This window comes from Gorilla gorilla, chromosome 15 (assembly GCF_029281585.2).
Source record: "Gorilla gorilla gorilla isolate KB3781 chromosome 15, NHGRI_mGorGor1-v2.1_pri, whole genome shotgun sequence".
In the NCBI taxonomy this organism is placed as follows: Eukaryota; Metazoa; Chordata; class Mammalia; order Primates; family Hominidae; genus Gorilla; species Gorilla gorilla.
In genome coordinates, this window is record NC_073239.2 from 72,313,465 (window position 1) to 72,419,673 (window position 106,209).

The 106,209-nt window shown below is 42.1% G+C and overlaps 2 protein-coding genes across 2 annotated transcripts; both read right to left on the reverse strand.

The window, feature by feature from the left end:
• Positions 1-2,925: 2,925 nt before the first annotated feature.
• Positions 2,926-45,391, reverse strand: ATG14 (autophagy related 14). Its single transcript, XM_019010010.4, has 10 exons — positions 45,149-45,391; positions 30,755-30,817; positions 29,322-29,364; positions 24,333-24,414; positions 19,277-19,514; positions 15,371-15,600; positions 14,005-14,122; positions 11,420-11,510; positions 11,255-11,340; positions 2,926-3,349 (listed from the first exon to the last, which is right to left on the reverse strand). The coding sequence occupies exons 1-10, from the start codon at positions 45,367-45,369 to the stop codon at positions 3,043-3,045; spliced, it is 1,479 nt and encodes a 492-aa protein (XP_018865555.1). The 5' UTR covers positions 45,370-45,391; the 3' UTR covers positions 2,926-3,042.
• A 2,374-nt stretch (positions 45,392-47,765) lies between these two features.
• TBPL2 (TATA-box binding protein like 2) lies at positions 47,766-74,284 on the reverse strand. Its single transcript, XM_004055209.4, has 7 exons — positions 74,064-74,284; positions 70,214-70,671; positions 69,489-69,576; positions 67,270-67,361; positions 62,453-62,620; positions 57,779-57,873; positions 47,766-48,011 (listed from the first exon to the last, which is right to left on the reverse strand). The coding sequence occupies exons 1-7, from the start codon at positions 74,211-74,213 to the stop codon at positions 47,935-47,937; spliced, it is 1,128 nt and encodes a 375-aa protein (XP_004055257.2). The 5' UTR covers positions 74,214-74,284; the 3' UTR covers positions 47,766-47,934.
• Positions 74,285-106,209: the final 31,925 nt, after the last annotated feature.

Consider the following 106,209-nt stretch of genomic DNA (forward strand, 5'->3'; position numbering starts at 1 on the left):
CAATGGTGATATATTGTTTTTCCCCCTTACAGATGTGCAAAACTTTTCTTAGTTATACTCCATAACCAAAAAATGTCTTTAACAGACCATTTTAAGCAGCCTGTTTGGTGCCTGTGGGTTTTTATTAGTATTACTTTGTTTCAATAAATCATTTTAAAATGGAAAACATGACCAAGTTCTATGGCTTTTTGTTTAAACAAAATACCAGCTTCAATTTTTTAAAAAGCTGTTTACATATGGTTCTGGCACCTACATGAAAGATTTTAATGAGCAGCAAAAAGAGTAGAAAAAACAGTGGTTGAAATGTATACTTAATTAAGAGTATTTACAGGGTGGATCCAGTGCAAAATAATGAAACCCAAAATATTTCAGCAGTGTAAGCCAGTATGTTGGTGTTCAAAACCACAAAAGGGTTGGATCACTTAACCCTACGTAAAGTGCCTCTAGTTGATATTAACAACAACAAACAAAATATAGCCTATCCATAAAGTTCCCACATCTTTGTAAATTTTGTGGAAGTACTCTGGATGAGTTTGTGATCTCTGGATTCTATTCCTTAGCTTCATCTCACATTCATGGTTTCCTAAGAGGCTTAAGAAAACCATGACTGTTGTGCATCTCTCAGCTGAAGTCAATCTCCACCACCAAGCTCCAAATCCCACTCTTACAACTCGTGAGACTAAGCTCTTACTTCTGAGGGTTTTAAGTAGCTAGACAACTCTTACAAGATCGTTAAGTTTATTTGTTAGATCTGTTCAAGTCTACCATCTTCACTCTACGAACTCCAAAACTGGATGGGAAAATGGAAGCCCAGCAATCAATCATGAAGCTGAGCACTTAAAAACAGAGATCCCAGCAGTGTAGAAGAACCCATAAGGGGCCGGGCGCGGTGGCTCACACCTGTAATCCTAGCACTTTAGGAGGCCAAGGCAAGCGGATCACCTGAAGTCAGGAGTTCAAGACCAGCCTGGCCAACATGGTGAAAACCCCGTCTTTACTAAAATACAAAAATTAGCTGGGCATGATGGCAGGTGCCTATAATCCCAGCTACTCGGGAGGTTGAGATGGGAGAATCGCTTGAACCCAGGAGATGGTGGTTGCAGTGAGCCAAGATGGTGCCACTGCACTCCAGCCTGGGCAGCTGAGTGAGACTCCGTCTCCAAAAAAAAAAGAACCACCCACAACGAGAAAAGCCTACTTCCTCCTTTCATGGAAAATTCATAGAGCCAAGGAATTTGTGACTACCGGATAGAAATAAACTCCCTTCTGCAACTCTACCCAAAACTATACCAAACACCAAATATACCATTAGCAAAAGATATAGCACCTCGGACTTGGAGGCAAAGTATCAACTACAATTATTATGATGAGAAAAGAAGCTGGGGCATGGCAAACCTCTGAATGATTTATCAGAGGTGCTATCATGCCAATCACATAAGATATGGTGATAATGCCTGTTAGGACTCTTTCATAGGATTTCTTTTGGTAGTTGTTACATAGGGTTTTTTTGCAGTTATTAAAAATAAAAAACTACTTACATATTTGTACATAATGCCTCTCTCATTATAGTTTTCTTGTAAGATTGTCACTAAAAGAATGACAAGACACATGAGCTGAAAATGATCTCCTGGTGAGGGAAATTCTTTTTTTTTTTTTTTTTTGAGACGGAGTTTCGCTCTTGTTGCCCAGGCTGGAGTGCAATGGCACAATCTCAGCTCACCACAACCTCCGCCTCCCGGTTCAAGCGATTCTCCTGCCGCAGCCTCCCAAGTAGCTGGGATTACAGGCGTGCACCACCACACCCAGTAATTTTTTGTATTTTTAGTAGAAACAGGGTTTCACCATGTTAGCCAGGCTGCTCTCAAACTCCTGACCTCAAGTGATCCGCCTGCCTCGGCCTCCCAAAGTGCTGGGATTACAGGCGTGAGCCACCGCGCCCGGCTGGGAAATTCTTTATATTGTGCTTTCCCCAGAACAGAGCAGAGTAGCATCAGCCGTAAGGATCTGCGCTGCATTTCTGAGCAAAGCTGTGTCCTCAGAGCAACAAAGAGTTCGGGGAAACAAGTAGGATGGTTTCCCCTGAAAACACCTGCCACCTACTCAATCCCATAGAAAGAAAGTGGACACCACAAGAATGACCAGAGGCCACTTAACTAAGTGGCTTTTCCCCTGTGCCCAGGCAGGCATTGAGCTTACATAAGGGAATGACCTTCATGACTTATTTTCACCCAGAAAAGATAAGTTCAATTTCAAAATGCTCATAGTGTGGATGGCAGGAATTCAATCAACTAGGTAAGAATAAGCTTAATTCCCCTCAGAATACAAGAAAATAGTTAAAAACTCTCTAGACATTATTGCAGCCAGGATTTCTTCCATTTATGGATGTGGGTCCTAAAGAAAAAGACTTTCATTTTCTTTGGTGTGTGGGGGAAAGAAAAACAGGAATGTCTGACAAACTACGACAGAGCAGCATGAATAAAATACGTGTAACTCACCCCTCCCAAACAAAATCAAAGGACCAAATTAGAAATTTCAAATTGCCTGCTGGTTCTCATACAAAAAACAATGGCAGAAAAACTCTTATTAAAGAGCTTTTATCTTTCATGTCCTAATAATCAAGAATCACCTCTTGTGATTCAACCAACCTCTAAAACTTAAAGTGTCAGGAACAGTCTCAGCACCGCAAGGACCAGCACACTGACCCATATCTGTGGGCCCGGTGGCCCGGGCCCAGAGGGAACCCAAATCAACTGCTTCCTTGGCAGAACTGGCCACACGCACAGGTCCTCCTTCCACCAACACGGGTCTGGGTAGAAAGACCTTCGACCCCTGTTCTATTAATTATCATAAGCATGTTGGTCACCATCACAGGCCACTTGACAAATAGAAATGTTTGTCTCCCTGCTTAAAAAAACAAAACAAAACAACACTTTAACCTCTTTGTTCCAGACACTATCTTAACTTAAACAGAAAATGTTTACTAGAGTGTAGTGGGAGAAGAACTTTCTTGATGCAGATTTGGCATGTTTTGGTCCATGCTCGTTAACGGTGTCCAGTGTAAGCTTTAAACCAGGAGGTCACTGAGGCTGCTGCAGAGGAGATCATCCCACCTGCACTGCTGCTCGCGATGGGTGGGGACGCCTGGGTGCTCTGACTCTGGGAGACTTCCACAGACTGGGAAGGGATATCACAAAACCGGGGACTAGGCAAGTTCTCCCAGTCTGTGCCCAGGTCGGTTTCTTCATCGCTGACGCGCTCATCTCCGCTCTCATCTGATTCTCCAGCAACTCCGGGATCCACAAATTCCATGGACTCCTCAAGGTCTGCTCGTACTTCAAAGGGCCCTGACCTGTGTGCAGACAATGAGGGTCTCTTTAGGATAACAACCATTCTCAACACCAGAAAATATGCCATTTTCTTGAAGGCCCTCACCTGAGGGGATGAGGGACGCCACACACCCCATTCATTCCCCAAGTCTGTGCAGCACGCCGTGTTGACATATGATTGCGTTTTCCTTTACCCAAATAATCTCCACCCAAGTTATAAATAAAATCATGATACCACACTTTCCCACAAGTCTGCCTACTTCATTGGTGATGACCGTGCATAGGAAAAAAACCTATTCACTGAGATGGCCCATGCTGGTCCTAAGTCTGACTTCCTGTTGTAAAGAACTGCAGTGTCTACGAAGTAAATACACGGCACTCCAATGAGACAATTCTAACAAAAAGCCACTTGATGTATACTCTGGATATTATTTAGTGTAATAAGTAATAAATAGTATACAAAGAAAACTCAGTGGGTTCCTGTACATATTTAAAAATATCACCACAATTTTCTAGGACACATTTCTAGCACAGAATGAGGCACAACTGTTTAGAATATATTCAGAGGCAATGTTGTATATTTCTGCACTGTATTTCAAGAGAAAACAATTTTTATTTCCCAAAGGTCCCTAATAACACCCTCACTGCCAAGTCCAATAACCCTTTCTTAGGCCTCATCCTCTTTGCTGGCACCTCAGCACAGGGAACCGAGTCAGCAAACCTCAGAAGCCTTTCTGCATTTCTTTTTTTTTTTTTTATTTAGACAGAGTCTCGTTCTGTTGCCCAGGCTGGAGTGCAGTGGCGCCATCTTGGCTCCTGCAACCTCCACCGCCCAGGTGCAAGCGATTCTCCTGCCTCAACCTCCTGAGTAGCTGGGATTACAGGCACCTGCCACCACGCTCGGCTAATTTTTGTATTTTTAGTAGAGACGGGGTTTCACCATGTTGGCCAGGCTGGTCTTGAACTCCTGACCTCAAGTGATCCACCCACCTCTGCCTCTCAAAATGCTGAGATTATAGTTGTGAGCCACCATGCCCGGCCGCCTTTCTGCTTCTTTTTCCCCTCCCTTTCAAATGCCCCTCAGCTCCTGCTCCAGGGCAGCCAGGCTGCATGTCCTCCCTGTAGGCAGCCACCCCTACCCACTGCCTTCCAGGGAACTGCCCTGCAACCAGCTACAGGGTGGGACCAAGGTGCTGCTCTCTCCCCGCTGCTGCCCCCAAGATAAGCACACGATGCCTTGGTTCATTTAAGGGTTTCACTGATAACGACTTTGGGGAAAATAAGAGAGGTCGAAATAAATAGCAGGCAGAAATGAGAGCCTAGAATTGTATAGCTTGCCATTTCAGCCTGTGGTCCCAAATTCTTCACAGCCTTCACAATGATGAATGGCTAGCACTGGCTTCCAACGCACCTCACCAGGTCTGCACCTTTGACTGACTTTTTACAGAAGCAAGCAGCCCTCATTCCTCCCAGACACCTGTGCTTCCCAGCTGGATTAAGCAATAATAATAGCTAACATTTATGCTCCAGGGACTGTTTTTAGGGCTTTATTAAATTGGAAGATATGCCATGGGGTTTCCCACTTGATCTCCAGTGAGCAATTTACATTTTCAAAGAGCCCCTCAGGCCGGGCACGGTGGCTCACACCTGTAATCCCAGCACTTTGGGAGGCTGAGGCGGGCAGATCACGAGGTCAGGAGATCGAGACCATTGGCTAACACAGTGAAACCCTGTCTCTACTAAAAATACAAAAAATTAGCTGGGCGTGATGGCGGGCACCTGTAGTCCCGGCTACTCAGGAGGCTGAGGCAGGAGAACGGTGTGAACCCCAGAGGCAGAGCTTGCAGTGAGCCGAGATGGCGCCAGTGCACTCTAGCCTGGGCGACAGAGCGAGACTCTGTCTCAAAAAACAAACAAAAAAACAAAGAGCCCCTCAGACTAGGGGTGCTCCCAAGTTTACTAGGCCCCACCCTGCCCAGAAGTCAGTATTTTGCAAGGGTGAAAGGAGTAGGACTTCCTACTGCCCCTTGAATTTCTCTGCCAGCAAACTAATGGCCACTGCACAGTTTTTAGCTCTGAGCACCCTCTTCTCAAGTTTCTCCTTGCACTTCATTTCTTTTCTCCCCTTTTTCTTTACCTTGGCAAACAGTTCTACTCTAGAGCCAGCCATCTTTTCCGATTCCTCTCCTAGCGCCACTCCCAAATATCCTCTGGTTACTAAACCCTCAGGCTCATCTCAGATATCTGAACCAGTCTCAAAACTTTAGCTGGCTGGGACTCCTCCCCTCCCACCTCCCGCTCTGTGTCTGGGGTCACCAGGGCTACCTGTTATCATTAAATAAGCCCCCTTTCCATTCTCAATTTGTCACCCTGGCCCAGGTCCTCACCATATCACCACCACTTCCCACCTGCCTCCTCTTGCTGGAGAGCTGCCTCTCTCCTCCTGGCATGCACCCACTAAAAATGTTCACAATTTAAATTCCTTCCCTGGGCTCCCTCCTTTACTAAACCCAAGATGCTCTGATTCTGTTCTGTTCAGCTGTGCAGTCTAGGGGACCTAAGAACTGACTGCCAGGCTAAGTCTCTCATCTTCCCCAGGATCCCCCAAAGGTCCCAGTCAGCTTTTTACCTCAGCTCACTCCTCCCTTCCTTCTTTCCCTTTCTCCCTCCCTCCCTTCTTTCCATCCTTTCTTCCTCACTCCCTCCCTTCCTCCTTCCCTCCCTCCCTTCCTTTCTTCCCCAGTCAGCTTTTTCCACAGCTTGCTCCTTCCTTCGCTCCTCCCTGCTCCCTTCCTTTCTTCCTTTTTACCACAGCTCCTTCCTTCTTTCCTCCCTCCCTCCAAGGCTCAGCCTGTTTTCTTCTTTGATGCTGCCTTCTCTAATCCTGGGGTCTTAGTTTTCCCAGGAGACAGGCAGAATGGACAGAGAGGAGGAAATGACATTTCCTCCAGGCAGAGTTCCCGGTGGACTCCGGTTCTCTGCGTGGAGAAACCCACCTGGCATGGAGCAGGTGCTCAGCTAAGTACAATGAAAAGCGACTGAATGGAAGACTCCTCAAGGGGCCAGTATGGAACAATTTTGGTTCCAATGATCAACCTACATTTCTGAGAAGCCACAGAGCAGGAGGAGGGTCCTGGCAGAGGCCCCTGCGATGTTTCTCCACCCAGTGCCTCTCCCACTTCTAGATTAGAGATACATCACCTGCCTGCCAGACCCCAAGCTAGAGACACAGCACACACAACCAACTAGCAAAATAATTCATCCTATTTTGCTTAATGTCTTTGGGGAATAAAGATTATAAAATCATTTCCTAATTTTTAGTTTAGCTGAATAATGGATATCTTTTTATTCAAGACCCTGAACCAGGAATACTCATTTTCTCATGGTGCTGCAGGGAGGTATTCTACCAATTAAGGCAACAAAAGGATCTTTCTAGCTTTGTAAAAGTCACTTTTATAATATATCCTATTTCAAATATGTGGGAGTGTGTGCATTGATGGATACAGAAACTGCACAAAGGATAAGCAATGGGCAAAATATTAATAGGTGAATCTGGGTAAGGGTGTATGTGACTGTACTATTTTTATTACTTATTTTTTTATTTTGAGATGCAGTCTCACTCCGTTTCCCAGGCCAGAGTGTAGCAGCACGATTTCAGCTCACTGCAAACTCCGCCTCCTGGGTTCAAGCGATTCTCCTGCCTCAGCCTCCCAAGTAGCTGGGGTTACAGGCACCCGCCACCATGCCCAGATAACTTCAGTACTTTTAGTAGAGATGCAGTTCCCATGTTGGCCAGGCTGGTCTCAAACTCCTGAACTCAAGTGATCCGCCCACCTCAGCCTCCCAAAGTGCTGGGATTACAGGCGTGAGCCACCATTCCTGGTCCTATTTTTATTTTTTTGTAATTTTTCTGTAAGTTTAAATTTGTTTCAAAAAAAAAAAAGTTTATCTTTTCAGAATAGAATCCTCAGTTGTGCCGGTCTGAACAGAAACAGGAAATCCCACCCAGGTTCCATTAACAATCTTCTCTACACTTTGATTCTGATGAAGCAGGTGTGAAAAGGGGACTTTTGAAGTTCTACTTCCTGTCCTCTGGCCATAAACTTAGATGTGACTCACAGCCTAATTGTGTGTGCAATTCTCAATGGAAAACCTGACTCAAGAGTAAGCCTACAGAAAACTGCAGACCCGCTACAAAAATTCACCTCCAGTATGAGTGCCTTTTTCCCTCAACTACCAGCAACGCTGGATTCATCGAGCCTTCCTATTTTTGTCAAACTGATGGTTGCAAATGGAAACTTGTTTTGAATTGCATTTTAAGTTTTTTATTATTTTAATGTTTTTTTTTTAAAGAGACGGGGGTCTCACTGTGTTGCCCAGACTGAAGTACAGTGGCTATTCACAAAAGTGATCACAGTTCACTGCAGCCTCCAGCTCCTGAGCTCAAGTGATCTGACTACTTACATTTCTTGTGTGAGCCGCATGTTTTAATCTTTTGTCTATTTTTCTAATAGGTTGTTGGTCTTTCCTGTACTGATTTGAAAGATTTCAGTTGTCTAGATTTTAATCTGTTGTCTGTTACAGAGGTTGTGGAACCTATCTATGACATGTCTTTTAACTTTGTTTATGGCAGCTTTCACTAGACACACTCAGAGTTTTGACACAGGAAGATTTCTAACTCTCCTTTCCTTTATGGTTTTTGGGTTTTGTGGCTTACTTGGGAATTCCCTCACCACCCTATCGTTATAAAACACTGTCCTTTTGCTTATTTTATAGCTGTATTTTTTTAAATAAGGTTTTTTATATCATCTGGATTTTATTTTTGTATATAGAATGTGGTATGAACTCAACGTTCCCCCCATATGAATACCCAACTGGCCCAACACTACTGAACCATTATGTGATTCAACACCTCCTCTATCATAAGATTATATTTCCACATATACAAGAGTCTGTTTCGGGACTATTCTCTTCCTCTAATCACTCCACCTATTTGCATGCTAACAGCACTCTGTTTTAATTACCTTTATGCTATGTTTTAAATGAACCAACCCCATCCCTCATTATTGTTTTCAAAACTTCCTTGCAGACTATACTTCTAGTTGAACTTTAGAATCAGCTTGTCAAAGCTCCATGAAATACGATCAGTCTTCCTTTTGAGAAGTAGCCCTTTTGCAACACTGAGCCTTCTCATCCTGGAAAATCATAAGGGTTTTCCCTGCCTGTGGCTTTCTTTCAGCTCCACTCCTCATACGGTGTGTAGAGCCATTCAAATAATACATGTGGAATAAAAATAAGCTTCATAATTTTTATAATCATTTTACATATATTTTATTAAGATCACTGCTATAGAATTTATAGTTTTTGCTGCTACAGTAAAAGGAATACTTTTTCCATTAAATTTCCAAACTGGTTGTTGTTGGCACACAAGACAGCAACTGTTTTTTGTATGTTTATCTTTTTCTTTGTGAAGAGACAGGGCTTCATTCTGTCATCCAGGTTGGAGTGCAGTGGCACAAACTCCTGCAGCCTGGGGCTCCTCCACTCAGGCGACCCTCCCACCTCAGCCTCCACAGCAGCTGGGACTACAGGCATGCATTACCACGCCGGGCTAAATTTTTTTTTTTCTTTTTGTAGACATGGAGTCTCACTATGTTGCCCAGGCTGGTCTTGAACTCCTGGGCTCAAGTGATCCTCCCACTTCAGCCTCCCAAGTAGCTGGGATTATAGGCGTGAGCCACCATGCCTGGTTTGAACTATCATTTCAAACAGTTTCTTAGTTCTCTTGGATATCCAGTTCAATAATTTTACCATCTACAATACTCCCAACTTAGTTTCTTTCTTTCCAATATAAATACACTTCACTTCTTTTTAAAAATGCTTTGCCTTGGCAAGGCCTTCAGAGCTGTTAACACAGCACTGATAGTAGGCATCCTTGATTGTTCCTATGTAATCTATTACATAAATTACATCAGTATCTATGTAAGTAACGTGCCATTAAGTATAACTTTCCTTGTAGGTTTATGATAGATATCCACTAGTAATAATCTACTTTTAACTTGCTAGTAATTTTCCCCCCTAATTATTAATGGGAACTGCATTTTATTTAATTCTCTTCGGCATCTATCAGGTCGATCTTATGTTTTTTCTTCTTTAATCTGTTAATGTGATGAAATAATAAATACTGGTTAACTGCATGAGTGTCTACTACTGTGGAGTCAGCCAGGTGTGCACTGAGACCCTGGCTCCACCACTTGTACTGGCTCTGTGACCATGGCCATGAGTTACTTGACCATACTAAGCTTCAGTTTCTCCTGTCTATAAAGTAGGAATAATATCCAAGGCAAGTAAAGTGGTTGGCCTTGTGTCAATAAATAGTGGCCCAATAAATATTAGCTCTTATTAGTAAGGATAAATTTCCTAATTTGAGCCCTTTACAGGTAAGGTACAGAGAGGATGGTGAGTAAACTCACAGAAACCAACCATCAAAACTGGGATGGATTTCTAATGTTCACGTTTCCATGGCTCATGAACCAATGAATGGGATCAGGGGTGAGAGGCATGAACTCCCTGTAAAATGGCACAACATTGTAAGTATATGTGCGGTTTCCTGGCGAGTTCACAGCTTTTTATAAAGGAGCCTATGTCCTGGAAATGTTAACCATCTGAGGTTGGGAGGGGGAGGAAGCATAAGACAATGGTTAAAAGCAGATTATCACTAAAAGTTAACTGCTGCATGGGGGAAGCCAGGCACACGCGTTAGTGGACGAGGCCTCCCCTAATGCCTTCGGTTTCAGTAGATGGATGATGCGGAAGGGAAACCCAAAAGAACTTTCCCGCCATTTGTCTTTTCTTGAGTTCTCTTTCAAAAGTGTAAATATATAACCATATCACATCTCTGCAGAAATGTATGGACAGACTGCTAAGAGCAAGGAAAAAAGGGCAAACGCCCAGCACAGGCGTGCCTGGATGGAACAAAAGCTAAGTCTCATACAGTACGTGCTTTCATGGGCTGAGAGAATAAAAAGATCTCACACACCAGCCCTGGTTGGTATTTTTTGTTTAACTGTTTTTAAGCTCATTGATTTCAAACCAGTTCATCCCCTACACCTCTAATACCTTTTATCTCCAACAAATGGTGATCAGATTGACTCAGTGATAAGAAAATTGTGTGGCCAGGCACGGTGGCTCAAGCCTGTAATCCCAGCATTTTGGGAGGCTGAAGCGGGTGGATCACCAGAGGTCAGGAGTTTGAGACCAGCCTGGCCAACATGATGAAACCCTGTCTCTACTAAAAATACAAAAATTAGCCAGGCATGGTGGTGCGCACTTGTAATCCCAGCTACTTGGCAGGCTGAGGCAGAAGAATCGCTTGAACCCAGGAGGTGGAGGTTGCAGTGAGCTGAGATTGCACCACTGCACTCTAGCCTGGGTGACAAGGGTGAAATCCAATCTCAAAAAAAAAAGGAAATTCTGAATTGTTACGATGGACAAGGAGTGAGGAGGAGCAAAAGAAAATGCGCAGGAAACAGGGCAGACACTAGGTAGGGCTAGAAAGTTCACAGCTTTTTATAAAGGGGTCTATGTCCAGGAAGGGCTGGAGAAGAAATAGACGCAGATCCAAAGACATAGCCTTTGGACTTCAGGGAGAGCACAAAAAGGCACTACTCCAGGAACATGTGGGTTCTTCAACTGCGCTTCAGGTATTAAAAATGATTGACATTAATTTTTTCTAAGACATGATTACAAAAAAAAACCCATAAAAGTTCAAATATAATTACCTTTGTTTCTTTCTGTATGGGACTCCACTATTTTTGTCCGGTTTCAGGAGTTTGGGATTAGGGAACACGACTCTACTATGCCAACATACAACTCCTCTAACAGGATTCACAAAAACACTTAGAGAAAAGCAACAAATATCTTCTTACCTGCCTAGGTGTTCAGAGCTTGGACTGACCAGGTACATTAGATTCCTGAGGGTATGCAGTGGTTGTAATTGATCTAAATTTACATGCTAAAAAAAATTAAAGAATTGGTTAATATTTTCAATTATTTAACAAAGTAAAAATTAGTTCACAACCTATTTTTCATACCTGAGAAAAACAAAGGTAAAGAATATTTGCATTCAGTTTCTTCACTGCTCGAGTAAATTTCTGCTTGCTTAGATTTTCGCCACAAAATTCACTGTAAAACAAACATACAATTTATAAAGTTGCATTTTTTGAGGAAATTCTATGTTAAAATTTCCATTTACAGTACAATTAGGTATAACACCTACTCTGTGCCCTTTTACTCCTTAGTAAATTGCACTTAAAGACTTTCTAAGAATACACCATTCCCCTCAGAGAACAATTATACTGCATCTATACAAATTACAAATGCACATACCCTTTGACCAAGCAATTCCACTTCAGGACATTTATTCTACACAAATATCTGCACACTAATGAAATGAAAAATGTACAAGATTATTTCTTGAAGCATCAACAGCAGACTGGTAAGAACTTGACACCTTTACAGAAAGGCAAACTATACAACTGTCATCTGCTTTATGCAGAATGGCAGTCAAAGGCTTACAACTGCCCTATGAGGCCCACAAGATTTGCACCCCATCTTCCTGTCTGCCCTCGTTATTCTATCCAGGACTTTGCAACTGCCATTCTTTTTACCCACAGCCTCTTTCCTTAGGGGTCCACACAGCTTGCTTGCTGCCTCCCTCCCTTCCTCCCTCCCTCCCTCAGTTCCCCTATGATCACACACCTGCCCACTCAAACACAGCAAGCCCCTCTCTCACCACATTCCCTTTCTCTTACCTTTTTTGTTTGTTTTTTAGGCAGGGTCTCACTCTGTCACCCAGGCTGGGGTGCACTGGCATGATCATAGCTCACTACAGCCTGCAGCCTCAATCTCCTGGGCTCAAGCGATCCTCCCACCTCACCCTCCCAAGTAGCTGGGACTATAGGTGTGTGTCACCACATCCAGCTAATTTTTTTTTATTTTTAGTAGTGACAAGGTCTCTCTATGTTTCCCAGGCTGGTCTCAAACTCCTGAGCTCAAGTGATCCTCCTGCCTCAGCTTCCCAAAGTGCTGGGATTACAGGCAGGCATGAGCCACCATACCTGGCCCTCTCATCCTGTTTTAACGTTCTCCACAGCACTTACTGCCATGTGACGTGCTGTTGATTTGTTTACTATTTATGCTGGGCCCTCCATGAAAATGTGAGCTCCAAGAGGGCAGGGATTATTTTTTTGTCACCAATGTACCCTCCAGTGTTGGCACACAGTAGGTACTTCATAAATATGTGTTACATAACTAAAAATTTTAAAAGCAAAGTGTAAACAGTGTTTATTTAAAGGGGGAAGATGATGGCCGGGTGCAGCGGCTCATGCCTGTAATCCCAGCACTGTGGGAGGCAGAGGAGGGCAGATCGCTTGAGCCCAGGAGTTCAAGACCAGCCTGGGCAACATAGGGAGACCCTGTCTCATACAAAAAAATACAAAAAAAAATTAGCCAGGTGTGGTAGCATGAACCTGTAGTCCCAGCAACTCGGGAGGCTGAGGTGGGAGGATCTCTTGGGCCTGGGGAGGGATGGAGGTTGCAATGAGCTAAAATCGTGCCACTGCACTCCAGCCTGGACGACAGAGTGAGACCCTGTCTCAAGAAAAAAGAAGAAAGCAAACTTTCAATTTTTTAAAAAAATTAAAAAGAATAAGAATTTTTTTAAGTGGGAGAAGATGGTAATAATATGTTTATATATGCTGGAAATGCAATGATAGTTGGAGGGTAGTAGGAAGATTGTAGTGCAAACTGGGTAGGCTGTATATCTTTAAATTTTCTGAATTTTATTTATTTTTGAGACAAAGTCTCATTCCGTCACTCAGGCTGGAGTGCAGTGGTGTGATCTCAGCATCACTGCAACCTCCAGCTCCCGGGTTCAAGCGATTCTTCTGCCTCAGCCTCCAAATAGCTGGGATACAGGCGCAGGCCACCACGCCCAGCTAGTTTTTGTATAAATGTTTTGAATTTTAAACCATGTGAGTTTTTTATTAAAAAACAACAACAACAAACAAAAAGAATTCAGGGCAGGGCACAGTGGCTCACCTGTAATCCCAGCACTTTGGGAGACCGAGGCAGGTGAATCACTTGAGGTCAGGAGTTCAAGAGCAGCCTGGCCAACATGGCAAAACCCCCCTCACTCCTAGAAATACAAAAATTAGCCAGGCGTGGTCGTGGGTGCCTGTAATCCCAGCTACACAGGAGGCTGAGGAGGGAGGATTGCCTGAAACTGTGAGGTGGAGGTTGCAGTGAGCAGAGATTGCGCCACTGCACTCTGGCCTGGGCGACAGAGCGAGACTCTGTCTCAAAACAACAACAACAACAAATCAAAGAATTCAACGGCTGCAATTTAACATATGAGGATCTGCAGCAAACCCTCTGAACATCCTGATACTCCCCTTTATATTCTCTGTGGTCTTCTGGAAGACTTCATGTACAACTGTAAGATAATGAAACGAATCTGCACATAAGGCTTTTGAAATTAATCTCGATATTTCAATCCGACCTTCTCTGTCTTGGTAATACTTACATTCTTATTTTTGGTTTATTGGAATAAATAACGACAAAATAGAAACTTGAAAGAGCCATGATAAAGATGACATTACCACCTTCAATTACTTGCCTGTTGCAGAGCTTTTTGGGAAGATTTACATCAAGTATATGAGACAGAATGTTGACCAGCTGAGTTGCATAGCACAGCGCAGCACTGATGGTGTAGGCAGGGTTACTCTGCTCCATGTCTGCAGTAAGAAAACAACCACCATGTACAAAACCTTAATTCCAACAAAACTACTAATGATCCATGAGTTTATCATTTATGATTTTATCATGATAGCACTGTTACGTTTTAGTGCTTACTTAATAGACGCTCCATGACCAGACATAAATGGTGCATTATTTGTGTATATATATATATTTTTTTTTTTTGCTGAGAGCAATGTAACAGAGCAAATGGGCCTAAATAGACCCAACATAAATGAAATTAAAGTCTGACCTGTGTGAACCTGATAATGTAATATCAAAACAATAAATGCCCAACTTGAATGTCACCTCCCCAGAGAGGGCTCTCCTGACAACCCTACGGAAGAGTCATCCCTTCCTCTGTACCCCATCCTGCCCCAGGATGCTCCCCTAGTTCCTTCCACGGCACCCACTCAATGTACAGCATCTCGATCATTTACTTGCTTCCTACCTTTCTCCCCTGAGAAGGGCAAAGGGCCACCTCTGTCTTGGTCACCTCTGTATCTCCAGCACCCAGCAATGTGCATGACACAAAGCATGAGCTCACTAAATATTTACTGAGTGACGAAATGAACAATCTTTCTCCACCAAAGAGAAACTGCAGGGGTTTTAAAGGGTTTTCCCATTGGGGCCTTTCAATCTCCATTTAGGACTACTAAAACACATTACAAAGTTATACACTATAAATATGGGTCTAAATGGGTTAAATATACTTCTTTAAATAATGTCCTCTTATATAAACAAGACAATATTAACCCCCAAAAGGTGAGACATGTAAAAAATGTTTTCAGTCCATCAAGTGATGAATGAACAAAATGTGGCTTATCCATATGATGGAATATTACTCAACCATAAAAACGAATGAAACACTAATATATACTATCATGTGGATGAATCTTGAAAACATTATGCTAAGTGAAAGAAGTCTGACACAAAAAGCTATATATTCTGTGATTCCATTTATATAAGTTGCCCAGAACAGGCAAATCTACAGACACAGAAAGCAATGTGTGGTTGCCAGGAGCTGAGGGGAAGGGAGAGTGGGGGAATGTGACACTTTCATGCCATGGGGTTTCTGTCTGGGGTGATCAAAATGTTTTGAAATGACATGGAGGTGATGGGAGCACAGTGCTGTGAATGTACTAAATGCCCCTGAATTGTTCACTTGAAAGCTGTTCATTTTGTTATGTCAATTTTACCTATAACTCTCTCTATATATAGATTTCAAAGGATATGCTGCTTCTCACCAGGCCCCTGGGTTGTTTTCTTCTCCTCCACCCAGCTGTAGTAGGCAGAGTAGTCCCCATTGTTAGGGAGGCTAATCCAAGGCCCTGTAATGCTAATGCTGGTGTCTCCGTTGTGATCGTCACAGACCCATCGTCCTGAGAGGTAAGTTGTCCTCCGGGCTTCAGCAAGCTTGCTCACAGTGCTGGAGGTCATGGCACTGTCACTCTCTGAAGACACATCTGCGGGGTCTCTACAAGTAGGAAGACACACACGGATTTCAAGAGAGAGGGTTTTTAAGGGCATGCAATATACCTGCAAGACATGCTAGAACATCGAAAAGCTGCCTATGAGCACAGGAATTTTACATTAAATTTTTATTTTTTATTTTAGAGATGGGTGTCACTCTGTTACCCAACATGGAGCGCAGTGACAGATGTAATCATAGCTCACTGAAGCCTTGACTCCTAGACTCCAGAGATATTCCTGCCTCAGCCTCCTAAGTAGCTGGGACTACTGGTACCTACCTACCACCACACCTGGTTAACTTAAAAAATTTTTTTTTGTAGAGATGGGGTCTCACTTTGTTGCCCAGGCTGGTCTTGAACTCCTGGCCTCAAGCAATCCTCTGAAAGTACTGAGATTATCATCATGAGCTACCGTGACCAGCCAAAGTGCAAATATTTCAGTTGTGAGCCACCATGCCTGGCCAGGAATTTAACTGAAATATACGTAGATAAGAGCTTGCTATCAGAGAGGAAGATCAAACCAGCTGTGGCACAGAAGCCCACACAATGTGAGGAAGACGGAACCATGAGGTAGGGCTGAACATATAAGGTTCTCAAACTACTTGATCTCAACACCTCTCTACATGTTTAAAACACTTTGGAATTCCAAAGAACTTTTGTTTATATGGGTTAGATTACTGATACTGAATTAGAAATACTGAGAAAAATATAAATAATTCATTCAAAAATACCAATAAACCTATTATACATTTTTATGAAAAAAACTTTCAAAACAAAAAATTAGTGAAGAGTGACACTGTTTTACATTTTTTAAACTCTCTTTAATACTCAAGTCTTTCCGTTGTTCTTTCAAGTAAAAATGGCATCATCCCACAAAAAGAGCAGCTAGTTCAGTGTGCAGCTCAGTCTCTCAAGTGCTTTTCCTTGAGCCAGCAATGGTACTTCAGTGTGCAGCACAAGGGCCTTAGGCATGCTTCCCATGCCATCACATGCCACAGCCAGCCCTGTATTCACAGGTTCCATGTCTTGAACTAACCAAGGACTGAAAATATTTGGAGAAAAAAAAAAAAAGAAAATAAACAACAGGGCTAGGTGCAGTGATTCATGCCTGTAATCCCAGCACTTTGGGAGGCTGAGGCAGGCAGATCACTTGAGGTAAGGAATTCGAGATCAGCCTGGCCAACATGGTGAAACGCCATCGCTACTAAAAATACAAAAATAAGCTGGGCGTGGTGGTGGGTGCCTGTAATCCCAGCTACTCGGGAGGCTAAGGCAGGAGAATTGCTTGAACCTGGGAGGCAGAAGTTGCAGTGAGCCGAAATCATGCCACTACACTCCAGCCTGGGTGACAGAGCGAGACTCCATCTCAAAAAAACACAAGAAAACAAAACAACAACAACAACAACAACAAAAAACCAAGAACAACAAAAAATAACAAGACCGTCATCATGACTCATGCCTGTAATTCCAGCACTTTGGAAGGTCAAGGCAGGTGGACTGCTTGAGCCCACGAATGGTGCTATGATCATACCATTGCACTCCAGCCTGGGCAACAGAATGAGACTCCCTCTCAAATCAAAAAACAAACAAACAAAAACCCACCATGAGAAGTCACAGCAGGTACAAATGCAGTGAGGGGGAAGAACATAGCGTGCTTGGGGAACAGAGATGCTCAGTGTGGCTGGTGTGTGGGATGCACAAGGGAAGTGCCAGGAGACAGTACTGGGAAAGCAGGTAGGAAGCAGGCAGTCTGGGAAGGGCCTTCTGTGCTGCACCAAGTTTAGATTCTGTCCTCTTGGCCAGTGGTTCTTCATATCTTTCCTTCTGCCACAACATACGTGTAAGATAGCTGCTACCGCCTGCCACAGATAAGACTGTGGCCAGTTCTGAGCTGTACTGTTACGTCTCCCTTCTCCCACAAGAAGTTGAGAGAAATGCAAACAAGAAACCTTATTAGAAGGGTAACTTTAAAACCACCAGCTTCTTTTAAAAAAATTAATGGCATATAATAACATACACTAAATAAAAGATTAAAACAGCACAGAAATAGTTTTTCTTCATGTTTTCTCTTCGTGTGTGTATTTTCTTTTTGAAAAAAAGTCAGCCTTACAGAAAAGTTGCAAGAATTTTAAAGTTTCCCTGTATACACTTCACTCAACTTCCCCAAAGTATCAATTCAGGAAAATATTATACAATAATCACAACCAGATAATCAGCACTGCTACAACACTATTAACTAATTTACAGACCTTATTCACCTCTCTCCAACTGTCCTGCTAATATCTCTTTTGGGGTTCAGGACTCAAGATCACACACTGCACTCAGCTGTCAGTCTCCTAAAAACTTTCTATTTTGCTCTATTTTGAATCTGCCTTTTTATTTTTCTATTTGCCAACTCTTACTAATGACAAAATACTTAGAGTCAAGAGAGCAGCTTCTCAAGCTGGAAGTAGCAATCAGTCTTTTTGGTTTTTAGGAAGCCAACTCTGGCAACAGACTAAAGGACAGACTGAAGAGAATAGTTATGAAACTAGCAATAGTCCAGTGAGCGTCAGTTTCCAGGAAAAGGTGCTGGAGAGTGAGAGCAGCCAGAAGGGACAGGAAAATCCTCAATTAGAGCAGCCTGGTGGCTTGTGGGAATAATGGAAGCCTTCGGTAGTAGTTTCCAAATCTGCTGATCAGCGCAGCATCAGGGAAGTTTAAAGATACAGATATATTACAAGATGGACTGGGAGGTTGGAGGGGTGCCCTCTGGAAGCTCTATTTCTCAGATGAACAGCCAGATGGGGGAACCACTGTCCTGTCCGTCCCACCAGGGGTTATCCATGCACTACCGCCTAAGACTGAAGTCACGGTATTCAGTGCTCGATAACAGCTATCACAATAAGCAGCAGTCACCAGGAAAAGGCTAAGCCAACATGTAGTGCCCACCATCTAAGAGACCGCAAGCTCTAGATGTTTTCTTATGTATTTGTCATGATTTCTCTGTGAAAAAGGCATTTTTAAATCCCCATTTATCAGACAAGGAAATCAAGATTTTGAGGTCCAAGAACATGCCTCACAACACACAACTAATAAATGGCCCAATACCGCCCATCAGATGGTTCTCTGGTTTTTTTTTGTTTGTTTCTTTGAGACAGAGTCTCGCTCTGTCACCCAGGCTGGAGTGCAGTGACACAATCTTGGCTCACTGCGACCTCGGCCTCCTGGGTTCAAGCAATTCTCCTGCCTCAGCCACCTGAGTAGCTGGGACTACAGGCACGCGCCACCACGCCTGGCTAATTTTTGTATTTTTAGTAGAGACAGGGTTTTGCCATGTTGGCCAGGTTGGTCTCAAACTCCTGACCTCAGGTGATTCGCCTGCCTCGGCCTCCCAAAGTGCTGGGATTACAGGCATGAGCCACCACTCCCAGCCATCAGATGGTTCTTAATCAGGAGTGTGAGTCAGCACCTCATCTAGAAGCTCTAGGACAGTACACAAGCCTGGGCCCCACCCCTCACCTCGCTGCCTCCCCAGCTTTCTGCGGTGCGTACTGTTTGTTGAAACAGATAAGACTTATGTTCCATCACCAGGAAAACCAATGACCCTAGAATAAGACCCAATAAATAAGGTAATGACATACTTTAAAAAGTATTTGGAACTTGATCTATTCCTGGAGTCAAAAGACTTGCTTAATGTACCTCACACCCGTCTTTACTTCCTCGATTGGAAAAATGACAGAGGTGAGCTCTAATATATGGGATCGTCGAAGATTTGCCAGACGCTCATAATGACTTCTTAAGTCAATGGTCTTTTTTTCTACCAGGTCACCAAGTTTGCGATTATGCCTCTGAATCTTCTCCTTTTTCTCTTGGTGCCGTTGGGCTCGACTGTAAAGCTTCTGATTCTTTTCCTTGGTTTTGAGAAGGCCTTCAGAATCTAAAATAAATAAATCACACCCAACAATTATCTCTGCAAACAGTTCCTGTGTACTGCAGAGCTCCACCCCACAAACATACGTGTTTTCCCTTGCAATCTAAACTGAAAGCAAAACCTGAATAATATAATGTTCACTAAGTGGAAAATTTGAGAGTTTAGTTCAAGTAGATATTACACATAAAGCAAAGAGAACCATGATTAAAATGACTCTGGATCTCTATTTGTAATCATCACTAGTAAAAGGAGTCACTCAACAACTATCGAGTTTAAGTTTAGCACAGGAAGGACCTGATTTTCCTACAGTGTGCACCAAAGAATAGTCACATTGGGCAGAAAAGAGATCTAATTCAAGTTTGAAAAACTTACTGGCTATCTGATTTCCCTAGAAACTTCTTAGGTGTGCCTTGGGCTATAATCAGAGAACCCAGGGATAATCTCACAGCAGGTGGTCATCCAGTAGAGGAGAAGGGCAACAGAAACAGCCCAAGAGCTCTGAAAAGTCACAGCGGAGTGTGGCAGCAACCAGCAGGGTGGGTGGGAACACATCTGGTGAGGTATCTAGACACACATGCCCAGCATTTTAAGTGCTGCAAGGGAAACAAAAGCCTGGCCACACAACCACGAGGAGACATACACTCGTCCTGTCAGATTTAGGTCCTTTTTGTGGAGTCCCTTTGAGTTCTGGATCCTAAACCTGCTAGGGCTATTGGGCTGTAGCTAAACTTCACTTGAATGACAAAAACAAGCTGTAAACTCTCAGACAGATATCTAGGAGTTGCTTAGGCAACTTAAACCCAAGTTCAAAATCAAGTTCATTATTTTTCCAGGAAAATCTTCTCCAGTTTCCCTACTTCAAGATTATTTTTGACGTGTCCACTGCCTAATCAACCCCTTGATGGTCAATTCCATTCCCAGTCCAAGCCTGTCTATCTAGGCCTTTCTTTTCATTCCTACTATCACAATCCTAGTTAACGCTCACCAACACTCTGCCTATCTCCAACACGGCTCGACTCCACGCCTTCATGCCCTCTTTCACTTGCTCAATCTTTACAAATTATAGTCAATGCTCAGTGGTTCTCCACTGCCCATCAAATACAGAGCAAACCCCTCAGCCTCAAGGCCTCCTCCAAATTGGTACATATCCCCACAGTTCCCCTCTGCACACCCTTCGCTCTAGCTGTACTCAATTGCAAAATATTTCAAATCCTTTCTGCAAGATGGAACCACTTGAACGTATGGATGGATGAATGCTGAATCAGTTATCACTCCCTAACACTCAGGCTATCTATTTGCTCCTGTTTTCTAAATGTTTGAATTTTACTCATTCAGGAAGGCCCCCTCCATAAACACTCCCCAGACCTTTTGCTCTTCGGAACCCTATGGTAATGTGTTCGGACTCTTCTGATGGCGCATAGCTCTTGGTTCCTCAGATGAGGTCCCACCGAAGCCTTGCTGTCTCCTAACTAGGGTATAAAACGTACCTGATAAATGTCTGTGGGTCCAAACCACCCTCCCACCCTCTTTCACTGAGCACCACTGAACTTAGGTATTTGGTTGTACGCATTAGATTTCTGACAGTTTTTTTGTTTTGAGATGGAGTTTCGCTCTTGTTGCCCAGGCTGGAATGCAGTGGCGCCATCTCGGCTCACTGCAACCTCCGCCTCCCGGGTTCAATTGATTCTCCTGACCCAGCATCCCGAGTAGCTAGGATTACAGGCACACACCACCACACCCAGCTAATTTCTGTATTTTTAGTAGAGATGGAGTTTGACCATGGCTGATCTCGAACTCCTGACCTCAATGTGATCCGCCCGCCTTGACCTCCCAAAGTGCTGGGATTATAGGCGTGAGCCACTGCACCTGGCCAATTTCTTACAGTTTTGAAACAACAATCAGCCAGGTGTGGTGATGGGTGCTTGTAATCCCAGCTACTTGGGAGGCTGAGGCAGGAGAATTGCTTGAACCCGGGAGGTGAAGGTTGCAGTGAGCCGAGATCGTGCCACTGCACTCCAGCCTGGGCGACAGAGCGAGACTCCATCTCAAAACCAACAACAACAACATCTCTTTGCCATCCTGCTTAATGTGAATGTCCTAAAGGTTCAGTCTCTTGGTTCCATCACATGCTAACTTATTTTCATTATCTTTATCAAGCTCTTTACAAGTGCGGAAATGAATCTATCCAGCCATGATCCTGAGTCATACAGTGGTCAGATTTCTGGAGGAGGATCCATTTCAAATTTATTATCATGACCACTTGCAGGTGGCAGGAAATCATCAGTCACCTCATCTGCACCCAGTGCAGACTCAGCAGGCAGTCATCCTCTCTCCCTACCATCTCCCCATAAACATCAAAATGTTTGGTGCTGTATCTGTAATCTACTCTTGCTTCTTTAGATAAGTAACTCTGACTATAGCACAGATCAACTCAACACTGCAATTGCATATAACCTAACTTCCCTATCTATGCCCTATATCTGTATTATACTATATAATGTATATCATGAAACCTTAAGTCAAAAGATTCTAGAGAAATAATTCATCAGTCTCTACAATTTGTAATTTGTGCACTTTCGTGACTACATGTCGTAATTCAACAACAAGAAGCTCTTAAGCATGAGTCCGAGCATAGTTTCTGGCCTTTAAAATTGTTTGCAAATTTTCTAAGTCTGGTCTAGAGGGTGGGAAGGAGACATGTACATTCTAAAAGAGCAGCAGTTCCCAACCCTGGCAAGTCATCAGAACCACCTGGAGTAGTGCTATTCAAAGTGTGGCGTCTAGATCTGGGCCCATCTGTATAAACTGTTAACCAGTCATGACGAGAGGAGGACAGAAATACAGAGTAAGCACGTTGAAGCTTTTTTCTTCAACATGGCGATTTGACATTGCCATCACGTTCAAGCATGTGATCATTTTCCTAAGTCCAGGATAGATCCTAGGGTTCTCTCTCTAGATTTTAAAAGGGTCACCAGGTGACTGACGATTTGCTAGGGATGGAAACCACTGTTATAGGGTCCACTCCTTTAGATCTACGTCTAATTCTTTGTGGTGGTTGTTTTTGTTTTTGGGAGTTAGGAATGTGTTAAAAAGAGCTGATCAGACCTTTTAACATGCTCATCAGAGAAACACGCATGATCAGTAAATTCAGCAATTTTCAGGAGGTTCACAGATGCCTGGTGGCAAAGCCCTGAATATCATGGTAGGATGGGGAGAGCATGAACTAATGTTAAGGAATGGGTTTTGATATTGCTACTAACAAGAGCCTTTGGAGAATGCATGCAAGACTGGGTGGAAAGTAGGTTCTATATAGTTCTGGGCACTGTTCACTGTGCTGCCCTAATTCCCTAGTTTAGTAATCCCGTGAAACTCCACGTGAGCACTTTATTAGGACAAATGTTTTCAATGGAAGCTTTACACCATTACATGCCACTATAAAAGACTTGCTTCTGGAAGCAATGAGTAGACAAGAAAAGGGATTCACGAGGTCTGCTGGTGACTCATTCTAAACTTTAAACAGTGATCTTCAGAAATCCATGGACTGCAGCTTGCTGCCGGCACTCATTTAATGTTACATAAACACGCTCTTTGAGTCTGAAGTAAATCTGATTTTCATGTGAAAATAAAATATAAAAACTGCTCTTGGAGTTATTTCTAAACAGAACTTGTCTCTAATCCTAATGTAACAGAAATGTATATGATGTTACATTAGGATTAGAAACGAGTATTCTTGGGGCAAATGGGAAATGGCTTAAGGATGTAGGACTTCTAAGAGAATTCATTTTGACAACGATCTATGATAAAGTATAAAGTGTACAAATATGATGTAAAATTAATACAGATTACAATGTGGAGACTCACTAAGGGGAAAAAAAAAAACAATATTCTGTGCTTCTGGCATGAGCCAATAATTATTACAAGTGAGTACCAAGTTAAGACTCTCAGCTTCCTGCTAGCCAAGGCAAATGGGAACATACATTCCTTAACTTTTTTTTTTGAGACAGAGTTTTGCTCTTGTTGCCTAGGCTGGAGTGCAATGGCATGATCTCAGCTCACCGCAACCTCCGCCTCCCAGGTTCAAGCAAGTCTCCTGCCTCAGCCTCCTGAGTAGCTGGGATTACAGGCGCCTGCCACCACGCCCGGCTAATTTTTATATTTTTAGTAGAGACGGGGTTTCACCATGTTGGCCAGGCTGGTCTCAAACTCCTGACCTCAGGTGATCCAACCCCTCGGCCTCCCAAAGTGCTGGGATTACAGGCATAAGCCACCGTGCCTGGCCAACTTTTTAATTTTTTTCTTTTGAGACAGAGTCTGGCTCTGTCGCCCAGGCTGGAGTGCAGTGGCACAATCTCAGCTCACTGCAAGCTCTGCCTCCTGGGTTCACACCATTCTCCTGCCTCAGCCTCCCGAGTAGCTGGTACTACAGGCACCTGCCACCACACCCAGCTAAGTTTTTGTATTTAGTAGAGATGGAGTTTCACCGTGTTAGCCATGATGGTCTCGATCTCCTGACCTTGTGATCCGCCTGCCTTGGCCTCCCAAAGTGCTGGGATTACAGGCATGAGCTACCACGCCTGGCGCCTGACCAACTTTTTTAATTGAGAAAAGAATCTGGTTATTTAAGGCCTCTGAAATTGTGTATTTAACTTTTAAAAATTCCTTATACAAATGTTTTACAAGGAAAGATGAGGGCGAGTAGTAAAATTCTCCAAGTTGCCACTGCCCCACACCCCCCTTCCTTTCTGTGTCCCTCTAGTTTATTAATCCCATGAAATTCCACATAGGCGCTTTCTAGGGCTGGAAGGAAGGACATGAATTACTTACTTTTCTCCATTTCTTCATTTCCTTTACATATTGTTTGTTTTAACTGTTCAATCCTCATCTTGCAGGACATTATTTTCCATCTCTGAAAAAAGCATGTAATAAATATCACAAATGTTGGTCTCTTATGGTTAATATGATTATCTACCTGGGATCACTGCTTATTTTCAGATATGTCAGAAAACATAATGAAGAAAAAGACCTCATGTTATAGCTTTTGTAACTATGGAACATTATGAAAAAGAGAACGATGTTTTTCTAGTTCAATGCAGAGAAAAGAGAAATTAGGCCAGTGCGGTGGCTCACGCCTGTAATCGCAGCACTTTGGGAGGCCAAGGAGGGCAGATCAAGAGGTTAGGAGATCAAGACCATCCTGGCCAACATGGTGAAACCCCATCTCTACTAAAAAAATACAAAAATTAGCTGGGCGTGGTGGCGCATGCCTGTAATCCCAGCTACTCGGGAGGCTGCGGCAGGACAATCACTTGAACCAGGGAGGCGGAGTTTGCAGTGAGCCGAGATCACGCCACTGCAGTCCAGCCTGGCAACTGAGTGAGACTCCATAAAAAAAAAAAAAAAGGAAAGGGAAATTACGAGAAAGAAATTCACATAGTTTTGTATGTATCAGTAAGCAAAGAGAAAAAAGTTGAAGGACATTCTCTAAACCCGCTCTATCTATATAGCTACCAGCCACATGTGGTTACTTAAAACTCAATTTAAATCATACAAAATCAAAAATTCAGTTCCTTACTCACACCACCCTCATGTCAAATGTTTGACATCACATATGGCTAGTGGCTAATGGACTGGACAGTGCAGATACAGAACTCAAGCATCATCACACAGAGTCCTACTGACTTGCGGCTCCAAACCTCTAGTTCTGGTTACTGAGGAGACGGTTAACATAACCAAGTCATCTCACCCAATAAGCAAATAGTACTTGCAAGTTAATAAAAATGGCAAAAAACATTATTTTTTCAGTGCATAACTCAAGTAAGATTTCCTGAAAAGCCTCAGAAAATTATATGAAACCTGAAATTGACTCTTTATATTACTAGGAGTTAGGTTCAGCACCCCCTAAAGCAGCGGTCCCCAACTTTTTTGGCACTAGGGACCAGTTTTGTGGAAGACAATGTTTCCACGGACAGGGTGACAGATGGTTTACAGGACTGAATCTGTCCCACCTCAGATCATCAGGCTTTAGATTCTCATAAGGAGTGCACAACCTAGATCCCTCGCATGTGCACTCCTATGGAAACTAATGCCACCACTGATCTGACAGGAGGTGGAGCTCAGGTGGTAATGCTCACTTGCCCTACTCACCTCCTGCTGTATGGCCTGTTTCCTAACAGGCCACAGCCCAGTAGGTATATGTGGCCTGGGGGTTGGGGACCCCTGCCTTAAAGTGAACAAAGGATCAATAAAAATAGGATCTATGGCCGGGTGCAGTGACTCACACCTGTAATCCTAGACTTTGGGAAGCTGAGGCAGGCACATCATTTGAGCTCAGGAGTTCGATGCCAGCCTGGGCAACATGGCAAAACCCCATCTCTACCAAAAATACAAAAAATTAGCCAGGTGTGGTGACATGCACCTATAGTCCCAGCTACCAGGGAGGCTGAGGTGGGAGAATCGCTTGAGCCCAGGAGGCAGAGGTTGCAGTGAGCCAAGATTGTGCCATGGCACTCCAGCCTGGGTGATAGAGCAAGACTCTACCTCAAAAAAAAAAAAAAAAAGGATCTACTAGTTAGTTAAAAAGAATGATTATTCTCTAATGCCTCTGTAAAAGTGAATAATTAAAAGCTTAAAACAATGCTCAAATGTTCATGGTGTTACACTTATCTAAGTAGTCTGATGGTAAGAGACACAGAACAGATTACAGGGATGTTATGGCGAGCGAAACTCTAACATCTCGAATAGAGTCAGACATTCAAAAACAGATCCACAGGGACTGAGGGGTTCAGAAATATATCAGATATGACCTGTCCTCAATTTTAAAAGGTAACAGAGTCTTTAGAAATGAATATTGAAGTCTTAGATAGAAAAACTAGAAACATTACAGAAAACTCAGGAAAATCTTCCACAGAACATGTTTTGTTTACTAAAACATTCAGAGAATAAGCAAAATTCACTTCTATCACAAATTTTAAGTATAATGAAATATATGACTGGGCGCGGTGGCTCACGCCTGTAATCCCAGCACTTTGGGAGGCCAAGGTGGGCGGATCACAAGGTCAGGAGATTGAGACCATCCTGGCTAACACGGTGAAACCCCATCTCTACTAAAAAAACACAAAAAAACTTAGCCGGGCGTGGTGGTGGGCCCCTGTAGTCCCAGCTACTCGGGAGGCTGAGGCAGGAGAATGGCGTGAACCCGGGAGGCAGAGGTTGCAGTGAGCCGAGATCGCGCCACTGCACTCCAGCCTGGGTGACAGAGCGAGACTCTGTCTCAAAAGAAAAAGAAAAAAAAAGAAATATATGAATAATGTTTACTGTTGTGAAAAAAAATTACACATTACAGAAGAAAAACAGAAAATGTGACTGTTAGCCTGACTCCTTCCCATTTCTCAGGGGTAATCCTTTAAAATTAAAGTTTAATGTGTATCTTTTCAGATTTTTTTTTTTTTTGAGTCAGGGTCTCACTCTGTTGCCCAGGTTAGAGTATGGTGGCGTGATTACAGCTCACTTCAGCTTGACCTCCCTGGCTCAAGTGATCCTCCCACCTCAACCTCCCAAGTAGCTGGGACTACAGGTATATACTACCATGCCTGGCTAAATTTTGGTTTTTGTTCGTTTTTGTAGATATGGGGTTTTGCCATGTTTCCCAGGCTGGTTTTCAATTCCTGGGCTTGAGCAATCCACCTCGGACTCCCAAAGTGCTGGGATTACAGGCATCCACCACCACACCCAGCGCAGATTTTATAAGAGTATATTTATATTTAAAATACATAAATGAAATCATACTTTATCCTAGTTTACTTTTTTTTCCATTAATAAATACAACTTGGACATCATTCCACAGCACGTAGACTGACCACATTCTTTTTAACAACTACACAGTATCATAATTTTTTTTTTTTTTTTTTTGAGATGGAGTGTCGCTCTGTTGCCCAGGCTGGAGTACAGTGGCGCGATCTCGGCTCACTGTGACCTGTCTCCCGGGTTCAAGTGATTCTCCTGCCACAGCCTCCTGAGTAGCTGGGATTACAGGCGTGTGCCACCACGCCCGGCTAATTTTTCTATTTTTAGTAGAGATGGGGTTTCACCATGTTGGTCAGGCTGGTCTCGAACTCCTGACCTTGTGATCCACCTGCCTCAGCCTCCCAAAGTGCTGGGATTATAGGCGTGAGCCACCGTGCCTGGCCCTTTTTTTCCTTCATAATTGAGATTTCATTGGTTGTATTGAAGATCAGTATACAGACATTTCAATTTGTACCCAATTCTTAATATACATACCCAAAATCTAAAAGCCATGTATTTTAATTCTTTTTTAAAGTTATTCCAGTGACTTTCCAGCTTAAAATCTGGAAGCAAACTTTCCTTATGAAGTCATCAAGTACCACTATCTTCACACATTGATAAGCTGTTACGTATGTCCCACCAATTCACAACTGAATAGCATGTACACTACATATTCAAATTTTCAATCTTTCACAGCACAGTATCAAAGTTATTAGCAAAACAGGACTACCACGACCAAAGAGCTCACAGAGTGCACGAAATTCTGACAGGGAGAGCCATCATCAAGGAGCGGTTTTCTTTAGGAAACAGTTCTACTAAAAAACAACACGGGAACAGAAGTAATTAAAAATGTTCAATACATTAAATGCAGGACTGTGACTCCATAGTGCCATTTAGTATGCCTGGTATTATAGGATATAAAAACTAACCCCCCAACTACGGAATGCTAAGCTGACACCCAAGACAGTAAAAGCCTCCCATTACTCAATATCCCACACTGTCTTCTGGTTGTACCAAAAAGTAAACAACCAGAGAATGATTTCACCTCCTAAAAAAAAGCACTGACACTTCAAAGGGGCTCTCATCAGTTTTAGTTTCTTGTTTTCTGCAGGAAAATCTTCAGTTTCTTGGTTAGCCACTTCTGACTTTTCCCCCTTTGCTCCCCTTTTCCCTTTTGTTTGCACTTTTTTGTCTGAAGATTTATCCTTTCCTGCTGCTTTCTCAGCTTCGTTTCCACTTTTGCAGGAGCAGGTTCAGCTGATAAGCGTGCCGATCTCCTCTTGGGCTCTTCCTTTGTGGCCCGTTCAGTGGAGCTGACCTTCCTCTTGGGCATCCTGGCTGCAAGGAAGGCGTGTGCCAAGCGCCTGCGAGGCATAGTGCATCTAGAGCCTCAGCAAAGCCGGGCTGCCTGGCTGCTGCCACGCGTCTCCCAAACTCTTTGTTAAATTTTTTTTGTTGTTGTTTGAGGGAGTCTCACTTTATTGCCCAGGCTGGAGTGCTGTGGCACGATCTTGGCTCACTATAGCCTCTGCCTCCTGGGTTCAAGTGATTCTCCTGCCTCAGCCTCCCAAGTAGCTGGGATTACAGGCATGAACCCTTGCACCTGGCCAGAAGTTTTAAACTGTTATATAATCTGTCAAAATGCTTTCCTCTACGGTTTATAAAGGTTCTCCCCACTCCAAGATTATGTAAATAGCCACCCATATTTTCTTTGACACATTTAATCACTAATCCATTTGGAGTGTGTATGATAAATAATTTTTGCAAAAAAGAATAATAGCCCATTGTTTTTGTTTTTCTATGTCAACACGTCAGGTTTCATAATTATCCTTTACAATGGCTCCATAATTAATTGCCGATACCCCATTTTTGGTAACTAGATGAAATATTTGAGAAGGCCACGCTACAAGTGGATTAAGTAGAGGACTGCTAAATACGATTTTTAAAAATTTTAATTAAAAATAATTTTATAAGCTCTACCAACTTAAAAACATGTAGCCTCAAGTAAAAAGAACATGTATTACAACTTACCAACTGATCTGTTATCCATTTTCCTTCCATAGCTTTTAACACTCTGTAAGGAAAAGAGACAGAAAATAAGCTCTTAAAAATAATAAAATTCTGTGAAGTTCAAAAATGTAAAATCAAACACTTTTAAAATTAAGTTCTTAGAAATGGCTAGAAATATCAAAACGGGACTTAGCATTTAAAGTGTTTTCCAAATTCCCTGTTTTCTGCAATTTTTTTCATCTCCTTCCTTTTGTAGTTCTGAATATTGCTAAGAGCCTTTCTACAAATGTCCACAATAAATCTGCCTAACAGTCTTAGCCTTTGTCCTCAGTCATCATCAGTAACTGCCATCTGTCATAATTCATAGCAATAGTTACAAGAGAATTAATGATCTAATAGTTCCCAAAGAAATGATACATGCCAGTATCTCCCAATATTGGTTCTATGGAATAAAATGTTCTATGGGAAAAATAAAGTTTTTGTGTTTGAGTAAGTTAGGGAAATTGCAGAGTTAAATAAATTCAAGCAAGTTTCTCTAATACAGAATATCCTGGTAGATTTAAACTGCTCATGAATGTGTTTATCAGACCACTGCAGACTCTAGAGAAGCTTGGGTTACACTTTGGGAATCAGTGGCCTGAGCATTAACTGTTTTCATCGGGGGTGTGAGACATCCACTTTGGCATGGTTTGGGGAGGTGCCACAAAAGAGACAACCCTTTTAGAACCTTGAGAGTTGGGCAGGGCGTGCTCAGAGAAGAGGAAAAGCACTGAGGTAAAGAGAAACTGAATGAAGGCACAAGAGATGCAAACCTCTAGGGTGCATCTAGGGAGCAGGTTTTATACCAGAAGGTTCTATAGGACAATTCTCAATCCTAGGGGGTCAGAGATTCATCAGGGGTGCCTGTTAATAACTCAGATTCCCACCACTCCCCCCTCAAAAAAACAAACCTCAGATTCCTAGGCCTCTCCCCAGATCTACTGAATCAGAATCTCTGAGGGTAGGATTCCAAGAATCTGAATTTTTAACCATTATCTCAGCTAATGAATTCTGATACAGGTAATGTGCAGACCATATGTTGTAAAATACTGATATGGACAAAAGAAGAATGGTAAATGGAAGCAGTAATGTCCTATGGGAGCCACCAGCACTAATTTAAGTCTACTAATCATGCTGACTGTCCTGGACCCACACATCAATTATCAGTGCCAGGGATTTGATTCACTGAGTATCTACTGTATACCACACACCGGATCTGAGGCCAGTATTTTCTAGAAACTTGGTAACTTCTCCTGCTTTATCTCTCCCACATGCACTCCTTTCCTACACTTTAAGAGGTTGTATCCTAAATTCAGTACGTTAGCAATCTGTATATCTGCATACCACAGCAATGAATTCAACCAAATGGTGACTAGATCACCTCCACAAATTAAAAGGCAAAACAAAACACTCACTCTTTCTGAAATTCTTCTTGCTTGCTCTTAAGTCGGCTTAACCTTTCCTTCTTGTCAATAAACCTGTAACAAAAAAATTCAATGTCTTATTTAAATGTTCATTTTTTCAGTTCAATGAGACTATGCAAATTCCCAAGAACCAATCATTCTGCAGTCATGTGAAAATGTCATTGTCCTGATAGTAAATTCACGTCTTCTCAACGGGGTGTACACAACTGCTAACCATTTGGTTCTTTTAAAACTAAGCTCAAGTCCTCAACTTTAAAATTATTTCCTGTGTTTATAAAACATGTCTATAGATATCTTCCCCCCAGGTTAAATTATTTGTCAAAACAGGCACATCAGAACACTAAAGTGAATTTGAATTCAAGGAAATTGATGCTTTCACTAGAAAACAAATTTTAATTACTAATCTGGATTCAATCCTGCTCTCTCCTATAAACTGATTCCTTATAATAAATTTTTAAAAATTGTAGACTTTTTTCATTAATTTTATTGCTAGTTATCATAGGCTAAAAAATTACTTGTAAAAGTTATCAAAAAGAAGAGGTATCACATTGCAGTTATTATTTTCTTTTTTTTTTTGAGACGGAGTCTCATTCTGTCACCCAGGCTGGGGTGCAGTGGTGCGATCTTGGCTCACTGCAAGCTCCGCCTCCTGGGCTCACGCCATTCTCCCGCCTCAGCCTCCCAAGCAGCTGGGACTACAGGCGCCTGCCACCACGCCCAGCTAATTTTGTTTTTGTATTTTTAGTAGAGACGGGGTTTCACTGTGTTAGCAAGGATGGTCTCGATCTCCTGACCTGGTGATCTGCCCACCTCTGCCTCCCAAAGTGCTGGGCTTACAGGTGTGAGCCACTGCGCCCAGCATAGTTATTATTTTCTATTTGCCAGTTTTCTATCTTTATTTTCTTCTTGCTAACTTACTTGGGTTTTTTGTTTTTGTTTTTGCAGTTTAAGGTGATAACTCAGGTCAATTTTAAACTTCTATTCCTTTTAAATATAATCACATGAAGTTTAAAATCTCCTTCTATGCGCTGTTATAGCTATATCCTAAGATTTGATATGGTGTATTTTCATTATCATTTAGTTTGAAACTTTTAATCTTCCATAAGAATCCTTCTTTTACCCATCCATTATTTAGAAGCATATTGTTTAATTTTCAGATATACAGGCTTTTCTAGGTATCTTACTGTTATTGTTTCTAATTTAATTCATTCTGATGTAGTTACAAAATATATTGTGTGATTTCGATCTTGTAACCTGAGACTGTCTTATGGCTTTGCATATGGTATGCTGTGGAGAAAGTTCCACGTGTACTTGAAATAACGTGTATTCTACAGCTGTTGGGCAGTGTTCTATAAATGTCTTCTAGATCTGTGCTGTTCAATGTGGTAGCCACCAGCCACATATGGCTACTGAGTGCCTAAGATGTGGCTTGCTGCTTGACAAGGGCATGGACAAAAAAAAAAAATTGTATGACTAACATCATACAACTGACTGTGGAGTGAACGTGACCCACTGACCATTTTCAAGGGAACAGGGATAATGACTCATGCTGCAGTAACATGATGTGGTGTTCAAGAATAGGCTTTTGGCTATTTCCCAGCAAAAAGGAAAACAATTCAACAGGCCATAACAGACCTAAAAATATTCTGGACAAAGAAGTCTTTCTAAAATACTATTTCTGTAATCCCATGTTTGAAACATACCCCAAGATATCTACTTCTAAGAGGAATAAATAAAATGGTCTAATCATGACCCTAACAAATTTAATAGTCACTGAAAATGCACAATATACATTAAACAGAAAAAGCAAATAGGCAATATTATATGTGCAGAATTATATACTTATAATGTGACTATTTAAATTTAAATTAATTAAAATTATATTAAAAGTTCAGTTCCTCAGTTGTACTGCCATCCACATTCCAACAGCCACATATGACTTACCAGATGGTGTGCATACAGAACATTCCCATCATTGTGGAAAGTTCTACTGAATAGCACTGTAATGTCCAGTAAGGTGGCAACAACATGAAACAGTATTAGAAAACTCAGAAACCAATGTGGAATGTGGATGAACCCATAGATTCATCAGTCAGTCTATCAGGCATTTACTATGTACCTGCAACACAAAACAAGGCATCCTCCAGAATACTAAGAAATCTAATTATAAATTCTCCTGCAGTTGACTGTGAATTCTTGGACCTATCACTTGTTATATGCTTCTGTTTCCTTGTATCAAAAATGAGAGACTAACATAGTATTTACTTTTATATCAGTGAGACAACATGGTGATTTATGTTCTGATAATTAGAAAATAATAAACTCACAAGTTAGCAATCTCAAACCATGCAAAGGACTGACAGGGAAAATCAAATCTTGACTTCAGAGGCCATAAAAGTTCTCCTTTGAGGTCTGTTGTAAAAATGCCACTTTGCTCTAAAACAAATTGGGAAGATAGACAACTGTGTCTAGCTTAACAGTGAGCTGGTTGATTTTCTCGGACTTTGTTAAAAACACAAAAGAAACAAACTCTTACAAATATACAGATGGCAGCAGGAATAACAAACAAAAGGTAAGTCCTAGTGTATCAAATATTGAAAGGAATGGCAAAAACAGCAATTACTTTTGCACCAACCTAATACTTCATGAGTCACGTCCTCCTTCATGAAAGAAATCAAAAATAGGTGGTGTCAGTAAAGCTAAAGAGCAAATGATACCAAACCACATGGGTGGGTCAGGGCTGCAACTGCTCACTCAGTCACTCATCCAGGCTCTGCAGTCTCCATCCCACCACTCACAGAAGGAGATAAAAAATTCATTCCACAAGTCTGTGCTTTCTCAATACAGCTTCCAAGAGGTGAAAAATAGAGTATCACTATATTCAAACCAAATTTAATGATACATATTATATATATAGTTTTTAAAAGTGTGTGTAGGGGGATCCATATTTCACATATTGTTTTCCAAATTGCAGCTGTCACATAAAGTATCTTGGTCTCTTTTTCCATGCCAGAACATATTGATCTAATTCACTAATAGGTACACGGCATTTCACTGGATGGACACCATATAATTTATTTATATAAACCTCTACAGATGAACACCATTCTTCCTTCCAAATTTTCACTATGATCAGTAACGATACAAGTGAATAGCCTAGTGCACCTTTATAGGCTTTTAAGTTTCTCTATGAGAAATTCCTACAAATAAAATAAACTGGGCCGGTGCGGTGGCTCACGCCTGTAATCCCAGCACTTTGGGAGGCCAAGGCGGGTGGATCACCTGAGGTCAGGAGTTCGAGACCAGCCAGGCCAACATGGCGAAACTCCATCTCTACTAAAAATACAAAAAATTAGCTGGGTGTGGTGGCGGGCGCCTGTAATCCCAGCTACTTGGGAGGCTGAGGCAGGAGAATTGCTTGAACCCGGGAAGCGGAGGTTGCAGTGAGCTGAGATTACATCACTGCACTCCAGCCTGGGTGACAGAGTGAGACTGTCTCAAATAAATAAATAAAATAAAATGAAATAAACTGCTTAGTCAAAGAATATTTACATGCAAAATTGTGGGCAATCCTCAAATTTCCTCTAAAACACTTTATACAGTTGACAACCCCACCAACAGAACTTGTTTTCTCACACTCTCCCCAAACACTGGACATTTCTTTTTATTCTTTGCTAATCTGATTGGCCTCCCATCCCTCCCTCTGAGAGATGGTTTGTAATTCATTTATTTGCATTTATTTCATTATTAGAAAGTTTGAACAACTTTTCATATTTTACTGGCTACTGATTTTTCTTGTTATTTCCCTATGTCCTTCATCCAATTTTTTATAGTTTTTTTTTCCTTTGAGGATTATTTAGCAGGGAAATTGGCCATTTTTCTTTCACACAAATTATTTTTTCTATTTTCATGTTACTTATGTTTCTGCTCTACAGAATTTTCTGAACTTTTATGTAGGCATACATCTTTTTGTTGTTGTTGTTTAATGACACTAGTTTTTGTGCTGATTTCTGAAAGAAATCTGCCAGTGAACCTGTTCCATGCCTGGCTCTTACAACACTATTTCCCATATTTTCTCTCCCAATTAAAAAAGTCTTCTATATTATTTACTAAATTATTCCATACTTACATGATTTGGGTTGTTCCCCCCTAAAAAGTATTCTCTCAAATGAACTTTGTCGTTTCATAAATTCTTCCATACTTTTATGATTTACGATTTTTTTTTTCTGTTAAAAAAAGGTACTCCCTTAAACTGACTTTCCAGCAGTCCCTCTGTGATACAGATTGATGGGAACAAGGAGAGGGGTGCTCACACACAGCCCCAGTGGCACCAGAGAAAGCACACAACCCAGCTCGGGCTTCAGAGGCAGCCACCCAGGAGAGCTGCCTGTCCAAGCTGAGATCTGAGGGTGAGCCAGAGTTGATCCTGTTAAGGGAAGGAAGGGCATGGAGGCAGAGGAAATTCTATGTAACTGCACCAAAGCATTTCAACACGCCAAGTGGGAAAACAATGACGGGAGTATGCTACTAATGAGGTAGTGGTTATGAATGCGAGTCTCACTTCCACTCTGTTCCCCGACTACAATCATGGGCAACTGAGTGGACCTAACCACAGGTCAGACCATTCACATAAATCTGCCTTATATTACCAGAAAAACAACACCAGGGCATGCACTCTATTAGGGATGCAGACTATTAATTCTGTGCTAGGAATAACTAGCCTCACCATAACACCCACAATTTACTGAGCACTTACTATGTCCCAAGCACAGCACCTTTCATAACATAACTCTCACCCCTCCACCTGCCTGTCTAGTGCTTTCCCTCATCCTAGGGCTACACATTTACTTTGTGCCTAAGGTTATGGCAATGAAAAGTCTCAGAAACACTACTAATGTATTTTAAGAAAGGCAAAAAATAGATTTCAAATAAGCAATTGAGGGCCTAAAAAAAAAAATTCGACCCTTTGATTCGGTTATTGCATTTCAAAGAATCTATCCTAAGAAAATAACAGAGATGAGGAAAGATTCATGTTTGAAGGCACCAATCACAAAATCAGTCCTAATAGCAAGAAACTGGAAACTAGTGTTCAATGGCAGAAAGACTAAATGCTAGTATATTGCCACAAAAGACATTATTTTTATCGGCAAAGATATGAGTATGCTTGTATTCTTTAATCATACAAGAGTATGATTTTCATAGGCAAATAAGATTTAAAAACCTGGTCCTTATCAGGATTTTTTTAACTTCATGTTAGAATATTTAGGATATGAGAAAGCATAGTATAAATATATCCCACTGTCAGGAATAAAGGTTAAAAATCATTTACAGAAATTGGAAACAGGCCAGGTGTGGTGGCTCACACCTGTAATCTCAACACTTTAGGGAGTCTGAGGCAGGAAGACTATTTGAGTCAAGGAGTTCAAGGCCAGCCTGGCAACACAGTAAGACTCCATCTCTACAAAAAAAAATATATATATATATTAAAAAATAGCTGGGCATAGTGGTGCATGGCTACAGTCCTAACTTCTCTGGAGGCTCAGGTAGGAGGATCATTTGAGCCCATGAATTAGAGGCTGCAGTGAGCTATGATCCTACACTATACTTTGGCCTGGATGGCAGAGTGAGAACCTGTCTCTCAAAACATAAAATAGAAACAAAGTGTTGTTTAGTTTCCTCATTTGTAAAATGGGAATAATGCTTACATACTCCTTGGTAAAGGGATTAAATAAATGTGAAAGCAGTGGGTACAGATGCTTAGCACACACATATGCCAGCTTTCCATTTCTTCACTGCAACGAATGATTCTGCACTTAATCTTACCATGCATTAAACTCAACTATAGAATCAGACCACAAAAAGAGACTGCGGGATTATGAAACCAGGATAAGGCAGTCCTAACTACACTCGCTTCTTCTGCACACAGAGAAAATGTATACTACAGTTCCTTCATTCAGCTTACTCTAAACTGGGACAGCCTTTAGAAACAAAAATAGAAAAATTCATTTTTGTTTGTAAAACAGTAAATAAGCAGAAAAATAAAAGGGATAGTCATATATAATCTTTTTTTTTTCATGAAGTGACTGAATGATTCTAACTTTGGGTTTTAAAAAGATAAAAGTTTACAGCTGTAAAAGGAATAATATTGTGTACTGGCATGAAAAGACGTTTAGGTATGTTAAATGACAAAACAACAACAACAACAACAATGAACCAGCAAAATGGTATGTATTGTGCGATCCCACTTTGGCAGAGAATATGCATAGGATATTGAGGACTGTGCCTCATCTATAATAGAGGCACCTTTATGTGGTGGGATTGTGAGAGAATTTTCCTATTTCTACAATGTTTGAGCTAAACATTTCAAAATTTCAAATGTCATATTTACAACATTTAGCTCTCTTTAAAAACATGCATTTTAGATTTAAAATGTAAATCTGAAATTCAAAATACTCAAATTCAACTACATCTTGTTTGAAGAAAATATCCAAAATAAAAATGTTTTTAAAATTTGATGGGATGGAAATGGTCACTGAGAGTTATTCTTTTTTTTTTTTTTTTTTTTGAGATGGAGTCTCGCTCTGTTGCCCAGGCTGGAGTGCAGTGGCGCGATCTCGGCTCACTGCAAGCTCCACCTCCTGGGTTCACGCCATTCTCCTGCCTCAGCCTCCCGAGTAGCTGGGACTACAGGCGCCCGCCACCACGCCCGGCTAATTTTTTGTATTTTTTAGTAGAGACGGGGTTTCACTGTGTTAGCCAGGATGGTCTCAATCTCCTGACCTCGTGATCCGCCGAGAGTTATTCTTTACCAAGGAGGAGACCCATGGAACTGACCTTCTGGGAGCCTGGATTATATCATTTACTTGAGGTAGGTCAGCTCAAGAGGAGTTCACAAATATCTATCCCAAACAGGCTCTGATTATTAAGTGTACTAAGTTTTCCATTTTAAGACATGACTACAAATTCATCTGAAAAATATTTTAAAGGATTAAACTAGGGCTGGAGACTTTCACTTGGCTCTGGCTGAAAGTAGTTCAATTTTACTAAAAAGACACTCACTGAAATCTCACAATGACACCTTAACCACAACCCTGATCCCTAAAGCACCCTGCTCCTTTCTAAAAGAAAACACATGCTCTCTCTGAATCCTTACACTGCCCTCTGGGATGTGCCATCACTGCTCTGCCATGCGCAAGTAAGCACTCAATGTCCATCATCACGTCAATTCAGTACCTTCCCTAGCAACAGGAAGTGGCAAATCTCAGGATTACTTTTATATAATCACATTTTATTTTCCATGAAGTATGTCTTTTGGTGTTCAAAAGAGACTTGAGATTATGAAAACTCTTTTGCATTATGACAGGCCTTGAAAATATCTAGAGGGAGAGAAATTGGGCATTCCAGGAATCTTCACACAGTGGCAGGGTGTACAGGTGGGGGGTGCTGCCTCTCCAGGGTTAATCCCAGCCCTTGGTTCACTAGAGCACATATGACCTTCCAAAGATATAGCGCAATCTGTATAACAAAATGGAATGTTTTTCTTTTCCGACACTGTTATACACACACATGCAGAGTATAAAAATATAGTTCAGATCTAAATGTGAACTTAAGATTAGTATAACCCAGGAGTAAGTCAGCCACAACACCCCTGAGACTCAGTTTCCTCTGCTTTAAATACATTAATAACTCATGGGGTGAGGGTAGGGAAGAAATGAGATAGTAAATGCAAAAACCTTTTATAAGTTCTAAAAGGTATAATCATAAGAGTAGCCAGTGATACTAGCTGAAAACAAGTTATATTTTCTTAGCAGATCCACATTTTCTGGTGGAAATACCATAAACAAACTCCATGAGACAGGAACTGAGACCCTCTGAAGGACACAGTGAAACAGTCGTTAAGGCTGATGAACTCTTGTCTACCTGTAGAGCTTTTGTTCTGCTGAGTTCAGTATACGGAATTGAATTCTCAAGACAATAGATTTTTATGGGCCACAGTGGCTGACAACCAAAAATATACTGAAGGGAGAACAGATGTATCTAAAGGATATTTTTTGGATGTTGGTTGTGCCTTCCCCTTGAAATCTGCAGTAATATTTAAATTTCTTCCTCATCCTTTATCCCATTTCTCAATTTGTTTAGGGCATGCATTTCTGTTTCCTGGCAAAAGTATAATCATATATTCTAAAACTTGTCAGTGAAGGTAATGTGGCATCATTCCTGAAAACATAATTATAAAGTAGTATCTATATGTTCATACAATTTGTCTCTCTTTTTAATCCACATGTGAAAATCAATGGCTCCTAAACCAGCAGACACATTTCCCCAGGTATCCTTAGATTAATTCTCAGTCCCATTCCCCCACCTAACACGAACTGGTAACCAATTTCTTTCCTGTTGTGAGTGGAAAGATTACTTCAACCTATCAGGTATCTACTGGGTAGCAGTGCTATTTCTGGTGTCAGACAAATACATAATCCATACAGTTCTGTTCCTGTAATTTTAGTATGTCCAGCAGTACAGATCCAAAGACTGTGTTGGAGGTACTGCCTAATATCATTCTTCTTCTTCATCCCTTAAGGAAGCATACAGTTTAAAAGGCAGATGACAGGGAACACGCCTTCAGTTTACACTGAAGGCTGGGTCTCTCCTGGGGGTGAGGTGGCGGGGGGGGGGGGGGGGGCGGGGGAAGAAAAGGCAGATGTGAAAGCAGAGGAGGTATTGTTCAGGACTGGGGGCAAGGTGGGAGATGAGGAAAGGATGATGTGGGTGAGGATACCAAAGTTGTAGGGAAGTCTTCCCATCGAACAACAACAAAAAAATAATGAGTTTAGGTATTTCTCAACTAATCTGCCAAACTCATATTGTCCCCAAAAGTATTTAAAGACACATGGTTCCCTTCTTAAGAGTCAAACGAACTAATTAATGTGAGATCAATTTATTTCTTTAATACTTAATTTTCCTTGAGCTGCTAAACCACTAAAACCTAGATATTCAGCGAGTCTGTTGATGAAACCTGAAAAAAATACATTTACCTTTACAAGAACTTTGATATGCATTATCACATTCAAGATCCATGCAGGCACAGACGGTTTGGCTAATATACTGAAAATCAGAGGTTAAACAAGGGTTTTAAAACTGTGCTGTAAGGTTCCAGATTTTATTAACAAGTGGTTTTCTACAGTTAGTGAGGGGCTTTTCATGAAGTTAAGGGGAAAAAGAGTCTAAAGGCAATCACAGAATCAAAATTTTCAAAAATTATGAAGATAGAATATCTCACAATCAACCTGTGGCCCACAGAGTTCAAGGCCTATTGACAGTCGGTAAAAATCCTTGAGAGCAGAGACCTGTCTTTCTCCTCTGTATTGCCAGAAAATTTTGTGCACATAACAGTGCCCAATGAGAGCTCATTAAAAAATATTTGGCTATTAGAACAATGGTCCTGGGTCTCGAGATTCTTTCACCTTATTAGATACTGGGCACTATTCTGGAAACAAAGAAAAACTAACAAACCATTCTTCTTAAAGCACATAGTCTGGAAAAGAGAAAGATGGAGAGTTAGGTGAAGGTGACCTAAGCAGACCACTGTGACAGTCCTGTTATCCCTGAACCCTAAAATTTTTTTTATTCTAAATTTTGAATGGTTATTTGCTTTATATTTTTCTGCTTGGTCAGGAAATCTACTACAACATATCTCTCTTCTGAAAATCTAATGCTCACATTTAGCCAAGAATTTCTGAGATTGTCTTTTTTTTTTTTTTTTTTTGAGATGGAGTCTAGCTCTGTCGCCCAGGCTGAAGTACAGTGGCGTGATCTCAGCTCATGGCAGCCTCTGCCTCCCAGGTTCAAGCAATTCTCGTGCCTCAGCTTCCCGAGTAGCTGGGATTACAGGCCTGAAACACAACACCCAGCTAATTTTTGTTTTTGTTTTTTTGAGACAGAGTCTCGCTCTCTCGCCAGGCTGGAGTGCAGTGGTGTGATCTTGGCTCACTGCAACCTCCGCCTCCCGGGTTCAGGCGAGTCTCCTGCCTCAGCCTCCTGAGTAGCTGAGACCACAGGCATGCGTGCCACCACGCCCAGCTAATTTTTGTATTTTGACTAGAGACGAGGTTTCACCACGTTGGCCAGGATGGTCTCGGTCTATCGACCTCGTAATCTGCCCGCCTCGGCCTCCCAAAGTGCTGGGATTACAGGCGTGAGCCACTGCCCCTGGCCTCATTTTTGCATTTTTAGTAGAGATACGGTTTCATCATGTTGGACAGGCTAATCTCGCTCTCCTGGCCTCAAGTGATCCGCCTGCCTCAGCCTCCCAAAGTGCTGGGATTACAGGCATGAGCCACTGCGCCCAACCCCTATGTTGAGTTTTAAAAGTTGTATTGCTTTTGACATTCCTTCAACAACATGCCTAAGTTCTGCTACCTGCTGCTGCTGGGCTGGTGATCTGAAAGAACAAGACCAGAATTCATGCCTTCATGAAACTACATTCTGGATGTGGCTATCTTCCTCAAATAAATAATATTACATATTGTGTGTGGTACCATGAAAGAAATAGGGTACTGTGATAGCAAATAATGAATAGGGGAAAAGATGGAGGTGGGAACCTATCTTAGTGAGGGAGGTCAGGAAAGGCCTCACCGAAGAAGTGGCCTTTAAGTTGAATGGTGAAAGACAAGGTATCAATCAGGAGCAAAAGTGTTCCAGGCAGAAGAAACGGCAAGGAAAAAGCCCCATTGGTGGAAGTTTCATGTGACTGAGGATTTGAGAGAAGGCCTATAACTGTGGAGCAGTGAAAAAGAGGGAGCACAAGGATGAACTTATTTGAGCGCGTAATACATTCTAGGCATCATGCTAACCACTTTAAATGCATGCTTTATGTAATCACTACTAGAAATCTATGAAGTTAGATACCCTGCCATTTACAAAATGAAATAAACATGAAGTTAAGAAACTTGCTCAGGGCCAGGCATGGTGGCTCACACCTGTAATCCCCACACTCGGGGAGGCTGAGGCTGGCGGATGGCTTGAGCTCCAGAGTCCAAGACCGGCCTGGGCAACATGGCAAAACCCTGTCTCTACAAAAAATACAAAAAAACTAGTTAGGCGTGTTGATGTGCGCCTGTAGTCCCAGATACCAGGGAGGCTGAGACAGGAGAATCGCTTGAGAACAGGGAGGTCAAAGCTGCAGTGAGCTGTGATCTTGCCACTGCACTGCCTGGGTTACAGGGTGAGACCCTGTCCCCTCCCCCTCAAAAAAACTTCCTCAAACTCACACAGCAGCCAGGCGTGGTGGCTCACATCTGTAATCCTAACAGTTTGAGAGGCTGAGGCAGGAGGATTGCTCAGCCCACAGTTTCGAGATCAGCCTGGACAAGATAGGGAGACCCTGTCTCTACAAAAAATTTAAAAATTAGCCAGGTGTGGTGGTGCATGCCTGTAGTCCCACCTACTCAAAAGGTTAAGATGGGAGGATTGCTTGAGCCCAGGAGTCTGAGGATGCAGCATGCCATGATTGTGCCAGTGCACTCCAGCCTCGGTGACAGAGCAAGATCCTGTCTCAAAAAAAATAAAATAAATCACGTACCAAGTGGTAGAGCTTGGACTCAATTCAAGGGAGCATGAGTCAAAAGCCCACATTTTAAACTCAACCTTAGAGTCTAAATTAGAGAGGCAAACAGTAGCCAAATCACATGAGGCTTCGTATGCCATAGTAAGGAGCTTGGATTTTATTTTAAATGCAATGGGAGCCAATGAAAGGTTTAAGAAAAACAGTGACATTATCTTATTTACATTTCTATTGTGGCTGCTGTTTGGAGACCAGAGGCAAGGTAAGGAAGAGTTGTCTGAGTAAAAGAAGGGAGATCACTACGTAGTCAGGAGAGAAATGATGGTGGTCTGAACTAAAACTCGGATAGATTCAAGATATATTTTCACATCAAAGTGAATTAGACTTGCTGATTTTTGGATGCAGAGAGGAAGAGAAAAAGAAAAGTCTAGGATAACTCCCAGTTTTCTGGCTTTAGTAACAAATGGATCATGATGAATAATACTGAAATGGTCTAGAAACTGAGTTTGGGAAAGAGGGACAGAGTCAGTTCAATCATTCCATAAATCTTTACTCAGTTTCTACTATGTGAGAATACAACAGTGTATAAAAGAGAAAAACTCTTGCCCTCATAGAGTTTATATCACTGGTGTGGGGGGCAGTTAGACAAATTAATATGTACAACCATCACATTGTGATAAGTGTTACGGAAAAGAAAAGATAATAAAGCTGGTTAAATACGCATGAGGTTCGCATTTTAATAGAAGGATCAGAAAGAGTTTAACGTATGAGCAGGCACCTAAAAAAAAAACAAAGGAGGCAGCCCTGAAGATTTCTGAGAGAAAAAGAGTTCCTGGCTGTCTAAATACCACTGCGAAGGTCCTGAGGAAGGAGTGTTCTTGGTATGTTTGAGGACAGACAAGGAGGCCACAGTGGCACAGCAGATTAGCTAAGGGAGAAAATAATAGGAGATTACATCAGAGGAACAGATAATATAGAACTTTGGTTAAGGACTCCAGCTTTTACTTTGGGTAAAGCGAAAAACCACTGGAAGATTTGAACAGAAATGGAGGAGTAGCGTAACTCTGGCTGCAATATGGAAATTGTATAAAAGGGGAGCAAGGACGGAAGCAGAGACATAAGAGGAAATAAGTTTATGTCTCTGGTAGATTGGACCAGGTGATGGTGAAAGGGTCAGATTTAAGGTAAGTTTTGAAGAGTAGATGGGATTTGTTGTAAGATAAGTTTTGAACAGTAGATGGGATTTGTTGATGGGACTAAACAGAGTTGGGTTAAGAGAGGAGTCAAGGAGAACTGAAAGGTTTTTTAGCCTGAACCAAAGGAACAATGAGATTGACATTTACTGGGTTGGGATGAGCATGGGAAAACAGATTTATGATGGAAAACAAGGAGTTCAGTTTGCCATATTAAAATGAAGATATCTATTACAAATCTAAAAATACTGATGTTGAATAAGCAGCTGTTTTCTGGACTTTAGAGAAGTCTAGGTTGGAGATACAAGTCTGGCAGTCTTAAGCATATAGATGGTATTTAAATTATGTGAATAGACATAGTAAAACGTGTAGATAGACAAGAAGGTCCAGAACCAAATCCTCGATTCACTCCATCAGTTAGACATTTCCATCTCATACCCCGTATTCTTATAACTGGTTTAATTTTTAAAGCTATCACTTACTACATAAGCAATTTCTAAAGTCATCAAGAGCACCAATAAGACACAGCAACAAAACTAAAAAAGAGTTTGTCATTCAAACCTCCTCAAAAGAGAAAGGAAAGAACTCCATCCACGATCACAGAAATACTAAGAACTCAAAACATTCCCAAATACAGAGGATATAAAGTCTAGTGGTTAAGTGCGGGTACATAGGTCCAAGCTGTCTGAATTTTAATTCTTGTTCCTACACTTAACTATTTGTGTGACCTGGGGCAAAGCACTTACTGTGCAGCTTCCTAATAAGTTGGGGATAAGTCATTGGGTTGTTGCGAATGAATTAATACCTGAATTTTTGTGCTCAGAATGCTAGCTATCTTACTATCATTGACTATCATTGATACTAAGTTGTTGAAACATAAGTTGAGAGTGGGAGATCCTGCAGCTAATCACACTAATTTTTCAATTTTCTTAACCAAGAACTTGTAGCTCTCTGTTTAGATTTCGAAATGAAACCAAAACATTTTCCTAAAGGCAATTCTCTTAACTAAAAGCATGCAGCTCCCAATATGAATTTTAAAACAAGGCCAAAACACGTTCCCAAAGTCCTAAGAATCTAAAATAATCTTTAGAGGCAGGGAGGGGAAAGGGGCGTTAACAGCAAGCCCCAATTCACACATTAGAGTAAGCATGTCTGATAACAAAGTCCATCTGTGACAGACTACCAAGCCCAAATCCCTCTAAAGCAGTTATTTGATTCTCTTCTACTCTCTCCTCTAGAGAATGAGTATAAATATGCTTTCGAAAATAGAAAGCCAAGCTTTTGAATGGGAGTACATACAGCAAAGAGCTGGGAATCTAACTCAATGGCAGCAACGGGAAAACTTCTCCAGAGAGTCACCACTTATTCCTTTTTTCCCCAGTGACCAAGAGCACCGTGGGGTCAAACTCCTCTTGGGTGGGTGATGGGGAAACGGCGACCTTCCCTCATCTGGCCCCTACGCTGTCCTCTGGAAGCAAAGCTCCGGTGCAGAGCAGCTAGCTACACTCCCTCTCTCTCGCTCCTCTCGCTGGTATCTGGTGCCCGGACGGGGAGCCCCAGGTTCCAGCCTTCGGCTGCCTGGCTGGAGGACACACAGCAGAAGAAACAATAGGGCCGTGGCGGCCGCCGTACCTCTCCCGGTCGCGGCCGTCGAAGTAGACGAAATCGCCGCTCTGAACGCATTTGGCGCAGGTCAGCCGCCGGCGGGTAGTGTTGCACAGCGGGCAGCGCTCCACAGCCACGTACAGCCCCTCCGCATCGTCCACGGAGTCCACCAGGTCCCGGGCGAGCGGCCGGGGCCCGCAGCCAGGAGCCTCCGGCGCCCGGGCTCCCTTCCCACTGGGAGACGCCATGATGGCCTGAGAGGAGAGCCAGTCACGTGGGATTTTGTTTTCAACCGGGTGCATTCTGGGCCAGGAGGAGGGGCCTGGGGAAGGCGGGCTGGGATCTCGGCGAGCCCCTGGACCTCTCCGCCGCCGCGTGTTCCTGTCCCGGGCACTGTTGTTTTTCCGGTCTGCTGAGGGGCAACAGGTCCCGAAGCAGGGGGAGAGTTATATTAGGGGGGCTAGTCGGCCAAACAAAATGTCATCATCTGCTGGCTTAGGCCAAGACTACGAGTTAAAGCCTCAAACTTGTGCAGAAAATTGTAAAACCATACCCTAAGGATTCTGGGAAAACGGAATGGGAGCGGAATAAGGGAATTTAACTTGCTGTGGATGCTTTAAAATCTGGCTAAAACTATAGCAAACAAAGTAGGGTGAAGGGGCTGGGTCTTGGAACTAGGTTGAATTTTGGCTCACTCACCTGCTTAATAGCTGTGTGACTTGGGGCAAGTTCCTTAATCTCTCTGCGCCTGTTCTCTCGTGTTAAATGGATAGAATTATAGTACCCATCTAATGCCGTGAGGATTAATATGGTTAATAGTATTATACTTTACCAATAGTGAAAACAACCAAAGTGAACGTGCAAAATCAGAATTGTATCTTTCTGAAAAGTTAATCACGTGGCTAACGTACCTTCCCTACCCTGGGCCATGCTCTAAGAGAATTTGAACTAGGTAGATGGTTAGGACTTCCCTTCAAGTTTCTTTTGGGGGATAGGGGATATATAAGGTGATGTGTTGGGAGGATCATATCAGAGTAATTAGTGTTTGAATATGCCTCTAAACTACAGAGAAAAGTGAGTTTATAGGTCAGATTAAATAGACCAGTGATTCTCAAGGATGATTTTACTAGGCTATCTACTGATAAACTGCCCTGAATTCTCTCTCTAGCCAGGATTTCTTTCTCAAGTTCCATACCCAAAGATCCAGAACTACTTACTAGGTATCAGGTGACATTCCAGGACACCACAAACTCAGTGTTGGAAACTGACTTCTGCCTCCCTACAAACCTGTTTTCTTACTTTGGTAAAGGACGTAATCACTGATGATTTACAGCCAAGAGCCATGATTCATATTAGCCCGTCCCTCCCTGTTAATCTCCACATCACCATCGAAAGCTGGTGATTCTACAAGCTAATTAGGTCTTGAATCTGAGCCCTTTGCTCCTCCGTCTTCTTAATCTTACCCAGTCTTTTTAAATACAAATCACGTAGGATTACAAAAACAAGCAAAAGCAAAAATTCTCTATATTCAGAATAGAGTTTACACTAAACTTGAATGGTTCCTGAAAGTTTAAGATTTATTTTTAAGTGAGAAGTCTTTCTCTCAGATCATTTCAAACAAAAGGATGATTTTTTAAGGTCTCGGGCTTATGTTTCATTTGTATTCAGAAAGGATCCTTCACAGTGCTTAATACCTAATGATCAGGATCAACTGTTCAATATTTTAAAAGGCAAAAAATACGCATTAATTCCTATCGTGCTAGATGATATCACAGATAGTATCTAGCTTATGCAGTTATTTGAAACTCCTATATGTTGCTATATATTTTCAGAGAACGCATATTAATGTATTACTTAATAGCAGAGCACTGAGGTTTTTGGATACAAAATGTAGTTTAAATATTTCTTTAAGGGGAGGGGGCGGCGCCACACTTCTCAATGAAGAGAAACATTTGTACAGTTCAGAATTTTTTTTGACACCTATTATGCCATGAACTCATAGGGAATAGGTTCCAGCAGCCCAGGCTCCCTCCATTGGTTCTCACTAAGTGCTTCTCTGGGTGGAGCAGGCTGGCGCTTCAGTTGAACTCAGACACCTCTCCCTTTGACGTCTTTTTCTGATCATTTACCTTCACGCGTTTCAGGAAACTTACTTGGCTCTTAGAGTGCCAAGGCCCAGGCAGGTGGATCAACTGAGGTCAGGAGTTCAAGACCAGCCTGGCTCAGTAGGCACATTCATTCTCTTGGCAAAAATCTTGCCCTTGTTTACAACAATGCCAACAGCATGCTGGGTAACACTGTAAACTCTTCCAGCTTTGCTGTGGTAACATTTGCGGAGCACTCCTTTTTGAAAAGCACCCATTCCCTTGATGTCTACAGTATCACCTTTTTCGTAGATTCGCATGTATGTGGCCAAAGGAACAACTCCATCTTTTCTAAAACGCCTAGAGAACATGTATCAGGTGCCTCACCTCTTTCCCTTTGTGTTCGTCATTTTGGCAAATTACTGGAAGATGGCCCTTCTGGCTAAAAGGAAACGCGTTGAGTCTTCATGATGCTACAATATCATTCTAGTGAGACCCTAAATCTCTCAAATGTTGAAATGTTTACTTGTTCAGTTTTTAAAATAACACAGAAGGAGTCATTTTGAATAAGAATTTTTCTTCGTTTCTTAGGTTACTTACACAGAGTCGCCCTTTAATAAGTAACGTACTTGGAACATCTACAATTAAACGTAGAAGAATCCAGCTGTTTCTGTGCTGGGCTTATGGACATATTCAAACCAGAATAATGTGAGATGCTGAATGATATGCTCAGGCTTTTTTAAAACCTTTTAGAATAGGATAGATGTTTTCAAATGCTTCATAGATCTCAGAACGTTCTTTGGCACCTATAAAGAAATCCAGGTTTATATATTTTTTAATATAAAAATACCAACATTTACTTAAACACTAAAATTTCATTGTATTGTCTCCAATTACTTTTAATATGACATCTCTTTAGCTGTACCTGAGAAATGGCATTTATTCCAAGTAAATAATTTGGCAACTACAGCCATATTTCCACAAGACAGAAACCTTAGAGCAGGGTTTTCTAGAACTTCTCTGTGGGTGTCATCTTTGCTCACACAGTGCTCAGTATGAAATGTGGAATGTTATCTCTACATGTGCCATGAATATGGCCTCAGAGTAATTTCATCAGCACCTGCGGGCACTTAGCTACCAGCAAAAGGAACTTCCTTTGATCCACGTCCTCTCTAGTTAACATCTTGATTCCCTAATATTGATAACAGATGGAGACAAATGAGCTTTAAATTTGTTTTAAATTTTAGTTTAAAATTTTAAATTTAAAAGAGTTTTAAATTTTAGTGCATGGGAAGGGATTATTAGAGGGGAAAATTGTACTACTGTCACTCTTAAAGTCTTAGGTTTCAAGAAATTGTAAATCATAACTGCTGTAGGAATTACAAGGATAAAAACATGAATCAAACACAGTCTCCACCCTTGAGAAGTATTAGTCCCTACTCATCTCTCACCAACAACCAAACACCACCACTACCTCCACCTTCCAAATTATGCAGGCACATTGTGCTAAGGGTCATGTACTGGTACTACTTATATTTATATGGCGCTTCAGCTAATAAGGACACTAATCAGTTAATCTGATATTTTGTGGGCTGGAGGCAAGGAAGGAAGAAAGGAGGATAATGAAAGGACTATAACAACTGTTAGCATGAAGAGAAATGGAAAATAGCTTTAGCTGATAAAGACTCTTAAGAACTATAAAGTACATTGCTGATAGGAACAAAAAATGGCTCAGCTACTGTGGAAACTATTTCGGTGGTTAAGTTAAAGAATTACTACATGACCCAACAATTTCACGCCTTGGTAAATACACCCCAAATTGAAAACAGGTACTCAAAAAAATACTACGCACTTTCATTGCAGCACTATTCACAATTGCCAAAAGGTGGAAACAGCTTAAATGCCCATCAATGGATGGATAACAATTTATAGTGTAGGCGGGGCGTGGTGCACCTGTAATCCCAGCACTTTGGGAGGCCCAGGCAGGTGGATCACCTGAGGTCAGGAGTTCAAGACCAGCCTGGCCAACACGGCGAAACCCCCGTCTCTACTAAAAATACAAAAGAAAATTAGGCGTGGCGGTGGGCGTCTGTAATCCTAGCTATTTGGGAGGCTGAGGCAGGAGAATTGCTTGAATTTGGGAGGCGGGGGTTGCAATGAGCAGAGTTCGCACCATTACACTCCAGCCTGGGCGACACAGCGAGACTCTGTCTCAAAATAAAAAAATGTATGGTGTATATATACAATAGAATATTACTCAGCCATAAACAGAAATGAAGTACACATGCTACAACATATAGCATGTTTCTTAGGCTCAGCTAAGTGAAAAGCCAGACACAAAAAGTCACATGTTATAAGATACTATGTATAAGTATCCAGAAGAGTTAAATCCATGGAGACAGAATTCAGATTGGTAGTTGCCAGGGGAAATGGGGAGAGGGGAATGGGGGGAATGGTTTAATGATATCAGGTTTTATTTTGGAGCAATAGAAATGTTTTAGAACTAGGTAGAGCTGGTGGTATATTCACAGTACACAACCAGCTACTAAATGCCACTGAACTGTTCACTTTAAAATGGTTAAATTTGTTATGTGCGTTCACCTTAAATATTAAACAATCAGGGATGAAGTCCTTATAAGCTTAATTTTTTAAGAAATAAGGGCAGGCATGGTGGCTCACACCTGTAATCCCAGCACTTTGGGAGGCCAAGGTGGGAGGATCCCTTGAGCCCAGGAGTTTGAGACCAGCCCCGGTAACATAGGGAGACCCTGTCTCCATAAAAATAAAAAAGGAAAAAAATAAGAAGAGAAAAAATAAAGAGAAGGAAAGAAAAGTTATTTATTCATTGCCAAAAGGTTTACTATCTGTAAGTCTTCACCTTCAAAGATTTGCGGTGGGGAGGAGAGTGAGTTACTGACACACGTAAGAGGAACTGGTTTTTTGGGGTAGAAAAAGCCACAAGTTTCAGCAGATTTTTAGTTCCAGCTCTAAAATTTTGGTTTCTACAAAACCAATCTCTTTAGAAACTAAACAGTGAGTTGGTGAAGAAGCAAGAACTACTGCCTCTGGTTTGATGGACTTTTTGGGCTTCTAGCTGCATTCATCTTGAACAACCTTGTTAGCAGACAATGAAGCATAATAGGTACAGCAAACACACACACGCCCCTCTCCCAAAATCCCCAAAACCAAGGTTCTTCTTTTCATATTTAATTGAGGAACAGTGTCCAGGTCCAGTATTTTGGATAGCCATGAACTTCACTTATTTTCCATAACACTTTTATATTAAAAAATCCTAACTAGGAGGTGGTATAGCTCAGGAGTAGAGCATTGGACTTCAGACCGAAAATCATAACTAAGAGCATTGCATTCAAGCTCAAGGAGTATACCATCTGGAGGCCCCTGGGGGGCGCCCTTTCCCAAGAGGGAATGGACATTTGAGGGATCATTATATCATAGAGAAACGATTTTAGACATAGGAGGACTTTAGGGAAATTAGTACAATTTCTTCATTTCATAGAGACATAAGAAACAGATGTTACCTGAACCATACAGCAGCAGCTGTGGGAGAAGAGTGCATGTAACCAGTGTTCCTTCCTTTACACCAAAAGTCAACAAATCAACATTGCCAGTATTTGTAACAGGTTGTTAAAATGAGGGGATTTGGTCAATTTAGTCAAACATTTCCTCACTAAAATATTGCCATCAAAAGTTTAAGGGAATCTAAATTGGCCCCATAGTCCTATTAATAATCAATCAATAATCAAAAACCCCAATTTGTAATACCAGGCTCCAATTAGATGACCCTTGCCTTAAAAAAAAAAAAAAAAGTCTCGCTCGGTCACCCAGGCTGGAGTGCTGTGGCACCATCTCAGCTCACTGCAACCTCTGCCTCCTGGGTTTGGGTTCAAGTGATTCTCATGCCTCAGCCTCCCAAGTAGCTGGGATTACAGGCAAGCACCACCATGCCTGGCTAATTTTTTCTATTTTTAGTAGAGATGGGGTCTCACTATGTTGCCCAGGCTGGTCTCAAACTCTTGGACTCAAGTGATCTGCCCACCTTGGCCTCCCAAAGTGCTGGGATATGAACCTTGCCTTTTAAGCAAAACTTACCATTCCTTTTCTTCAGGCTGTAATTTCTGGGGAATAAAAACCATTCCTAACCTTGGTGACTAAGGTGAAAATTGTGTGGCCTGGTGCACTAGATAGAGAAAGGACTGGCTTTGAGATCAAACAATATGGGCTTAAGTGCCAGCTCTACCTCTAACTAGCTTTAAAATAACAGGAAAATAAATTACTTAACCACTTTCAGTTTTCTTACTTGTAAAATAAGGACAATAAACCTTCTTGTAGAGTTGTGATAAAGGATGTGAGCTAAGGTTTGTAGAAAGTTGGGACATTTTATAAAATCTAAGCCATTTTATTGCCCTAGAGGAATATACTTCCAGCTTAGGGACATTGGCATGGCTAGTCCAAGTACACATGGCTTATCATTTCATTCTGATAAGCCAGCAACATGTAATTTGTTTACGTCTGTCTCCTTCAGCAGGGCTGGATTCCTGCCAGATAGGGAGTATATTAGATTCACCTTTGTCTCCAGCCCCCAGCACATTACAAGTACTTGGTAGGCACCCAAAATTTATTAAATATCTGTAATTTGTCAATAAGGTTTGTAAGTTCATCCCTACCCCTTAGTCAGCTCCAAATATCAACCTCCAATACTACGTGGATTTTCCAGTTCTGTTCTTACATCAAGTCATAACTGCACATATTTTCCCGAGTGATGCCACAGTCGTGTGTGTATAAGTCAAAACCTTACAAGTTTGTAAAAATAGCATTGCACCGCTCAAGTTATTCATTTTATGACATATACCAATTTACTATTAGTTGGGGGTTACTGTTAACAATTGGGAGGGACATCCTGTCGTGTCTCTGGCCCACTCACTAATAAGTCTTGGCATTTTTCTGCTGCCCTCTGACCTACTCATTTCTGAGAAGCACGGATGTTGAGCTGATTAAGGGTGACCCTCAGCAACAATGACACAACTTCTTAGTTCTTTATGCTAGAGGGAAATAAATAAATAAGCGTTTTCCTGAAGCATCTTTGTCTTCATACTCCTATCATCAGGGCAAGGCATCACAGCAAAATTCCAGTCTTTGTCAATGATAGAGAAAAAACCAGGAGAGTGTGTTTTCACTAAGATAATAATAGCTCAACAGTGCCAGGCACTGGTTTTCTGCTTCCTTACAACACTTAGGTAGATTCTATGGTCACTTGCATTTTGCATATATGGAAACCAAGTTGGAGAACTTAAACTCACCAAGGCCACACAGTCAATAAATGGCAGATTATGATTAAAACTGGACAACTCTCCTGTCCATCCTTTTAGCCACTACACCTGCTGACCCTCACTGCTAAGAGAATCTCCAGTCCATCCTTTTAGCCGCCACACCTGCTGACCCTCACTGCTAAGAGAATCTTAATCATTCTTTCAGCTGACAAGGAGAATTAAGAAGTTGCCCAGGAGACCACACAGGTGTTATTGTAGACTTGCAAATTGCTGTGGGACAGGGTGAGGCCAGTGGGCTCTGGAGCCAGGCTCCTCACATGCCTGTTGCCCTGTGGCACACACAGCTGCTTGATATCGTTAAGTTTACTAAGCCGTTCCATTTTACAGGTGAGGAAACTTAGGTATAAAGTACAACTCACAGAGTCAACCAGACCCCACGTGAAAGTCCTTATGAAGCTGTGCCTGTCATATGAGTGCCCAATATGTTAGCTCTGATGATTATGCCTGATCTTAGAAGTGGAAGTTGACATATTTGCTGTTTGTTTTACATCATTCCAGCAGAACCTAGCTATGCTATTAATTTTACTGTGGCTTAAGAAAAAAACATGGGCCCTAAATGTCACACCAGCCACAGAAAACAAGCACAGATCCAGAACAGTGTAAGCTGGGCCCAGGTCCTGTTGCTTTCTGCTCAGGACCATGACAGTAGAACAGCAGGGCCTCTTTGTTTTCAGCTTACTTGACTATAATTAGGACATTCAGAAGTAACCTTAGACATGGTGGCTGTAGCTTTGGCAACTCAGGGGAGTAAGACCATTTTATATGGATAAATTATTTTCAAAGACCTGCAAATGGCATGATACAATGGTTTCAAATTGCCACACATCTGTACTATGGGCATTGGCATTCTACAGTTCCCAACTAGGCAAGAGCTGGAATTCATTATTTTCTACAGTCAGACTCAAAGTTCATTTGTAATTGCAACACTTTACATTTTCTAGGCAAGTTATTTACCATAATTGAGATACTGCTTTCAGAACATCTCTGTAGAGTACCCAGTTGTGCCATGCTGCACTAGGCCACACATGAGCTTCCCCCCAAGCTTCAGTTTAGGGAGAAGCCTGAAAGGAGACCACCTTGGTTCCTTTCCTGAGGTGTTCACCTGAAATTAGGCCCTTAAGGTTTTTTTTGTTTGTTTGTTTGTTTTGAGACAGACTCTTGCTCTGTTACCCAGGCTAGAGTGCAGTGGCATGATCTCGGCTCACTGCAACTTCCGCCTCCCAGGTTCAAGCGATTCTCCTGCCTCAGCCTCCTAAGTAGCTGGGATTACAGGCATGCACCACAATGCCCGGCTAATTTTTGTAATTTAAGTAGAGACAGGGTCTTGCCGTGTTGGCCAGGCTGGTCTTGAACTCAGCCTCCCAAAGTGCTGGGATTATAGGCGTGAGCACAATGCCTAGCCAGGCCCTTAAGTTTTTAATCCATTTGCGGGTGAAAAGAGTCTAGAGACACAGGATTAAGTAATAAGGAACATTTGTCTCTAAGGCTGAGGCAAAAATTACCTAAACTGTGTAGCTCTAGGCAAAATAGTTTAAGACAGTATAGCATAAACAGGTAAAACGCCAAGAGATGATAATTATTTATCATTTCAGTAGTAAGTCATGGATTAACTTTTACTTCACAGTATAAGCAGAATTTGGATTTCAGTTAATGTATTTAATCCTCACCTCCAGAAAAGTCCATGTCTTGCAAGAAATTTAATTTGCCTATTCTGTATACTTAGAAATTTTAAGGGAAGTGTACTGTATAGTCTTCAGTATTTAGTAACAATCCTTTACTTCTGTGATTTGAAACTTCTGGCAAATGTGTAAATGAAAGCTTTTTAAAAGAAATTTGGGGGTTGGGTGCGGTGGCTCACTCCTGTAATCCCAGCACTTTGGGTGGCCGAGGCGGGTGGATCATGAGGTCAGGAGATGGAGACCATCCTGGCCAACACGGTGAAACCCCGTCTCTACTAAAAATACAAAAAAAATTAGCCGGGCATAGTGGCAGGTGCCTGTAGTCCCAGCTGCTGGGGAGGCTGAGGCAGGAGAATGGTGTGAACCCGGGACGCGGAGGTTGCAGTGAGCCGAGATCGCGCCACTGCACTCCAGCCTGGGCAAAAGAGCGAGAATCTGTCTCAAAAAAAAAAAAAAAAAAGAAAAAGAAAAAAGAAATTTGGGGTAGGTGGGAAAGCTGATCTGAATTAAGGGCATTTAAAGAAATCTATAATAGGAACTTTGCCTGTACTTGGCAATTTGCACTTTTCATAAGATTTATTTGTAATGATACATGGCACTTATGAAAGTTTCCTTCCAAAGGACTTGAAAGTGTGTTTCCCTAAGTAGGGTATGTATTTGCCTCTGATATCTACACTATTCAATTTTATTGGCAGGCTTTTCTCACTTCCTCTAGGACATGTAGAGGTAAACTTTATGTCAGTCACTAGGGGGTCTTAATTACTCCAGACTCTAAATTAGTGCCATCTGAGCAACTGTAGTTTTGCTGCATTCAAAACGTTCTTGGATTCCAAACAAGCTTTCCCCACTTTGTTTTTAATTTTTTAATTAAGATGAAGTCTCGCTCTGTCACCCAGGCTGGAGTGCAGTGGCGCGAACTTGGCTCACTGCAGCCTCTGCCTCCCAGGTTCAAGTGATTCTCCTGCCTCAGCCTCCCAAGTAGCTGGGGTCACAGGTGCCTGCCACCATGCCCAGCTAATTTTGTATTTTTAGTAGAGATGGGGTTTCACCATGTTGGCAAGGCTGGTCTTGAATTCCTGGCCTCATGTGATCTGCTTGCCTCAATTTCCCAAAGTGCTGGGATTACAGGCGTGAGCCACGGTACCCAGCAACTTTCCCCTCTTTGAAGACACATTAATTATTTCTTAGAGAAGAGCAAACTACAAAACTCAGAGTTATAAAAGAACACTTAAAACAGACATGTCATTCTGCTGGATGCTGAGTTATGACTTAATCAACTTTTCTGAATTCAGGTAATATAAAAGTCTCAATTTTTTTAGATGAGGCAAGATTTTATAAAATTCTAGTTTGGAGGAATATACATTTAAGAGAAGCTAAGAAATATAAAAATTAAAGTAATGAGGGGAAATTGGCCTTATTAGATATACCATGAGTATTAAAGCTACAATAAGATAAAGGCAATAGGATTATAATAGGATAAACCTAGAGCAAAGGCAGAACCGAAGAACAGCCACATATGTAAAAGAAAGGTCAAAAGGAGTCATCCAAAATTAATGAGAAGATATGCAGCGTTAAGTTGGTTGGATAGCTATTTGGGACTGGGGCATGGAGATCAGTTTGGCTCAGGCCACATAAACTTGGCATTCATTATGGTAGAGGAGAGTGAAATGTATAAAAAGACAAAACTAGACTACGCGATCTCAGCTCACTGCAACCTCCACCTCCCAGGTTCAAGCGATTCTCCTGCCTCAGCCTCCTGAGTAGCTGGGATTACAGGCGCTTGCCACTATGCCCAGCTAATTTTTTTTTTGTATTTTTAGTAGAGACAGGGTTTCACCATGTTGGCCAGGCTCATCTTGAACTCCTGACCTCGTGATTCGCCTGCCTCGGCCTCCCGAAGTGCTAGGATTACAGGCGTGAGCCACCGCGCCTGGTCATAAACTAGCAACTTTCTGTAGGTGGGGCACAGTGGCTCACACCTGTAGTCCCAGCACTTTGGGAGGCCGAGGCAGGTAGATCACTTGAGGCCAGGGGTTCGAGACCAGCCTAGCCAATATGGCAAAACCCCATCTCTTCTAAAAATACAAAACATTAGCTGGGCATGGTGGCATGTGCCTGTAGTCTCAGCTACTCAGGAGGCCGAGGCAGGAGAATCACTTTAACGCGGGAGGTGGAGGTTGCAGTGAGCTGAGATCGCGCCGCCGTAGTCCAGCCTGGGCAACAGAGTGAGACTCTGTCTCAAAAACAAAAACAAACAAACAAACAACAATATATATAGCAACCTTCTGTAGAATGACATAGAAAAGAGTCTGAACCATTCCCTCAAGTAGTTTTAAAAAGTGCTATTTATGCAAAAATTATTTTAAAAAAAAGCCAACAGGAAAAAATAACAAATATAGCAAAGAGTAATTTATCTTTAATAGTATTATAGTAAACTCATTAATCCCGAGAAAATACAAGCTAAGTAGACAAAAGGATAAGTTATGTTATGTACATATTATTTACAAGAGACAAAATGCTATTTATTGGATGTGTTGAAAAGTGGTCGATTTCTGTCTCTGATTACCAGCGGGGTTAAAGTAGTGAGATAATTTTTACATATACAGTTAAAGTTTTCTTTGGTACCATTTTGTTTGGAATGCTGCCAAGCATTTGGTAAAAGATATTTAGATACATTGCACGTAAGACCATGTGATACAGAACTATGTCATATATCCCTTTAAAACAATTGGGTGATTTGTTCTAAGAACAAAATGGACATAGCCTTAAACGAAAGTCCCATTTCTGAGTGTCCACACTAATATCATAATTGTCTACAGGTAAAAGCAGCCAAATGTCTGCCCTTCATAAGTAGCAAACGAAGGAACATTTACCTATCTAACAATGGGACAATACGTTTGATTCAATAACATGTCAGAATGGGTTCAGGAAAGGTAGGTCTGCTGGCTAAAGCCATCCTGCTGCCTGATTTTGTTAGCCTATGAGCTAAGAATGGTTTTTATCTTTTTCAGCAGTTGGGGAAAAAATATTACATGACACACATAAATTATGTCACGATATGAAATTCACATTTCAGAGCCCATTCCTTTATATAATGTAACATTCAGAGCTGCTTTCACACTATGATGGCAGTGCTCAGTAATTGTGACAGACCCTGTGGCTCACAAAGCTTAAAATATTTAGTATTTGGCCCTTTCCGGAAAAAGGTTTGTTAACCCCTGTGTTAGGACCTTATGTGGCCATTAAAAGCCTTTATGAAGAGTTTGTAATAGTAAGTTTAAGCCATATATGTTATCATGGATAATTTTGTAAAAAAATCAGGATGTAAAGATGAAATACTTAATAAAATGACATAAAAACATGAAAAAAATATTGTTTTAGGTACTGGGACCTATGGGTGATGTTATTCCTTTCTTATTTTTCATTCCAGGTATTCTGTATAACAAGAATTACTTTACCATGGTGAACAAAGGTATTTAAAAGAATAAGCAAAGCACATGCATAGCAATTACATTTTATGAGTCAGAAAATAATCTTAGTACTTACCTGTCAACACAACTTTTCCAGATACAAAGATAAGCAACACAATTCGTGGTTTTACCATTCTATAAATAAGACCAGGAAACAGTTCAGGCTCGTAACTGTTAAGATGTAAAAGGAAAATGTTAAAAATAGCACTATTCAGCTCCTTTCCCATAACATGTAAGGCCCAGTATATTAAAGTGCATATTAAAGCAGTTGTAAATAAGTTAGCTATTTTATCAAAAACCTTTTAACTATCTTGATGAAAAGAGTCTTGAGTGTCCTAGGTAATATCTTATGGAAGTTAGGAACATAATTAATTTTGGGTCATAACACAAGTGCAAGCTATCCTGGATGGTTATTAGAAATCAAGGTAACTTAGGGCATCTGATTTAGTGTATTAAGATCTTGTTGGTTAAACATCCTCTATCTTTTCAAAAAAGTCTGTTAATAAGAATACATAATCATGTTTTTCTGGATTTCCAAATTCTCCAATAATAAACATATTTTGTATGCTTTTATAAACTGCTGAAGTTAACATTTTTAGCAGATAGAACCTAAAAATATTTCTAGGCCACTGCTATTTGTATTTGAACAGGTGCTATATAAATAAAGAAAATCCAATTATCCCGAGTTTTCAAAATTCAGGATTTGTTGCTATAAATAGTAACTCATATTTACTACTAAATGTAAGCTGGCCACTCCATGGAGCGAAAGATGATAGCACTTAAGAGCTTCTTCTCCACACTCCAGCCTGGAGAGGAGGGCAGATTCTTAGAAAGCCTTGAGGAACCTACCAAAAAGAAGTCAGGAAGTGAGAGGAGGTGAATAAAACTATTCTCAAAGCAGTGGCTAATGGACAAGAAATATAAGAAAAAAAGACATCCAAGCAATGGAACACTAGCATCTTTGCACTTAAAGGGTGAATCCAGACTGCATGGAAAAGCTCCATTCAGTTCAGCAATGAACAAGACCCAAAACAACAGCAGATGTGGAACCTTTTACTGGCTCCAGAAAGGCGCATCTTGAAGTGAGTCTTGCGCATCTCAAGTATAGGAGGTCATTGTGGGTGGAACTGTCTTCTGGAACATCACTCTGTCTTACTGCAGGGAGCCTGTCAAGACTTTCTCCCACTAACCACTTCCCAACACTGGGGAGACCATGATACTAGGGGGAGCCCCGAAAACCCCTCCGGGACTATGAGATCCAGGCCAAGAAAATGAAGGCTGGAGGTACAAAAAGAAGATTTCCATTTGATCTTCCTGCTGAATTTTAAGACTTAGAAAAGAGAAAACAAAAACTTTGGTGTGTAAATGATATTGAACTGCATTTAGCTTTTAGAACCATGGTTTTAAGATTACCAGTATAATGTGCTCCCAATTAGGAATATACTTCATTTTATTTATTCTCTGCCTCATTCCAAAAGAAGGCTGAGGCAGAGAAAGAGACTGGTTTTGGTTAGGGATGGAGAACATTTCATAAAGATTGAGAATATCGAACATCTGCCAATTTCTTGGCCAACCCAACTTTGACCCATCCTTCAAGTCTCATTCTAAATGTTACTTCCCCGAGAAAATCTTCCTTGATCTCTACCCACCCCCAATTACATTAAAGACCCTGCTTTATGGTCTCATAGCCCCTGAAGGGCCTTACCTTCACAGTCACCATGTTTCATTACCGTCATTAACTTGTCCATCTTTTCCTTTAGACAGTGATCTCTATGTGGGCAAGGGACTATAGCTATATTGCTTGCCATTATCATCCTAGCATCTGCTACATGGTAGTCACCTAGATCTTATTCATATAGCAAGTATTTATATCAGGATATCTTTGAATTAAAAAGTAAAGAGGGGGCCGGGTGCGGCGGCTCACGCCTGTAATCCTAGTACTTGGGAAGTCGAGGTGGGTGGATCGCCTGAGGTCAGGAGTTCGAGACCAGCCTGGCCAATATGGTAAAACCTCATCTCTACTAAAAATACAAAAATTAGCTGGGTGTGGTGGTGGGTGCCTATAATACCAGCTACTCAGGAGGCTGAGGCAGGAGAATCGCTTGAACCCTGGGGGGTGGAGGTTGCAGTGAGGTGAAATCATGCCACTTCACTCCAGCCTGGGCAAAAGAGCAAAACTCCATCTCAAAAAAAAAAAAAAAAAAAATTAAAGAGGGAAAAATTCTCGTTGACAACCATGGAAACGATTATGTCATAGAAAGATTGCCAGAGAAAGTGCCCGGTAACAAAAGGAGATACTTGTATTATTAAATGTTGACATACAAATTTGCAGAACCTGGGGAACTGAATGACCTTAGGGGTTTAACACAAGGCAAATTTGGCCTGATAATTATAACTGATTATGTGGCATGGTTCCCCACAGAGCTACAGACAATTAGAGAGGCCTCATGTTAAAAATTCAAATCTTCTAAGAGGTGTTTTTAATGTTCCCAGTGTCAAGAATACACACTCTGGAGTTGTAATCCATAACCTGAGGCTGACAGCCAAATGGAGAGGATGAGGGGGAGGCAAGAATGAGACTAGAAATAGAAAGTTGTGGGAATACAAAGCAAGCTTCCTGGCCAGATTAAAAAAAAAAAAAAAAAAAAGGAAAAGAAAAGAAAAGATGACTGAGATCATAAAACTGTCCCAGGAGGAAGATACAACAGGGATGAGCCCACTCCGTCTGATGCATTCTCACTGCGCCTTACTGGCAACCCTTCCAGAAGCTGGTAGTAATAACAACGGGCACCTATTCTAGACTTAGATCTGCTCTGCAAGGAAGACGCTGGTGAAAAAGAAATGAATGGAAACTTGGGAAGAACCACACACATCATTTTCGAGCCCTGAATGGCCGGAAGGGAATGCTAAGTCTAATGTAGACACAACCTTAGAGTTCGGGCAGAGCTCTTGCAGATGTACACTAAGCCGATTCAGAGAAAGATAGGCTGGAGGCTCGTGACTTGAGAGTCTGGAAGATAAGACAACTTAAGCACTGGGAGACTCTTAGAAACAGGCTTTATTAGGAAATCTGCAAATTATGCCAAGATTGAAGGAAGAAAGATACCTAAAGAGGCAACATGTCTTACATGGGGGAATGGGAGGACTTTATAGGGAGATCAGATTTTTAACAAATGGGGTATATGTTAGGCATTCAATAGCATACAGTGAAAAAACTGAAGAAAAAAGAAAACATAATCAAGAGAAAAATAAACATGTCAAAAGAAAAATAAGCATATCATAAAAGCTGAATCTCAGAATGAATGAAAATATTTTAGAAGAAAAAGGAATTTTTAACTTCCATTCAGATCATATCTGAAAGGAAAGCTAACAAATGTTAGGGAAAGCACAGCAATATGATCCCTATCTACTCTATTGACGGGATAATCATTCGATGGCCAAGAGAAGATAAGGCTTTGGAATGAAAGAACTTCAGTTCCAGCTTGGCCAAGAGAATTTAAGAGCATCTGTGATTAACCCAGGCCAAGTGCCCTAGCCCAGGTGTATATCTTGGTGAGTCAAGGGGTTTGGTGTCTATGAGTCACCCTCCATCCTTGCTCTCTGAGGGCCTGGGATGGGAGAGCCACCAAAACGGCTGGGGGCGGGGGAGGAGCACTAGCTGCTGAGACGGGAAGTTTGAAGTCAGGAAGGCTAGAGATATTCCCTAGGAAAAGGAATACACTACAGGCAACATTGTATTGGGGGCTGCAGCTACACACACACACACGCACGCACGCACGCACGCACGCACACACACACACACACACACGGGACAAACTAGTTAGAATTGCTTTTCTTTTTTTTTTTTTTGAGACGGAGTCTGGCTGTGGCCCGGGCTGGAGTGCAGTGGCGCGCTCTCTCACTGCAAGCTCCGCCTCCCGGGTTCACGCCATTCTCCTGCCTCAGCCTCCCAGGATTGCTTTCATAGAACGTGCTACAGCCATTCTTTTTTCATCTTCTCCCCAATCCATTCTCCCCTCACCAGCTGTCAAGCCCCTTCCTACTGGCCTAGTCCATTTCACATGCCTTATCTTTTTTTTTTTTTTTTTTGAGACGGAGTCTCGCTCTGTCACCCAGGCTGGAGTCCAGTGGCGCGATGTCGGCTCACTGCAAGCTCCGCCTCCCGGGTTCTGGCCATTCTTCTGCCTCAGCCTCCCGAGTAGCTGGGACTACAGGTGCCCGCTGCCACACCCGGCTAATCTTTTGTATTTTCAGTAGAGACAGGGTTTCACCGTGTTAGCCAGGATGGTCTCGATCTCCTGACCTCGTGATCCGCCTGCCTCGGCCTCCCAACACATGCCTTATCTTGCCAGTGTCATTGCCAAGCTACGTTTGTATGCTTATAAATCTGTAGATTAGTGGATCTCAATGTGTGGGCCTCTGACCAGTAGCACTGACATCACCTTTGAGCTTTTTAGAAACACAAATTCTAGCAAAATCTCTGGTGAAGAAGCCCAGCCAGAGATGTGTGCTTTAATAAGCTAAGTGATTGCTAAGCAATGTAAGTTTAAGAACCATGGTTTCAAAAGCCTGGGCACATGTGGTAACCTATGAGAACTCAGGCATAGCATCTTAATCTTTTCACTATTGTGTCCCCCGCCTTTTTTTTTTTTAAATCACTATTTCTCTGAAAGATACTTTACGTAAGCAACCCATAATGTAACTTAAATATCTTGGTAAATTCAAAGTTCAAGCTATATAACCGTCATACCTACTGAACTGCTGATGGGTTAGCACCAAACCTTCCAGCCTGATGGGAAATCTCACATCACAGCTTCCAACCATGTTCTGAATTTTAAAATCGAGGAATCTGGCAGGGAACCCAAGCTTCTGCACCACACGAGCATATTTTCTTGCTGCAAGTCGAGACTGCTCTTCACTGGGGAGGGGCAAATATGTTTAAAGATGTCTCAATCACTACATCCTCTAAACTACTGGTGTTGTATTGAATTGTTACCATTTGTACCACGTTTATCTTTCAATGTATACTATGAAGCTGTAGGCTTTGTGAGGAGGACTTACTTCCCATACTTTGGTCCCTAGCACCTTATAAAAGGTCTTGTAAAATTGTACAGCTCTTGAACAGAATCATAAATTTTTGTCTTCATTTGTCACCTTTCATATATGAAGTACTTTTACTTTTACTTGGGTGTTATTTGCTACAACTATTCCAAGGATTCGCAAAGTGTGTCCCCAGACCAGCAGCTTCACCTGGGAACTTGTTAGAAATGCAAAGTCCCAGATTCCACCTCAGACATGCAGAAACTCTGGGGGTGGGGCCAAGCAATCTGTCTTTTAACAAGCCCTCTAGGTAACTGTGCTGCTCACTGCAGTTTGGGAACCATTCATCCAGTCTCAAAGTATGTCCCATTTAGAAGAGAACAATGGCTGGGCACAGTGGCTCACGCCTGTAATCCCAGCACTTTGGGAGGCTGAGGCAGGCAGCTCACCTGAGGACAGTAGCTCGAGACCGGCCTGGCCAACATGATGAAACGCTGTCTCTACTAAAAATAGAAAAAAATTAGCTGGATGTGGTGGCGGGCACCTGTAATCCCAGCTACTCAGGAGGCTGAGGCAGGAGAATCACTTGAACCTGGGAGGCAGAGGTTGCAGTGAGCTGAGATCGCGCCATTGCACTCCAGCCTGGGCAACAAGAGTGAAACTCCGTCTCAAAAAAAAAAAAAAGAAAACAAGAAAAAATAAGGACACATGCATACAAAAAACAATCGCATATAAGGAGGTAAGATATGTGCTGATTGAGTGGCACAGACAAGGTATCAGTTCTTGAGTCTTTATTGGACACACTGTCCAAAACAACCACATGAAAATACCTCGAAACCCCCCTTGTTTTGCTTGGCTTTCTCACCCAATCTTCAATTCAATTCAAACTCAACACAAGAAGGACAGGAATTTGTCCTACTCTGTGGCTATGTCCTTTAAGTGTCTGTCCTGCTGCACCCCTAAATTCATAGCAGAGCCTGTGGAGTCCTGAGAGGTGAGGCTTCATTTCTCCTTAGGTATTTTTCAACTGTTAGTGACAAAACAAAATAGTAGGTAGCAACACCTGCAGGGTGAATCAGGTGAATTCCACCCCCCTCATGGGTTTGGCCCTATTTTTAGGCTGTAAATCAGAAACACCTGAAAGAAAAGCCAGTTTGAACTTGTTTGCCTGGACCAAAGCAAGTGTTTGATTCTCTTATCCAAATCCTTCACCAACACTGCCCCCTCTTGGGTATTCGTTACTACATACATGTGTCACCTCATTTAATGTTGATTCTTCTCACCCACTTTAAAAAAAAAAAAAAAGAGATTGGGTTTTTGCTCTGTTACCCAGGCTGGAGTGCAGTGGCATGATCATAGCTCACTGCAGCCTTGAACTTCTGGGCTTAAGTGATCCCCCTGCCTCAGCCTCCTAAGTAGCCTGCAGGGGCATGCACCACCACACCCGCCTAAATTTTTATAGAGACAGGGTCTTGCTGTCTTGCCCAGGCTGGGCTCAAACTCCAGGACTCAAGTGACCCTCACCACCTCAGCCTCCCCAAGTACTGAGGTTACAGGTGTGAGCCACTGCACATGGCCATCTGTTGATCTGGTATCTACTCACTAGATTGACTACAGCTGCACAGCACTGCCCTTGGCTCTCTTCACCCACTTCTCACTCTTGAAATGTCCTTAGCAAGGCCATGTCCCCAGGTTAGCAGTGAAATAAACTGTTTCCATTTTGAACTACATTTTGCCTAACTAATCTATTACATTTCCCGTAATGTAAATAAGTTCAAATTTTAAGTTTGCATAGTCCTGTAGTTTCTTGGGATATCAGCTGTGATATTCTAAGGACACAGAAGTTTCTATTGAAACAACTAATAGTTGAAAGTCTATATACATGTTCATTGTACAAACATTAGAAAGTAGTTTAAAAATCTTAAAATCTCACCCATACTGGTGTTAACTACCTAAATTTGATCTTCTGCACTTTTCCTACGCAAACACAGGTATCCCTCATACTCTTGCTGTTACAACAAAAGAGAATAGGTTTGGATAAAATGTGGAGATAATACTGGCACCTCTTATTAACTAAATTCTCACAACTCACTATCCAAAACTTCAAAACCAAATATATTTGGATAACAAGTATCTCTTATTATCTGAACTCATTATCCAAACTTTCACTATCAGATTTTAGGAATAAATTCAGATAAGAAAAGACACTCATGAATGTGTGTAATATGTGTAACATGAGCATATTTTACAATGAAAGTTGGATAACAAACACCATTTAGTTGCTTACTTCTCCCTCTGCAATCCAACTTAATACAATGTGACCATCCTTTCAGCTCAGTATGTGTACTATATGGCTAATACAATTTTACTTTATGACTTCAAATTGAAACCCTATTATTAATTAGGTTTTCCCTGTTTTATTGCTGAAATGAACATTGTTACAGACATCTTGCACAACTGTCCAATAATCACTTTAAAATGGAGATTCCTGGGATCAACATAAGAGAAAGTCCAGAAATGTACTCAGACACATATGAAGAACTTAATATGTAAAAACAGGTTGGGGGAAATGTAGTAACAATGGATCCTTCAATAAATGTATCTGAGTACCAACTGATCATTTGGGAAAAATAATTATCTTACATTGAAATAAAATTCTAGATCTGCTCTGTCCAGTTAATATAAATTCAGTCCCTCAGTTGTATTAGCTGTATTTCAAGTGCTCAATAGCCACATATGACTAGTGGCTATATCATTGCATTAAACAGTGCAGATATAGAACATTTCCATCTAGAGAAAGCTCTAAGTGAATCAAAATACCAGCTATCCTTTTCCTATCACAAAGCAGGACCTGAAAAAGATCAAAAAATATATGAAAGTCAATATTTGTATAATATTGTGCACAAATGCCTTAAGGGCAAAGCCAAATGTAGAAAACAAAGAAAAAAATGGGATAAAATGAGTATACCCTTCAAAATTTGTGTTTTTTAAAAAACCCACCACAGGCCAGATGTAGTAGCTCATGCCTGTAATCCCAGCACTTTGGGAGACCAAGGTGGGAGGACTACTTGAGCCCAGGAGTTCGAGACCAGCCTGGGCAATATGGGGAAACCCCCGTCTCTACAAAAATAAAAATATATATATAAAAAAAAAATTAGCCAGGCCTGGTGGTGCATGCCTGTGGTCCTAGCTACTTAAGAGGCCGAGCTGGAAGGATGGCTCCAGCCCGGGAGGTGGAGGTTGCAGTGAGCCCAGATCACACCACTGCACTCCATCCTGGATAACACAGTGAGACCGTGTCTCAGAAAAAAAAAACAACAAATAAACAAACAAACAACAAAAAAAACAAAAAAACACACACCATAAAATACCATAAACAGTAATCTGAGAAAAAATATTTACAGTATAAAATGGTGAAAATAGTTAACAAAACAAAAACAAAAGATAAATCTCTCCATAGATAATTGAGCAAACGACATAGCAATTTCTGCACTTCTAAAAAGTTATTTAATCTCACTAGTAAATCAAAGAAACATAAAACAATGTAACTTTTTGCCAATCAATTTAGCAAATATAAGAAGAATATCGACGCCCAGTGTCCATAGGATAAAATGAACACTTAGTACATTTATAGAGCGAGAAATTGGCACAACTTTTCAGGAGGAGAATTTGCTTCTTATCTTTTAACACCTACAGGGGAAAACAGGCTCTGCCACTACAGAGTTTTGGTGAAAGAATACCCATCAACACAGGGCTTCCTCTGCGTGAGATCCAGGAGAGATGAGATTTTTAAGGGATGCCTCCTGAGCTAATGCAAGCTAATGGTCAAGGAATGTCTAATTGAGCTCCTTTAGAAAGTTCTATCCATTTATCTGCAATGAGGAAAATCCACAATAACTACTTCCCCAGACTTATAACACACTTCATCATTACTGTAACTTAAAAAAAATTCACCTTAGAAGCAAGTTGTAGCAGCGCAGTTAAGTCCCCTCGGTTTAATAGGGGAAACTGTAAAATGGGGATATGTCAGCATTTTATTATTTTTTTAATAGAGACAGGGTCTTGCTCTGTAACTCAGACTGGAGTGCAGTGGTATGATCATAGCTCATTGCAGCCTCAAACTCATGGGCTCAAGTGATCCTCCCACCTCAGCTTCCCAAGTAGCTAGGACTAGAGGCATGCATCACCACATCCAGCTACTTTTTAGATTTCTCCCTTTTTTTTTTTTTAAACAGAGATGGAGTCTCACTATGTTGCCCAGGCTGGTCTCAAACTCCTGGGCTCAAGCGATCCTCCTGCTTAGGCCTCCCCAAGTGCTGGGATTACAGATGTGAGCCACCGTGCCTGGCCCAAGTCAGTATTTATAGGAGTGTTTTTAACCCAAAATGTGGCATTTCATTGAATAAAGTCTTCAACAAATAAAGGCATTTTGCTTCTACTATGTGCTTTAGCACATTAATTCTATGCTTCCTTGTTTTACATACTAAATTGTTTTTCTGGTAAGGGTGGAGGGATGATTCCTCATACCTTTTGGCTCCCGTGCAGACCATCTTCCCAGAGCTAAATATAAGGGCTGTTGTCCTGGGCTCTCGGATCCTCATTATGACAGCAGCAAACCTCTATACCCAGAAACCAAAAGAGAATTAGCCTCTGCTAGGAGTTAACATTATCCCAGTTGAAAAAGCCGAGCTGAATATGAAAATCTCAAACAGATTGGATGGGAAAACTAAATGTCTGGGTCTTTTCTCCCTACATTAAGGTTAACAAAAATAATGATGATTCTAGAATGTACTTATTAACAGGTAAAAATAATATCAGTAACTCTTAAATTTGAATGCCTGTTATGTTTCAGTTCCTATTTATTCTCATGATAGGATGAACTTGTGTTCATTATCCTCATTTAGTGCTCAGGGAAAACAAGTAGCAATATAACCTCCAATATTACACAGGAAGTGGTAAAGTTAAGATTCAAAACCCAAACTAATCAGATTCTCTGCTTTTTACTTTGACACACTTCCTTTTTCTTTTGAAGAATCTTTTGGGAAAAAAATAAGTATGTTAAAGGCTCACCAAGACTTTAGAATGTACTGAAAAGTGACCAAAATGCAGAAGAGTCTGTATGATAGGCGTGCTAAAGATGAATGACAGAAAGTTGATGTCAAGGTTCTTGCCTCTTATAGTTCTCAAAGTGTCATTCAAGACCAGCAGCATCAGCAAGCCCTGCAGGTGAGGCTGACACACGTGAGGGTAGGGAACCTCTGGCCTGCCACATGGACGTGTCATCAAATGGCCTGCTCCTACACAGATAGTCTCTTCACCCCAACTCCTCTCCCCGGTTAAGCTAGGAAGGAAACTGGGGTGGGTGCTAGCTTAAGGCCAAGCCAGAATTTCTCTGGGTGTTGAGCACAAGTTCAGAGAGATCCTATACGCTCATCCCCAGCCCTGCCCACCCCTACCCCTCGTCCAAAATGAGAGGTGTGCTGAGGATGGTGGACAATAAAAGTTGCCTAAAATGCTGATTGTTCAATAATGTGATCACAGCTGCAGCTGTGAGGATCTTAGCTCATCTTTGTGTCTGTCCTCACCATTGTCAGCTGTATGAAATATCAAAAGGAAAGCTTTATTGTATTCGGGTAACATCGAGGTAACATTTAAATTCAGATGTCAGCAACAGTACTACCACAACAGCAAAAACAAATAATAGTTGATGCCTGCAAGGTCTCTGGGTTCCTACGAAAGTGACCTTTTTTCATCTAATTCCATAAATCCTCCACCACCTAAGCCAGTGAACTTTTTCCCAGTAGGAAGCAGGTCTTACTCATCTTTGTACTCCTAAGTACAGAACCTGGCAAATCGTTAAAAGTTGATAGGATTGACAAATCCAATTACCCTAGGTAAACAAGCCATTGAAAACAGGATGCCTGGCCTTGGCAGGATACAAGAAAGAGTAGATTTTATTAAACTTTGAGGAGGACGAAAAAAAAAAATCCCTGAATCTTACATTAGTAAATAGGAGCTTGAACTTTATACTTTAAGCAATTTAGCCTTCTCAGATAAGAGGAATTGTAATGGAAAGATACATAAGTGTCAGGTAGCTGAGACAACATTTGGCAAAAATTATTTCCAGAGATTTGATGGCATTTTAAGAAAGTTAGCATCCCAATAGTCAGGTGAAACTTTTTTTTTTTTTTTTTGGAGACGGAGTCTCGCTGTTACCCAGGCTGGAATGTAATGGCATGATCTTGGCTCACTGCAACCTCAGCCTCCTGGGTTCAAGTGATTCTCCTGCCTCAACCTCCTGAGTAGCTGGGATTACAGGCACCCGCCACAACATCCAGCTAATTTTTGTATTTTTAGTAGAGACTGGGTTTCACCATGTTGGTCAGGCTGATCTGAAACTCCTGACCTCGTGATCCACCTGCCTTGGCCTCCCAAAGTGCTGGGATTACAGGAGTGAGCCACCGTGCCCAGCCTAGGTGAAAAATTATAATCATACTAAAAAATATTTTTGAATGACAAGGGAGAGAGCTTATCTTTAAGGAACTGCTCAATTACTGCTTTATTCAGCATAAAGAATGAGATTATTTTTTATAACTCAAAACAGATATTAACCCTGAGTTGCCAAAAGCTTTTTCAGTAACAATTTTTTAAGAAAAAACAGAGGAATTAGTCAATATCATGATCATATTAAGAAAAGTAAATCTAAAGAGAAGCTAATTATTGAAAGGAATATTGAGAAATGTTACCTTTGGGTTATATTCTGCATTTTTTGCTTGCAAAGCTATTTTCTTCAGATCCAACTTACAGGCCAGGTTTACAGTGGAAACTATATTCCTGAAGAAATAAGTCAGTTTAGAAACTTATATCAGATATAAAGAGTAAAAAAAAAAAAAAAAAGACAAGACAACTTATTTTCTCATTTCTTAGGTTATACCTTAGCAATTTCCTAGGGGGAGAATTATTCCAAATGTGAAATACATGACAGGATTCCTAGTAAAGTGTAAAATCCCAAAGTGAAGTGCTAAAAGAGCCTTTCCTAAAATTTCACAACTAGCTGCTAAAATTAAGTTTTAGATCTTTTTTCAAAACAATGCCTCAAAATAGAAATTACAATTCTGAATCAATTTGCAAATCAAACTCAATTTTACATCTTTATATCCTTGGTGTTTATCCAACCCTACCCACAATTTTCAGCAACTTCAGTGCTGTAGTATAAACAATACCATCCTTCAAGAATGCATCTATTAATCTTTAAGTCCCCTCCGCCCACCTTAGAGGATCAAGAATTAGTGCTTCGCCTTACAGATAATCAAACTGTCTAAAGCCACAATCCATTTAGAACTGATAAAACAAAGAATTATGAAATCTGAAATTCTCTTCCCTACTATTATCCTGAAATTAGTTGTCATCGCATTCAGGAATATAAAATGCGTACCCAATGTGCTCAATTAAAACAAAAATAAAAACTTACTGTAGTTGAGGTACAATTCCACAACATTCTGAAATAGGGGTCATTGGTGTCATGGGAGTTATGGATGCCAGAGACAAGGAGTCGGAGTTTGGTTTCTCAGGAGAGGGCTGGACTGAGTCAGTATCACCAGGGTGCAGCTGTGAATGGGAATTTGACAAACTGCTGCTGTTTAAGCCCAGCCCAACGTCCTGTTCGCTGGGTGATGGCAACCTACTTTGTGGACTTTGGCTTTCAGAATTTTCTTCAGTTTCGTGTTTGCTAATGACAGGCTGGTCTTTATTTTCTTGGGTAACTTCATCTGGTAGGAAGCTAAGATCCACAGATGAGAAATCACCAGATGTTTCTTTGACTTCAGGGTTCGAATTAAATGCAGTATCCGGATTGGATGCATTCAGTATGTACATATCATAAGGTGCAACTGGGCTGAACAGGGGAGACCTGGGTGGGGCAAGGCCATCCTAGGCAGTTCCCAAAACAGACAGACAAAAACACAACAGACAGAACAGCATGTTACACAAAAGGGATGTCACTATGGCAGGCAGGCAATGTATTCAGTGTAAGAGGCAGTTCAAGATTGCTTGTATTCATGCACTGCTTTTTTCTAGAAAATGCCATTAAGATTCTACTACAGGCCAGATGTGGTAGCTCATGCCTGTAATCCCAGCACTTTGGAAGGCTGAGGCAGGCGGATGGCTGGAGGCTAGGAGTTTTGAGACTAGCCTGGCCAATGTGGTGAAACCACGTCTCTACTAAAAATGCAAAAATTAGCAGAGCATGGTAGTGCCTGCCTGTAATCCCAGCTACTGGGGAGGCTGAGGCATGAGAATCTCTTGAACCCGGGAGGCAGAGGTTGCAGTGAGTCGAGATCATGCTACTGCACTCCAGCCTGGGTATCAGAGCGAGACTCCATCTAAAAGATTCTATTACAGTTACAGCACACTTAATGGAAACAGAAAAGAATATTTTAAAATGCAGAAAAAGCATTCTTCATAAACTATCTTAGCTACTTTGGTTAGATCTCTAGTAAGTTGCCACTCTCTAAGTCCAATTTTGCAATAGAGGCAATTGAGCAACCATGCTCTAAATTGTTGTATACTTTGAAGAGAACAGATATATTGTATTATTTAAGTTAATTATAAACTTTAGTTGACTTTACTTTGAAATAATTTTGAGTTTTAAATGAAATAATTTTGAGTTTTAAATGTAAATAGAATAAATGAAGGAAGTTTAAGATATAGTTGAATGCTAATCAAGACTCACTAAAGACCCATGGTTATTCCTTCTAAGCGAAGGCGTAATAAGAATTCTTGTAATGTTCTAGTTAGAAGAATTTACACTAGGAAAAAAGTTATTGAAACTTAAATGGTAAGAATAGTGTAAATCAATGTATTTTCAGTCCAGGGAAGGCTGCTCAACTACCATTATCCAGCAACGGAGAGAATGATGTGTGCACCTGAGGAAAGCAACTAATGTAAAATTCATGGGCTTTATTACGGGAAAAAATCGATTAGCTTGATAAATGCATTACCACCTGCTTCACTCAAGTTACGGGCCTGGACTCCAGATTTTGAGCACTGCTTGCAGGAGAAACTCAAAAATATCTTATTTCTTTTCTGACCACTGAAGGGTCAGGAATGCACTGTGTTGCATCTTCTCAGTGACAATGCTACCTCCGCTAATGTACGTCTGACTGGAGCCCACTGGAGTGTTCTATTACTACAAGTCCAGCAGGTGGCAGGAGTGACTAATTGTTTAAAGAAAGCACTTAGAATTAAAAACAAAATCAAGCTATTCTCTTGAAATAAGATTTTTGACCTCTATTTCATTTTGAATACATGATAGGCTCCCATCTTTCCCCACCCTCAACCCACAGAGTGGCCTAAGAAAAGTGAGATGGGGACAATGGGCCCCAATTCTACTGCAGGGTTTCCTTGGTCTCACCTGTCCCAGATGTAAAGGGTCTCCTCGGGCAATTTACGCTAAAGCACCAAAGCTGCAAGTCAGTGTCTCCCTTCCCCTTCCCCATCATGGCATTTTCTCAGGGAACAAAGCTAAACGTACACAAGAATGTAAGGCAATGGCGAGGATTTGAAGGAGCATATTTTATGGTAATGGGAACTTGACCAGCTCCCTGCAGGGTCTGCCTGTAGTGACTCTCCTCAGAACATGTCTGTGTAGCATGTTCACTGCATCCTTGGCTTCAGCATCTTTAGTCATTTTTTGTTAAACTGTATCCACTTATCTTTCTCAGAACCTTTCCTGCCTGGGCTCTTCTTTGCTGTGTTAAATGCTAGGGAAAGTCACCATTTCTACCTCAGTGCTGATCATTGTCTTTATAAAAAAATTCTCCCACCAAAAAAAAAAAAAAAAAAAGTTGCTCTCTTGCCTTTTTTTTTTGAGATGGAGTCTCACGCTGTCGCCCAGGCTGGAGTGCAGTGGCGCCATCTCGGCTCACTGCAACCTCTGCCTCCTGGATGCAAGCAATTCTTTTGCCTCAGCCTCCCGAGTAGCTGGGACTACAGGCTCCTGCCACCACGCCCAGCTAATTTTTGTATTTTTTAGCAGAGGCGAAGTTTCGCCATGTTGGCCAGGCTGGTCTTGAACTCCTGACCTCAAATGAGCCACGTGCCTCAGCCTCCCAAAGTGCTGGGATTACAGGCGTGAGCCACCTCACCCTGCCCAATGCTAAGGATTTTTAAGTCTTAAGAGTAATTAACTTTTTAAAAAAAAAAAAAAAGCCACAGGTGTTTCTAGTTGACATTTGGCAAACCCTGCAACCACCAGCTCCACCAGAGACTTGACTTCTCGAGGGAGGCCTAGTACTGGCATCCATGCTGCAGGGGACAGGGGATCTCTCTTTCCCCTGTCAAAGCAGAAACCCGTGGGAACCTGAAGTCGCTACAGCTAGCACGACGCATTCTCTGTGCGTGTCCTTTAGAACCGGGCGGGGGGCCAGGAGTGGTGGCTCACGCCTGAAATCCCAACACTTCGGGAGGCCAAGGTGGGTGGGATGACTTGAGGTCAAGAGTTCAAGACCAGCCTGGGGAGAAAAGCAAACCGCCCCCCCCCCCCTCCCGTCTCTACTAAAAAATACAAAAATTAGCCGGGCACGGTGGCTCACGCCTGTAATCCCAGCACTTTGGGAGGCCGAGGCGGGTGGATCACGAGGTCAGGAGATCGAGACCATCCTGGCTAACACGGTGAAACACTGTCTCTACTAAAAATACAAAAAAATTAGCCGGGCGTAGTGGCGGGCGCCTGTAGTCCCAGCTACTCGGGAGGCTGAGGTAGGAGAATGGCGTGAACCTGGGAGGCAGAGCTTGCAGTGAGCCGAGATGGCGCCACTGCACTCCAGCCTGGGTCACAGAGCGAGACTCCGTCTCAAAAAAAAAAAAAAAAAAAAAAAAAAAAAAATTAGCCAGGTGTGGTGCGTGTGCCTGTAATCCCAGCTACACGGGAGGCTGAGGCACGAGAATCGCTTGAACCCAGGAGGCGGAGGTTGCAGTGAGCTGAGATCGCGCCACTGCACTCCAGCCTGGGCGAGACTCCATCTCAGAGAAAAATCAATCAATCAATCAATCAAAAACCAGAACAACCTGGGAAGGGCCATGTAATCTGGTGACTGAGTGAACGGTTCTGGATTCGTGCTAGATGAAGTTCGAGCTCTGTTTGGCAACCTTGGTCAAATTATTTCACTTTTCGAAGCTTCTAACCTTCAACTTAATGACTTGGGAAACCAAGCCCGCCTCTTATGGTCGCTATGAGTTTTAAGAGGAACGAAGGCAAAGCCCTTGGCACAGGACCGGGCGGGACGTGGGTCCTGACTCTGGGACAGTGGCGGCAGCCTCACCTGAGCGGAGCACTGGTCCAGGTAGAGCTCCAGGTAGGTCTCCTCCTGCTCCATGGACGGTAATCCCACTGTTGGGGGTGGGGGCGGGTAAGAGGGTAAGCGCCGAGCGAGCAGCCTCGGAACCCGCTCCGGCCAGGGCGCAGAGGCCATTTATGAGCCTGGGGGCAGCGAGGCGGGGCGGCCCTCGGCCCAGGTTCCTGCAGAGGGCGCGAGAGAAGCGTTGGGCGATGGGCTTGGAGCGGGATGTGGAACCCAGCTACCGGCCCATGGGCGCTGGGAAGCGGAGATGGGCTAGGGGTGGGCCGGGGAGGGGCGTCTCGCCTGGGGGCAGTCACCCCACTCTGCCCGCAGCTGGGAAGGGCCTGGGCCTGCAGATTTGATTTCCTTCGATACTCGCAATGTGGTCTTTGCTCCCAGGAGAGAAATTCTCGGTGCAAGTGCATGGAAAGTGAGAAAAAAAAAAAAGGATTTTTTTTTGTTGTTGTTGAGATGGAATCCCACTCTTTTGCCCAGTGCCATCTTGGCTCACTGCAACCTCCGCCTCCCAGGTTCAAGCTATTCTCCTGCCTCAGCCTCCCAAGTAGCTGTGATTACAGGTGCACACCACCATGACCTGCTAATTTTTGTATTTTTAGTAGAGACTGGGTTTCACCTTTTTGGTCAGGCTGGTCTGAAACTCCTGACCTCAGGTGATCCACCCGCCTCGGCCTCCCAAAGTGCTGGGATTACAGGCGTGAGCCACTGCACCCAGCCGTTTTTTTAAGAAACTTAAATACTCGGTTTCCACCCTGTCGCCAAGGCTGGAGTGCGGTGACAGGCGACCATAGCTCACTGCAGCCTCGACCTCCTGGACTCAAGCTCCTGCCTCAGCCTCCTTAGCAGTTGGAATTACAGGCGGGTGCCACCACGCCTGGCTAATTTTATTTTTATAATTTTTATTTTTAGTAGTGACAAGGTCTCGGTATGTTACCTAGGCTGGTCCTGCACTCTTGGTCTTAAGCCATCCTCCTGCCTCAGACTCCCAAAATGCTAGGATTACAGGCATGAGCCACCGCATTCCGCCAGGGATGTTTTTTTTCTCTTGAGCAGAGTGGAATGAGTCACCTTACCTAGTCAGGTGTAGTATTTTTACATTATCATTACTTCTCACCATGAAATCCCACGTGGTTATTCTCCAGTCACTGAGCGTTCCGTCTAAAGCCACATACAAAACAGTGTGTTGCTGCACAGTTAGGGTTAAGGAAATCTCACGAAAATAACGCAAAACATTCAGAGAGGGTTTCTCTTTCCCGAAATCATTATTTTAATTTTCAGTGCCTGCATAAGAGCTTAACTGTGTAGAACAATTCTATAAACATAATTGATACCTTTTTTCTTTTCTTTTCTTTTCTTTTTTTTTTTTTTAAGACAGAGTCTGCTCTGTCACCCAGGCTGGAGTGCAGATCTTGGCTCACTGCAACCTCTGCCTCCCAGGTTCCAGCAATTCTTGTGCCTCAGTCTCCCAAGTAGGTGGGATTACAGGTGCCTGCCACCATGCCCAGCTAATTTTTGTATTTTTAGTAGAGACGAGTTTTCACCTTGTTGGCCAGGCTGGTCTCAATCTCCTGGCCTCAGGTGATCCACCTGCCTTGGCCTCCCAAAGTGCTGGAATGACAGGCACGAGCCACCGTGCCTGGCCTATAATTGACACTTTTTATGTAAGATATGTAAAAATGTACAGATGCCCGGGTGTGGTGGCTCATGTCTGTAATCCCAGAACTTTGGGAGGCTGAGGCAGGTGGATCACCTGAGGTCAGGAGTTCAAGATCAGCCTGGCCAACATGGTGAAACCCCATCTATACCTAAAATAGAAAAATTAGCTGGGCATGGTAGTGTGCGCCTGTAATCCCAGCTACTCAGGAGGCTGAGGCAGGAGAATTTCTTGAACCTGGGAGGCAGAGGTTGCAATGAGCCCAGATCATGTCACTGCACTCCACCCTGGGCAATAGAATGAGACTCTGTCTCAAAAAAAAAAAAATGTACAGAGGCAGACATAAAATACATCTTTTTTACTAGATTTTGCTCTCTGAGAGCAAGAATTTTGATAACTAATTTTAATGTCTCTGTACCAAGCTTATCTGCTCAGTAAAACTGGATGGATGAAGGAAACTGACCTTAGAACGTAGCATAGGAAGCATATTATAGTAGAGACAGCTCATTCTAAGAATCAAATCACAACAAGTCTTACAGAATTTCTAATTAAGAATAAAGGAAACATTTTGATGAGATTGGAATTTCATATAATTGCTTACGATGGTATTTAATTTAAAGGTTTGTGCTGAGATAACCTACACATTTTTTTTTAGCACTGTACCTGCCTAGTAGCTCAAATATTAGCTCTTAATTTTGTTATTAGACTGTTATAGACTGAATTGTTTCCCCCAAAATTTATATGTTGAAGCCCTGATTTGATCTGACTGTTGTCCTCACAAGAAGATGAAATCTGGACACACAGAGACACCAGGGATATTCACACAGAGAAGAAGGCCAGGTGAGGATACAGTGAGAAGGCAGCCATCTGCGACTGAAAGAGAGCGGCCTCAAGAGAAACCAGCCCTGCTGACACCTTGATCTTGGACTTCCAGCCTCCAGAACTGTGAGAAAATAAATTTCTGTTGTTTAAGCCACCACAGACTGTAGTATTTTGTTGTGGCAGCCCTACCAGTCTTACACATAGACTTGTAAAGTCTCTCATCATATGTGGTAGGCAGAACGGTGAGATACCCCCTAAATTCCTATCCCTAGTATATACACACTTTCTCCCAGTTATTCAAATACCAATCTAAGTGCTGCTATGCACGCACTTTACAGATGTAATTAAGGTCCCAAATCATTTGACTTTGAGAAAGAGTATCCAGGCTTTTCTTGGGTAAGCCTGACCTAATCAGGTGAGCCTTTAGAAGGAACTGGCTCTTCTTTGGGAGAGAGAGTCAAAATCTGAGAAGGATTTGCCATGAGGGAGATTTTTCATTGCTGGCTTTGAAGATAAATGGGGCCATGTTGGAAAGAATGTGGGCAGAGCATGGTGGCTCACTCCTGTAATCCCAGCACTTTGGGAGGCCAAGGCAGTAGGATTGCTTGAGTCCAGGAGTTTGAGACCGGCATGGGCAACATAGTGAGACCTCATCTCTACAAAAAATTTTAAAAAAATTAGCCAGGTGTGGTGGCATGCACCTGTAGTCCTAGCTACCTGGGAGGCTGAGGCAGGAGGATCACTTGAGCCCAGGAGGTTAAGGTTGCAGTGAACCATGATTGCGCCACTGCACTCCAGCCTGGGCAACAGAGTGAGACTTTGTCTCAAAAAGTAACAATAATATTTAAAGTAATAATTTAAAAAATAATCATATTGGAAGGAATGTGGGTGCCTCAAGGAGCTTAGAGTGGCCCACATTTGACAGCCAGCAAGGAAATGGGGACCTCAGTCCTATGACTGCCATCAATCATGAATTGGCTTGAAAGTGGATTCTTCCCAGAGCTTCCAGAAAGGAGTTTAGCATGGCCAATACGTTGGTTTTAGCTTTGTAAAGACCCTGAGCAAAGAAGCTGGCTGTGCTATACTCAGACGTCTTAGAACTGAGAGCTTGTAAGTTGGCGTTTAATTGCTACATTTGTGGTAATTTGTTACTTTACAAGAGAAAACAAATACATCAAAATTATAATAAGTAGAGACACAAATTTGCAGTGATGTGCCATGCAAATAATAGAGGAATAAAATGGTAATAAGCTCATTTGGGTAAAAGGTGTACCAACGTTCCTTAAATTATTTTTATTCCTGTAACTTTTTGTAAGTTTGAGATTGTTTCCAGGTAAAATGTTTCAAAATATAATATTAGTGATTGTTTTGTGAGTGTTTTAGTTGTTTGAGATTTATACAAGATCTTGTTTTTTTTAAAATTATTTTTTGAGATAGGGTCTTGCTCTGTCACTCAGGCGGGGAGTGCAGTGGTGTGATCTCAGCTCACTGCAGTCTCTGCCTCCCGGGTTCAAGCAATTTTCCCACCTTAGCCTCTCGAGTAGCTGGGATTACAGGCTCGCGCTACCTCGCCCAGCTAACTTTTGCATTTTTTTTTTTAAGTATAGATGGGGTTTCACCATGTTGGCCAGGCTGGTCTCGAACTCCTGACCTCAGGTGATCTGCCTGCCTCGGCCTCCCAAAGTGTTGAGATTACAGGCGTGAGCCACTGCGCCCAGCCCAAAATCTTGTTATTCTATTGTGGGAATCAAAGATTGCTATGGTTTGATTGACTAACAGTTAACTGCTAGCATTTATTCAGCTCTTACTATGTACCACACGCTATTCTAAGTGTTTCACATATATGAACTCATTTAAATGTCTCGAAGACCTGGTGAGATAAATACTCTTTTTGTCCCCACGTTAGAGTTGAGGATACTGAGGCACAGAGAGGTTGAGTAACTCGTCCCAGAGTGTCTGACTATGGAGTCATTTGCTATGTACTGTCCCTTACCAAAGGCTTACATAGACCATTTCAAATTAGTAGTTTGTTTTCTTTTGAACTGCGGTGGTTATCTGTTTTGATTCTGACTTTTTTTTTTTTGGCTTCAGAATTTATAATATTCTATACTTTGGCAAAAAAAAGAAGAAAACCAAAAAACTACTATATCCAATTCATTCTTTTCTTTCTCAATTTACTGTTGTAAAGATTAAATGCCTTAAATAGGAGCATATGTTAACTTTTTTTTTTTTTTTTAATATAAGGTCTCACTCTGTTGCTCATGCTGGAGTGCAGTGGCACAATCACAGTTCACTGCAGCTTCGACATCCCAGGCTCAGGTGATCCTCCCCCATCAGCCTCCCAAGTAGTTGGGCTTCTAGGCTTGCGCCACCACGCCCAGCTACTTTTTTGTATTTTTTTTGTAGAGATGGGGTTTTGCCTTGTTGCTCAGGCTGGTCTTGAATTTCTGGGCTCAAGCAATCCACCTGCCTTGGCCTCCCAAAGTGCTGGGATTATAGACGTGAGTCACTGTGCTCTGGCCATACGTAAACTTTTACTAAGCACTTTGCAAGTATGAAGTATTGTTATTAGAATCTTTAAAAGAATAATGTTAAGACAGGAGTGCATATTCATGGTCATGAAGAGTCTTGAACAGAGGTCAATTCTATGGAAAATATGGCTTTTACTCTTATTTTAAGAGGACCTGTCCCTCCTCACAGAAAAAAAAAAATATATATATATATACACACACATACATATATACATATAATATATATTTGAGACACTCCAGGCTGGAGTGCAGTGGTGTGGTCATGGCTCACTGCAGCCTCAACCTCTCAGGCTCAAGTAATCCTCCCACCTCAGCCTCCTAAGTATTAGTTATGACTGCAGGTGTGTACCACACACCTGTCTACAGGTGAAAACTCCCATCTCGACACAAAATTTTAAAAAATTAGCTGGAAATTAAAACAAAAATTTTTGTAGAGCTGAGGGTCTTGCTATGTTGCCCTGGCTAGTCTTGAACTTCTGGGCTCAAGCAATCCCCCCACAACCTTGGCCTCCCAAAGTGCTGGGATTATAGGCGTGAGCCACAATGCCTGGCCTCCTTATAGACAATATTAAAATGAACCTACATTCTACATTAAATATGATTTATATGTAACAATTTAAGAGTTGAATTGCTTATGATTAGTTGATATTTTATAGACATTTAATCAAATTCACTAATTTCAGTTTTGGAATTGAAAAAAATGTTTGGAGTCAATAGACTTTCTTAGCTCTCAATTTTACTGTCCCTTGAAAAGCTCCTAAGCCCTGGGCACTGAACCTCAACCTCTCAAGTGCAGTCACGTCACCACTGGGGCCTGGGATTCTCTAGCAAGAATAATGAAGATGGAAATTCAGTGTTGGAGGGATGTTGAGAAACATTGTTCACTAGGGGGCGCACTTTCATCTCCATGAGGGGAATACCTTCTGGTTTGGGGAGAAAACAAACAGCTTTGAGGGGAGAGAGGAAAAAAAAAAGGGGGGGAGCATGCACTCCCTAAATGTTAAAGAAAAAAAAAAGGGTAGCTACTTCTTCATGGCAGAAGACCAGAGGGTACTTCCAAAAATAAATAAGATTAGTTACTGTATCAGTCAATGTGAATATATGTGCACATTTTATACAAGGAGGTCCTATTTATAGGAGCTAAACGGAAAGTGCTTGTAGAGTAATCCACATTCACACTATGTTGATGGTTGTTAAATGTGAGGGGCAATTTCGCTGCCCAGGAAAAAACGGAAAAGAATTTGCATAAATGAGATTAGGTTTCTAGAAGCCATGTTGGGAGAGAACTTTTTTTTAATGGTGGCAATATTTGCTAAATGCAGCCTTCTCTTTCTTTTAGAAGCCATGGACATTGGGTGTGATTAATCTCTACATGGAGCTGTCAGTTTCCAGACAGTGATTTTATACACAAGAATAGGGAGGTGGATTTGAGCACTGCACAGAGGCCTTTTCTAGATCAAAATTCAATGAATTCTTGTCCTTTCAGTAATCATTTGAAATAAAAACCCACAATAATTCTTCCTCCCCGTTTTTGGTGGAGGTGGAGCATGAACGTCAGCATCTGGGAAGGAGCCTGTGTAATGGCTTAGTCAGGAGGTGCTGAAGCACAGCACAGATAACCTTGATCTCCATAGTCTTTGCTCACCAACCCCAGTCCACTGAAAATCTTGAATTATAATGGTGCAGCTTTCCTTCTCAGGTAGTGCTATACACTGGCCATAAAGAAGACTTGCTGTGTTTAAAGTTTCTCAGGAAAATGGCTTAATTTCACATAATATTAAAGACAAGAATTAAAATTTCACAAGTTCCTTTTTCTCCCTTGACTGATCCCTATTATTTCTTCCTGTGTGAACATATTCCATCACAGCATTTCTATGATAAATAATGCATTCTTTTAGAAAGCATATTATAACTGGGAAGTGTTATTTATAAGCATCGTTTTGGCAGTTGTTTCATGGAAACAGAACCAATCAATCAGCACTGATTCTGGGCAGGAGAGAGTTGCTTTACCATTTTCCACGCTGAGCACATCAGTGATGTCTGATCCCAGACAGTAGCTACCTGCCTCCTGCCACGCACAGCAAAACAGGGAGATTAGGTTTTACAGTATTTGCTTGGGAAAATATGGATGAAGATTTCAGCTTCTGTCTGCTCTGAACTCCACTTTTTTTTTTTTTTTTGAGACAGGGCCTCACTCTGTCGCCCAGGCTGGAGTGGAGTGGCACGATCTTGGCTCACTGCAACCTTTGCCTGCTGGGTTCAAGCAATTCTCCTGCCTCAGCCTCCTGAGTAGCTGGGATTATAGGTGCACACCACCACACACAGCTAATTTGTATTTTTAGTGGAGACGGGGTTTCACCACTTTGGTCAGGCTGGTCTCGAATGCCTGAACTCAGGTGATCCGCCTGCCTCGGCCTCCCAAAGTGCCATGCCCAGCCTGAACTCCACTTTGTATGCACCTGACTAGGAATGGATTTTTGTATGTGTTTGTACTTGTACTAACAATGAAAATCTTCTATATACATCTACTAGGTACCCATAAAAATTAAAAATCTTCCTGAAGACTTCGGTCTGAACCATGTGTCTAGAGCACTGGCCTTCTAGAAGGCAGCTTTACAAAATAGCTCATGGGATTATGTAGAGGAAGATTATGGTGTGTGTAGAGAATTACCAGTGCCACCACTGAAGGCTTCCACAACTCCTGTGAGGTCCTGGAGAAGCAGCAACCTTTGGGAGGAGGCCGGAGGCAGAAGTGAGTCAGCACACCTACCCGGTTCCTGAGAAGAGGCTCCCTAGGGCCACTGAGTCACTCTTCCCTTAAGCCTGGGAGTCAGCCCCTCCCCTATCCCCTTTTTTTCACTTCTATTTCAGAACCACATCAGTGCTGAGAGGTACAGTATACAGTGGGAATAATAAAATATAATTACCATGATGACAAATCAGCAAATGATGCTGTTTATGAAAGGAATTCTTTGGATATGCTGTACTTGGAAACACCAGACTGGCAACTCTCCAAGTTGTGCTGCTTGTAAATCAAAGGGAAAACTGTTGGCAGGGAGTTTTGACCAAGACTTTCCACTTCGGGGAAGACCTGAGTACTTTCCTGCTAGTTGAATGTTGGATAGAGGAGTCACTCTTCACGACATTTCCAAACACGTCCCTATATTGACTATCTCAAGATGACTTAGCTGTTATTCCCTCCTTCTCCCTGATATGTTCACTCGTCCGTGATTCTGTGCGAGATACTTTTTAGAATCCATGAAGGCTGCAAAGATGACTATCTTTAAGGAACTTACAATATAGTAGGGACAATATATGATAATAAAGATAAGGATAATAATAGCACATATGGATGATTTGCTATGTCTGGCTAGTGTTCTAAGTCCCTTAAAACTTCTTTTTATCAAAATAATGCTATAGGCTGGGCACAGTGGCTCACGCCTGTAATCCCAGAACATTGAGAGGCCGAGGTGGGTCGATCACCTGAGGTCAGGAGTTCAAGACCAGCTTGGCCAACATAGTGAAACCCTGTGTCTACTAAAAATACAAAAATTAGCCTGGCATGGTAGTACACGCCTGTAATCCCAGCTACTTGGGAGGCTGAGGCAGGAGAATTGCTTGTACTCAGGAGGTGGAGGTTGCAGTGAGCTGAGATCACACCACTGCACTGCCAGCCTGGGCAACAGAGAGAGAGACCCCATCTCAAAAAACAAAAACAAAAAAAACCAAAACCCAAAATAATGCTAAAAATAAATGTAATAATCATCTCTGTTTCAAAGATGAGGAATTGAGGCCTACAGAAGTTAGGCAACTCACTCAAAGATAAGCTGTTCATACAAACACAATATCACAAAGTCAAATTCAGTTGAGTTTCTTGGCAGTTCATAGTTGGGAGAAATTCCTTCCTGGGGCTAGACATCAAGGCATAATTTCATAAAGGAGGCAGCAAGAGACCAAGGTCTTAAAGGGTATACGGGTTAAATTGTGGCCTCCCAAAAGACATATCCACTCGGAACCTGTGGTTGTGACCTTAGAAAAGGGACTTCGTAGATGTAATTAAGGCTCTCAAGATAAGACCACCCTGGATTTAGGATGGGCCCTAAATCCAATGACAGGTGTCCTTATATGACAAAGGCAGAGGGAGATTTGAGACACTGAGACACAGAGAGAAGAAGGCCACACATGTGAAGACAGGCAGAGATTGGCAGCCCCAAGCCAAGGAATGACAAGGGCTGCCAGCAGCCAGCAGCAGCTAAGAGAGAGGTATCGAGCGGATTGCCCATCAGAGCTGCCAGATGGAACTAGCCCTGCTGACATCTGGATCTTGGACTTGTAAGAATACATTTCTGTTGTTTTAAGCCACCCGGGATGTGGTAATTTGTTACAGCAGCCCTAGGTAACTAACACAAAGAATACGTGAGAATGGCTGTGAAACAACAGCTCAAGCAAAGACACTGAGGTGGAAAAATACAAAGGCTTAGGTTTGTTGGCTTTGGTTTGTCTGAAGCATAAGGATCCTGAAATGGAATGTGTTGTTTAAGATGTGGATCATATTATGGAGGGCTTTGAATGTCAGGTTAGGAAATGTAGATTTTATTTGATGATCAGTGAAGAACTTGTTGAGTTGTGTATTCAGAAAATGAAGGTGTCCCTGAGCTAACAGGAGGTAATATGGGCCTGAACTAGGGCAGGGACAGTGGAATGAAGTGTTAAAAGAAAAACTTCAGCTGAATTGAATTTAAAGGAGTTTAATTGAGCAATGAACCATTCGTGAATTGGGCAGCCCCCAGAATCAGCAGATTCAGAGAGACTCCAGGGATGTCTGGTGGTCAGAACAAATTTATAGACACAAAAAAGGGAAGTGACATGCAGAAATCTGAAGTGAGGTACAGAAACAGTTGGATTGGTTACAGGTTGGCATTTGCCTTCTTTGAACACTCAGCAGTCTATGAGTGGTTGAAGCATGGCTGCTGGGATTGGCCAAGACTCAGCTATTGTTACAGGCACATACTACGAAATTAGGTTTTCAATCTTGTCTGCCTATTAAGCTAGGTTACAATTCGTCCACAGGGACTGAAATATAGAAGTATGGGGTCCTTCTTGGGCCATATTTAGTTTGCTTTAACAGAAGGGACAGAGAGGAAGTGTGTTGCAGGACTCAAAGAGACTTGGCAATCAATAGATTCTTGATCTAACTTGCTAAGTAGCTTGGTTCATGTTTTACCTGCTGTTGTTTACACGTGTTTGTCTTCTGGGCTGCATAACACCCACACTCTAAATGAGCTACCCCAAGTCATTTGGCTGCCTGTCAACTAGGATTATTAGCTTTTTCTGGCTCCCTGGTAATTAATCTGTGTTCTAGGTTGAGGACTTTCCCTTCTCTGTCTCTATTCCGCTTATGTGAGCTAAACCTTTGGAAATTGTTTCAATACCCCATGTTGCCTTCCTTTGGTACCTGAGCTGGGGGCAGGAGGCAGGGTTTCAGGGCAGCTATGCTGGCCTCACTCCAGCATCCTATTATAGATCCTGTCTCAAAACACTTTATGCTGAGTATGGTATAGAGGAGGCCTTGATCAAGCTGTGACATCTCAGACAGATGTGAACCTTAGAGCCATGTAAAGAAGTTGGACATTACCAATGCCCTAGAGACCTTGAATGTGGTCTGAGGCTTCAAGCCTTATTAGCATCATATTCTGTTTTTTAGTTTCCCCAAATCACACTGACCCTTTTGATCTGGCTTTCTAATATTAGACTAGTGGGAAGAAAAGAAGAGGAACCAGTGTTTACCCAGGGCTTACTCAATGGCCAGATGTGGTGTGAGGTGCTTTGTATACATTACTTCATTTAATCATTACATCAGAAGTATGAGGCAGGTGCTATTATCCTCATTTTACAGATGAGGAAATTGAAGGGCAAAGCAATTAAGTCACTGCACAAGGTTACACCGGGAGTAGAACTGCCAAGATACAACCTTGGGATTTTCTCAGATATCACACCACCTCTTACCCAGGATATATTTTTTTTCAGTGTTACTAAGGTGGCAGAATTCCGTTTTTGGCATATATGCAGGATTTGGCTGGTGCATGCTGGGTTTTGACTTTGTGCCATGATTTTGTACAATCATTTCCCCTGTGGTCCCTCCTATAGCACATGCCCTGACCTAGCACTTCCTGGACATCAGCTTCGAGAATGTTTGAGAACTTTCCAGGCTGATGAACTTGTGCTGTTTTCTGAAGGAACAAGAGCATGTTTTAGCCTCGTGGAAGTTTTCTGGTTGCATGCCTAGGTTTGGTTGAATTGGAAAGAGTGAATAAAATGGATCCTCGTATATAGCCTTGATCTCTGCATTGGTCTTGGAAAAGAAATGACTTTGGTACAGTAACTGTGGGTAGCACTGCCTGTAAAACCTGTGATGTTAGGGCCTCTGTTCACACCCTCTAATCTCTAAACCCAGGCCAATATCCTTAGGAACCAAGCCAACTGTCCTTGGTCCATGCTGTTTTTGTCCCATCTTCCACCTGCTCAACCCCAGAGTGCATTTCTCCCTTCTTTCTGCAATCCTGAGTCTAAACGTTGTTCATACCTCTGCTCCAGATCATTTCCTCCATTAAGCCTCTCCCAGCCAGCTTTCCTTTTCTGAATTCCTGCAGCCAGTTTGCTCATATGATGCTCTTGCCAGCTCCCTGATTCTGGGTCTGTGTATTATCTCTTTAACTGACTGTAGCCTCTTAGAGTGAGGAGTGCATTCTTCCTTCTGACCCCATGGTGCCTGGCATAGTGCTGGGCATGCAATGGGGGCATCAATTATTGATTGAGATCTACCTTTCAGATTCCTGCTCTCAGAAAACGGAGTAGAATGGAAGGGCTGTCTGTCTGTAAATGATAACAGCACATAAACTCCTGGATGGAAATATACCAACATTCACAGGGGATATTTCTGGGTACCGAGCTTATTGGTGGGTTTCATTTCTTCTTTGAACTTTTGGTATTGCCCAAATTTTCTACAATGAACATTTATATTTTACTTCTTACAAAAAGAGTATTTTATAAAAGTGCATACTACTTTTAAGAGAAAGGACAGTACCTTTTTTCCATCCCCATTTCCATCTCCTTGATGCCCATGGAGATATGATTTTTCTATTTAACCATGTGCTTCAAGATCAGGAATCTAGATTTCTCATTAGCCCTGCTATTGACTTTTTAATTTTTAATTTTTTAATTTTTTGTAGAGATAGAGTCTCATTTTGCTGCCCAGGCTGGTTTCAAACTCTGGGCTCAATGATCTCCCACCTCAGCCTCCTAAAGTGCTGAGATTACTGACTTTCTGAGCGCCTCTTAAAACTCTCATTGCTTTGGTGTCTCCATCTGTAAACCTGACCAAGTGATAAAGGAATTCTCATATCTGCCCTTTTCCAGAACTGTGAGGCATTTGATGAGGAAATGTTGCAAAATCACTTTAAAATAATCTGGTAAATGTTTATAGACCCAAGTTATTTGGCTGTGCATGCCCCAGATTTCTATGCACCCCATTCTCTGTGCAACTCAGTTTTCTAAAGCACTTTTTGTTGGAAACTCAGCTCTTTGTTTAGAATATTTTAGCCTCAAAAGTACTGTCTTAAAGAATATTGGAAGATATATGGGATTTCTGCTGAAAAGTACCATACTAGGACTGTATACTGGGAGGCAGAATAGCGCTGTGGCTAAAAGTATAGGCTTTGGACTCAGTGTCCCTTGTCCTGAGAATGTTTGAGAACTTTCTGGGCTGATGAACTTGTGCTGTTTTCTGAAGGAGCAAGAGCATGTTTTAGCCTCACGTGGCAGTTTTCTGGTTGTATCCCTAGGTTTGCTTGTATTGGAAGGAGCGAATAAAATGGGGCCAGGTGCGGCGGCTCATGCCTGTAATCCCAGCACTTTGGGAAGCTGAGGTGGGAGGATCACCTGAGGTCAGGAATTCGAGACTAGCCTGGCCAAGATGGTGAAACTCTATCTCTACTAAAAATGCAAAATTAACTGGGTGTGGTGGTGGGCACTCATAATCCCAGCGACTCAGGAGGCCGAGGCCGGAGAATCACTTGAACCCAGCAGGTGGAGGTTGCAGTGAGCCGAGATTGCACCACTGCATTCCAGCCTGGATGACGGAGGGGGACTCTGTCTCAAGAAAAAAAAAAAAAAAGCGTCCTCTTATATAGCCTTGATCTTTACATTGGTCTTGGGAAAAAAAAAAAATGACTTCAATACAGTAACTGTAAGTGGTACTGGCTGCAAAACCTGTGATGTTAGGGCCTGCTAACGGAAGTTAACTTTAGCCATGATGTTTAATCTCACTCAGCCTCAGTCTTCCCATCTGCAAAATGAGGACATTAAAAGCAATTGCCTAAAGAGACAATGTCTAAAAGTTTTAGTATAGTGCCTAGCCGTGCTCAGGGGCTCAGTAAATTTCAGGTACATTTCTAGAACCCAGGTCACCTTGCTAAAATGTAAAGTTTACCTCACTCCATGCTTCCGCAAATCTGCATTGTTTTCCACACTGAGTTTAGAATAAAATACAAATTCCTGAGCCTGGGCAAACAAACATAAACCTTCCCATCTTCAGTTCCCAAACGACACTTCCAGGCTCTGAAAAAGCTCTGAGTATCATTGTTCCTATAGTTCCCTCAGCTGAGAATGTTATTTTTCGATTCTCTGTCTTCGGGAATCCTTCCTAGCCTTCAGATGCCACCTTCTGTGTGGAGCCCTCCTTGATCTCCCAAGACAAAGCTAAGACACAGTGTTTCTTCTGAATGCCCATACCAATTTGGCCTGTGTTTCATTTAACCTTGTCCTACATTTCATTGTTTACACTCCCTTCTGGATTGCACACTCCTTAAGGAGTGGAAGGTTGTTGATTCGCTTTTGCATCCAGATAATGCCTAACAAAAGATAGGCAGCCTTTCATAAATGCTGGGCGTGCTTAGTATAATTCCTTCCTGATAGGCATCAGCAGCAGCTCTAATGCTTTTTAGCAGCAGCATGTTTGTAGAGCAGCTAAAGGGGAGGTTTGAGGAAGGACTGTGCCTGCTCTTTCCTTCTTTCTACCCCCAATCCCCAGCAGCAGAGATAGGGTTCCTAGGTCTCCAGCTCTGCATGCTTGACTAGCCTCCCCTCGCAGCGTTTTTGCTGGAGAGGAAATAGAAATTGTTCCTAATTTAAGTGCATGCATCCCATCAGAGGCAGGCCAGGGCCCCTGTGTCTTATGAGTCAGCAGGCATTAAGCCAAGCTCATCTCTTCCCCTTACCTAAAAGCCCACAAAGCAGTAAACTGCGCAGAGAATAATGAACAGGCCAAGGACAGATCAGTCTGGATTGTTGCAAGGGCTGCTTTTGTACGGAAAGAGGCAGCGAGCCATTTTGCCTTCAATCGCTCGTTACTTACACTACTCACTGCCTGAACCAGAGACACCCACTTGACATTATGCAGTAGGTACCCCGAATACTGTTATCAAACAACTAGGTCTACTTGCCTGGCACAAAAAAGCCAAACACTGACATCGGGATTGCAGCGAGAGAAAGTGAGGCATTTATTGCCCGGCACCAAGCAAGAGGAATCAGGCAGCTCAGGCTGAAGACCCAAACTCCCCAAGAGCTTACAGGTAACGATTTTTAAAGGCAGGAAGGCAGAGCTTACAGGCAAAATCATAAACCAATACATGAAGGCTGGCCGGGCACAGTGGCTCATGCCTGTAATCCCAGTACTTTGGGAGGCCGAGACGGGTGGATCACTTGAGGCCAGGAGTTCGAGACCAGCCTGGCCAATGTGTTGAAACCCCGTCTCTACTAAAAATACAAAATTAGCCGGGCATGGTGGCATGCATCTGTAATCCCAGCTATTTGGGAAGCTGAGGCAGGAGAATTGCTTGAACCTGGGAGGCGGAGGTTGCAGTGAGCCAAGATTGCAACACTGTACTCCAGCTTGGGTGAGAGTGAGACTCCAACTCAAAAACAAAAACAAAAACAAAAAACTTGCAGGCTATACGTTGGTTTGACCTGTATAAAAGGTGAGACATCTTGAAGCAGGCACCCACAGGTTGTAGGTGGAGTCAAAGATTTGCTGATTTGTGATTGGTTAAGGAGGTGGAGCTTTGTCTAAACATTTGGGATCGGCAGAAAATAATGTTAGTTTTGGCTCTTGGGTGTGATCTCCTCCAGGCCCCTCAGAAAGAAATTTAGAACAGCGGTCGGAGTTCAGTCCTCAGTTCCCCCTTATCTAAGGTCTCTGTACCAGTGTACCCATTTAGTGGAGGTCCAAATTCTGAAAAACAACTCAAGAATATATGCTAAGGTGTTATCTTTAGTTTCTATTGGGAACCAAATATTCGTGTGACTCTAACTTCCTTGGCTATTGTTTTAAGCTACTGTTACCGTCTTGCTTATCAAATTGCTCATTTACTTGTCAAGGCTAGCTAGGTGCCTGTAAATTCCCTTGAAGGAACTCAAGATTTTATTTCCCTGCTTGGGGTTGGGGGTGGAGGAGGGTGCTGCAAGCCCTTAAGAGGGGTCCCTGCTCCGTCTCAATACTTGCCCAATAGCTCTGAGAATTCTTGCTAGTGGGGCATGTGAAAGGAACCTGTGCTGCCTCTGCCACGAGTCTCTGCTTCCACTGCCTTTCTGGCATCTACTCTGGGCTCTGCCTCTGCATGTCTCGTTCCTTTTGCATAGCCTATGTACTTACTCAACTCCCATACAAACCCCTCAGTCTCCAGACTGCCACTGGTCATGGCTGTGCGTGTGGTGCAAGCTTTAATGAAGATTTGGGCACCAGTGTGTGTATGTGCATGCATGTGTGTGCATGAGTGTGTGTGCATGAGTGTGTGTGCGTATGAGTGTGTGCATGTGTGTGTGCATGCATATGTGCGTATGAGTGTGTGCATGTGTGTGTGCATGCATATGTGTGCATGAGTGTGTGTGCATTCATGTTTGTGCATGTGCATATGTGTTAATTTCCTAGGGCTGCCATAAAAAGTAACACAAACTGAGAGGCTTGAACAATAGAAATTTCTTGTCTCATTGTCTCACAGTTCTGGAAGCTAGACACCTGAGATGAAGGTGTCTGCAGGGCTATGCTGTCTCTAACAGGTGCTAGGGAAGGATCTGTTCCAGGTCTCCCCTCCAGCTTCTGGTAGTTTCTTGGCTTGTGGCAGCATCACTCCTGTCTTCATATGGCTGTCACCGTGTGAGTGTCTGTGCTTAGATTTCCTCCTTGTATAACCACAGTAACATTGGATTAGGGGTCTACCCTACTTCACTATGACCTCATCTTAATTAACTATATCTGCAATGACCCTATTTCCAAATAAGGTCATATTCTGAGGCACTGCGGGTTAGGACTTTAGCATATGAATTTTCAGCAGACACAATTCAACCCATAATTGTGTGTGTGTATGTGTGCGCATGTGCGGTCATGGTTAGGGATGTTAGATTACAGAATAGAAGGGTAAAACACTTTGAACTGCATACTCAACCATGCCAGTTCTCAAAAGTCCTCAGCCTTTCTGTCCTCTGAGGGCGCGTCCTGTGTCCTGCCTTCCCCACTGCCTCCTGCCATGCAGTGGGACACCTTCTGGCCCTCTTCTTGGGATTTTCCCTGCTTCTTCATGGCTCATTCAGCTCCAACTCCAAAAATCACTGTGCATTTCTGATATAAAACAGTTTCACTATTTTCCTCCCCAGGCCAACCATCCAGGCCTGGTCTAGAGGGCCATCTTAATAACTAAAAAGTCCACTAGAGATGTTTCTAACAAAGACAGTTCTCTTGCTGAGGAGGAATTCTGTGGTCAGCTCTGATAGTAACACTTTTTTTTCTCTTCCTTTCATCAGTTAAATGAAATTATTTATTAGCCTAAATGTTTTATGCACTAGTTTCTGTTATTTCTGGGTATATTTAAAAAACAATGCCTCCTGTACAAAATCAGAAAAAAACAGAAATGATAGTGAGGACAGGTTGTGTCTCATGGGCCAGGGATGGACAGCTTATTACCCCTCCTTCTACTGGAAACATACTAATAAATACGGTAACTCTTTCCTGCCAGGCAAAGTCATGGTTTCAGAACCCTTCTCTATAGAGTTGACTCAGGCCATTGTTATGAGTTCATTAGAGCTGATATGAGAGATTAAGCCAATTTGCCGTCACTGTTCCAGACATTCTGTGGAGGGAATTTTATGCTTCTGGTGATGACTTCTATTTGTGTTCATTAACAGTTGCCAGTGTTTGGAAATGAATATAGGGTGGACAATGTGATTTCTGTATTAGTCAGAATAGGCTGAGTCATGCAATGGTAAAAAATGACGCCCAAATCTTGGTAGCCAACATGAATAAAGGTTGATTTCTTGCTCATAACACGTGTCCTTTCAGCATCACCTGAAGTTCTGCTCCACATCCCCTTCATTCAGGGACTCAGGCTGACGGAGCAGCCTCTACCTGGAATATTGCTGCTCTCGTAGCAGAGGGAGAGAGGACATGGGCGAACAATAAGCTGGCTCTTTAAAGCTTCTGCTTTTAAGTGAGCCAAGTCAATTCCACTCACATTTCATTGGCTAAGCAAAATGTCAATGCGGAGAGGAAGTATTAATTCTTCCTCAGAGAGGGGCAGCAACAGCATTAAAACAGTTTACATCAGGTACCTAATTTTTGTTATTGATCTTAAATGTCCGAGAAATGAAGTGAAAGAAAATGGAGACCTTTTATATTAATTTTAATGGCTCTTCTTTACTCTTCTTACTATATGTGGTAGAATTCTTATGATGCTTAAAGAATAGAAATACATATTTGATGGGATTGACATCAGAACCTTTATTATTTAATGCCTTTTCTGTAGCAGGAATGTAACTAGTTTTAAGAGAAGGCTACTTAATGGTCAAAATAGGTGTATTAATGAAGGACCAAGATAATCATGGTTAAATCCCAACTCTAATGATCTAATACAACACTGTTGTTATTTATCTTCATAGCAAAGTATGGTAAACCTAACATTATTATCCTAATGAAACATATGTTGTACTTTTTTACGTGCTTTTGCTAGGCAAATAATATTTTCATATCAAAATACATTAAGGCAGATATTAAAGGGTAGGTACAGTGGCTCATGCCTGCAATCCCAGCACTCTGGGAGGCCTAGGCGGGCAGATCACTTGATGTCAGGAGTTCGAGACCAGCCTGACCAACATGGTGAAACCCCATCTCTACTAAAAATACAAAAAAAATTAGCTGGGTGTGGTAACACATGCCTGTAATCCCAGCTACTAGGCTGAGACAGGAGAATCGCTTGAACTCGGGAGGCGGAGGTTGCAGTGAACCAAGATTGCACCACTGCACTCCAGCCTGGGTGAAAGAGCAAGACTCTGTCTGAAACAAAACAAAAACAAACCAAAAAAAAAAAACCCAGATATTAAAAAATGATCACTTGCTGTGATAATTATTCACTTCATTCCATTAATGTTAGAGTTTCAGCAGGTTACATGCAAAGCAGAAAGTTGCTAAAGTGTACTTGGAAGAACATTAGTTTAGAAGACTGCTGATAAATATTGAACCAAAAAAAATTTAGTAATTCAAAGGTTCAGGGAATATTTGGTTAAACACAGTAAATAGGATTCTTTGATTCAAGATATATCAGAACTTTAATAATGTGTCATTAGTGCATAAGCCCTTTGTCAAGCAATGTTCTGTAGAAAACACTTTGGGAACTGCTGGCTCAGCTTTTAATCTGTGTGTGGTGGGGATCTCCATCTCACTTCATTCTTATTTTTTTTTATTTTAGTTTTTTGTTTCTTTTTTTTTTTTTTTTTTTTTCTTTTTGAGATGGGATCTGGGTCTGTTGCCCAGGCTTGGATGCAGTGGTGCAATCACAGCTTACTGCAGCCTCGACCTCCTGGGCTCAAGCTATCCTCCCACCTCGGTCTCCCAAGCAGCTGGGACTATAGGCATGTACCACTACACCTGGCTAACATTTTATTTTTTAGTAGAGACAGGGCCTCGTTATGTTGCCAAGGCTGGTCTGGAACTTCTTGGACTCAAACGAACCTCCTGCCTCATCTTCCCAAAGTGCTTGGATTACAGGCATGAACCTCCATGCCCAGCCTCCATTTCACATGAGCCTTCCAAACCCATGGCCATTTTGGGGTCTACCATCACCCAACATGCCCGGGATCACCAGTTCAAGCTTTCCCTTTCTGGCCACAGCATCTTTTCCTGCCAGCCTGCTTTCAACCAGTCCCAGTACAACCACTCGTCAACCTCACTGGAACTCCAATCCTTGCGGACTTCTGTTTACTTCTAATCATTCTGTCTCCTGCTGTCTTGATTTCCTGCTTATCACCTTAGACTGCATGATACATTGTTTTAGTAACATACCTGGTCAATGATCTAAAGCCCCTTTCTATCCTATCTCTTAGTTGTACCCCTTTCTATCCTATCTCTTAGTTGGGTTTGGTGAAACCCAACTAATAGCTGATGATCCTTCTATATTTCCCTGTTCAGCTTACTTTTTACTCTCCTACTCACTGTAATGACTATTCCAAGGCTTTCCTGCTTCCTGGATTCCACAACCACCTCCCTCCACTCCCTCTGCATGCCCTATCTCCTTTAGGGCCTGGTGTTCCTAATTCTGAAAACTCCCTATAGCGATCCCCATTCTAGCCTCCTTCTCCCCTGTTGGGACAGTAAAAATGTTTCTCCCCATCTAAGAACAATACCTTTCTGGGGAATTTTGACTCTCATACCCTCCCAACTTTCCAAAGACCTTGTAGTATTGATTATACCTTCTCTCTTTTTCTCTCTTTTTTTTTTTTTCCGAGACCTAATCTTTCTCTGTCGCCCAGGCTGGAGTGCAGTGGCATGATCTTGGCTCACTGCAACCTCCTCCTTGCAGGTTCAAGTAATTCTCCTGCCTCAGCCTTCCGAGTAGCTGGGATTACAGGCACGCACCACCACGCCTGGCTAATGTTTGTATTCTTAGTAGAGATGGGGTTTCACTATGTTGGCAAGGCTGGTCTTGAACTCTTGACCTTGTGATCCGCCCACCCCGGACTCCCAAAGTGCTGGGATTATAGGCGTGAACCACTGTGCCTGGCCCACCTTCTCTTTCTTATATAGACTCAATCTTACTTTTCAACTGCTCTTTCTCATCAGCCATCAGCTTTGAGATATGCTTAAGTCCCATTTTAAAAAGGAAGAAAGAAGAAAGGGAGAAAAGGAAGGAAAGAAAAACCTTCCTCTGACATTACATTCTCTCTAGCTAGTCCTGCCTTTGCATAGACAAAATTCTCATTGTCTCCATTTCTTCTTCCATGCATTCCTCAATTTGCTCCTATCTAGTTTAAAAAAAATGTTTTATTAGGATGTTATATATGGTAAAGTGTGCTCATCTTAAATGTACAGCTCAGTGAAGTTTTACACATTTATACACCTCATGTAGCTATCATCCAGATCAAGATATAGAGAATTTCCAGGAACAAAAGGTAGAATATTCTCAATGTTTGAGAACTTGTTATCTTCACTTAACGATACATCTTGATCATTCCATAGCAGTATATAGAGACTTTTCTCACTTCTTTCCAACTGTGCAGTGCTTCATTACATAGCTGTACCATCATTTATCAATATTCTGCTGACGTACGTTTAGATTGATTCCAGTCTTTTGTTATTACAACTAGTGCTTCAATGAACAGTTTTGTGCAAATGTCATTTTGTATTTCTGCCCATGTATGTTTGGTACAGATTCTTAGAAATAGAATTACTGGGCCAAAGAAAACACATTTGTAATTTGGCTAGATATTGTCAAATTTCTCCCCTAGAGGCTGTAACATTTTACATTCCCACCAGCATTGTATGAGAGTACCTGTTTCCCCATAGACTTACAAATAACATAAGTTGATAAACTATTGAGGTGTTTTTTTGTTGTTGTTGTTGTTTTTTTTTTTGAAACAGAGTCTTGCTCTGTTGCCAGACTGGAGTGCAGTGGCGCGATCTTGGCTCACTGCAACCTCTGACTCCCTGGTTCAAGCAGCTCTCTTGCCTTAGCCTCCTGCGTAGCTGGGATTACAGGCATGTGCCACCATGCCCAGCTAATTTTTGTATTTTTAGTAGAGACGGGGTTTCATCATGTCGGCCAGGATGGTCTCGATCTCCTGACCTTGTGATCCACCCACCTCAGCCTCCCAAAGTGCTGGGATTACAGGCATGAGCCCCCACGCCCAGCCCAACTTCTGAGTTTTATATGCATACCTTTTTATTTATCTTTTATTGCAGCTTAATTGAGATACAATTGACATACAATATAATGTCACAATTTGATAAGTTTTGCTATATGTATATAACCATGAAACCATCACTACCGTCAAGGTAATGAGTATATCCATCTCACCTGGAAGTGTCCTTATACTCCTTCGTCATCTATCCATCCTTCCTTCATCCCATCTCCAAATGTAAGACTTCCCTCAAATTTTGGATTTCCTGTACCCTTTCTCAGGGTATCAGGGGATATGCCTCCCAACATGAGAGTGTAAATTGAAGAAGAAGAAAACAGCATAGTGAACCCAGGAGGGAGGAGAGGTAATCCTCAGCATGAAAGTGAAGGGAGATCACAGTCTGATGACCTGCTGCAATTGAAGCTGACAGCGCCAGCCTGCAGGACAAGGATGACATCAACACAAGGCTTGATGTGTCAAGAGTTTTGAGTGGAAATTCAGAAACTTTAGAGAATTTGTGGCTGAAAACCAAGCAAATGAAAATAAAAGATAATTTAAAAAGTGAGAAAGGAGAAATAATCATATGCCAGGTGACTCATATTGTCACTGTAATGTAAATATTGAAGTTGATTTAACCAAGATTGTGATATGATTCAGAAGAGTGGCTGAACGGGAGGGCTGGTGCATGTGGCAGAAGCAAGAGGAGGCCAAATCCTTATCTCCCCACAGGAGAAGCTGAAGGACAGCACTTACAACTGAAAGATAAAAAAGAAGCAATAGGCCAGGCGCGGTGGCTCACGCCTGTAATCACAGCACTTTGGGAGGCTGAGGCAGGTGGATCACTTGAGGCGAGGAGTTCAAGACTAGCCTGGCTATCATGGTGAAACCCCATCTCTACTAACAATACAAAAATTAGCCGGGTGTGGTGGCAGGCACCTGTAATCCCAGCTGCTCTGGAGGCTGAGGCACGAGAATTGCTTGAAACCAGGAAGCGGAGGTTGCAGTGAGCTGAAATCACACCACTGCACTGCACTCTGGGTGAGAGAGTTAAAAAAAAAAAAAAAGCAATAGAAGCACATTCTCAGCTACTTCCTACATAGCCTTACATCTTGGCTTGAATGGCGTGTCCTTGTGTCATTTTTCCTGAATGCTCATAACAGAGCATGGTGGCCTTCTTTCTGGCAATCTTGTGCATACCTCTATAAGGGAACCACTATAATTTTTTTTTTTCTTTTTGAGACAGAGTCTCACTCTGTTGCTAGGCTGGAGTGCAGTGGTGTGATCTCGGCTCACTGCAACCTCTGCCCCCCGGGTTCAAGTGATTCTCCTGCCTCAGCCTCCTGAGTAGCTGGGACTACAGGCATGCCCCACCATGCCCAGCTAATTTTTGTATTTTTAGTAGAGACGGGGTTTCATCATGTTGGCCAGGATGGTCTCGATCTCTTGACCTCGTGATCCATCCACCTGGGCCTCCCAAAGTGCTGGGATTACAGGCGTGAGCCACCATACCTGGCTGGGAACCACTACAATTTTTAAATTTACTTTTCTGTATGCCCATCAGATCGTAAGTTCCTTTGGAGAAGGACAATGTTTTATACCCCTTGGTCTGACACAGAAAGTACTCAATTTTTATTTGCTGAATTAATGAACAGTACTACAGAACACTGCACAAGCAAAACTTGCAAAGTCTAGGTAAAATTAGGAGGCATATAAAAAGTCTATTAAGCATAGTATATTATAATTAAAATAAACTCAGAATAACTTAACATTTTACAGACATTAATCCTAGAAGCCTTGAAACATTACATCTTCCATGGTACTGAACTGTAGTCACACATGTATCTCCACTTAACTCTTCAGGCTGTGAATGTTTCTTAATGAGAATAAGTGCTTGGAGCCCTGTCATGGGGACATTTATTTAACTTTTTTCATTCCTTAATGGAAAGATTTTTATATTCATGTTTCTATTACCTCCTGTTGGGATAATTTCATAAACCCTAGTTATATCATTAAGAATAAGAAACCACTATTTCTAGGAAGTATTATGGGATATTAAATTGTGATTAACAGTACAAATGTGTTCTACTTTAAAAGCTCAAACAGGTTAATTGATAAAATATATTAATTTTGCTGAAGGTAGAGAGTAGGCTGGGAAGAGGAAGTGGGAGAGTGAAAAAGTGACTACTTGATTAATAAAAATAATTTTCTTCTTGCAGAACAACTTCCTTTATATTACGAGCTCCCCAGATGCATTTAAAATACAGTTCAATTTGCCATGGTTTGACTTACATACAGATTTGTTTTCTAGGAGTACATCTATGAAATAAACATGTCAGTATTTGTTTTCCTAAAAGTACAGTGTTTGAGCTGCTGTTTGCTCCAGATTTAATCAACATGGTAGACAAGGCAGTGGCACTTCTGACTGCTATACACAATGACCCACTTGCAAAATTTTCTTTGCCCATTTTGAAGATTTTGAAGCTTTGTTTGATGCCCATGGGAAGAATGATTGCTTCCACTAGTGGATACAACTATGTTTCCAGCAAGTTGGAAGCTGAGGTTTCCATATGCCATTGGCTGAACAAACAAACAAAAAAACAGGGGGTTTACAATGTTGATGAGGTGATTGTGCCTGGCTCCTAAGGGGGAAATGGGATTGCTGCCTATAGGAAATATGATGAACACCCAGATACCTTTCAGGCAAGGATTTGCCACCCAGCTGCGGGCAGTGCAGTCAGCAGGCAGCTTCCAGCTCTCTTCTCCTTCAGGGTCTGCCGCCTCACCAGGTCACACTCTTCCTAGTATGACAGCCACACGAGGAGCAGGTATTGCCACCTGGTGCAGGACATGGTGATGGCCACACTGGCCCTGGAGCTCCCACCAGGTTGGCCAAGGCTTTGTTGGGCTTGCCTGGCAGTTTAACATCTCCCTCAGCCCCATTCCTCTCCCTTAACTTCCCATTGGCAATCCCAACAAACACCTCGCGCCCCAAGACCCATGGCAGCATCCATTTCCAGAGAACCCAATCTGCAACATGGATCACATGAGGGAAGAAGGGATATGCATGTGACTCAGTGAAGCCACCGGTGCCTCTCCACTACCGCTGCCAACAATCAAAGTAGGCAGGACACTCAGTGGAAACTGGACTGCGATAGGCTCAGATCCCTCATGAGTGAGGTGTGGTTCACTCCATCAGGTAGAATCCCAACAAGCTGACATGCTGGTGGAAGGCAAGGGAACATGGAGTAGCTGGTAGAAGAATTAAGCCATGAATACCAGCTATGCTATTTGTACAACATTGCTGATATAAGAATGATTTCAGCAACACATGTTTTCTACTCTGCTTTTCATGGATATGCTTATGTACCCTAACTTCCCTCTTCTTTCCTCTCCTTTTCCTCCTGCAGTTATATACAGGGCATATGGAAGGTGGTTAACCTTACAATTTAGTCTACATATTACAGGCTACCAATAAGGGCTGAGATAGAGCAAAAGAGAAATGACACCTCCCAGAGCCTGGACTTAAAGCCAGATGTATAAACTCTTTGGGCTTTGAGACTTTAAAGAAGGGGCGAGTGTATTTTTGTTTGCATAAGGACACTTTAATTTTGTTAGATGAGAGCACTTCAGGGATTATAATTATGTGCACAAAGGTTGATACTGGGCAGTGAAGGGGTGGAATATAATAATAATAGTAATAATTACTTTCATATCTCCTAGTATTTACTGAGCACTTACTCTGTGCTTTACATGAATTTACTCATTTAAACCTCAAGAGAGCACTGTGAAAGTGGTACTATTATCTCCATTTCCCAGTGAAACTAAAGCTTCTACAGCCATAGTTACAGAGCATTTCCCCAGAGGCAATGAGTGTATAGGGCCCATGCTCTTAATCTCTCTAAGCTATATTGCCTTCTTTTACTGTAGAAGAGATAAGTTATTCTTTTAGGTGTCCTAACAAACATCTAAATCTTCTTGTTTGAAAACTCCTCCACATGATTTGGGTAGGAGACAAGGTCCACCTGCCACTGTGAAAGCTGAAAGTGAAGATACTCACTTCCCAGGTTCCTTTGCACCTTGGGTGTGGGCCTGTAATTTAGGCCCACCGATCAGGTACACTCTCTGGCGGTCACTGCAGCAAGATCAAGCTTCAGGAGTACCAGCTGCAGCAGTGCCCATGGTGGCTTCCAGCATCCAGTGCCGGGAGTGTTGGGGTTATAGCTGCAGCTTCTGGCGATTGGCAGTGGCAATAGGCCTGAGCTTGCTAGACCAGTCTTGAAGCATTGTTTTGGGTGTTCTTGGCTTTGTAGCCTTTAAGGTTATTTACCTATCCTTCCCAGCTATTCTACAAGGTACCCAAATATTCTGATTTGTAGCAACAGCTCTCATCATTGTTTAGCTTTCTTTCTTTTTTTTTTTTAACAGCTCTTTATTGAGGTAGAGTTGATATACAAATAACTGTACAACTCAATGTGTACAATATGATGAGTTTGCATTTATGAAAATGTCATAGGATCCTTCAGGTGTCATTTCACCAGCTGGAAACCTCTGTGGCCGGTGGTGCCTCTTCTTGAGTTTTGCTTGTGCCTGCTGGGCTCGTTCTGCCCACTGAGCCTGGCAGACTGCACTCAGCTCGCACAACTGGCCCAGATTCCATGCCTGCCAAGGGTGAGCCAGATGTGGCACAGTGAGGGGTATGTAAGCGAACGAGCATGGGATCTGGCCACTGTGCACAGCCAGGCACATTGGCTGCTGTGGCGGGGTTGGTAGCTCCAGGTGCCAGCACAGGCACCAGCTCCATGCAAGGCTGCAGCTGGACCAGGTGTACCATGAGTGGCTTCCACTGTAGGCACCAGCATCTGGGCAAAGGGAATGCAGTGGCACCTGAAAGTCTGGAGACTCCAGGAACCACAGAGCCCAAAGAGGGTGTTACGGTATGTCACAGCCCTGGCTTGGGGAGCCCCGAGGTCTGGGCTTCCAGAAGGGTGGTGGCTCTTTTCTCCCTCTTATTGCCCACAGCCTGGTGAGTGGGAGGTATGTTTTGTGGGGGTATGTTTCAGCCGTTTGTGTTACAACTCTGTCAGTCCTGCTGGCCTGCAGATCCTGGGCTGGCTCAGCCCTGCTGTTGCTTCCCATTATGTGGAGTGGCCACCTGGCACTCCAGAGGGCACAATGGCTAGAGTGTTACAGCTCTGGCTTGGGGAATCCCTAGGTCTGGGTCCCCAGAAGGGTCACCACTCTTCACTGCCACAGTCTGGGAGCTTGTCATCACCCACAGCTCAGCGAGCCAGCTAGGAACATGTTATAGCCCCTTACCTCCCACCCACAGCTTGGTGAGCCAGCCAGGAAAGCGTTACACCTCCTTTCGCTCCCGCCATTTGGTGGATGCTGAGTTCTTGTCCCATGTCCAGGAAGAATGAGAATACACGGAAAACTGGAGGGTATGCAAGGCAGAGAAGAGCTTTACTGGGCTACTGAACAGCTCTCAGCAGAGAGGATACCCGAAGTGGGTAGCTCCTGTCCACCAGCAGGTAGTCCACATGAGTGTCTGAGTCTGGCTGAGTCTGGGGGTTTTTATGGGCTCAGAATGGAGGAAGTGTGTGTTGATTGGTCTAGGGTGGGCCTGGGAAAAGCACCACTTGATTGGCTGAAAGGCATCAAGGAAGTTCTCACTCCAGGTCAGGGACTTCATCTGGAACTGGCAGCCCGGCCCCCAAGCTCCAGGTTGTCCCTGGCTTGAAGGTGGGGTTTCACCAAGGACCCAACCCTTCCCACCTGGGAACCTGTCTGCCTCCTGCCACCATCACAAACACCCACAAAACTATCACCACAATGAGGGTAATAGATATATCTGCCACCAACATTTCCCTGCATCTCCTTTTTTGTATGTGTGTGGTAAGAACATTTAACATGAGACCTACACTCTTAACAAATTTTGGAGTGCATGATACCATAGTATTAATGTTTAGACTGATTTATAAAATAAAATATTAGCTTACACACATATAGCTCATAGCTCGTTTCCTGTGCCAGTCACTGTTCTAAGCATGTTATGTATATGAGCCAAATTAAGTCTTAGAAAATCTTAAGATTTAAATTATACTATGGTCTCCATTTTACAATGAGAAAACTTAGCTACAAAGAGCTCTGGTCCCAAGGTTGCACAGAGACATGGCTCAGGCCCAGGTAGGCTGTCTCCAGTCTTCATACTCGCTGTGGTGATTTTTACCAGTGTACCTTAATTTATGAATCCTTTACTGGAGTCCACTCTCCCTTGCATGGCTGGATTTTATCATCAAAGAGAATTTGTGCTGTTTTTATTTTTTCAAGGAGAGCTCAGAGGTGCTGTTTTGTTTGAGTTTCCCCATGCTAGAGAGTCTTTCTTTTGCCTTTATACATGAAGAACAAATTTGTTATTTACAAATCCTTAGGTTATACTTTCCCATAGAACTTTCTGTGCTGTGCTCTATTGTCTTCCAGAATAGATGATTTTCATGGTGAAGTCTGAGGGCCACTTGATTTTTCTCTCTTGTATGTAAATTTTTCTTTTTTGCTTTGTGTGTAACTTTTGCTTTTCTCTGTCTGGGTTGGTTCTTTTCCCTTCCTTAGGATACATCTTGGTTTTGTTTATTCTACCTCACTTTTTCCTGGGACATTGTGGTCTTTTGTCCAGAAAGTTGAAGTATTTGTTTTGGAATAGTTTTCTTCTATCATATTTTGGAATGAATTTCTTAAAAATTCACTTGTTTTGTTCTAGTCTTCTCTGGTATTCTATAAAGGAATAGCAGCTATGTGTACGTTAGATTTCTCTTTACTTTCACATCTGTCATCTTCACTATTTTTTTTTCTCATTGCTCTTTCCATCTCTTTTGGCGGCTCTAAAAAAACCTGTCCTTTATGATGCTTTTAATTGTATTTTTCCATTTTTATTTATCATGTAGTGTTTTGGGGTAATGTTTTATATTTCTGTTCTATCTCCCCCTTGAGCTCTACTGGTTTTCCTTTATTCCCTATTGTGTTTGGAATTCTTGTTCTGATTCCTTGGATAATTCCTTTGTTTGCATATATTCTTTATCTGTATTTTGACTTATATTCCTTTACTCTTTTTCTTTTCTTTCTTCCTTTGGTGCATAGTGCCTGGGCTGGTGTATTTCTTATGTCAATAGGGGGGAGGTCCTAGTGCGAGGAGGTGAGGAGTGAAGTTGAGCAATCTTTAGCTTCCCAGAACTGTGACTTCCTCTTTCCTAAGCTTCATATAATCATCATATTTAGCATTCTGGAGGTAAACGTGGTGTCCAGTGAAATCCCTTAAACTACCTTTCTCAACTATGAGACCAGGTCATAGATAAACAGACTATTGCTATCACGATCTCTCTTTCAGTACCTTTCCCCTGCCACTGTCCGATGCAGAATCAATGTCTCCTTAGGTGCCTGTACTGCTTCTCCCATCATCTCCCATGTCCTTGGATCTTGGAGCTTTAATCAAAGACTCTTTGGAACTGTCACCTCTTCTCAGAAATGTATATACCCAGCTTGAGGGCCAAGGCTGTCAGTGTTCACCATCATTTCTGTTCAAATTTGAAAGTATTTGGCAAGCATTTCTCATGGTCAATGTTTAGAATTGTAGCATTTCCTTGTTCACTGAAGATGGGATTAGAAATCTAGGGGTGACTTACCTGGGTGGTTTTAAATCAGGGTCTCTCATGAAGTTGCGTCCTCAAGGATTGAGTGGGCTTAGAGAATCCTCTGTCAATCTCACTCTCATGTTTGTTAACAGGTCTCAGTCCCTTGCTAGCTGTTGACCAGAGACTTCAGTTCCACACCACCTGGGCCTCTCCATAGGGCTGCTCACACATGGCAGCTTGCCCCCCAAGATGAGAGAGAGAGAGAGAGAGAGAGAGAGAGAGAGAGAGAACAAGAGAGCACCCAAAATGGAAACCACATTCTTTCATAGCCTGATTTGGACATGACAGCATTATCACTTCTGCTGTATTCTGTTGGACACACAGACCAATCTTGGTACAATGTCAGAGGGGACTCCTCAAGAGTGTGAATTCCAGGAGGTAGGGCTCACAGGGGGCCATGTTGAAGGCTGGCTACCACAGGGGTATATGTACGTATGTGCACGTGTATATATATGTGTGGATATATATGTGTATGTGTGTAATATGTTACACAATACACAACCATTTGTGTTTATAATGTTATAACATTATAATGTTTATAAAAATTCTAAATTGGAATACACTTAGTAAGATAGCTTCAAAATATGAATCAAAAACTGACAGAATTACAAAAAGAAATAGAAAAGTATCTCATGATAGTGAATGATTTTAACTCACCTCATCCAATAAATCAAGTATATTTAAAAATCAATAAAAATAAATAAATTTTGACTAAGTCATGTAATAAACGCAATTTAAGGGACATATAGGACCCTGCAAAACAATTGGAGAATGCACATTCTTTTCACTGTCACAGAATCATGTGAAATTTGACCAAATAGTCTATAATGCAAGGGTCAATATATTTTAAAGAACTGGAACCACAGTTTCTGACCATGATGGAATTACAGTTGAAATCAATTTGTGAAAATTGACCGTAACAATCCCATATACTAGGAAATTTAAAAACATTCATGCAATACTTTTAAATAATTCATAGGTCAAGAAGAAATCATAATGGAAATTTAAAAATATGTAGAACTGAAAAACAAAAACAAGTGCTACATATAAAAATATTTGAGGCCGGGTGTGGTGGCTCACACCTGTAATCCCAGCACTTTGGGAGGCCGAGGCAGGTGGATCACCTGAGTTCAGGAGTTCAAGACCAGCCTGACCAACATGGTGAAACCCCGTATCTACTAAATACAAAAAATTAGCCGAGTGTGGTGGTGTGCACCTGTAATCCCAGCTACTCGGGAGGCTGAGGCAGGATAATTGCTTGAACCTGGGAGGCAGAGGTTTCAGTGAACTGAGATTGCACCATTGCACTCCAGCCTGGGCAACAAGAGTAAAATTCCATCTCAAAAAAAAAAATTTGAGATTTGGCTTCAGCAATGCATAAAGGGAAACATATCATCTTTTTCTGGTTAATGAATTAATTTTTTATTTTTTATTTTATTTATTTTTTTGAGACAGAGTTTCGCTCTTGTTGCTCAGGCTGGAGTGCAATGGCATAATCTTGGCTCACCGCAACCTCTGTCTCCCAGGTTCAAGCAATTCTCCTGCCTCAGCCTCCCAAGTAGCTGGGATTACAAATATATGCCACCACGCCCGGCTAATTTTGTATTTTTTTTTTTTTAGTAGAGACGGCGTTTCTCCATGTTGGTCAGGCTGGTCTCGAACTCCCAACCTCAGGCGATCCGCCCACCTCAGCCTCCCAAAGTGTTGGGATTACAGGCACGAGCCACCGTGCCCAGCTATTTTTTATTGTTTTAAAGGCAGGGAGGGCCTCAGTCTGTTGCCCAGGCTGGAGTGCAGTGGTGCAATCACAACTCACTACAGTCTCGATCTCCTGGGCTTAGATGGTCCCCCCATCTCAGGCTCCTGAGTAGCTGGGACCACAGGTGCAGGCCCACATGCCCATCTAATTTTTATATTTTTTGTAGAAACAAAGTTTCACCATATTGCTCACGCTGTTCTCAAACTGTTGAACTCAAGTGATCCACTTGCCTCGGCCTCCCAAAGTGCTGGGACTACAGGTGGGAGCCACTGCGCCTGGCCAATTAATTTATTTTAATTGAGAAACAAATATTGTATATATTTATTGTGTACAACATTATGTTTTGAAATATGTATACATTGTGGAATAGCTAAATCAAGGTAATTAACATATGCATTACCTCATAAACATATCTTTTTTTGTGATAAGAACACAAAGTCTACTCTGAGCAATTTTAAAGAATATTATACATTGTTATTAACTATAGCCACATGTATACAAAAGGAAAAATCTTGTATGGCCTTGTGTGGTGGCTCACGCCTATAATCCCAGTGCTTTGGGAGGCTGAGATGAGCGGATCACTTGAGGTCAGGAGTTCGAAACCTACCTGGCTAACATGGTGAAATCCCATGTCTACTGAAAATACAAAAATTAGCTGGTGTATTTGTGGGTGCCTGTAATCTCAGCTACTCAGGAGGCTGAGGCAGGAGAATTGGCTGAACCCAGGAGATGGTTGCAATGAGCCAAGATTGTGCCACCACACTCCCGCCTGGGCAACAGAGCAAGACTCAGTCTCAAAAACAAAAAACAAAACAAAACAAAAAAACAAAAAGAAAAAAGCTTATAGACTTGCATGGGTCATTAAGAAAAGCCAAAACCTGAAAATTTTATTTTTTTTAAGACAGGGTCTCACTGTCACCCAGGCTGGAGATAATCAGCTGGTTAAAAAATTTATAAATGTAGCAACAGAATATACATATGAGTATGAGAAATATGAAAATAATAAAGAATAGAGTAAAAGTGAACGAAATAGAAGACAAAGGTAAAAAAAAGTTCAGTAGAGCAGAAAAATGGTTTTTGGAAATCACTAATAAAATTAACTTACCTCTGGTAGATTGGTTAAAAGAAGAGAGAAAGGGCACAAAAACACTGTATTAGGAAACAAACAAAAACAAAAACAAAAATACTGTATTGGGAATGATAACTGGAACATAACCTAAGGAGCAGCAGAGATTGGAAAGAAATTAAGAGGAAAGTTTTATGACAATAAATTTTAAAACAAAAATGAACAAATGCCTAGAAAAAAAGTTACCAAAATTAGCTAAAAAACCCCCAAACCCCCAAGTATTCCCTTAAATGCACAGAATTGATAATTTCAAATGGAATTCTCATAAAGAAAATAATAGTTCCAGATAATTGTGAAGACAAATTCTAATAAACA

What these genes read in the sequence shown, in the direction of transcription:
- TBPL2 (XM_004055209.4), bottom strand. Translation starts at nt 74,213, where the DNA reads ATGGCCTCTGCGCCCTGGCCGGAGCGGGTTCCGAGGCTGCTCGCTCGG. An exon ending in ATGCAGAATATAACCCAAAG is followed by an intron (nt 67,362 to 69,488) that starts GTAACATTTCTC and finishes TTCTGGGTATAG; the next exon opens with AGGTTTGCTGCTGTCATAAT. An exon ending in ACCCATCAGCAGTTCAGTAG is followed by an intron (nt 57,874 to 62,452) that starts GTATGACGGTTA and finishes ACATCTTAACAG; the next exon opens with TTACGAGCCTGAACTGTTTC.
- ATG14 (XM_019010010.4), bottom strand. Translation starts at nt 45,369, where the DNA reads ATGGCGTCTCCCAGTGGGAAGGGAGCCCGGGCGCCGGAGGCTCCTGGC. An exon ending in CAAGAAGAATTTCAGAAAGA is followed by an intron (nt 29,365 to 30,754) that starts GTGAGTGTTTTG and finishes TTTTCCTTACAG; the next exon opens with AGTGTTAAAAGCTATGGAAG. An exon ending in GAAGTAAAGACGGGTGTGAG is followed by an intron (nt 15,601 to 19,276) that starts GTACATTAAGCA and finishes TCCTACTTGTAG; the next exon opens with AGACCCCGCAGATGTGTCTT.